This window comes from Nelumbo nucifera, chromosome 2, assembly GCF_055504915.1.
Source record: "Nelumbo nucifera cultivar China Antique chromosome 2, China Antique-T2T, whole genome shotgun sequence".
Taxonomy (NCBI): domain Eukaryota; kingdom Viridiplantae; phylum Streptophyta; class Magnoliopsida; order Proteales; family Nelumbonaceae; genus Nelumbo; species Nelumbo nucifera.
Window position 1 is genome coordinate 39,426,015 of NC_142650.1, and position 144,179 is coordinate 39,570,193.

A 144,179-nucleotide genomic window follows, 5' to 3' on the forward strand; every position below is an offset into this window, starting at 1 on the left:
GTTTGATGGGGCCAATTGTAGTGCCATTATCCATAGCTTTAGGAATTCCATTGCTACAACTGTCAACCCCTAGTAGAGGGAGTTGAATCACAAAAATAAAATTGTGTTTTATTTTTTGATATCAAGAAACCTTGATGCTATTAAAATGAACGTAGTGCCTGCCCTAAGGCTAGAGATAGGTGTCTCATTTAGGAGATGTTCTAAAGGCCACATGCCCTAAAAGCATGTAAGAAGCAGTCCTCTAAAATGACTAGAAAAGCTAGAAGTTAATTTCAAAAGACAAGAAAACTTATCCAGTGTTTAGAAGGACCATTTCCTTTATTATTTTGGAATTTGAACAAAGAAAATGATAATTTATCTCTGTAAACACATAATATGACTAGAAAAGAAAATTATCAGCCAATTTGTCACAAGTGAAAGAGCAGACATAATAATTAATAGGCATGCCTTAATCCAAGAAATAGTAGGCAAACAGAACAAGATAACTCAGATTATAATTACGTGTCAATCATAAAATCAAGGGCTTCCATTGATGTCCCATGTTCATCCTGCAGGTATACCCTCCAACCCCTGGTACACACAGACAGAAAACAAAAAAGAAAAAAGGAAGATCAACATTAATATGCCATACTAAAGCAAAAAGAGGTTTGTCCAAGAATTCTTACACATCTAAACATGCAGTAAGCAAGAATATAAATAATAAGTACAGACCTCTAACAAAGTTTCTACTTTAAGTCTTTAATATACATGTATAATTGTATACATAGTCAGTTTCACCACCATATAGCAGTGAAACAGCATGCTAGGTAATGTAGGGACCAGTAGATAGAAGGCAAAATCAATGGGTAGCCTTGCTTCAAAATCCAACAAAGTATACTCTGAATCTAAGACAAAATCCAGAGAATAGTTGCTGGTTTTCTAATAGGAGAAGGCAACTACTGTAAATAACAAAGAGAAAAGAAGAAATCACATGTTTCTCCGGCATTGATTTCAAGATGAGAAAAGAATAACTGTAGAGAAACAAATTAACCCATTCAATTCTTTTTTTTTTTTTTTGATCAATAACTTTGAAAAATTTTATTGATTAAAATGCTTTAGGATACAACAAGAAGTTTCCAAAGAAATCAGCATAGTAAGCTGACCCAGTACAGAATTACAAATGTGCCCAAAACATAAATATTCTTTGAACCCCTTGCTTTGCTAAGCTATCTGCCAAACTGTTGGCAGATCTCCTTACCCATCCCACCTGAATTGACATGCTCCTTGGCATCCATTTAAATCTTCTGAAATCATTCTTCAACAGCCATGTCACCCCTTCCCCTTTCTGCAACCATTTTATCACAGTTTTTGAGTCTCCCTCGATGATCAATCTATTAATCCCCAACTCTTTAACCTTCTCAACCCCATATACTGCAGCTAGAAACTCTACCCTTGCCACATCACCCACCTCCACAGAACCAGAGTACAAGGCAATAATGAAACCATTTTCGTCTCTAATGCCCCCCCCAATACCTGAAGGGCTTGGGTTACCCACACAATTCCCATCAAAGTTTAGTTTCTTCCAACCATCTGTTGGAGGGGACCAAGTCTCAACAAACTGTTGTCTCGTAGATGATGAAGCAACAATAAGTCCCCAAACCCTAAAAAAGTTTTCGACCTTAAAGGCTGAAAACAGCTTCAAACTTTTTACCCAATGTGCCACCCTCAATATTATTGTTTCAACTAAACCTTCCTTGCATTTTTCTTTACTTTCAAATATTCTATCATTTCTTTCCTCCCAGATGGTCCAAAGTATTGCTACTCTAGTACACCTCCAAAGAACCCTTCCCCTCCTTGTCTTACCACTGATACCATTAGGGTTGAATAAGCCTTCCACCCTGTCAGGAAATGACCACTTGCACCCAAAAAGGGAAGTAAACCAATTCCAAATAAAACTGACAAAAGGGCAAGATATAAGACGGTGGAAAACAGTCTCACCACTCAATTTACATAGGACACACCAGTTAGGGGACAAGCACCAATTTGGTCTTTTCCTTTGAAGTACATCAAAGGTATTAATACAACCATGAAAAACTTCCCAACAAAAAGCATTGATTTTAGGGGGAATAGGAGGGCACCAAATTTCTTTGACTGGAAAATGAAGAGAAGATTGTGTGGCAACCATCGAGTGTAGAAAGGATTTACAGGAAAAGGACCCTTCGGAATTAGGACCCCAAATTCTAGAATCTGACCACCTTCCCCCAAGAAAACTGAATTCAACAATCCTAACAGCTCGGGCACTGCAAGAAGTCCAGACTCTCTAAGGTTCCTGTTAAATCCAAAGGTCCAATTCAACCCTGGAAGGTGAGATGGTTGACTTAGGAAATATGAAATAGGCTTACCCTTGAACCTGGACAGATCACAAAGAGAAGGAAATACACATCCTCCCAAAATCTGATTTTGCTACCAAAAGACAAGTCATACCTGATAAAATTTAGGAATGTAGGGAGAACATCATGGATGGCCTTTCAGGGAGCAGCCAAGTTAGCCCTACGGAGACATCCAGCATCCCATTCGTTGCTTGACATGCCATGAATGTTTGCAACCACTCTGTGCCATAATTTCTCATTTTCATTTGGAAACCTCCATAGCTATTTGCTAAGCAAAGCCTGATTCTTCAGTCTAACATTCCCTATTCCCAAACCCCCTTCCTCTTTCAATTTCCTCACCTTTTCCCATCTAATCCATTCAATTCTTCTGTTCTAGACAGATTTACATGTATATAAAAAACACAAAGTTTATAAATTTTGCAATTACTAAAATGCAGTTAACTCCTAATTAGAATCCTAGAAACCCCTAAAAATAAAAGGACAGCAAAATGGTAGTTGACTTAACCTAATACTTTCTAAACAAAATAGGAAACTGGTAATTTCATACCTTCTAAAAAATAGGATACCCCTAAAGAAAACAATAGGTGGTTTGAAAATAAAAACATAAAAAGTAGAAATTACTATTACTATCAGCTTCTAAATCTGGGTACAGTCAATGGTTACTCTCTCTCTCTCTCTCTCTCTCTCTCTCTCACACACACACATTTTTCTAGTAACTTTGGGATGCTCAAATCCCTCTAGAAATTGATTTGCTATATATACTTGTAAGATAGTGAATATATATTTAAGGGTAAAGAAGTAAAACCTCGCTGATATGCATTGACTGTGTTGTGTCTACATAAAATCCAGAACTGGTAAAATATTGGAGAACCCATTTTATGCATTTGTTCGATGAAAGATAACCCAAACCCGAATCTTCAATTAAACCACTTCTTCATCAAATGAAATATAGTAATATAAGAAAACAGAGAACAAGTAATCCCATTATACTATCGAGTGACAAAAAAATAATATAGATTTGAACCCGCTGGTGGATTTGGCTTCAATCTGCAAAAAAGAAAATGGGATGAAAATGTTAAATCTAGGAACCCAATGTGTATCCTATTAGTTTTACATATGGAAATCCCGCACATTGAAGAAAACAATTGGGTGTCCAGCCATTAAGGGGGGAAACAAAGGGATGGGGAAGAAGGAATAATGGACCAAAAAAAACAAAACAGCAGGTAAACAAAGGATGTAGAAGATGGATCTAGTCTTACCTTTGAACAAAATGGCTGGAGAAATCATCGGAGATCCGACCATTGGGATGGGTGGAGGTTGAAGAAAAAGAGTCTCTCAAGGCTCTATTCTGACTAGATCACTAGACCCAATAAATTTTCTCAGTAGAGTTTTCTCGCTAGGGTCGCACTGTTTAGGTGCAATCCTGCCTACTCGATTTTGGGATCACGTGTCCCACATTTTTCCCATCCCACCCCCTTATTTCCCTCAAAACAAATAAAGGAAAAAGGAATATTTTTGGAATATTCCCTTTTTCCCATCCCCATCCCACAAACCAAACCAAACCTTAGGTTGTTTTTTGTAGACTTGTGAGTATTCATGGGAGTTCGGATCTAGTCCCAACAACCAACCCCAAGAGCCATTGTAGTTGTGTATTGGGAACATCTCCCATGTCCTTCATGGCAAGATGTTCCTGATGTACAGCTGCAAATGGTTATTCGGACCGGTTCTTGGGACCCTGTGTTGGGACCAGATCCAAACTCTGTTCATAGGCTGGGCTCGAGTTCAAGTTTTGCCAAAATTTGAATGGACCTGACCCAAAGCCCAAGCTCGAAGAAAAGTAAAGCCAAGCTTGACAGGCCACTCACGAACAAGTCTACTTGTGAGAGAAAATACATAAAAGTAAATTGTTTGAATACATGATTTTCTTCTATAAGAATTTTTTTTATCAATAATCAATAATCAATAATCAATTCATTAACTTACTGAAAAACATTACAACATGTTTCTGATACAAATGAAAAATCAAATACTTTTCAAGCTTATGCATCCCCTATTACAAATCTGCCCAAAGCAATTGATCCCTATACACCCCTTGCTTAGTCAAGCAGTCAACCATCCCATTTACCGTTCTCTTTACCCATCTGAAATTTGCCTCTAATTCCTCTGTTCTTCTACAAGACTATATGTCTTTTGTTTATTAACATGGTCGGTGTAATGGTTATTCCAGTGACACCACTCTGTATGTAAAGAAGTTGACAAAATTAACATTTAATCATCTTATACCTCCTACTCGGCTATTCCATAAATCAAGAAAAATTTACTTTCATAAATTGTAGAGGAAAAATTAACTAATCAAACGGTAGGCTCAAGTAAACCAGCATGATAAGAGTCATCCCATCTGACTGGTATTTCCATGGATAATAGATTTAATGTCAAAGGCTGATAGTCTTGCAGATAAAAAGGTAAAATCATGAATAGGAGCATATACAAGCTTAATGGTTCTGAAACCCATTCACAATTAGGAATCCAAATTTAAGAATTAAAAAAAAAAAAAAAATAGGAGTTATATCATATGAGTCTATTTGACCTTTCTGCTGCTCGGACTGCAAGTCTCCCGGCAACACTGCGAACTTTGTTCGATTGCGGTGTCTCCTTTCCATGACGAGATTTAGGGAGCCCGATTATAAATTCATCAGCTTCCTGAATTCCTCATAAGACACTCAAATTCTGTTAATTCTGATAGCCAAATCACCAAACAAAAGTATTTTACTATCTTGAGAAGAAGACACGCACACACACAAATGTACCTCTCGTTCTGCAATCTCGAGAAGACGCGACTCGAGCTTCTGTCCTCGCAACTCTAAAACCTAAACCAATTCAAATACAAAAATAAAGTAAAAACTAAAAATGTTGATGTTGCAGGCATATCCGAAGGAAACAAGAGGAAATAAAAACAGCCAGTAAAGGAGATTTGATAGTGATTACAGTTAGAGGACGGGCAGAGAAGCCTTTGCTGACAGCAACACCCGTCCGAGATAATCCCAAGTCTACTCCCACACTGAACCCACCTCTCCAGTGTGGATCAATCTTCCGACGGAAGGCATTTGGAGGAATTTCATCTATAGACACTGCTCTTATCTTACTTGGAATATGAACCTTGTTCATCAGAGGAGATTGCCATGAGATAGGAGTAGGAGTGACCTTGCGTAGAACAGGACCCAGATCCCATGGCAGTTCGGTCTTGCGTGAAACAAGTAAAGAAGCTTGTTGGATGATGCATAACGTTTGTAGTTGTGGCTGCATTTTGCGGGAACCCTGCTGATGGTTTCGTTTTTCTAATTACTTTTCGGCTTTTAAGTATTAACATCTTAGGCAGCAGGCTTTTGTGTCTTACATGTGGAGGTGTAAAGTGAGCACGGCACGTGCCGTGCTGGCCCGCGGGCCACCACGGGCTGTGCCGTCCTCGCCGGTTGAAATTTTGGGGGTCGGCCCGGCACGGCCCACGGCCCACGGCCCAGGCCCAATCGGGTCCATGCCGTGCCGTGCCAGCACACGGGCCTGGGCCGGGCCCAGCTGCAGGCCGTGCCGTGGGTTTGGACTGTGCCGGGCTGGGCCATAGGGCAGGCCTTGGGCCTAGGCCGAATTGGGTTGCACTGTTTTTTTTTTTTTTTTTGAAAATTTTGTTTTCTTTTCTAAGTAAAATTGTAAAACTAAAATATTTAACTTTCCTATGAACTTTGGGAATTATGAATTATTTAAAAAATTAAGAAATGAGAAATCTAAGTTATTTAATACATAAATGAAAAAAAAAATACTTAACCAATTTGAAATAAGAATGATGGAATAACAAATTGAAAGAAAAATAGGAATTTTACTTCATTTAAATTTGAATGGTACAAATTAGTGAGTTACAAATACAATGATTGGACCATTGCATATTTGGATGAATGAAATATAAAAATGGAATAAATTAATAAAATATAAAAAATACAATATGGTTACAATTTGAAAATACAAAATTACATTGTTAAAAAATTTAAAAAATATATATCAAATAAATTAAATAAAATTTAAAAATTTTACAATAATTTGAAAAAATGAAAATTTCTACAAGTATTCAAATTCATGAATCATTATTCATGACTTTTATCATCTGCTTCGGGTAAAATGTCCGGTGTTGTATCATGCCCTCCCTTGTCTTGTAATCTATCTTCTGCATCTAGCCAATCCTTGAAGCAGATGCACATCTCTATGCTCTCATCGTTCATGTAGCTTTTTTTGTCATCCAACACCCTGGTACTTGCACTAAAACAAGACTCCAATGGAATTGTGGACACCGGAGGGGTTAGTAGATCAAGTGCCATGGCGGCGAGAACCAGATAATTTTTTGACTGTTCACTCCACCAGGCTAAAATATCAAAATTATTTGATATTTCACCTAAATTAGAAAAATTTGCTTGCAAATACAAATTAAGTTCAGTAAATGAACTTGTACTTGTTGTAGAATTAGCATTTTTTCTTCTACTTATTAAATAAAAAAGTTTTTCTCTTCTAATATTGGGCTCAAAGTCAAAAAGAGAAGAAGAAGATGAACAAGTTGTAGGAATATTTCCTACAACTTCAGATTCATACAAACTGTACATTTCAAATAATAAATTATTAATTTCTTTTTTTTTATTTCCTATATCAATATTCATATTTTCATAATACGTTTCAAGTAAAATATCTAAACCATCTTTCCTAATCCTAGGGTTTAATATTGTAGATAAACAATAAAGGGGAGAAATGTTCTCCCAATATTTTTTAAATTTATTTTCCATAATTTCAACAATACATTGAAATTGTGGATTATTTCTATATTTGGCAAAATAATCACTAATTACTATTAGTTGATATGGTAAATTACAACTAGTTGGATAATAAATTCCAAATAATTTATCTGTTGCATCATAAAAATGTTTTAAAAAATCTCTTATACAGATTGTCATTTTCCAATGTTCCTCAAATATCATATCATTATGCATTTTTAAATTATAAAAATCATAAATAATTTGTTTATGAGATATAAAACTTCATAACATGGCATAGGTAGAATTCCACCTATGTTTTACATCTAATATAAAATGTTTATATTTTAAACCATAATTTTGGCATAAATATTTAAATTCTTATTTTCTTGCCCCTTAACTTTTTATATATATAATACAATTTCTAATTTTTGAAATAATATTCAATGCATCTTGAATACATAAATCTGTCACATCTAATATGAAATAATTTACCATTTAAGCATGGTTTTAATTGAGATTTAAAAATAATTATTGCATAATCATTATTGCTAGCATTATCAAAATTAATATAAAACAATTCCATAAGCATGCAAAGTATTTAAAATACTTGCAGCAATAGTTGGGCCACTATGTGGCCATTCAAGCCTAGTAAAACTTAAAATTCTTTTATTCAAAAGCCAATTTTCATCAATGAAATAACCGGTAACACAAATATAACTAATATTAAATTTGGATGTCCAAACATCAAAAGTAATTGCAACTTTATAATTAAGATTTGCTAACAAAGAAAATTTTGTTGATATGAATAAAAAATTTTTAAAGCATTAGTTCTTATAGTATTCCTATAAACCTTTTTATATTGTGGGTTTATAGAACTACGCAACAATTTTTCTAGCTTTGGATCTTCAGCTAACATAAGTGGTTGTTCCGCATGTAGAATATACTTAGCAAGTTCTTGTCTCATTTTTCTTGTGAATATCTAAAAGTACCAAAAATAGTTCCCATCCCAATCTGTGTTTGGGTTGTTTATCTCCCTTCATCTTCCTCTTGCTCATGTGTGAGCAAATGTCTACTCAAATGACTAGTACCACCCTTGCTACAATAACTAGAGTATTTCCTACATTTTTGGCAAACGGCCATTTCCCCTTCCCCTCAATATCCTCTACTTTGAAAACTTTCTAAACCGGGCTACTCAGCTTAGAAGCCCTCATTTCCCCCCTAGTATCACTACTACCAGGATGAAAGTTCCACTTCCATCGATATCAGACGCATCGGCGTCATTGTTAACACTAATACTATCGTGATGCGATTGAATGTCATCCATGGTGAACATGTCGGGAAATCGATTTTGAGAAGGGTCGGCCTTTTTTTAATTATAAAAAGATATAAATTAATCTAATTTGACTTACCCGGATTGCCGGTTCAAAATTCCAACTTGATTTCAACGGTTTAAGCCTTTCAACGTCCAAGCCTCCCGAATTAAGATACTTGAGCTTGTTGAACAAGCCTTTTTCTTGTTAAAAGTTAAAACTTCAATAAAGTTGAGACTTGATAATTGGAGAATGCAGAATAAGACAATCAACTAATCAAAATTTCTCAGATTGCAGATAATTGAGAATGTATGAGTATGAGAGAGAGAGAGAGAATTAAGATAATTGTTGAATTGGTGTGATGAGAATGGTGGAGGATATGACTATTTATAGGAATTGAACATAATTCAATTGCCCAAAATACACAAAAACTATTTGTTATTTAGTTGTTGACAGGGGTATTTTGGTCATTGTAAAGTTATAACTTTACCCAAAATGCCCCATAAATTAGTTGTTATATAGCTGTTGGGGGACATTTATGTCATTTTTCAACCCCCATAAACAAAATATAGAAATACTCCCTTTGGGAGGGGGGTCCAACGGCTACATTCCCGGGCGGGCCAAGGGCGGTCTGTGCTGTGCTGGCTCGTGGCAGGCCGTGCTTCGTGCCAAAGCCCCCTACAGTCAGACATGTGGCCCGTCTACATTCAGACACTTGTCATTCCAAAGATTTAAACAAAATGGACACGTGTCAAATTATGATTCAAGAACACAGACCACTAGACATGTGTCAAATTCTGAATAGTGGTAGTTCAAGAAAAGAACCCACTAACATATAGAGTGGGGCCCACCACCATGCAAAGTTGTGAGAAATGGGAAGCTCCAACTTTCAATCCTTTCCTAAGAAAAAGGAAATTGTGATATTAATTACTGTTAATTACTAAACTAATTAATTAATTACAGTTATTGATTGATAATAATAATTACTGTTAACTACATAATTAATTAATCACTAATTATTTACCGTTAACTACTTATAATTAATTAATTCAAACTATTATTCACTAATAATAATTAATCGTTGATAATAATTTCTTATAATAATAATAATTATTGCTATTACTTAATTGCTAATAATAATTAATTAGTGATAATATTACTCATTATTATTTCAAAAATAATTTCTTATAATAATTACTCCTAATATTTAATTACTAGTAATTTATTATTGACAATATTGCTCATTATTAATTTGAAATGATAATTAATAAATATTTTCATAATGGTAATTAATAATTCGAAAATAATCATTTTATATTTATATTAACTCATATTAATTATTTTGAAAATAAATATTTAATGTTAATATTTATATTATAATTATTATCAGCAATTATAATTCATACATTTATATAAAATAATTAATTATATTTATTATAATTAATTATAATTAATAATATTGTATTAATTAATGTAATTATACTATTGTTATTATTATCAATAATTATAATTAATTATTACTAATACTAATGATAGTAATTATTACTTTGGAATGTTAATTAATTAATGATAATTAATAAGCATTTTAGTAATGTTAATAATTTTATATTAATATTAATTCATATTAAATATTTTATAAATATATAATTAGTGTTATTTTTATCACCATTTATTAATATTATTTATAAACTGCCATTTTTAAGACATTCATGCATTCTATGAGTTCATATAAATTGACCCTTATATGTTAAGCCCGTAAAATTATATGGGTCATTAAATTCAACTTGAACCATTTATTATTTTAATTTAACCATTCTTATTATTATTAATTTATTTTAGTATTTAATTTAAAATTTTTCTATATAGTAATAATAATAACTAAATTTGTAATTATTTAAATATTTACTTAAAATTGTTTTTTTCCAACCGAGTATAATTATTATATAATAGATTTGTTAATTCATATTTTGCATTTAAGAATAAACATTAATGATTTGGCTTAACAATTTGAATGACTGTTAATAAATATTAATTCCTATTTAAGGTTTAATTACTGTATTCGGTAATTATTATGGAGCATGCTTTGAATAAACATTAATGATAAATGATGATTGCTGTTTCATTTTTTATTATTTACTTAATTAAGTACTTGACGAATGTTATTATTATTATTTATTTCTATAAATAATTGATTGTTATTATTATTTACTTAATCCAGTAATCTTCAGCAAGTAATTATTTGATTTAATTTGAATTATTTCATTTTTTTAATTATTTATAATAGACATTTAGGGTAGGCTCTTTATTTGATTTAAGAGACTTACCATGTTTTATCTAGACAATGACCCCATATTAAGTAAGGGGCAACTACAATATCATTTAATTTGAAATTTACTATTTAACAATAAAAAATCAATGTCCTGTTGAGCAATCCACCCCCAAAAAAAGTATCAATAACTTTGAAATCATTAATCTATTTATAAAATAGTAAAATTAGATAGATGTTTACAATAATATCACCAATACTACTTAATATTTAGGGACATATGAATGGATAAAAAGCATTTAAATGGTATACATTCAAAGAGGCAAAGAAGGAAGAAAATCATTCAAAGTCTAAGAAAAACAATCCATGCCAAACAACATTTGTAGATGCGTCTATCATTTGAAGTAAGAGATGGCAAATATATGACTACAATCAAATCATTATCATGTATGGCTACAATCAGCTAATAATATAACTAGAACTCCAAAGCCTATCCAACAGAAGAAACATGAAAGAAAAGGAGAATAATGAGACCATCCTTAGTATGGAAGTCACCTCCAAGTTATGTGGCAATACTTCTTTTGGTCAATCATGATTATGTATTTTAAGTCTAAGCTCCCCACCATAAATGTAGATTGGCTATAATTAATCTTTAGGAAAAAGGTAGGGAAACTTGTACATAACCTAATGGTATGTTTGAATTATGGGAATTGGGAGATAGAAATATGAAATGTAGGTTGGAATTATAATTTTGGGCATGTTGATGTGTCAAATTCAAGTCGATTAGAATACTCATAGATTTTTAGCTCATTCATTTAATGGTAATTTGAGTATTTTTTTTTATTTCATGTCTTTATTGAGTAATATAGATTAATAATTATGAAATCAATAATAATAATAAGTATATTATTATTGCTATTATTTACTAATATTATATTCATATTATGTGTGTATTGATTTTGAAATAAGTAATATTAAATTATTATTATTATTTTATTATGAAGTAATTAATTTGTTATAATTACGAATTTTAGTTAATTTCTGAAATAGTAATTGCTTTTATAATTCTTTTAGTTTAACAATAATGAATAATTGAAAGTTTATAATTTAACTTTCACTAAATGAAATATTTATTAGAGAATAATATATATATATATATATATATATATATATATATATATATATATATGAACAGAGTGTGACGAAAAATTAAAGATAAGAGAGGATTTTAACAATTATTATAAAACTTAAGAATTGCCTAAGGCAATATCTAAAGAATAAGATTGTGTTTGATTCAAAGGAAAAAGTAAAGAAAAGAAGGAAAGGTAAAAGAAATCTTTACAAATCTTGTATAAGTTTTCTCTCTTTTCCTTTGTTTTGTTACCTTCAAACAGGTACAGTATTTCGATTTCGTGAACGGTAGGGTTAGTTTAGATTTAAACTAATGAAATTATTTCTAACTGCCAAAGTTAGTAAGGACCGTGAAGCGGAATGAGATACTACCACCACCGCCATAACCATTTGCAACTACAATTGGTCTACAGCATTTCCAAGCGCCGTTTCGCCACCAAATACAGCGGCCGAGTTGTCGGCGAAGCCCAAAATGGCCGAGCGTTTGCCATTGAGGTGGAGACCCCAAACATCCTCAGAGACGTTAGGGGCTATGCCCTCCCCCGTCGAGACCTCATCTGCAGAATCTCCAAAATCCTCCAATCTCCTTCCTCCGACCCTTTTCTTGAACTCTCCGATTACCTGCAGACCTTGGGCCTAAGTCTAACCCCTTCGGAAGCCAGCGAAGTCCTCAAAGCTCTCCGGACCCCTCGAAAAGCCCTCGATTTCTTCCGCTTTTGTGCTTCTTCTGTTCCTGGTTTCCGCCATGATTGTTTTACCTTCAATAGAATTCTCACCATATTGTCTAAATCTTCGGCACCTGATGCACTGGATATGGTTCGTAGAATTGTCGATGAGATGGAACGGTCCGGTGTTAGAGGTAGCATCTCCACTGTTAATATCTTGATTGGGATCTTTGGGAGCGGCACTGAGGGGGTTGGGGAATTGGAAAGGTGCTTGGGCTTGGTCAAGAAATGGGATTTGAGGTTCAATTGTTATACGTACAAGTGTCTTCTTCAGGCTTACTTGAGGTCTAATCAATGTGCAAGAGCGTTTGAGGTTTATGTGGAAATGAGGAGGCGTGGATATATCCTGGACATTTTTGCCTATAATATGCTTCTGGACTTTCTTGCCAAAGATGAAAAGGTTTGATTGTTATTGTTTATTAGCTTCATTTACTATTATTAATTTCCATTTAGCTTTGACGATATAGGAAGCTTTCTTATGTGCAAGCGTGTTGTATTTATAGAATATAATTATAATTGAATGGTGGTGCTCTGGAACTATTTGCGAAAGGCTGTAGCTTATTTTACGTGCTACAATTTTTTCACATACTTGAATAGTTGAGGAAGCGTTGAAATTTGGAAGTGCTGTATTCCAAGCAGCGAGCACTTATCTGAACTTTTTTTATGTAATAAAGTCTATATTAATAGTTCAAAATTATGTGCAAATGTATGTATGAATTATGAAACATGGGTTATTGCTGAAAGTTGGAAACTATACTTAAAACTAAGTCCTTTGGGCTATTGATATGGAAGCATAAAAAATGGATGCATTTTGGCAGGTATCTTGTTGAGACATATTTGATAATGCAGAAACCAATACTCTGCTTTACTGATCACTCTTAATTGATAGCATGCTGACCACTGGCTATATGTTTAATTTATGTGATTTACTACCTTAGATTTGATAAACTTATGGGCAAATGCCTTAGAAACAAAAGGTTTTAAAATGAGTAGGACTAAAACAGAGTATATGACATGTAAATTTAGTAATAATAGGAGCGTAAACCAGGATACACTTAGGATTGGAGACCAAGAGATAACTCAATATGACTGTTTCTAGTACCTTGGTTCAATAATTCATAACAAGGGAGAGATTGAAGAGGATGTCACCTGGAGAATTAGAGCAGGTTGTGCAAAATGGAAGGGTTCATCTGGACTTTTCTGTGGTAGGAGAATACCACTTATATTAAAAGAAAATTTCTATAAAACAGTTGTAAGGCAAGCTATGTTGTATGGAGCAGAGTGTTGGGCAGTCAAGAAACAACGTGTTTAGAACATGAGTGTGGCAGAAACACGAATACTAAGATGGATGTGTGGAAAAACTAGAAAGGGTAGGATCAGGAATGAAGCCATTGGTAAAAACCTAGGAGTAGTTCTAATAAGTGTTAAAATGAGAGAGAGTAGACTAAAATGGTTTGTTCATGTGAATAGAAGACCACCAACAGCTCCAGTTAGAAGAAGTGATTTGTTACAAGTAGAAAGGGCTAGAAGAGCTAGGGGTAGACCAAAAAGGATATGGGTACAAGTAAGAAATGATTTAAACACTAATATTTTAATAGAGGATTTGACTTTAAATAAAAGGGATTGGTAAAACAGGATTCATGTAGCTGATCCCATATAGTTGGGATAAAGCATGGATGATGATGATGATGACTACCTTAGATTTGATCTCTGTCAGTGATGTCAGTTTGATATTAGCTGACTTGTAATGTTTTGACAGGTTGAGCAGGCTTCCAAGGTTTTTGCAGATATGAAGCGGAAGAATTGTGAACCTGATGAATATACATACACAATTATGATAAGAATGACGGGAAAGAGTGGGAAACCAGATGAGTCCCTTTCTCTTTTCCAGGAGATGATTAAAAAGGGATGCACCCCTAACTTGATTGCCTTTAATACTATCATCCAGTCACTAGCTAGGAACCTGATGGTGGAGAAAACAATCTTTATATTCAATAAAATGGTTGAGAGCAATTGTCGGCCCAATGAGTTTACATATAGTGTTATTTTGAATGTTCTGGCTGCGGAAGGGAAGCTTGGTAGACTAGATGAGATTGTTCAAGTATCAAAGAAATACATGAACAAGTCAATTTATGCATATCTTGTAAGGACACTAAACAAATTAGGCCATGCCAATGAGGCCCACAGGCTGTTTTGCAACATGTGGAACTTTGAGGACAGTGGGGATAGGGATGCTTATATGTCGATGTTAGACAGCTTATGCAATGCAGGCAAAACTGTAGAGGCCTTGGACTTGCTTGATAGGATTCATGAAAAAGGAATAATTATTGATACTGTCATGTATAACATTGTATTCTCAGCTCTCGGAAAGTTGAAACAAATATCCCATATTCATGATCTTTATGAAAAGATGAAGAAAGATGGCCCTTCGCCAGACATATTCACCTACAATATCATGATTTCCAGCTTTGGTAGAGCTGGAAGAGTTGATGAAGCAGTTAGACTTTTTGAGGAAATGGAGAATAGCACTTGTAAACCTGATGTTATCACTTACAATTCTTTGATTAATTATCTTGGGAAGAATGGTGACCTTGATGAAGCTCACATGCGATTCAAGGAAATGCAAGAGAAGGGGTTGAATCCTGATGTTATAACATATAGCACACTCATTGAGTGCTTTGGAAAGACGAGTAAGGTTGAAATGGCTTTGAGGCTGTTTGATGAGATGCTTGCTGAAGGTTGTTGTCCTAACATAGTGACATATAATATCTTACTTGACTGTCTTGAGAAGAGTGGAAAGACAGCTGAAGCATTGGAGTTGTATGCAAAAATAAAGCAACAAGGTCTAACTCCAGATTCTATCACATATGCTGTCCTTGAGCGCTTGCAAAGTGGTGGACATAAGACTGTCAGAATACGCAGGCAGAATCCTATTACTGGTTGGGTGGTGAGTCCTTTAAGGTGATTCGTTCAACAACTCTTATTGTATCCAATAATTCCAGCCTACACAGATTGTACTTGGATTTGTTGTGAGTTGCGCTACCATACTACTACGAAGATTTGGGATGCTTGTCATTTCCTACAGGGAGTGAGAACATGCTTTTAATAGTTCTCTTCACTCTGATTCTGACATATTTGTTCATGACTGCCCCACTAGTTTCTATGCTAATTTGTTTCTGAGTAATTGGTTAGTTCAATACAACAGTATGATATAGTTAAGGACATGCTTGCAATGTTTCAATTGAATACCATGCTCAGAGTGAGTTCCTCTGAAGGTTTCAATGGCTTACTTCTTATAATACATGTAAGTGTTTTAGTTGTTTTGCCCAAGTTAAGATTGTGAAGAATGCCTTTTCATGGTTATTGCATGCAGTGGTTCTAGCAATTAGGAAATGGGATTCTGTTTTGATTGATTGGTTTTTCTACTTTGTAGGCTTTTTCCTTCGGTTTAAATATGTTATTTAGCTTCTCTATTTTGTTGTTGAAGCAGGGGTATGAGAACTCGGAATGCCTAACCATGGATTTTCTTGTTATGCAATTTAGAGGATTTTCATTTTCAATAAGTGGTAGAACATTTATTCCATGTTAGTGTAAATTTTGACTTTTTTTTTTTATTTTTTTTAAGTTTGTTTCGTTCCATGAGTACGGGTTGTGCATTATGTGCTAGCCACATGCATAGTTAGACAACTTATATGGATGACTACAGAAGAAAGAAACACAGCACTAAATGTTGATGTTTAATCAAAAGAGATAAGAGAAAAAATAGTGGGAAGAAAGTTCAGATCAAGAGGAAGAAGAGAGAATGAGAAAAAAAAGGTTAAAGAGAAGAAGAACTCGATCAGTTCTCTAGTTCCCTCTCTAATCTTTTATTAGATTCACTAAAGGCCTATTAACATAAATAAAAAGGGACAAAAAAAGAGTAGCTCTTAGCATTTGGCCCACTATCTCTACACTCCCCTTCAAGCTGAGTATAGATGTCAATCATTATCAACTTGCTTAGACACTGCTGTAGTTTAATCTATGGAACACCCTTGGTAAGCAAATTTGCTAATTGTTCTAAAGAAGCAATAAATAGTAGACAAACTTCACTTGATGCAACCCTCTCTCTCTTATAAAATGCCTATCTACCTCAATTGCTTTGTTCGATCATGCTGAATGGGGTTGTGAGTAATATTGGTGGTAGCTCGATTATGAGAATATAACATCATTGGCTTCTCATAATCAATGCCGAACTCCTCCAAGAGATATTTAAGTCATAATAGCTCTAACATATCATGAGACATAGCTCTATATTCTATCTTAACTGAGGATCTGTAGATTCTGGGAGAGAACCACAAAGACCACAAGATAGATCCAATATTTGAATGCCACGCCTCTCATGATTAGATCTGGAAAGGCATTTGTCAAGGGCCATTGTCCACACCAAAAAGTTGGATCTAGATGGACTTGTAGGATTCCAGATCTGAGTAGCAGGGAAGTCTGTGGGACTCGAGCTGCATAGTTTGGAAACTAGAGATTTGACAGAAAAACAACCATCAGGGTTCCATTTCCAGCACCAATTATCTTCCAAGCCAAGGTCTAACTTCTGCTTTTGAAGGAGATCCATCAGCTCCAAGACCTCTTCCAACTCCCAGTCAAATAAATTCCTCCTAAAGAGGGGGGTCCAAATAAAAGAGTCTCCTGAAGAACAATAACTCTCCGCTACTGAGGAATCTTGATTAGAAGCACACTGAAATAGGAGAGGAAAGGAATCAGCCAATGGGCCATCCAAACACCAAGGGTCCTTCCAAAATTTAGTTCTATCCCCTTTCCCAATCTTGACTGAAATTCCTTCCAAGAAAGTAGAAAAAATCTTCATGATACCTTTCCAAAGGGAGTTACCCCAACTTGGAGGAGGATCCCTAGATCTCCAGTTGCCCCACTCCACCCCATATTTTCCAGCTATGAGAGATCTCCACCAAGCATTCCTTCTAGAAGAAAACCTCCAAATCCATTTACTTAGAAGGGCTGAATTAAAACTCTTTAATTTCCTTATTCCTAAGCCACCTTCTAACTTAGGACGACACACTTGGTTCCACTTGACTAAGTGGATTTTGTTTTCCTCTTCCCAACCCCTCCAAAGAAAGTTTCTCTGAAGCTGCTCCAATCTTTTTGCTACTTTGTTTTGGATAGGGAAAAGAGACAGGAAATAAGTGGGCAGATTGGAGAGGGTACTTTTTATCAGTGTAACCTTGCCCCCAAAAGAGAGGTATCTTGCCTTCCAGGAAGCTAAATTTCTCTCCATTCTTTCAATGATTGGGTCCAACATGGAGGAAGAAGACCAATTTGCCCCCAAGGGCAGTCCCAAATATTTCACAGGGAGGAAATCAATTTGACAAGCCAACACCTCAGCACAATCTTCTAAATTGGCAACTTGCCCCACTGGAATGATTTGACTTTTATTCAAATTAACTTTGAGCCCAGGAGCTACTTCAAACCAGGTTAAGATCCCAAGGACTAAGTCCAACTGAGTAGGGGAGGCATCCACAGAGCATAATGTATCATCTGCAAACTGAAGGATATTGACCTTTTCCCCCTTAGGGGATATTGCAAAACCTTCCCAACAACCAGAGTCAGCTGCCTTCTTGCAAAAGGGGACAAGTATTTCCATAACAAAAATAAATAGCAATGGGGAGAGGGGATCCCCCTGTCTCAAGCCCCTTGAGCTGTCAAAAAACCCCGCTGACTGACCATTAATCAAAACTGAGAATTTAGGGGAGGTTATACATACTTTTATCCAATTCCTGCATTTCAGTCCAAAATTCATATGCTGCAGTACAACATCAATACGTCTCCAATTGACATGGTCATAGGCCTTTTCAATATCTAATTTACAAATCAAATCAGGGACTCCTTCTCTTCTTCTTGAATGAATCAGTTCATTGGTAATACGTACAGAGTCAAGCATCTGCCTCCCCGGGACAAAAGCACTTTGATTGTTTGAAATTACACTTCCTAACACCCCTTTTCATTCTCTCGGCTAGAACTTTAGCTAAAATCTTATAAAAGCTGGGACTGATCTCAGTTTGTATGTGAAGTTTGTGATTCAATAAATATTACATTACCTTTTCCAAAAAAAAAAATCTTATAAAAGCTGTGCAAAAGACTGATTGGTCTGAAATCTTTGACATTTACAGCCCCTTCTATTTTTGGAATGAGAGTGATAAAGGTAGTGTTTAAGCTTCTTTGCAGAGAAGCATTTGCATGGAACGCCTGGAAGACATTCATCAGGTCTTGTTTCACTATATCCCAGCATTTTACATAAAAAGGTTGGTCAAACCATCTGACCCTGGGGATTTATCATCCGCCAACTTGGAAATGTCAGCCTTGATTTCCTCCTCCATGAAGTGTCTCTCAAGGAAAGATTTCTGATCTTCACTCAAACGCTTAAATGGAAGGTTTTTGGGAAAAGGTCTAAGGGTCCAAAGTTCTTTGTAAAGATTTTTATAGAAAGTAGTTGCCACCACCTTCATTTCTGCGTCTGATTCCCCCGTACTTCCTTCCCACTCCAACTTGCAGATAGAGGAAGATCTTGCTCTGGCATTTGCCATTTTATGAAAACAGTGAGTGTTTTTGTCCCCCTCCTTCAATCACACCACCTTATCTCTTTGCCTCCACTTGATTTCTTCCCTAACAGTCAGTTTATCAAAATTAATTTTTGCCTAGGTTCTCTTCAACCTCAATTCTTCTGATATGGGGCCTACCTCTTCTACTGAATCAATTTCCTCAATGATGCTGAATAATGCTCTCTTCTCTGTTTCTGAACTCTAGTTATTCTCCAACTTCCAGATTTTTAATCTCTCCTTAACTGCACCTAGCCTTTTTTGCCAAAATAAAGGAACTAGTGCCCTCCACTTGAAGGTCTGTCCAAATAGACTTCAACAAGGGAATAAGCTTATCATCTTCAAACCAGGCATTCTCAAACTTGAACGGAGATCTGATTTTTCCTCTGTAACCACAAACAAGCTGAATTGGAACATGATCTGAGACTGGCCTGGGGAGAGAAATCTTCCTAAAATCAGAAAACAATTCCTCCCAATTTGAAGAGACCAAGAACCCATCCAATCTTACCAGGGTGGGATTGTCTTGATTATTTGTCCAAGTAAATCTACTACCATGAAGAGGGAAGTCTATCAGCTCAAATCTGTCAATAAAATCAGCAAACTGAAGTATCGCTCTTGATCTCCTACCTCTGGTGTTCTTTTCTTCAACCAATAATGTAACATTAAAATCACCTCCAATGACCTAGGGATAAGTTGGTGTGCCCCTTGCCTCTACCAGTTCCATCCAAAAGTCATCCCGAAGATTCCCATCTGTAGGACCATACACATTTGTGACTTGGCAGATATTTCCATCAAAGAGTTTCAGCACTAAGGAAATTGAGAAATTCCCAATGTGGTAAGAAATTAAGCTGCAGAAAGAAGGGTTCCAGAGACTCAACAAACCCCTTGCACTACCCACTGCCGACTTTGATTTCCATCTAACCTGACCCTCCCCCCAAATACTCCTAACAGTAGCAGCATCCAACCACTCCAGTTTGGTTTCTTGAATCAGGACAATCTTCAAATTAGACCTCTTCAGAGACTCACACACCACTAACCTTCTTCTACCTGAGTCCAATCCTCTTACATTCTAAGATAAAATTTTTAAATCCATGAAAAACACTGCAAAAACAGATCAGAAACAACCCTCTAAACTTAGAGTTTCTTTGCTCCCCTCGACGTCCCCTCACTGCTATCTGCCTTATCATTTAGGCCCCAAGTGAGCCTCATCATCTCTTTGCTCCTCTTCGAATTCGTGCTTCCTTTCTTTGCCACGAGTTTCCGTCTTTCCATAAGGATTCTTGTTCAACCCCCTCCAAAAAATTAATTGTTTCTTCCTTCATCCCCTCCATTGAAACTCCTAAAAACTTTCCCAACCCCAAGAACTTCAAAGAGACCCAAGAAGAGCTCCTCTTTCCCCTATAAGAAAATCTGGTGTAGTCACATTCCTTCAAGAGCTTGTTTCTTTATTTGGGAGTGTGCCTACAGAGAATAAACACCTGTGATCTCCGTCAGAAGAAGAGCTTGAGAAGACTTTATATTTCTCCTCATGTTTGTTTATTATGTTTGCAAGATGGAGAATTAGTTGATCACCTACCCATCCATTGTAAGTTTACTTAAAAGATTGGATTCACTTCTTAAGCCTGACTGGTTACCATTGGGTTAACCTAGAGCACATTCTGGACTTCATACATCAGTGGCAAGGAACTGGCCTAAGTAAAAGAGGCAAAGTATAGTGGCAAATGGTGTTACATGGAGTAATGTGGGGAGTTTGGGAGGAAAGAAACAAGCGCTTATTTGAAAACAAGCTCAAATCCCTTGAAGAGTTAATCTCAGATATTGCCTATCTCTGTAATCTCTGGGCTGCTAAGTCGGTGTTGTTCCAAGGTCTCTCAGTCAATGACTTTAACAGAAATATTCATACAATTTTTTTTTCTTCCACATTTCCCTCAGACTATCTTGAGACAGCCAGTACTTTTTGTGAAGGAGGATTGATTTTATACTTCGATGGAAGTGTTGTAGGCAATCCGGGCTTAGCTAGAATTGGGGGTACCTTGAGGGATGAAAGAGGTAGTATCTGCTGGGTCTTTAGCGGTCCAATCGGATTACTAACTCAACTAAGGCTGAAGTGTTGGCTGCTCTCACTGGAATTAGAATAGTAAAAAGCTTGGGTATTCAGAACCTATCTATTGTAGGAGATTCAGCAAACACCATAAAATGGATAAGGGACAAGGAAGGAGGTCCTTGGAGGTTGAGTCATTATTTGTCAGAGGCAAGGGATTCCTTTGAATGTTTAAATGCAAACCTGTTTTGGATCCTGAGGGAGCTAAATCCCATTGCAGATGGCTTAGCTAAATTGGGTGCTTGCTTGGAAAATCTGTATAGTGACAGGCTTCCTCCTTTATAAGATTTTTGGGGTGTTTCCCCTGTTTTGTACATTTTCTCATGTACCCCTTCTTCTTTTAATGAAATTTGGTTAAACTTGCCTAAAAAAAGTGACCATGTTTAGCAAAAAGAATACCTTTCCCTGTTGTACCTTTCAAGTAGAACAAAACCCTTTTTGCTATAGCTATATGCATGTCTCTAGGAGCATGCATGAATTGGCTAATCACATTGACAACATAGGAGATATTAGGCTGAGTCATGTAAAGATACAACAGATTCCCAAGTAGTCTTTTGAACACTGCCTTGTCAGACAACAAATCACCATTAGTGGTTAGGAGCTTATGATTGTCATCAATGGGGTAGATACATGTTTATCTCTTAGATTTCCTGTTTTAGTGAGTTGATCAAGCACACACTTGTATTGGGAGATAAATATACCCTATTTGGAATGAGCCACTTTTTTTTTTTTTTTAAATATTCCTTATTTGGAACGGGCCACTTCCATTCCCAAAAAGTATCTTAGCTCACCCAAGTCCTTAATTTCAAATTCTATATTAAGGAACCTTTTAAGATATCTACTTCCTGCACATCACTATTAGTAACCACAATGTCATCCACATAAATGATGAGGAATGTCACCAAGGTATCTCTCCTCTTAACAAAGCGGGTGTGATTAGATCGAGTTTGGGGCTCTGGGCATAACCGAAACTAGCAAGAGCTGCCCTTAACCTCTCAAGCCATGCTTGGGGTGATTGTTTAAGGCCATAAAGAGACTTCTTCAATTTACAATCATTGCCTTGCATCTTTTTCCCATACATTCTAGGTGGAAGAGACATACACTTTTTCATGTAAATCCCTACAAGAAAGCATTTTTCACATTAAACTGATAGAGTGGCCAAGCAAAACTTGTTGCAAATGATATGAGGACATGAACTGATGTCATCTTAGCAACAAGTGCAAGAGTCTCCAAGTAGTCTACACCATACATTTGTGTATATCCCTAAGCCACTAAATGGGTTTTAAACCACTCAATAGAACCATTTGCATGGTATTTAATAGTGTAGAACAACTTACACACTAGAGGCTCCTTTCCCTCAGACAGGGCAATAATATTCTAGGTATCATTTTTATGCAAGGCTCTTCAAAAAAAAAAAAAGAAAATGCAATGCTTCTATTTCAGTCCTCATAGCATCTCTCCATTCTGGTTTCGAAAATGTTTCTGACATGGATTTAGGGATGGGCTGTGAAGAAAGAGGCTAGGAAAGAAAAATAGGTTGGGGAAAGCACGCCGTAAGAAAGGTATTTAAAGATGCAATGAATAGGGCGCCTCTTTAAATACAAAAGAAAGAAGAGTTCACAGGTCCATAAGAGAAGGCTCATTAAGATAAAATAAAAGGGGCAAAAAATAAAACGACTAGCTCTCAGCATTCGGCCCACTATCTCTACAACTATGAAAGCAAGTAACTATATATTTTTATTGACTTTCTATGCTAGTTGTTCAGTTTAAACACAATCACAGATGCATGCATTTTCCATCATAATATGGGGCATTGCTGTTCATGTTATTTGTTTATATTATCATTTCTGAATTAATATGGTGAAGTTGACTCAAGTATAACCCCTGGTCTTTTATTGTTGAATGAATTCCTATGCTTGCATGCCAAAACACAATTTATGGATTTTATGATTTGGCTCTTTGTCCTCATTCTGAAGTTCAATATGAGGCTACACAATATTCATACAATTCTCCAAGAATTTTTATAATACGAGTTAGCAAGTGAATCCCTGTGGGAGCATAGATATAGAGTAGATTGATGGGAATAAAACTATCAAAATACTTGTGCCACATGTTTTGAATGCCTAAAATCATGTAATCAAATAACCATTATTGTTATTGTACTTGTTGAGGTTTGGGCTTCATAGTCCTAAAACTCAAGGATGCAATTTGGATAAGACTGAGGAAGGGAAGACAGGATCTAGATAAGGATTTGAAAGTTTCGAATGTGGCCTTATTAAAATATGCTTGAAATTATGATTTTGTATCCTCATCTATGCTATCCTATAAAACGTGCTATATTGATAACCAAAATATCGAAAAGTCAAAAACCTTAAAATTTATTTTAAACTTTAACTTCAAAATTGTCTAAATAGCTGATAATTAAGAGGTCTCATCTTCAGCAAATGCATATTAGCTAAAATTTTAGGACTTAAAATAGTTCAAAATCGAGCATTAATGATTGATCCAAGTTAACATTAATATATATATATATATATATATATATATATATATATCAATTTTACTGGTAAAATAATTTTCCCATTTAATGAAATAATCATGTTTCTGTAGTTATACATGGAACAAAGTTAATTCCTGGAGAGGATCTGTACAGGGCATTTATGCAATGAACTTGACCAAAGCCGCAAAGCCGATAATAATTTTTGGTGTAAAAAATGAACAGGTGATTGGTTAGTATTGTATCATTATACTTTTACTCCTTAAGGGTCTTTTGGGAGGATTGGGGTGTCATGGTCATGATCATCAAGTATGCCTCATGCCAACTTTTCAGGTTGACTACTTGAATGTTGAGCCTAGTTTTCTGGAATTTCCCAAATTATTGCTTTGCCTTCCTACTCTGACTAGGCTACCATAGTTTTACTTGCCTTCATTAGTTATAGAGCACCGTCACCAATTTCAGTACTCATGCCAAAGGTGGTACTTCACAAACCTCTATTTGCCTAATTTTTTGAAGTATCTGAATGCAGGAGAATGCTGAAGGCGGTACTTCCTAAAGTTCTATGTATGTATGCATGTGTATGCTTATATGTTCTTTTTTAATGTTTGTATTGTTCAAAACATATGGTTCCGAATTCCGATACCTAGGAACAAGGAGGAATGGGGGTAAAGGATTTCATCAAAAAAACTCGTGGCCAAAGATGATTGCTTAGTAAATTTTGTTGGAGTGATTTGGGGATCATGGTTAGAGCAGTGTTGCATGGACACAGAAACAGGAATTACAATCTGACATGTGCCAGGGAGTGTCTCAGCAAGATGAAAAAACAAGGATTTATGGACATGTCTACAGAAAAAATTACTATAATAGTCCATATATTTTTTGAATCCTGACATTATATGCCCATAAAATCAATAAAAAACATTATATTACCCGTAAAAAAGGTCTAGAAGTTTATCTTTGTTGCTTATAATGTTTTATAGGAAAAATGACATTTATTATGTATATTTGCTGTTCATTTATGTCAAATAAGCAAGTAGATTAAGAAACTGTTACTTCAAAGCATCCCTCCAGAATCCATGGAGCGTTGAAATGCGATGTGTATCTAACACGAACACTTAGAAGAGTCCATGCAACATCTGTCAGTTCTAGATGAAAGGATTCACAAAAGGGAATGGCAACAAATTTGGACTTTGGATTGTAACCGGAATACCAGCAATCAGGAAAAAAATGTAACCAGAATACCATGTCAAACACTTATTGTCACATGATTACCATGTAATCTGTCATCATATGAATATTGATATGATAGTTTAAGTCGATGTGCCAATTAGGATCTTTGTGACTTACAAAAGTGCAGTCAGAGTTTAATGATCAAGTAAACCACAAACCTATTCTAGGGATGGGCCAAGTGGGAAAAATCCTGAGAGAGAGCTCTATCTCCGTCTGTAGTGAACTACGAAGAAAATAGGAGGCAGATTTGAGCAATAATGAAGCTCAGATAATGGTTGAGGTGTCTTTGGGTGTAGAAGATACCAAAAGCAATATTTCAAGCACCAAATTTGATCTTCTTATTTCTGTAGAAAAGGAAAGATGGAGGAGGGACTAAAGGGATCTTACCAATGCAGAGAACGAAATGACTAGATGGAGAAGCATGAGTTCTTGATGCAAGCAATGTTATAAAGAAAATGATTGATTCTTTCATCCCTTCTGAAAATATAAAATAAAGTTCAAGGATACACAACTATTTTTTTAAGAAAAGATATTCTTTTGGACAAGACAGGAACCTTTATGTTTTTGGGACTGTCTGAAACTTGCAAAGGTGTCCTGTGAAAGACTTGTCAATGGTTTTATGAGGATACTGTGGTGAAGTTGAGGACAGGATGTATATATCTTGTGATGCTGGAATGACCCTCCTCTCTTAGTTCGCTGCTGTGGAAAGTATTTTCTGGATTTTCCGATTCTGTGAAAAATATTTTCTCGGTTCTTTTTCTTGATCTCTTGCACCTTCGTACAAGTGCTGGACAGGGGTATGTGCCCTCTTTTTTCTCTGTGGTCTATGCTGTGAAGAGCTGTGAAGGCCGTGGTTTTGAGGTTTACATCTCCATGCTGGACAAGGGTATGTGTTTCTTTTTTTTTAATCATGTGCTGTTGTCGAACTGTTAGTAGGCCTTGTTAATGACTCCTTGTGGCCGAACTATTGCTGCTAATGGATTGTTTTCAGTAGCCTGTTAGTAGACTAGTTGTTGGACTAATTACTGGGCTATTCTAAGGGCCGACCTATTGCTGGACTGTTTCAGCAGTATTTTTCTCTCTTTTTGGAAGTGAAAATTCTTGGGAGTTTAGCATTCTGTTTGTGTGGGATCTGATCTGGTATATTTGTGACCCTTTTTTCTCAATGGCAAATTATGATTCAGCATCATCTAGAGTTACACCAACTTGTAGTACAGCTGGTATGGGGGGTGAAAACATGATGTTTCCCATGCCAATTACCCCTTTAAATGGCCTGAACTACCTGGAGTGGGTTAAAAGTGTGAAACTTTATGTAACAGCAAGGGGAAAAGCTGGTTATATAAATGGCAGAGTGAAAAAACCCAAATATGAGACAGCTAAACATGATAGGTGGGACCAAGAAAACAGTATGGTGATGTCTTGGCTCCTTGCAGCCATGGAACCCGAGGTGAAGAAGAATTTTATGTGGGCAGAGAACGCTAGTGAGATTTGGAAACAAGCCAAAACCACCTATTCTGAGCAAAGGCATTATGCCAAAATTTACCAGTTGCAAGCTGAACCCTCAACCTGTAAACAGGGAAATCGTAGTTTTTCTGCCTATTATTCAGCCCTTACTTCCATATGGAAAGAATTGGATCACTATTAGACTATAGAGTGGAAACATGATGATGATGCTAAGGCCTATAAGAAGTTGGTTTCTCAGCAGCGGGTGTTTGCTTTCTTGTTGGGACTGAACCCTGCTTATGAACCCTTGAGAGTTCAGATCTTAGGAAGCAAAGAGTTGCCTTCGGTTCAAGAGGTATATGCCCTTGTTCAATCTGAAGAAAGTAGGCGGAGTGTGATGGTTACAACTGAGGGGGAGCAATAGGTAGTTTTGGCTACAATGGGTAATAACAATATGGGGAAGAAAAGTGACTCCAAGAAGGCTGATGATAAAGACAAGTTGTTTTGTACCCATTGTCAGTGCTCGCGACATACACGTGACACATGTTGGGAAATTCACGGGAAGCCCAAGTGGGCAGTGAAGAACCAAGAACAAGGTAAAGTGCAAGGTCAGAAGAAGCTGAATACAACACATAATGCAACACATGTGGCAACCCAAGATACTCAGGTTGTTGGTACTACCTGGGACCAGTTTACTAGTTCTAACCCCAAGGAAGATATCATGAATTCCTTCAGAGGTCACTTGGAGTCATATGGTAGGGCTTTGCGACAGATGGATAGTTCAATTACTGGTACTCCTACTTCATTTGCATTTACATCAGGTAATGCGGCTTCTGCATTCCATGTCACCACTACTACTGATTCCCCTTAGATCATTGACTCAGGGGCCTTTAACCACATGACCGGTAAGCCAAATTTATTTCAGACTTATAACCTTTTGTTAGGAAGGGAAAAAGTGAGGCTTGCATATGGATCATTCTCCTCCATTGCAGGCTAAGGATCAATATCCCTTTCCCATGGCCTTAACCTGAATAGTGTGTTGCATGTTCCTCAACTTCCTATGAATTTGCTTTCAATCTGTAGCATCACAAACTCTTTAAACTGTAGTGTAACCTTTTTTCCTGGTTCATGTGTTTTTCAGGATCTAACTTCTGGGAGGACGATTGGTAGAGGAAGCCTAATGGATGGTCTCTATATTCTCGACAACAAAGCCGGTCTCTTGGTGTCGTCCTCGGAGTCATATAGTCAGTCAAAAACAGTCAATTTTTTTTTTTTTGTGGCATAGTCGGTTAGGTCATGTTTCTTTTGAAATAGTGAAGTCTTTGTTTCCATTTTTATTTAAGTCATGTTCAGTGTCCGATTTCCAGTGTCAAACATGTCAGTTGAGCAAACAATGTAGAACAACCTTTCATTCAATTAATAAAAGATCCAGTTTTCCTTTTCACATTGTGTATTCTGATGTATGGGGGCCTACTACTATAATCTCTGAGGGTGGGTATAAGTACCTCATCACTTTGATCGATGATTTCTCTCGCTATACATGGGTATTCCCGATGCGTAGCAAAGATGAAGTTCCAAAGATCGTGCAAGACTTCTAGCGGATGGTGTTTACGCAGTTCCATGTTGAAATACAAATCTTTCAATCAGATAATGACAAGGAATACTTCCACGGTGAGCTTAATGAGTTATTTGCCTTCCATGGATCTATTCATAGGAGCTCATGCGCAAGAACACCGCAACAAAATGGTGTTGCCGAAAGAAAAAACAAACACCTTCTTGAGGTAGCTTAAGGGATGATGTTACACATGAATATTCCAAAAAGGTTTTGGATGGATGCTATACTTGCAGCTTCTTATGTCATCAACCGCATGCCCTCCAGAGTGTTGAACTACATGGCCCCTCATCAGTTGTTGTTCCCTCAGTCCCCTCTATTTTCCATTCTCATGAGAGTCTTTGGTTGTCGTACTTTTGTCCATGATTTGTCTCCGTCTCAGGGAAAATTAGATCCTTGGTCCATTCCTTGTATCTTTCTGGGGTATCCGTTAGTCATAAATTTTTTGTCTCTATGGATGTGTCCTTTGAGTCTGAACCATTCTTCCCTGCTTCTCCTCAGGGGGAGAGTCGTGTGGAAGAGGAGAAGCAGGTTCAAGTCCGCCAAGTCTCTTTTCCTTCTATTCCGGACCTGGCCCCCTTTGTGTCTTTCAATGTACACGTCGTAGAGATCAGCAATGTGGAACTACCAAACACTGAGCATCCGACACCATTAAACTCTCAGGAAGTAAGTCCAAACCCTGCTATACCTATTGACACCCATGTTCCTACTGTGGATGACCTTGACATTCCTATTGCTCAAAGAAAGGGAGTCGGGTCATGCACTACCAAACACCCCATCACCCAGTATGTCTCCTATGATCACATTTCCCCCTCATACCGAGCCTTCCTATCTGCAGTTGATTGCATCCCTGTACCCAAAAATGTTGCAGAAGCCTTAAAATACCTTGAATGGACAGATGCTATGAAGGAGGAGATTAATGCCCTCCATAAAAATCAAACTTGGGAATTGGTGGATCTTCCAAGGGGGAAAGACCCAGTGGGGTGTAAGTGGGTGTTTACAGTTAAACACAAGGTGGAAAGACAGTTGAAAGGTATAAAGCAAGATTAGTAGCCGAAGGGTACACTCAAGTGTAGGGAGTTGACTATGATGAGACATTTGCTCCAGTAGCTAAGATGAACTCAATTTGAGTTCTTCTATCATTAGCTGCTAATCTTGATTGGGAATTGCATCAACTAGACATTAATAATGCTTTTTTAAACCTAGAGGAGGAGGTTTACATGGTTGAACCCCCGAGATTCTGTGCCAAGGGAGGTGAGAATAAGATGTGTAAGCTAAGAAAGTCTCTCTATGGTTTGAAACAATCTCCCAGGGCTTGGTTCAGTAAGTTTCATATGGCAGTTCAGCAAGTAGGGTTCAAGCAATGTTAGTCCGATCACACACTCTATGAAGAGATGTCAGGAACAGGTTGCTGTTTTGAGAGTGTATGTGGATGATATCATCATCACAAGAAATTGGAGTTCAGAAATACAACAGTTGAAACAATTCCTTTCATCTAAATTTGAAGTAAAAGATCTAGGTCCTCTGAAGTATTTTATTGGAATTAAAGTTGCCCGTTTTAAAAGGGGTATCTTCATTTCTCAAAGGAAGTACACTCTTGATCTATTACAAGACACATGCAAGTTAGGTGCAAGACCAACAGATACATTGGGTAACTGTGATGGTGAACCTCTGAAAGATGTAAAACAGTTCCAAAGGTTACTGGGAAAGTTAATTTATTTGTCCATGACTCGTCTAGACATTGCTTATTCAGTTGGTGTCCTAAGCCAATTCATGCACTCTCTTAAGAAACCTCATTTGGAGGCAACAAAGAGAGTTCTTAGATACTTAAAAAAGTATCCAGGAACAGGTCTACTATTCAGTAAGCATAATCATCTAAAGGTGGAAGTCTTTACAGATGCTGATTGGGCAGGTGCTGTGGATGACAGAAAGTCCACAAGTGGGTATTGCACATTTGTGGGAGGAAACCTAGTGACCTAGAAAAGCAAGAAACAAAGCGTGGTAGCAAGGTCAAGTGCTGAAGCGGAGTATAGAGCTATGGCACATGGGGTGGTTGAAGTTCTTTGGCTAAAAAATCTTCTAGGGGAGTTTGGGGTTGTTGTTCATAATCCTATGTCTCTTTACTGTGACAACAAGGCAGCCATTAACATCGCCAACAATCCTATCCTACATGAGAGGACCAAGCACATTGAAGTGGACAAATACTTCATAAGGGAAAAATTAGAAAAAAGGGAAATTTGCATCCCTTATGTCAACTCCAAGGAACAACTTGCTGATGTCCTCACAAAAGGACTTCCATACTCGTGGCACAATGAGTTGTGTGACAAATTGGGCAATGTAGACATATACATCCCAACTTGAGGGGGAGTATTGTGAAACTTATTTATTGGTTTGTTAGTATGCTGTTAGCTAGTTCCTTTTTTGTTATTTGTTCATTATTATGAATTGCCACCAGGGGCATTCTTGTAATTACTGATCTTATTATGTTAAGAGAATATAAATAACAAGCTGGTAGCCGACCAACCCTTTGTCTTTGGTTCTCAATCGAACCTCTCTTCTCTTCTCTTCTCTCTCTCTCTCTCTCTCTTCTTCTCTTCTCAATCGAACGCAATAACAAAGGAGAAATTGAGGAGGATGTTGCCCTTATAATTAGAGCAGAATGGGCAAAATAGAGGAGTGCATCTAGAGTATTATGTGATAGGCAAATACCATGGTTTTCAAAACCATACCGAACCTGACGGTTGGACCGAAAAAACTGGGAACCGGTTAGGTGACCGGTTCTGTTTTACCCCAGAACCGTTATTTCGCCAAAAATCGTTGAACTGTTCGAACCGTCCAATGATTTGGCTTTTTTATTTTTTTTGTTAGAATGGGCTGTCCCTTCAGTTCAAATGATTGGACCATTCAACCCAGGAACCGGACCCCTGACCGGTTTGGTTTTAAAAACCTCGGCGAATACCACTTTGGATAAAAGGAAAATTCTATAGAATAATTGTATGATCATCTATGTTGTATGTAGCAGTGTGTTGGGAAGTTAAGAAATAGCATGTCTAAAAGATGAGTGTGGTAGAAATGCAAATGCTTAGATGGATGCGTGGTAAATCTAGAAAGGATAGGATTAGAGATGAAGTTATATGAAGGAATGTAGGAGTAGCCCCAATGGGCGATAAAATGAGAGAGTAAATTAGGATGTTTGTCCACATGCATAGAAGATCATCTACAGTGCCTTAAGAAAAAGTGATTCGTTACAAGTTGAAGGGGCTAGAAGTGCGTATAATTTAACAAAGGATATGGCACTGAACAAAATGGAATGGTGAAACAGGAATCATGTAGCTAATCCCGTGTAGTTGGGATGAGGCTTAGATGATGGCGATTTTGCTTGGGAGTAGTAAAAAAATGTTAATATCTTATCAAATTGTCTTTTGATAGAATTATCCAGTGAGGCGATGGTGTAATAGTGGGCAAGAATGTCTTTGTCTTCCCATTCACGATATTCTTTCTTTCTTGCCTCAGAAACTCTTTCATCAAGATGTTCAGGTGCCTTCTAATTGGCAATTTTGTCCAATTTCTCGGATGTGAGCATCAAATTAAGGTTGTTGTTGTATCCAATTCGCATAGTTGGGTCATTTCAACTTATTGTCATTGTTTTCAGCAAGAAGAAGAAGAAGAGAAGAAGACGTGAGAGCCAAAAAATTCTTGTTTGGCGGCGTCAGCTTTTAATTTAAATAGTAGGGTGACTAAAGGCATAACACTCCCCCTCAAGTTGGGGCGTAGATGTCAATCATTTCCAACTTGTCACAAAGATCATAATGCCGTAGTGAGCATAATCCTTTAGTAAGAACATCTGCAAGCTGTTCATCAGAGCTAATATGCAGGGAGTGCACACTTGCCCCTTCTCAATTTTCTCTCTGATGAAATGTTTGTCAACCTCAATATGCTTGGTTCTATCATGGAGAATTGGGTTGGCTGCGATGTTGATGGCAGCTTTGTTATTACAGTAGAGTGACATAGGATCATCAAAAGGAAATCCTAATTGACTCAATAGGTTCTTGATCCATAGTACTCCATGTGACATAGCCATGTATTTTGCCTCTGCACTTGACCTGGCCACCACACTGTTTTTTGCTTCTCCAAGTTACAAGGTTTCCACCAATAAAGGCACAATATCCGCTGGTGGATTTTCTGTCATCCACTGAGTCGGCCCAATCTGCATCTGTGTACACCTTTACTCTCATGTGTGGGAAATTGTCCAAAACCCACCATCACTTTTTTATGAATTCTCTTAAACTCACCATAACTTTTCAAAACGTCCAAAACTCACCATGTCAGTGAGATAATGGTAACTTGACTAACAGGCATCGTCAATTTACTATTTTACCCTTCATTATATTCGATCCATTTTGCAATATACCAAAATTACGCCCGTCATTCTTCAACCCAAAACCCTAACAGTGAGAAAGCATTGGCTGCTACTTTCTTCCTCCATCGACCACTACTTCTCCCTTCGTCTAAGAACTTGAAGATTTGAGGATTTGAGACTGATTAATGCTGGTAGCACCAGAGAAGAATGCGTCTCCCATCAATGACTAATGGACAGGATATACTCTTATGAAGTTTTAGACAATCCATTTGCCTCTACTTTTTCCTCCATAAGCATTTGATACTCATCAATGACTGTTCCCATCGTCTGAGAGGAAGAACCATTGGAATATTGCCGCAACTTCTCACTGGCTGCTGCTTCTCTCATTGTTTGAGAAGAACAGTCAGATTATTGCCTCTTTTATAGCTTGTGAGGTCTTGCAATTCATTTTATCACTCCTCCTTTACATTTTCAGTCCTATGCCCCTGTTTAGATCCAACAGCTTGTGAACTCTTCTTGAAATCCTTCTCCATGATCCTCATTTGATCAAATGTCTCTTTTACTTCCTCCAAAATAGAAGAAAAAAACTCCAATGCAACTGTATGCAAGTTGTTCCATTGTATTACTCATCTGGACTCCACCACCTTCAGAGTTCATCCCCTGACCAATCAATGGTGGTATGGGTCCCATCCATTAAACAAGATTGATCAATGTTCAAATCATTTGTTGGACCAACACCTGGTTTCCAACAAACTTTTTGATTCCATGAGAGCTGATGATAGATAGATAGCTAGAGCGCCACATAAACACAAAGGTGGAGACATGGAATTCGAATTGCTCAACTGAACATCAATTGTAATTAAAATGATTAATGGGAATGGTGCCAAACAAGGAAAAGAAATGGAAAGCACACAAATGTCAAATGGGTTTTGAGCTTATACAGGCAAATGGATGCAAATGCTCTTTTTGGGTGTTTTATCTAGCTCAATAGTTCTTTCTCTTCCTAGCTGTCTGATGTCATTTTGGTGCAGCTGGGGGCCTGTTAGAAACTAAAGCAAGGATTGAACTGGAGAGCTTGTTAATGGCATCAACAAGATCATTAATGGCTTCCCTATTGATCTCTACCCTTAACTCCTCGATCTTCAGTCTTCTCTCCTGCACTGTAAGAAGGTCTCTGTGCCTTCTCTCCTCCTCACAAGCTTGAAGAGCTTCTGCTATAATGGATGCACTCTTTGAGATTGCAGAACCCACCTCATGTGAGTTGTTAATAGCACTGCTGGTTCCCTCTCCTCTTCTCCTCCTCTTTGCTTGAGATTGTGAATGCTCACTTGTATCAGAATCTGAGCTATCAACATCTCCAAACATAAAATATGGAATCAGACCATAATTAAATACCAAGAACATGCTGTCAATGTGAATAAAAGATCAATTGATTATCATCTTACCTACAATGTGAATAAAATATGTATTGAATGCAAGGGTTGAACTGTATGTATAACATATAAACTCAAGAAAGATAACCAATAATAATTAATTTTTGTTGAATAAAATCAGAGAGAAAAAGAACTATTCATTCAATACATTACAGAGACCATTGCTGCTCATGTTTATGCACAGACACTACCAGCCCTTTAATATTGAACCCAGTGCTATTACTCCTCATTCCCAGTGTTATTACTCATTCAACATTGGAGTTGGAGTTGGATCTGAGCTGTTTGACAACTGGGTTGTTCCTAGCCCAAATTTATATTTATGTTTGATGTATGGATTTTAACTTTCTGGTTGAGGAAGGAATGTACAGGCTCGAATGCTTGTGGTTGCCTTGGTAAACTAATTCTTAGACAAAACAAAGCAACCAGAAGTAAAAATAAAAAAAAAAAAAATCTTAGAGACTATTTGCTGAAGTTTGAATGGGTCCAGGCCCCAGGCCAGATGCAATTTAAATTCTTAAAAGTCTCCCCAACTTGCACAGTTTCACCCCTACAAATTCTTAGTCATTTGTACCAAGAAAAAGAAATAGGTAATGCTTTATCTAATTCTGACGTTACTAAGTGCATTTGCTGATTGATTTCTTTCATTATTATTCTTTTTGCTGAACTCCATTTAATTAATGTCCATTTTTGATAGATCCTTTAACTAATGTCCTTAAGAATTCTGACTGCCATATTCTTTTTCATATTTTTCAGTCAATGTATTTGATTGGGGTCATTGAAAAGTACAAGGAGTTATCTGAATTTTGATTTATAGCGCTGTAATTGACATGCTAGAACTTTCCACTTATTGATAATTAGAGTTGCCTTTTGATCTTATCCTTTGAGAAACTATTGCAATGTTATCATTTATGATGATGTTTAGGGAAAGTTCTAGTCGCCATTAACATGTTTCTGGATTCAAAATCTGCCATTTTAACCTTCTCAAAAACTTTGATATCAACCCCAATTTCCTTTATTTGACTATGTGATGTGAATATGATAATGAATGAGCATGCTTGATAGATCAAAACTTGGACCCAGAGTTTTCTTGCTTTTGCTCTTTCTTTGAGTATGTTTTCTTTGGAAGGAATCATTAATCCGCTTAGGATATTCAAGAGGCAGGATATGAAAATAATCCGCTTAAGACTTACCGTTTGGATATGCAATTTCCAAAACCATTACTGGAAATTTGCCTTACCAGATGAGCTCTTATTGGAAAAAGATGGCACCTTGGTGCTTAATTGAAGTGACGGACTGCCAATCCAATAGTTGTTGGTCATGGTTGTAACTCTGTCTGGCCTCAATTCAAATCCAATAGTTGAAGTTGAAATACCTAGTAAGAGGTTTCTTGGACGTTGAGAGCAAGAAGACCCTTCCTTTGATGTTGAGAGCAAGACACTCTGGGTTGAGAGAGAAAAAAAGACTCTCAATGAGGAATCTTGTATATGACATAGGATTGGGTGCTTAAGGGCATTTCGGTCAAAAAAATGTTTAATAGGCTGACTCACCATTTAGGGGCAGGTTAGTCATGAAACATGCATTTAGGTTGACGTGGACAACTTGGATCAATGAACTTTAACGGTATTCTAACGGATGGTGAGTTTTAGAAAATAAAATCTCATTGACATGGTGAGTTTTGGACATTTTGAAAAGTTATGGTGAGTTTAAGAGAATACGCAAAAAGTAATGGTGGGTTTTGGATAATTTCCCCTCATGTGCCCATGTTTCTTAAAGAGTAAACTTGTTCCTGGAAATTTCTTCAAGTACCTAAGAACTTTGTATGCTACCTCTAGGTGTGTCTCTTTGGGTGCATGCATGAACTGACTGAGGACACTCACAACATATGCAATGTCAAGCCTAGTCATGGATAGGTAGAGAAGCTTGTTCATAAGTCTTTGGTACTACCTTGGATCTTTCAAGGTCTCACCACTGCAATCTCCAAGTTTGTGATTTACATCTGTAGGTGTGTCAGCAGGTTTAGCTCCTAGCTTCCTTGTATCCTTTAGGAGATCTAGGGTGTACTTCCTTTGGAAAATGAATATGCCTTGTTGAGAGCGAGCAACTTCAATACCAAGGAAGTAGTGCAAGTGCCCTAGATCCTTTACTTCAAACCGTGTACCAAGGGATTTTTTTAATCTCTGAATCTCTGAGACTCCGTCTCCAATGATGACAATATCATCAATATAGACAATTAGGGTTGTTTTTTCTTGTTCCCTCTTTACAAAAAAAGTGTGTTATCAGATTAGCACTGCTTAAAACCCATTTGTTGATCTGTCTGGTGAAATTTGCTAGACCAAGCTCTTAGAGATTGCTTTAGACCATACAAAGATTTCTTCAATTTACGGACTTTTTGTTCACTTCCTTTAGCACAGAAACCAAGGGGTTAAGTCATATACAGTTTCTCTTCCAAATCACTATTCAAGAATGCATTCTTTATGTCAAGTTGGTGAAGCTCTCAATCAAGATTTGCAGCTAAAGACAGAAGAACCCGAATAGAGTTCATTTTTGCAATCGGAGCAAAAGTCTCGGCATTATCAACTCCATGTACCTGTGTGAAGACTTTTGCAACTAGACGAGCCTTGTACTTTTCCACAGACCCATCTGCCTTATGTTTTATGGAGAAAACGCATTTGCACCATACAGGTTCCTTTCCCTTAGGAAGATCTACGAGCTCCCACATGCCATTCTTGTGAAGAGCATTGATCTCTTCTTTCATTGCATTTGTCCACTCAGGAACAAGTAAGGCCTCCGCAACACTCTTGGGAAGGGGAACACTATCAATGGCAGATAGAAAAGCATGAAAAAAGATGAGACATTCTCATAGGACAAAAAATGAGATATAGGGTTGTGTGTGGTGTATGATCTGACACCCTTCCTTTTTGCAATAGGGAGGTTCAGATCACAACTTGAAGTGTCAATATCAATAGGTTCAGGAACATCAACTGAAACAATATTACCTAGGTGAGGCGAAGGATCCAACCCCTAAGATTTTGATGGCATAGGTGGCATGGTTTCCGGTGGCTCTATGGCATTTGATCTCTGTTGGCCTTAATATTTGTAGCACAATCTCCGAAAGACACGAAATGAAGGAAGATCGAGAATAAAAGGTAACAAAACTTGAGTCTGATTTTATTTCTCCTCAACTCTACTCTCCCCCTGAAGAGAAACAAGAAAGTACGAGACACCTTCAAAGAAAGAGACATCCATAGAGAGTATTTTTTTAGACACAGGGTCAAAACAATGATAGCCTTTCTGAGCAAGGAGACCAAGAAAAATGCACACAATAGCTTTGGGATCAAGCTTACCACGAGTCGGATAGAGATCATGAACAAAACACTTGCATCCAAAGACCCACACAGAGATCATGAACAACGATAGCCTTTCTTAGCATATTTCTGTAGGTCTCTTCCATTATTAGCCTATTGTATCCAAAGAGAGAATTTTACTCTCATCGAAATTCCATTTATTTGTTTCATATTCAAATTCTATTTAATTAGTTAATTATAAAAAAATATAATTTGAAACCTAAAAACTAAAATTAATAAAAAAATACTAAAGTTAATAAGCAATATTAAATTTTAGCAAGTTTTTATCTAGGAAGTATTAAAATTAAGAAATTAATAAAAATTAGTAGTCCATAAATTAAAAATTAAATACATTTGAATTCTATTTATAAATAACTAAACCATTTGCATTCCATATAAAATTATAAAAGTTAATTAAAATAATAAAAATAATAACCCAATTAGAAGTGTCATAAGACTCCTATTTAGAGATGATCATTTATAACTTAGCCCAAACTGACTAGACCTATAAAATTATAGGCTCAAGCAACTATTTTCTTTTGAGTTAAGTCTAGCTCAAATTTGCACCGTGCTCACACATAATGTGGGTGGGTGGATTGTAAACATATTGGATTCAGTTGCATTCACATCTAATTATTATGTTAGATTTTGAATTGGATTTGGATTTAATCTACAACCATCTTATTATGTTTGAAATGTCCAAAAAAATAAAAAAAAGTTTTTAAAAAATAATTATTTTAAAAGTATATATGTGTAATAAATATATATAAATATAAAATATTAAATTTATCAATAATAAATTTTATGTAATTATATATAATATATGTGTACATAGTTATACTACATATATACATAAAGTAATAATTTTTATTAGACTTGGATTTTAATCGGATCAGATGGGGTTAAATCTGCATCTAACCCAATTATTAGTCAAATGCAAGTTCTAACATCCAAATCCTAGATAAATGGATTTAGTCGAATCAAGTATTAGACTTTTAGAGTCTATTTACAACCCTAGTGGGTAGGGCCTAAGCTAAATAACCCCCAAGCTTGACTTAGAAGTTATATACATATATGGTAAATATATATAAATAACAAATTTTATATTAATATATAGATAGAAATTTGCATGTATTTTTTTTGTAATAGACTAAAATTAAATTTTAATTTTAATTTGTAAAAAATCATAGTTTTATAATGACACGGGCAAGCCTGTTCCGATCCCTAGCCCAAACAAATATTATTATGCTTGGGGTGTGGACTGAGTTGGGCCAAGCAACCTTAAAAACTACTAATAAAGTACCAAATTGTGGCTCAAGATCTTTTATTTTTTGGTTCATTAGGCTACAGAATGGGGGTAGCCCATCCCCCATAGCTCATTCGACTTCAATATTAATAATTTTTATCTAAAAATAGTTAAAAACCCAAAAATGATGCATGTACGAGTTGTATTCAGTTTGGTTAGATCTAATTACAAATTACACATTGCTTTTAGGGTGCAACTTGGGTGGGTTAGGTAAAGTTAAGGATCAACACAAGCCTAGCCTGAAGTCTTAAACCTCCATTTCATGCTTAGATTAATTTAATTATGGCTACAACCTAATTTTATATCATCATCATCATCCATACCTTACCCCAACTATATGGGGTCAGCTACATTAATCCTGTTTCACCAATCCGTCCTATTTAAATCCATATCTACTATTAAATTGTTAGTGCTTAAATCATTTCTTACTACCCAAGTTCTTATGGATAACATCATTCTTAATCTTATCTAGTTTTCCACTCATCCATCTAAGCATTCACTTTTCTACCATATTTATTTATTTATTGATCAATAGCTCTCAGAATTTATTTAAATTATAGATAAAAAAACATAGGTACAAGAATAGAGAGATAGACACTCTTATCTCACCTAATCAGAATAACAAATCAAGAGAACAATTACAAGATAGTCCAAACCAAAGAATCCCTATATACCCCTTGTTTAGCTAATCCATCAACAAAAGAGTTAGCACTTCTTTTACGTCCTCGATTGAGCCGCATAATACATTAATGATAGAGTAATGCTCGGCCATGTGGTTGTTGCCTTAATGGCATTTGACATGCAAAGCCGTTACGGAAAGCCCATTACTAGGGCTGCAAGTTAGGCTGGGTTAGGTCGGGTTGAGGCCAACTCTAGTCCAACCCTATGTTCTAAACCCCTAACCCAACCTGACCTACCCAACCCTAACCCTAACCCTAACTAATTCCTTCAACCCTAACCCAACCCGATGTCAACTTTGGGTTGGGTTGGGCTCGGGTTGGGCCAAATCCAACCTTCCCATCCCTTAAAATCTAGTAGAAAAATAAGTATTTGTTTATCGTGAGTTATGACTTAAATAGATTTTTTCTCAAAAATATAAATTCATGAAATCAACAATAATGAAATACAAAATTATGAAAATAAAATTACAACTATCATGCATCTAAACAAATCAATATATGTCATATATATATATATATATATATATGACATATAGTAGAGTTGTAGACTAGTACTATAGGGGGTTGGGTTGCCCGAGGGGTCAACCCTAACCCAACCCAAACTAAGGTCGGGTTCAAGAATTTCAACCCTAACCCTAACCCAATCATCAACCTGTTTGGGTTGGGTTCGGGCTAACCTGGCCCAAGTTGCAGCCCTACCCATTAAACTAACTCCACGAGGGAAGGGACCTCGCCTATAAATATGGATCTCACCAATCACGAGTAATCTCGCTTATGCATACTGATTTTCTTACTTGCTCATGCTTTCATCTCACATATGCATCATGGTTTTTTGAGACCTAACTTGATTGTTGGAATCCTCACCCCTGATATCATTCCTTAAAGCCACGTTGATATCATTCCTTAGAGCCTTTAACGTTTTTGTGGGATCCTCCATTAGGACTTCCAAAATTGAGGCCTTGTTTGGATAGACTTTTATAAAGTATGTTCATACTTTTGAAAGTACAAAAATATGATATAACGTCAACTTTTTATACTTTGTGTTTTTGTTTTCGTGCGAATGGTGACCACCCAGTGATAAAAACCTTGGCCCTACCTCCGCTTGCCACTACTAAAGTCGGGTTACTGTCATCGGTCTCAAACCTCGAAACCACCAAAAACCATCACATAGGGTACAAGGAAGTGCTTTTGCCAAACAGAAAATGGTACTTTTGTTTTGGAAATCATGTTTTTCAAATTATTTTACCCAAACGATTTTTGAAATAAAGTATCAAAGTAAAAGTATTTTATGTATTTTATACTTTGACATTTTTAAAAATACCAAAGTCAAAATCTATCCAAACAGCGCCTTAGATTTCCCATGCTGTTAATTTCAGCGACATAATAAAGCTTTATTAGAGGCGCAATTTTCTCTTTCTAGCGTTTCTTACCCTGAGTTTCTTCTGATATAGTTTTTTTGGTGATGGATGTCCAAAGCCTGAATACAGGGAAGTTTCTTAACTTTTTCTTATCGTTTTCTCTTTCTAACGTTTCTTACCCTGACTTTTCTGTCTTTTATTTTTTTTTGGCTAATCTTGTTCTGGATCCTCCGTGCACAGCATAGTTCGTTCCAGATTCTCAGTTTAGCTCGTACCAGTGTCCGAGCTGTCCGTGATTTGCGTGGTTGAGTTTTAATCGTATCTTGGCTGGATGGGGGTGAAAGGCCTCAAGAAAAAACGCAAAATGCGTATTCAAAATATTATTGCAAAACAAATTATCTCTTCCCCAACAGGGAAATACGGTTGGAATTTGTAATTCTACAAGGGAGGAAGTTAATCTCCACAAATCCCTGATACAATCCAGGATGGATGACAGGAGGGATAAAATTCCCCAGATTGTGAAAAATTATTTAAGGAGAAATCCCTAGGGGAAAATGAAAAAGAAAAAGATATTTAGTGCAACCAACGACAGACGAATTGATAACAAGTCTGTTCTCCCGGAAACCAGTCCTTTCCTGGTTGATAGAATGGTTTTGGAGAATGCATGAAGCAGAGTGGAAGAACTCTCAAAACCGGCAACAGAAGAATTTTCAACTGCTAACTGCGCTCATAGCGAAAGTTCAAAGATGTTGCCAACCAGTAGAATGATGTTGTCAAGCGAAGGGAAGGATTCGCCTTCTAATGAAAAAGGATACAGAGGAGATAAGAACCAATCCAGAAAGAAACGATGCACAATATAAGGATTGCTTGGAAGTCAACCAAGATCTTCTCACTATGCTTTCTATGGTTGCTGAGACGAGTAAGGCTAGAAGGTCTCTGAACGTGGAATCTCATAAAGAAATGGAGATTTTAATGAATTTATATATGATTGCGGACTGATGGAAATGGAAATGAAAGGATTGCAATTTACTTGGAGAAACAAGACGACTTGGGACTTTGGGAGAGAATTGATTGGGTCTTGGCCAAAAAGGCTTGGAGAGAGACTTTTCCAAATGCTCTTCTCTAGAATTTGGCCTTCATAGTTATAAATCAAGCTTGGGGCCTGGAGTCAACAGCGAGAGCTGTTCAATTTGTGAAAAAGAGAAACAACCTTGTTTGCAACTTGAGAAAATGGAATGAAAAGAAGTTTGGAAATATTTTCCAAAAGGAAAAAGAAATCTTCCTACGTCTTTTTTTTTTTTTTGAATCAAAGGTAACTTTTTATTAAAGAAGAAATAAACAGAAGTACATGAGAGGATGTACTGAAGCCAAGAGAGAGGCTTGGCCAGCTTACAAAGACAAACAACTGTCACTAAACAAGAAATCTCTAGAAACCCCTGATTTTGCTAAGAAATCAGCAACAGAATTTTGCTCCCAAGAAATCCAGATCAACTTCACATTCATAGAGTCTAGGATGTCCCTGGCTTTAGCTAAAAAGTGGGCTAATCTCCAAGGCCCTCCCTTATCCTGTAACCAAGCTATAACATTTGCAAAATCCCCTTTAATTGTTAAGGAGGATAATCCTAGCTGCTTGGCGAGGCGAATACCTGTGAGTGCTGCCAAAACCTCAACCTTTGTGGCATCAGCCCTCCCAATCGGACCACTGTAAGCCCAACAAATATTCCCCCTTTCCCCTTGGATTACACCCCTAATTCCTGCTTGACCTGTGGGACCTTGGGCGCTACTGTCAAAGTTTAGAATCATTTCTCTTTCTTCTCTAGGAGCTTGTCTTATAGTTCACTCAGAAGTTGGAGAAGAGTGTAGGATTTCTGGTAGGTTTCTCTAGAGATCATTTAGGGAGAGCCCCTTGAACACTTCAGAGTTAATTACCCAAAGATTGCAGAGATGTGTGAAGTTAGATCTTTAATATTTCTAGCTTTATTTTCAAAGGTTCTAATGTTCCTTTCTTCCCAAATACCCCACAAGACTGTATGTGTCACTATAATCCAGTAAAATCTTCCTCTTTTTCCAAGCCCTCTTCCTACATCTCTAGGAAGTACAGAAGAACATGACCAAGAACAAGAGCAATAAAACTATCATAAACTTGGAATTAGCTCTCCAGAAACAATTAAACAACATCCTTACTCGCGAAGAAGCATACCGGGAGTAGAAATCAAGGATCGACCGGATTAACTTGGGAGACAAAAATAATAGGTTTTTTCACACTATAGCTTCCATTAAATAAAAAAAAAAGATAAAAACAGAATTGTTTATGTAAAGTTGAACAATGAGCAAAGGTTAGAGGAACCTGGTGACAACTTTGAGCTAAGATTCCAGACCGATGGAACTAGTGAAATCGATGAATTTATCAGTGAAATTGGTTGTTGCATCACAGATGAACAAAACCATAATATTTGTAAGGAAGTCTCGGATGAGGAAATTTTCGAAACCCTCCAATCTGTTAAGGGCCTCAAATCCCCATGCCCTAATGGGCTAAATGCCCTATTTTACAAAAAATTCTGGAATACTACCAAAGGTTCAATTCAATTTGTAAGGTGGTCAAAGTCTTCTTTCATTGGGGAAGCTATGCCCAATTTTAAACATAACATTTATTGTGCTAATCCCAAAAAATAAAAACCCTGAAAATGTTAACCGGCCAATTAACCTTTGTAATATCATTCACAAAATTATATCAAAAATTTTGGTTAGCAAAGTTAAACCTTTTTTGGATAAGATTATTTCTCCATACCAGAGCGCTTTTGTCCCAAAATAGACAAATTAATGATAATATGTGAAAATTTGGATTCCATGAAGGGACCCAAGATTATAATTAATGAGAGCTCATCTAAGGAATTCTCTCCATCTAGGGGAATTAGACAAGTGACCCTCTCTCCCCTTACATTTTTGTGTTATGTGCTAAAGCTCTTGCAAAAAAAAAGAAAGTGAAAAGGAATCAACTGAGAAAGGTAATCCCATTGGGTGCAAAGCCTCAAAGAAGGGACCCAAGATTCCTATTCGCCTAAAAATTAAAGAAAAACTTTCAAATTTTGCTAAATCTACAGTGCATTTCTCAAAGAACATTCCCAAAAGGCTCCAAAAGATTTTGGCTTGTGTGTTAAGTATTCCCATCCAAGACAATTGGGGCTGCTATCTAGGAGATCCTATCGTAAATGGGAGAGTATAAAAAAAAAAAAAACTTTCGAGGACTTAAAGGAGAAAATTGACAAAAAAATAAACAAGTGGAAAAAGAATACCCTCTCTACGGTGGGTAGACTCACCCTCATAAATTCCATGACTAATACAATGCCCCAATTTTAAATGCGCTCTTTCAAGCTTTCAGAAAAACATAATAATGGATATTGAAAGATCTCAAAGAAATTTCCTTTGGACCAATTCAAATGACAAAAAGCAAAATCACCTCATCAAGTGGAATCGTGTTTGAACCCCTAAAAAGAGGGGTGGGATGAGCTTAAAGAACTTAAGTTGGGTCAATGAAGCTATCTTGGCCAAACTTGGGTGGAAAAATTCTAAATGATGAAAACAATCTATGGGTTAAAGTGATTAAGGGTAGATATCATACCAAAGAATATTTATGGAGCACCAAGGAGAAAAGGAATATCATGGGCTTGGAGAGGAATCTTAAAAGCAAGGGAATTACTTAAAAAGGGCATTAGATGGGAGATTGGAAATGGAAAATTAGTAAGGTTTTGGAAGGATAGATGGATGGATGATAGACCTATAGAGGAAATGGTGAACAAAGAAATGATTGATAATGAAAATCTGCTAGTTGTGGATGTGGTGGACCAATATATGGAATGAAATTAGAATTAAAAACATAGCCCCAAGGAACATTTGGAATAGGATTAAAACAATATTTATCTCAATGGGGCCGAAAGAGGATAATCTTATTTGGGAGTCCTAATTCCAAGGGTACCTTTTCATTAAAAACTGCCCACAATTTAAAGTGTGGTTCGATGGGCTCAAGAGATAACTTTAATTGGAATGTAGGCGTTTGGAGAATTAAGGGCATGTTCGTTTCCTCTTAACTCTTATCTCTTAAGAAGAATCGTTTAACTTTAAGAGAAAAATGGTTGTTCATTTCCTCTTATCTCTTATCTCTTAAAGTGCAATTATACAACTTTTTATTTTCCAATGATACCCCTCAAAAGATAAACAAAAACTCTCATATATGGGGACAAAATGGATATTTGATAATTTTTCAGAATTCAGAACAACATTCTCTGAATTTAGAGTTAAGAGGAAAGAAAAATTCACCAAAACCAATATACCTCTTAATGTAACTATTGCACTTTTATATGTCAGACTTTAGAGCAAACGAATAAGCTTTAAGTTCCCCCAAAGTTAAAAGTATTTTTATTTCTTCTTCTAAATAACAGACTCCCATCAAAATCGATGCTAAGAAGAAGAGGTATGAATGTGGATGGTTGTTGTAGCATATGTGGGGAAGAGGAGGATTTGAAGCATATTTTCAAAAATTGCAATTTTACAAAGCAAACATGGCAATTCCTTTCTCCTCTTGAGAAACCAAATGGTACACACACCTCTCTAAAAGATTGGCGCTCCAAGATTTGTTATAATGATAAAGCAAGTGAAGACAATTGCCAAGAAAAATGTGTTTTTATCCTTTGGCACCTATGGAAGAATAGAAACAATCGACCCCCTTTAAGTTGTCATTAAAAGAATGATTGAGGCCCAAATAGAATTTGTAATTAATACCATGGGGAAAGAAAATGAAAGCTACTCCAAGTCGTGGGATCTGATCCCTTGGCACCCCTTGAGTTTGGTGCTATTAAGATTAATTTTGATGCCTCTTTTATTGGTGGAGAGGTGTGCTCGACAACCTACATAGCTAGGAATCACTTAGGGGCGGTAGTGGATCTTAAAGCTTATTTCCTTGGTCTTACTACCATCAATTTGGTTGAGGCTTAGGCAACATGGGAAGCTCACAACATGGCAATGAATTTCATGGATCAAACTATTATTATCGAAGGTGACTCAAAGCTGGTGATTCAAAGTCTGCAACATCAACTTGATCCGTGGAGACTTAAAAGGATTATTCAAGGATGCTGGGAGTTGGGAGATTATTTGACTCACGAAGTTCTTTCTGTAATAAACAGGTTTGTCTTCTATAACCTTAATGACCTTCCTTGGTCGCTCTTTTTTATTTGTTTTAGTGATTATTGGGGACATACGACCCCCAATCTTGTGTAGCCCCTTCTAGATTTATCAAAAAAAGGATAAACTACAAAGACCCCCCTTTACTATGGGGTTTGTGACAAAGACCCCCCTGTACTTTATTTTGTGACAAAGACCCCCTGTACTATGATCGTGAAACAAAGACCCCCCTTGACCGTTAAATCAGATGACAACATGCGTTAAATTACCAAAATACCCCCCTAAACTTTTTTATTTTTTTCCCCTTTCTCTTAAAACCTATTTAACCTATTGTTTTCCCTTTCTTCTCTTCTTGTCCCCTCCCTCACCGTCCTCTCTCATTCTTTCTCTCTCCTAACTCTCCGAAATGAACTGTCATGGCCTCCCTCACCATCCTCTCTCATTATTTCTCTCTCCCAACCCTATTTAACCTATTGTTTACATGATCGAAGAACCCATTGTGCTCTTCATAGGTAATCACCAAAAGGGTCTGGTTCCATTGAGGACTCGATCTTAAGGTCTCGTAAACCTCCTTCGCTAACTTCTACCCATTTGCGACATCGTGAGAAGGGTGGTCGCCATTGGCTGGTAACCCTTTGAGATCGAAATACCTCGGCTCGATCACGGTTAAGCTGGGCAACTTCCCTTCTCTGGCATGCTTCTTGAACTTTAAATCGAATTGATGGAAGTTGAATATGTATTTCAATTTTCCCAAATTCCTATAGAAGAGAGTGGTGGGGGTGTTTTGGAAGTAAATAACAAAGTCCAATCCATTCTCATGGAGAGAGTCAAAGATGGTCTTCTATGGGTAGCATGTAGCTATTTGCTTCTTGACATGGCTGGTTGAACCGTGAGATGTTGCAGAGTAGACGAAGAGCATGCTTGGTTGGGTTGGCCTAGGAATCAAAGAGAACCATCAATCAAAGACGGAGAATTCACGCACCAAGGAGGCGTATATGGGTATAGATTCAAGTTTGAATCCTTTCATCACGGTGTCTGAGAGATTGGAAGACATTGTCAGAGCTTGTTCGACAAATCTTTGACATAGAAGGAATGAGGCTAGATCCAAGGACCTGTTCTTGGATAGCCTCGAATGAGTGTCTAGGATCCGGATCAACAAACTTGGCATCATCGATAAAGCAGATTGATTGGGACTATGGGGTTTTAGTTGACACAGGGTTGCATTCCTTGCCTGTTACTCCATTGTTTGATGGATTGACAGATTTATTCATCCATCCGAGCATGTGATCATAGGACCGGTTCTCGAGGACAAGGATTATGATGGTTTTGATGGGTGAGTAGTTAGAAGCAGCAACAAAGGAGAAGGTGAGGAGCAGGAGGAGGAGAAGAGTGGAGATAGGAGGATACTCTGGTTCTGAATCTTTCCATGTGTGGTAATGACTAATGAAGAGGTGGAACTACAACAAAAGAAGATACTCCTCCAATTTCTCTATGAAATTTGAATGAACTGGGGGTATGGAGTGGATGTTTTTCCAATGAAGTATTGTGGAATTGGATTTTCTGCATTTGCTCAAGATAGAGCTTAAATTGTCTTTCCACAAAAGATATTCGGAATTATAAAGCTTAAAGACAATAAAATCACGAGGTTCAGTTCAAGAACAGAGAAACTGGGGAGGCTCTGATTCATAGATGTAGGTTGGAGTCTGAGAGCATACTAGGTGTTTTTTGGACAAATTGTCCAACTTGCAATGTTGTAATTGTGAAAACTAGTGGGATGGATTTGTTCACATATGAACCTGAGGTCGATTTGACTCTAATGCTTATGTGGAGTCACAAATTCCTTCTGCGGCAATTTCACCTTATGAAATGTACAATTCTGTATTTGCTCTCGTTGAGGAAGAGATTGCTGGAGACCCTGCTTATTTGGTTGCTATCATTGTTGAGTACGTATGGAGTGCAATTGTGGAAAAACTAAAAGTACATCCAAATCTGTATGTTTTGACCGTACAACTGCTAGCTCGTAGTGATCTTATGCAGAGTTTATTCTCCTTGATATCGGGTAGAAGAAAAGGGATGAGAGAAAGGGGAAGGGGAAGGGGAAGAAGAGAGATCGGGGGAGAGAGAGTCGTGAGATCGAGGAAGATGAACAGTATTTTTCTCTGAATAGTTATTATGCAGAGTTTATTCTCCTTGATATCGGGTAGAAGAAAAGGGATGAGAGAAAGGGGAAGGGGAAGGGGAAGAAGAGAGATCGGGGGAGAGAGAGTCGTGAGATCGAGGAAGATGAACAGTATTTTTCTCTGAATAGTTATTACAAGGATAATATGGGGAAAAATATTGCAATGGTAGATTTCAATGAAAGGGGATCTTTGTCTCACATCATAGTACGGGTGATTTTGTCGCAAAAGAAAGTACAGGGGGTCTTTATGACAGACCCTATAGTACAGGGGTATCTTTATAATTTACCCAAAAAAATTCGCATCCACCCCTTTGGTTAAAGCGAAGATTTCCGTTGTAATATTTTAAAAGCAAGGGGGACAAATTGGTCCGCGTGTTTTATAACCGGTAGGGTTAGGGTTTTGCACTAGATTATAAAAAAGACGACGGAATCAATTTTCAATTCCCTACTCATTTGTGTTATTAGGGTTTGTGAAAGCGTTTCAGAAGTTTCGGCAAGGGAGAAATGGGAGTCTTCACTTTCGTTTGCAAAAGCTCCGGCGCCGAATGGAACGCAAAGCAGCTTTCCGGTGACCTTGAAGCCTCGGCTGGATCAACCTATGAGTTGCAGAGAAAACTTGTTCAAGCTGCTCTCTCGAGCGACTCTTCTGGCGGAGTTCAGTCTTCCTTCTCCTTGATCACTCCATCCTCCGCTGTCTTTCAGGTAAAAGATTAGGCTTTCGTAATTACGCTTTCTAATTTCAATCTTCTTCTCTTACGGCTAATTGTTCCAAGATCTAAGTATACTTGATGCTTTGATCGATCATTTAGGCTGTTTTTGGTTTGAAACCAAACATAGCCTTAGTTCTCATTGGAGTTTTCTGTAAAGCTTAAATTCCTTTCTCTACTTGCATGCCTACATTTTTGCTTTATCTATATTAATGTAGTTGGAAACTATTTCTTTATTTCCTTCTTTTTTGCTAAGTTTCAGTTCACGTAGATCCGTTTTCTACATTTCCTTCGTCTGGAAGCCCTTTTAAGCGGGCATGATTCGATGAATCGGACGATTAAGAATGCAGATTTCATTTTGAAAATGATAAAAAAAAACAGAACACCGTTTATCTATCTGTAAAGAATAAGGATTTTCTTCAATACTCTTCAAATTACATCAAGTATCGAGTAGTTCCACTATGTTATATTAATTTGCTAGTCAAACTTTTGTTGAAGCTAAAAACAGTAAAGAGTTCTTGTAGAAAATGGTTGGATTACAGTAAAGAGTAATTCTATTTGTTTGGCCAAGGATAAGAGCAATACCTTAGAGGCTAAGACATTCATCCATCCATCCGTATTTCTTTACCATCTTCACCAGTATTTACTGGTCATCATTTATTTGAGTTTTTCCCAAGTGACGTTTGGCACAAACTTCTATCACTTTCTAAATCTGAAAAGTTTCTACACAAAGTCGTAGCCATAATCATGGTGGAGACATTTGGACTGATGTTTGGCCCATTAATCATGGACAAAGGATGGAGAAGGGAACTTTGGAGCTTTTCTCAGCTCCACCCAAGTTGGCACGAGTCAGATGCGTCAATCATCATCTAGCTCTATTCTTTACATGATGACTTATCAAAGAATGCCCTAAGACATACGATCTACTCAACTTGTTGGAGTGTTAGTTTTTCTTTTTCTGGTTATTTGCAGCTGATAACAGGGGTTTATTTTTATGTGAATTAGTATAAATGTTAATAGTTTTTGCCTTGTTATTTACCGAAGCAATATACCATTAAATTACCTTATAAATTAGGTTTTCGTTTCGCCTCCTGATTTTGCCTTCATCTTAAAAATTAGGTCGACAAGTTGTTTTTATTTCTATCTTTTTGTTTTTATGAATGAAAAAGTAGTTTTATTATAGAGAAAAAGGAGAGTAGAGTTCGCCTTGGAGGGGACACCATATGCAACCTCCCCATTGGGATGAGTACAGACCCATCTCTTGTCAATAGACAGAACTATAGATTAGCCCAATACAGAGAAACCCGAGAAACCCTTTCTTTAGCCAGAGAGTCTGTCAAAGCATTTGCTGATATGCGAAACCCCGTGTTTTTATTTTGTTCAGTTGAAATCAATAATCACAGTAGGTTACATCTTGATCAAACATGTAGTGATTTGTGCATGTACAACATTGGTGCATTAGTTGGGTACCACTTCCAAAATATTTTAGTTGTAGAAAACTGACATAAAAGAATGATGTCAAGAATCTCTTTGCACTATTTTGGAGACTTTACCCAAAATGTCTTTGTTTGTATGGTTAGAAATACATCTCTCAGAAATAGTAAGTAGTACGCATCTCTGCTAATGGTGGAAGTCCATTGAATCTGAACCGTGTTTGGCTATCACTTTTCGCATTTGCTGCTGGCTCAGGTTAACGATAGCTTGGAAATAGCACTACTTCACATAAATGGCTAACTGAATGTTATGTAATTGGTTTCTACAAGCAAGCTCTGTTTAGTTCTTATTGATGTTGTTTTCTTTTTGTTTCCAATCCAACTTCCTTCTTCTCAAGGAGGTAATTTGCGTTTTTATTTGGCATAGGTGATTATTGGTGGTGGAGGTGGTGGTGCTTTCTTTGGAGGTGGAGCTGCTCCAGCAGCAAGTTCTGGAGGCGGTGCTGCAGCTGCTGAAGCACCTCCAGCCGAGGAGAAGGAAGAGAAGGAAGAGAGTGATGACGACATGGGATTCTCGCTCTTCGATTAGTCTGTCTTTCAATACAATGCCCTAAATTGTTAGCAAGTTGTTTTACCTGATTTTAGTGTCTAGATATCCGCATGAATTTACTCGAGAATTTGGATAATATATTGGTATTGCAGTTTTGAGGTATGAATTTATCCTGATGAATATTATACCTTTTGGATATTTTTTAGGGGGACGTTTTTTAGTCCAGCGGCATGTTTTACAGGAGAAGCAAAAGTATCGACACAGAGGGATTGGTATCGGTACTTATTTAGCCGGGCGTATCGTCCTGTATCAGTATTATTTTTTAAGTTATATATATATATATATATATATTTTTTTTTTTTCGAAAACTGGTTCAGAGGGGTTTGTTTAACAGGCCGATACGTATTGATACCTTGAACTTTTGATGCAAAACGGTATCTTCAATTTGAATTTGTATTAAAAAAAGGGACTATTAGTAGTTAGTAATTAGTATAACCTGCTTGTTATCATGGCCGCTTCAAAACAAAAACATTTAGTATAGTAAATGTCATACAGGGCTGATTCAACTGGGGGTGTCAATGGACCGGTTTTGGGTTGGGTTCCGTCCAAATCAAAATCCATTTGGACGGATTGGATGGGTCAATAAGACATTGAATTTGGACAGACTAGATGGATTAATATGACATTGGATTGGACCTGGTCTGTCTATAATGAATTTATGTTGGATTGAGCCAATAATTGGTCCATTGATAGAAGATAAAAAGAACATAGGTGTCAATGGACCAGGTTTGAGTTGAAACCAATCTAAATTAGCAGGAATTTGAACAGATTAGGCAGTCTCTACACCAGTCCAAAATGGTCCAAAATATTCATTGGACTGGATTGGGCCAGGTTCATTTGTAATAGACTCACTTAGACTTCCCCTCAAATCAGCATCACAAATGAAACTAATTATTGCCGCTTGATTTGCTTCCTTTATACATTCTTAATCGTCGTTGATCCAATCCTAAGGGCCTTGGTTTCAAGAACTTTGCCCTGACGATTCCTAGCAATGCATCCAATGGCACAACTTCCATTATTAGAACATGTAGCATCAAAGTTTATTTTAATGTAGTCGGGTTTAGGTTTGAGTCACTCAACTCTCTTCCAAGACACTTACCCAAGCTGCCCATGCTTCATCAAGGTTAATCGTCGTTGATCCAATCCTAAGGGCCTTGGTTTCAAGAACTTTGCCCCGACGATTCCTAGCAATGCATCCAATGGCACAACTTCCATTATTAGAACATGTAGCATCAAAGTTTATTTTAATGTAGTAGCTTTAGGTTTGAGCCACTAAACTTGCTTCCAAGACTGGCTCGATGTGCGAAATAGTTTCTTTAATTTTGTTCTAGTAACTTAATGCTCTATTAATGATTATTTGGGAATTAGTGGACTTACCACCAAAACATTTTTCATTTTTGTTCTTCCAAATGAACCAATAAAAACAAGTTATTTTCTCTTTTATGAATTTATCCTTGAAAAAACAATTCTGGTTACCTAAACTAGACCACCACTGCTTTAAAGTAACATCATGGGATCTCGGCACTAGTAACACTTTAACCAACCTATTCGAAATTTGTTTCGCTGATTCACACTTAACAAATAGGTGATCAATATTCTCCTCTTCCCCACAATGAACACATGTTAGGTCTATTCTACAACCCCTCACAATAAGTTTATTTTTAGTGGGAAGTTTGTCATTTAAGAGAAGGAAAAGGAAAATTTTAATTTTCGAAGGAATCGAGAGATTCCAAATTGACGCTTTAACAAAGATAATACAATCATCCACCAATTACAGGATGGGAATGGATGAACCCCCCTAGAAGCTCTACACCCTATTGACTTTTCACCACAATGAGCCCCCATGCTAAGTTTGCTAGTTAAGGCTTCAGCACATAACACAAATATGTACGGAGAAAGGGGATCCCCCTGCCTAATGCCCTTACTGGCACTAAAGGACCTAGAGGGAGAACCATTTATAAGGATTTGGAATGAAACCATACTAATACATTCCAACACCCAATTTATCCACTTAGTATGGAACCCATATTTGTTAAGAACCTTTCTAATAAAACCCCATTTCAACCTATCATATGCCTTTTCCATGTCAATTTTGCAAGGTAGCATCCCATGTTTGCCTTTCAAATTCCTCATAATGTATAACATTTCATGCGCAATAAGAATATTATCTATAATTTGCCTATTGGGGATGAAAGCATTATAGAATGGGGAAATAATATCATCAAAGAACGGTTTAATTCGATTAACAAGATATTGGAAATGATTTTGTAAATCACATTACAAAGACTAATGAGCCTGAAATCATTAGTTCTATCCGGATTATCACATTTAGGGATGAGAGTAATGAAAGTTTTATTCAAGCTACTATTCATTTTCCCCAAATGGAAAAAAAAAAGCTTTGACAGTACTATAGATAGAATCCCCAACAATATTCCAAGACTTCTTAAAGAATAATACATTAAGACCATCAAGGCCAGGCGCTTTCATATCCTTCATAGATAAAAGGGTATTGTGAATCTCCTTATTAGTAACTTCCCTACAACGGTTACTGTTCATATCTTCGGATGCACAATACTCAATATTTGCAATGAAATTGTTTACATCCATGGAACCCTCAGACTTGAACCTCTTATCGAAATTTCTGCAGAATAATTCTTTAATAGCATCAATTTCCTTAACCAAATTACCATTCTCCTCCTTAATCCTTATGATTTTGCTTTTATTTCTGCGAATTATTGCAGTAGTATGAAATAATTTGTTATTCTTGTCCCCATGATTTAGCCACTCGACCATCGAATTTTGAGCCCAATAAATCTCCTCACATGCAAGAACACTATTGAGGAGCTTATGGAGGGCTTTCTCATGATTAACGAGACTTCTATTATTTGGATCCTCCTCTAAATTCTCTTGAACTATTTTAAGATTTGAAAGGATTTCTTCTTTCTTTTCCTAATATTCCCCAAATGGTGCTTGTTCCAATATTTAAGCTCTCTAACTAAATTATTTATTTATTTATTTTTATAAAATTGAAAGGCCCTAGAGCCATTAACATTAATATCCCAAGCTCTCTTAATCACATCATTCACAGTAGGATCTAGGCACCACATGGCTTCAAATCTAAAAGGTTTAGGGCCATTGGAGGAAAGAGAATTAGTATCCAAAATCAAGGGGGTGTGGTTTGATGACAAAAAAGGCATATTTAAAACTTTACAATTATCAAACTCACACCTCCAATCAGAATTTGAAAGAACCCAATTAATCCTTTCTTTAGTATTGTTATTTTTCCATGTATATTGAGAACCCTCCATTTCCATTTCAATTAGGTTACAGTAATAAGAGGAAGAGTCCGATAATAACCAAAGACCTCCAGCAAAACCAATAGATTAAATCAATAGTATGGCATTTATCAAACTTAAAGGAAGCAACACTTTTTTTTGCTCTATTTGGATTAACTCTAGTTTCCATTAAGCAACACACACTGGCCTTCTAAGATGGATTCTGCCACCACCTCTAACATTCCATAGTAGAATCTTCATTTGAGATCATTAAGTTCCTTAGGACCCTGCTCGTCCTCTTTTATAGGTGGTTCAATGTGAATCTGAAGCACTTTGCGAGCCAAGTTCTAGCTTTACTTGTCTTCACAATAATCCCGGCCGTGCACTGTGAATATCTCCTATGTTTTTTTAATAATGGAAGATGTTCTCGATGCACGGGTTCAAGTGTGTGGGACCGAAATCCGTCTTCGCATCACAACCTCCTAAGAGCCCTTTCAACCGTGCATTGAGACGGAGATGTTCTCAATGCACGGCTGGAAGTACTGTGAGGACGGTGTGAAGACGAAATCCGAATTCCTTGTTTGCGGTGACTCTGAAATGACTCATGCGCGACTGCTGAAGATGACAAAACCCACATAGAACCCTTCTGCTGTTCCTGGTTTCTTCCGAACAGCAAAAACCATTTCTCATTTATTCTCCATTTCATTTTCCTCTGTAAATCCCCCAAATAGATTTTCTTCGTCTTACTTCATTTCCCACTCTTTCCCATATAGACTTCTGCCTCTCTTCAAGCTCTAGGTATTTTATCACTTCGCCGTCGTCTTTTTCGATAAAGAAATCCAGACGTTGAGAGAAGCGAAGAAGGGGAGAGCGCTACATGGATGTAGAGAAGGATAAAGAGCTTGTTCTTGTTGCAAGGAAAGCCTGTTTTGGTCTCCCAACGGCTTGCCCCTCATGCTTGCCTGTTTACATATACCTCAAATTAGCTAACGTGCCGTTTGATTTGCGCTTCAATTTGATTCATCCTGATTCAGGTAATTGTTTTGTTTTTCTATCTTTTCGGTTTGTCCTGCTTCAGGTACAGTTTCTGTCATACTTTCTTTCTAATTGATGGAGGATAACACCTTTAAGCGGTTTTCTTCTGTTGCGATCTCAGCTATGAAATTTCACTTGTTTATGCTTGTATTGTTTTGAATGCTCTATAGCTGGTGATTGGCATTGGTATTTCTGTTATATCAGAGACTGTAATATCGGTTACAATTGTTAGTGGACGTGTTTATTGTAATATTGGTTCGTTTGATTGTTGGATTGTGGCATTTGCTCCATTTTTGGGTGCTTTCCATTTCGGATGGTATTCTTATTTATTTCATTGAGGGTTTTAAATGATGTTTCTTCTGGTAACTGTAATTAGTTTTTGGTGTTTACTGTTAAGTTGAGTAAGTAAGCTAGTGCTTGTTTGATTTAGATCCCTTCTCTGGACCACTTGCATGTTTCGCCCTCTGGCTTCAAGGGTTTGTGGATTTCCTTTTCATAGTTAATTGTTCTGAGGATGTGGGTCATTTATTGGTACTCTATTCCTTGATACTAAGTTTAATGGCGTTTATTTTCTGCATACTTCGCTGTTGTGGGTAATTTACTGACAATATCAGTGCCATAATTCTTTTAGTTTGTTCAAAAGGTAGTGATACTGTGAAAGTGTGTATCTTCATTGTTGAAAAGATATATTTCTATAATCAAACCAGAAGATCTAGAAACACCCAAAGAAGTGACAACTATTCTAGCTTTTGGGCCTAGAGGCATCTTAAGTGACAGCGACACTAGTGTTTTACCATGGTTGGTCTTATGCTCTCTTGTTGTTTAGGTAAAGATTTATGGAATGAGAAGAAAGGTAAGGGAATGTATTGAGAGAACAACCTTAGGGGTAAAAACTGAGGAAGAGCTGTCAAAATTCAAGAATTAGTCAAGCGGAGAAACAAAAGAGAACTTAAATAGTTAAAATCATGTACTATCTACACCATTTCTGATAACATGAGCACTTGAGCAGTGCCACATGGGTCCAATATCGAAGTTGCAATTCAATGAGATTAGGGTGGGGGTGATAGATTTTTTGGGAGGGGATGTTGCACTTAATAACAACTTTACACTATGTTATTGTTTTAATTAACATTCCAAGGACAGGAAAAGATGCAATATTTTTTTTTTTTGGGTTGAGATGGATATTGCAGACTTAGGCATTGGCATATGATTAGAACAAAGATAAATTTTCATATATATTCTTGAAAGCCAAGGCCAGGGTGCTATCATGGTCAAATAGTTGTGCTATGTCAAAAAGAAAAATGGTCTATTAATTTCTACCAATTAAAATAACACTACCTTTGTTTGGGGAAAAAGTATGTAAGAGGGAGTTTTTGCAAGTGGTGATTGGTTTAAGTGGTAATGGAATATTTATAAGAAAATATATGATATAATACACAGAGAACTTATCTGGTTGGTTTTGAAGAAACACGGGCTTCAAGTAGATATATTGATTATCATTAGGGATGCTTATCAAATAAAATGTCATTAGGGATATGTATTTAGGGACAATAACCAGTCTGAGAACTTAGGAAGAGGATATGAAACAAAATTTTAATCATCAAGGGCTGACAGTAGTGCATATCTTTTTGCATTAGTTATGGATGAACTAACTAGACATTTATAGGAGGGGGTCCTATGGTGCATGTTGTTTTCTGAATATGTATTATTGATCCATAGAACTAAAGATGGGCTGAATACAAAGCTAGAATGATGGAGAAATGCTTTAGAGCCAAAACATTTTGAGATGAGTTGGATGTGACAATACATATTTTGCAATTTCAGGTGGCATTTGGCTTGTTACTTGTTAGTAGGTTAATGGTAAATTACTTATCAAAAAGGTAACTTATCAGTTATCACATGAGTTACCTTTTTGATGGATTGGTAAATTACTTATCAAAATGTAACTTATCACATGAGTTACCTTTTTAATGGATCATTTCAAATCAATCTTTAGGAAGCCCTTGAATGACCGAATTTGGATTGATGGATTGAAGTGGTCTAAGCTTTCCAAGGAGTCCTAGAGATGGATGAAGAGAAGGTTTGAAATGAAGAGATAATGGATGCAATATTTCCTATTGATAGGGCTAAAGCACTTGCCCCTAATGGTTTTACTATGGCATTCTACCAAGATTGTTGGGAGATATTAAAAGGTAACATGTTAAAGGTATTTGAGGATTTTTTTTGAAAGAGATGTTCTTAATCTGGATTTGAACTCAACTTTCATACCTTTGATCCCTAAAAAAGATGACACTTTGCATCCAAAAGATTTCAGACCAATCAGTTTTGTTAATAGCCTTTATATATTAATTGCTAAGGTACTTTCTCTAAGAATCAGGGCTGTTCTCCCATCCATAATTTCACAGTATCTAGGGGATTTTGTTAAGGATAGGTAAATAATTGATCAAATTCTAATTGCGAATGAAAGTTTGGAGGATATGAAGAGAAATGGGAAGAAAGGGTTATTTGTAAGCTAGATTTGGAAAAAGGCCTATGATTTAGTGGACTGGGGATTTCTAAAGGATGTCATGAATGCTTTTGGATTTGGCGACAAATGGTGTAGATGGATTTTGGGATGTATTAAGACATGCCATTATTTAGTTGTGGTCAATGGGACAGTGGTAAATCATTTCCCAGCCTTAAGAGGGATTAGGCAAGGGGACCCACTTTCTCCCTTTCTATTCACATTAATTGCTGATGCTTTCAGGAGACTCATTGAAAGGGTGGGTTGTAGAAGTCTAATAAGGGGATGGAGGGTTGGAAGAGAATAGGTGCCGGTTACTCACCTACAATTTGTTGATGACACGATTCTATTTTGTGAAAAAGGTGTGATTAGCCAAGTGATGAACCTATGGATGGTGGTGCAAGTTTTTGAAAGAATGTCCAATCTGAAAATCAAGATGGATAAGAGTTTCCTGGTGGGGGTGAATTTGGAGGAAAGGGAAATCATGGAGAATGTAGGTATTTTGGGCTGTTTTGTGTCCTGATGGCCTTTGTCTTATTTGGGTTTACCTTTAAGTGATAACTTGAGGAGTAGTTTCTGGGACCCTGTGGTAGAATGGTTCACAAAGAGGTTGGCCTCATGGAAGAACAATTATTTGTCTTTAGGAGGAAGAATCACTTAGATTAAATCTACTCTGGCCAACCTACCTGTCTACTACTTGTCAGTATTTAAGATTCGGTCGAGGTAAGCATAAGCTTAGAGAAGTTGATGAGGGATTTCTTGTGGGAGCCAAGGGAGAATGATTAAAGGGTAAGCTAGGAGGTGGTGAGTAGAAGCAAGAAACATGGATAAGCCTTGGGAATATCCAAGAGAGGAACATGGCTTTGTTGGGAAATGGTTGTGGAGATTACCATTGGAAAGAGGTAAGTTGTCGGCAAAGGTGAGTTAATATCTATGGATTTGCGACAGATTGTTGGGACTCTAGAATTTTGGCTAGGGATAAAAGCGCTTCTCCTTAGAAATCTATTTGTGATATTCTACCTCTGTTTTTTACCACTTATCAGGTATAATCTTGGTTCTGGGAATTTTGTTAAATTTTGGGGTCATGTTTGGGTAGGCAACCTTCCACTAAAGATACGATTCCCCTCTCTTTATGCCCTTTCTACCCATAGGGAGGAACCTATCTCTTGTTTCCTAGATGGCTGGATCTATCTAGTGCAACTTCTGAGCATAATTGGGATTTGGGTCTCAAAAGAGGGCTTCATGATCATGAAGAATAGTGTCATAAGTCTATTACAAAGCTTGGAGAGGGTATGTTTAGATGTGGGTCAAAGGGATAGGAGAATTTGAAACCCGTCACCATCCGGTTCTTTCACCTATAGGTCATTTTTCTCATCGCTTATCTGATTAAGTGAAAAAGGATCTATAGGTGAAAGAACCGGATGGTGATAGACCAACTATTCAATATGGCCTTCAAGTGACTAGTTGGTTGACTAGTCACACTTATGAAAACACTGTTCATAACTCATATCATTGGTTGATGTAACGTATCTATATTAGTAATTCTCAATGTTTGAACAATATTTTCAGTTATTCACCTATCTTTGATCTTTGATTAGTTGAGTGACATGGTCATACATTGAGGGGCCATTGCTTGGTGCTGGGCTCACAAGCATGAGAGTGTGTGTTTGAGTTTGAAAGTGGCCACTTAGTGCAAAAATACCAAAGGTTAGGTCCATATCCAGTCCACCCCTCCCAAGACCCCATATATCTGGGACCAATTTTGGGTAATGGCCATTTTTTTCTTTCATAAAAGATATATTCGTGCATTTTCATTTGAATTATAAAGACATATTTCAGAAATAAAGAAAGGATATTGGCTTCACTTGCTCAATGTTCTCTTTTGGGGTCCCCAAGAAAGCAGAAACACTTAGGTTTTTGAATACTTTATGGTGTCATCATTTATGTTTTATCTTTCTAAATGTCAGATGGTTGTTTTCTCAAGTTCAAATGCACCTCTGGCACCAATGACAGATTTTGCTTCTTATCTCTGTCATTATCATGTGATGTTGGCTTTGACTCTTTTTAGATCAAATACCTTATGTGGAGAGTGGTGAGTATGTGGCCTACAACAATGAGAAAAGTGGAGTTATTGAAAGTCTAAAGGAAGATGGAATAGTTGATCTGGATTACTGTATCCCAAGTCATACTATTGCAGAATGGATGGCCATAATAAGCTCGTGGCTTGCAGATGCTGCAATGTACGAACTCTGGTTGGGATCTGATGGAAGTGTGGCACATAAGATATATTATTCTGACCTCCCGTGGCCAATTGGAAAACTTCTCTACTTTAAGCAAACTTATGCTGTGAAGCAGCTACTTGGGATAACAAAAGTCAATGCTGAGCGAAGGGAAGCAGAGGTAATGAATGTCCTTTCAACTGCTTATTTCTTCATTTTTCTTTGTCACCCATGCGTCCAGCTTTTCTTTCATTTTCTTTTGGCTTATTTTGTAGATAATTTAGGTCTGTTGATATTCTACTGCTAAAAAGCTCATACAAGAGGTTCTAGGCTCAAGGATCTCTTTAGTAATGACTAATGAACATAGTGAAATATCATCCATGGACAGATCTATAGGAAGGCGACCATTGCTTATGAAGCACTGTCAACGAAATTGGGGGAGCAGACCTTTTTCTTTGAAAACAGGTAGACCTGTGTCTCTTTCTATGACATTTAGGTGCAATTACTAGGAACGAACCAGCATATTATTATTAACTTATCTGCCTCTTTCTTTTAATTTAGGCCAACAAGTTTGGATGCAATTTTCCTTGGACATTTGCTTTTTGTCCTTCAAGCTTTACCAGTGAGCATTTATTCTCTTGCCCTTTATGGTTTGCAATGTTGTAGTTAGCTAATGTTTGATTGAAAAATATGTGTTTACCATGGTTGAGTATATGTAAATCTTTTGCAAATAGTGTTTAAGCTACCATTACAGTTTCTAGGTAACTCCCCCTAGTGCTGTTTGGCTTGCTGTTTTAGGGGCCTTTCGTTACAAGCATGGATATGAAACATTTTTGGGGTGTATTATATCCTTTTTCCTCCCTTTTGATTTTGTATCTTTTCTCTCTCTCTCTCTCTCTCTGTTGATTGTTTAATAAAGTTTTTGATCAGAAAATGTAACAAATAGAAAAACAATTCTCCTTACTGAATTTGAACTTGTTAGTCTTAAAATCTGATGTTCCATAAACTTTGTAGTTGGGAGATGTAACAATCTTGACTGACAAGGTACTGAGTGAGGTTTTGAAGACAGAATTTTTAGTCCTGATATAACCTGAGCATCGCATAAAGGAGCCATTAGAGCCAGAAAGAATCATATCTTACCTTGTCCGTATTGGTTTTACAACTTACCGATGATGTCCAATGGAGAGGGCAATAAAAAGTTCATGTAGTTGTGATGATTGGCTAGAAGACTTATATGAAAAAGTTACCGTTTCCAATAAAAAAAGACATGTGAAAAACACTGCTCACCACAACAGCATGAGTCAAACTTCAAGTCAATAATAAAATTTTTAATTTGTTCGACTTCTGTTAACTAGGCAATAATCACAAGATGCTGTTTTCTTCCTAGTGAAACCATTTTTATGTCTATGTTAGAGTCAATTTACTTGGATATACATAAATCAATCCCTTAACTCTGCAATGTTTATCACAGCTATTCACTTCTATATTGCCTTTCTATATTTTTAGGTGATTTAATTGGATGGTTTCAATGTTTTGTGAACCAAACTAATTTCCCACACTTTTAAGTTCAAATGAGTATAAATTTATATGAAAACATAAAATGTCATTATATTTATAATTTAGATATTATTAATTTGAACATTTAAACTAAGATTTCAATAGAAGAACCAAGTAATTAAGAAATCAGTCACTAATACTAGCAAAGGCCAACTACATGGCAACTACACTAAAAAAACTAATGAATACTAAAAGTTAAGTAATTTAATTTCATAAATTCATACCTTTTGGATGATTGTTGAGCACTGACCTTGAGTATCCTGTTCCTTATAATTTTGTCTTTAACAAAAATTAAAATAAAAGAATCGATAATAAATTAAACAAATAGAATAAGCACTAGATCCATAATTATTATTGCTTAATTCTTCAAGGATTCAACCACATGCCTTGGTTGATAGTTTGATACCTAGGCATTTAATATAGAAACCAATAAGATGAAACCATAACAAAAAATACAAAGTTATAAAAATGGCAATACCAACTCATCTATTTAGTAATCTAATTATTAAAAATCTAAATTAAAACATATAATAAATATAAATTATCTCCACAAAAAGATAAAATATGAAATTTAAATATATCATTATCATATAAAATCCATAAAGAAAAATCTCTATTCTCTAATTGATTTGAGTGTCTAAGAAATAAGAACTTGCAATCCCTCCACTGAATGCACTATCATCATTAATACCACAATCAACATCATCATCCTCACAATCATCACTACCATCGTCATCATCATCACTGACATCAACTTCCACTTCTTCATCTTCATTATCTTCCATATTGTTGTCCCACATTAAATCTTCTTCTTGAACAACAATTTTGCCTTTATCATGTCTACTAGCATCAACTCTCCCACGATCATCTCTACCTCTACTCGCACCTTTCCCTACATTTCCACATCCATATCCACTTTTTTCTTGGTTTATTTGACACCTAGGATACCCTTGATGCCATAGTTTTACACCCAATACACACGAACATGTATCGGGTGTTTCGATACCATAAAACTAATTGTTTTAGTTTATTTTTTCATTTTACCTAAAATTGGTTAGAGGGTCGGTTTTAGGCCTGCCTACCCCTTGAAAATGCCCCAAATCCCAAACCCTATATATTTTGAGTATTGGTGGCTTGCTGATATTGTGTGTATTGTATCGATACTTTAAACCTTGCTTGATGCTTCATCAACTTGACTCCATGTAAGATCACACTTTTCATAAATTAAGTTGTTTGATTTGCCTTTTCTAATCAACCATTCACTAGTTTCATCCACATCATTAAAGCAAATGGGGTCAAATTGCCTTTGTCATGAACCTTTCTTGAAGATGTTGATTGTATTGAACAAATACATGATCTTTGAACCTCTTTTAGACACACCTATTCTTCCTCTTTTGTATAAATCTACATTCACAACAAATAAAATAGGAAAATTATAAAAATAAAGTATTTTAACTTTCATAATTTTATTATAAAACTATCAATTAACAAATAATAGTATTAGTATAATTACTTGTTAAAAAATGCTCCAATTAGGCTCACAAGCGGAAGATGTGCATGTAAGACCTAATATGCATAATGCAATACATCTAAGCTTTGGGGTGCAATGACCATAACTATGCCACAATAGAGAAAAAAATGAAATAAGACAATATAAATTTACAATAAAAAGAATAAAAACTATTTATAAATAAATATAAGATTCAAGAGAAGAGAGCTTATATTACTTGGTTGTTTCATTTCTTGTTGTAAACCCATTGAATATGGTAAGGCAATGGTGGTGGTTTAACTCTGAAGCATTGTTTTAAAAGGCATGGGAGGCGTACGCCTGGAGGCACACCTCCAGGCAAGGCACCCCCAAAACGCCTGGAGGCGCATGACAGAAGCGTCCAGACCATTGAGGCATATGCCTCATGTACAAAGGTGTGGACAGAGGCACACGCTTCCAGGGAGGCGTACGCCTCTGGCACGCCTTTGGAAAGAGGCTTACGCCTCCCACGTGTGTCATTTTTATACATTCAACATATTACTTGTTTTAAGTTTTTTATGTTCTAATTGGTGGGGCCACGATTATATCATGGCCCCCATTGTATACAATTATTTTTTAAGTGTAAAAGAGGGGGAAATATCCTTCTTTCGAACCCAAACTTTAGTTCTCGAAAGAGAGAACTGAGTCTGAAGTTTGAACTCTGTCTCTGTGAAACCTGTGCGAAGAACAAGTCTCTACTCAGCTTCAACTTTCAACCTGCAACTTCGAGTTCGAGCAATCTGGTCTGGTATGTGTTTTTTTTTTTCTTTTCCTTTCTTCTTCTTCTTCTTCTTCTTCTTCTTCTTTCGCACTTTGCAATCTGCAACTTCTTCTTCTTTCTTCTTCTTCGAGCAACCTGCAATTTCTCAGATGTTTTGATCTTATTTTTTTTATTCTATTTTCAATTGCAATCGAAGAGAGGTTGCTATTGGACCAACCGACCAACCTGGGCAGCTGTGAACCTGTGACAAAGCTGCAAGCCTGCAATGTTTTTTTTTTTGGATCAATAAGCTTCAACTGTTAGTACTTAGTAGTTATGTTATTCATTTCTTTTGTTTCTTTTTTTTCTTGATTTTAGTAGTTTTGTTTCAGCCTTCTTTAACAGAGCTGCATGAATAAATTATGCCACACAGCCATGTTATGTAATCTGTTGATTCTGTTCTTCCTATTTTAGTGTTATATATGTTTTTATGCTTAAAATATCTATTTTTTATTAATATACCCACTATAATTATAAAAAAAATACATACTTGAGGCTTACGCCTCCCTGTGCTCGCGTCACGCCTCTGTGTTTTAAAACACTGCTCTGAAGATTCAGAGGAGAATGACAATGATTGCAGAGAGAGAAGAAAGAGAGGAGTAGGAGGAAATTTGGGTTGCTTCCCTCCCATAATGGGTTTAATGGGTGAATTATTAGAGTAAAACTGGGCCCCCCTACGGGTATGGGGTCCTATTTATAGTGTTTGGACCTCCATATTCTGGAATCTTATATCTTGTCTTTGCCAATTTTGCCCTTATACTTAATGCAAATGTCTTTAGTTGCTATTTTGGAATGTTCTTAAATGCTATCATTCTAGAAAGTTCTAGCTCTTGAGTTGTTTGTAAATAATTTTTCTTAAGCTGATAATTGACCTGAACTGATCATGTCTAACCTGTATTCTTGCCGGGTTAGTCGGGTTAATGTACTTATATAAATCCATTGTCTTACACTCATTGCTTAATTGCCAATTCGTTAGAGAAAGCACCACAAGCATGTGTATACTCTTCCATTTGATGAGAGGTTTTGTGTTGAATTTCAATGTCACTCACTATTCTCTCAATACAATCTAGAAAGCCTATTTCAAACTTCCCAACGATGCTTTATATTCAACTTTAACTTTAAACTTCATTTCTTTACCACCAAAAGTTTCTTTTATTTTCTCCCTTTCTCGTTGCATTGCATAATAAAAAACTCATTGCATAAAACCTTCACAATTGGTTGGGAAGCCAGAATAATAATTCTTACATTTTTCCAAAATCCAACAGAAAGAACATGTTTGATGCTCTTAGTCCATCTAATTTGTTAGCCCATTTACTCTTATTCCACACATCACCAACAAATAAAACATGTAAGGGTTCCTTAAAAGTAAAAAAGAACTTTGTAAAGTAAGAACAGAGGTGGCAAACCTTGTGACCTCACATCATACAAAATCTCTCCCATTTGTTATTTTCCCTCATGCACACAAGGGAGAAGATGATGCCTACAAATAAAAGCAGTTGTCTTGCCTTGGTGATACAACCTTTTGTGGATCTCAATTCTCTAATCTCTTCCAACAATAGGTCTAAATAATGAGCAGCACAACAAGTCCAAAATAAATTCTTCCTCTTCATCCTTAAAAATCGCTTGCAACAATATAAGCAAAATGATTATTAGTAACCACTTGCACCACATGTTCTCTTATTTCCTCACCAATTTTATCAATCATCTCAAAGAGAAAAGTTGCGTCATGGACTTCATTTGATGCATCAACTGATTTCAGAAAAAAATCCCTTTAAGAGCATTCACTAAAAGTTGATCAAACTTCTTTGCCTCTTGTTTGTCCATCCATCAGGCATAATAGTGCAACCATAAGCTTTCCAAGAGGCTTAATACTCCTTGTAGAGCTGCTTCATTTTCTCAACCTCCCATTTCTTGTAACTCATGGTAACTTGGAGTCTTGTATTCGGACTCAATTTGTATAATAGCTTGTAATCTCAAAACTTTTCTATTTCACCATATTGAAAAGGAACCTCAACTTGATAAAACCACTTTGTTACATATTCATTTATGTTTTTCTTTTCTTTTCAAGTGACTTTCTATGCTTGTGTGCACTAGTTATCCTTTATGCCTTTCTTCTACAACTTCTTCTAAACTTGGTCTCACAAAAACATCCGTAGGTCCTTTTATATTTTTCCTTTTTTTTGGTGGAAAAGGGGATTTGAAGTTAAAGGTGCTCCTAACACTTGAATTGGAGATACCTACTGCTATAGGCAAATTACTCTGATTGTATGATTCCCTTTCAGATACAATTTGCTCCTATGACCCACAATTATCTTAACTATGGAATCATCTAATGGTTTTTTTCTTCTACTTTTCTACATATACACCTACATCTCTTTGGCAATACTTGTAGTAGTTTTGGGCATTTAGTAACATTCCCATATCTCTTAATCAAATGTCGTTTCATCCTTTTTATTCCTCATTTGACAACTTTAACACATAATGAGCATGAAATGGCATTTTTATCTTCTAAATCATGCAAATATGCATATTGCCATGTAAGGTCATTTTGGTTGAGCCTTATGTTTAACATTCCCCTCTTCATTTGCCATTCTCTATTGAAAATAAAACCAATCAGCAATGACAAGAAATTAACAAAAACAAATAAATAAAATGTTAATTTAGAAAATAGTTAATCTAATTAATATAGCTATTAAATAAATCCCGTCCCTAATGTATTGGAGATTAAATATTCCTAAATAGGGATTAGGTAATATGCATATGCAAATTTCTGATTTCTAATAAAATATTCCTAGTAATTGCGTTTAATTTCTATTAAATTAGGCAATATGCATTACACAAACATTAGAACACAAAAAGGTAGTAACATAATCAAAATTTCTATTAAAATTATGCATAAAGCAATAAGTAACTAGACTCATTACTTAGTAAATATTAACATATAAATAATTGTTATATTAGATATTAATGCAAAATATCAATATGCAATTTAACAATGTGAAGTTTCCAATATGATCATAATAAGAAAATTAAAGTGAATATTATACTTAAAATTTATATGCAATCACTAGTAATTAAAGAAACAAACTATTAAATTAAACCTAAAACAATAGTAGTAGATAAATGTGAAGGATTTCTCAGTGGAGGATGGGGTAACCGTTAAGGTTGTTGGCCTACCCTTCCATTCGTGAAGGTTAGAATTATTTCAATTGATTACCTTCTTGTGCAAAGCAAAACTTGATGATGTTTTTTTGGAAGACCTTTGATCACCAGCCATGAGAGCAAGTGGAGTAAAGCTTGAAGAAATCCTAGGAAGATTTGAGGTTTTTGCTGACCATGCTTTCTACTCAGTGTGGCTCATGACCTCCATTGAAGCAACTTTGTGGGGGGAATTCCAGGAGAAGAAGATGAGGAGCTAGAAGAAGATTATCTACGTTGATCGCAGAGATTGGTGCATTTCAAATTGGTTGAAACTTTCTTAGAAATGGAAAGCTTGAGGAAAAAGAACTAGAAAGACATGCCCAAAGAGAAGCTTGGAAGAGTGTAAGCAAACACAAAGCAACAAAGGTCAAAAGGACTTTTGCAGAGGTCGTGATAGGTGGTTTAAATGCAAAACTAGATTGTCAAGGCTTTGGATTGCATGGACTGACAAGTTTGGTGAACCAACCCCAGTAGTACGGGCCAAACTGATGGTCCAAGGTGAGATTGTGAGAGTGGATTTAAACCGAATTCAAGTCATTAGTGGGCCTACTAAGTTGGACAAGGAATTAGTAACGATAGGTTGGCCTTTGACTGGGTCTTCTAAGTTAGACAAACAATTAGAAAAAACAAATGGGCTAGGTAGTATAGAGAAGAGGTCACGTGCCTTTTTAAGTGCACATGCGTTTTCAACAAAAGACAAAAGGAAAGGGGACGCTAAGGCTTCGTTTGGTTTGTGGGATGGGGATGAGAGAGGGAATATTCCAAAAATATTCCTTTTTCTCTCATTTGTTTTGAGGGAAAGAGAGGGATGAGATGAGAAAAATGTGGGACGTCAGATCCCAAAATCGTGGATTTGGAGTCACACCAAAACCGTGCGACCCCGGTGGAAAAATTTGAGAAGGCACATGGTAAGGAGGCAGCTAGTGATGATGAACAGAGGGAGAGAACCAATGCGTTCCCCGTTATCATTGGCGATCTGCTACCCAGTGATTTAAAAGGCGCGCCTGAGGCGCACAGGTGAGGCGCATTTCAGGGTATGCGCCTCGCCTAGGTCCTAGGCATAGCCCTTTCAAAAGGCGCACGCCTGAACTTGTTTGGGCTTGTTTCGAGGGGCATGGCACAAAGGCGACTCGTAGAATCAGGAATGTAATTGAGTGAAAAGAGATTAGAGGTTTTACATGCTTGAAAATGTTTTATATGTTTGATTTTGTTTTTAAATTCTCATTTGAATATGCTTTACATCTTCTGTTTATGTATTTTAATTTTAGATAATAGGTTTTTTAAAACATTATTTTAAAATTTTAGTTTATATTTTTTATTAATATTATGCTTAATTTTTTTATATTTTTTTGAAATTTCTGGCATTTTTTATATTTTTTTAGCATTTTTTTTTGTATTTTTGTGCCTTGCTTCAAAAAGGCGCATGCCTCGCCTTGCACCTCAGGCGCATATTGACCCCTGTGCCTTTTTTGCACCTTGCGCTTTTAAAACACTACTGCTACCTCCCCTTCCCCGTTCGAACCCAGAAGCAGGAGCTGGTTCAGTGACAGAGACGTTCCCTCGTCGCCGACAGAGACGCTCATCAGAGGACTAATGAACGAAGAAGAGGATGGAGGGAGAAGGAGAGGAATATGTGAGTAAGATTTAGAAATGGAGAGAGATGGGGGTTCGGTCTGCTGCTACCTGTTAGTCCGAAGGTAGGAGGTGATGAACAATCACTCCCATTGCTCCTTTTTCTTCTTCCGAATAGGAAAATTAGGTCTCTTTAGTCCGAACGGTCTGCTGCTACCTGTTAGTCCAAACAATGCTTTTCCCATATATAAAACCAAATAATGGAAGTGTAAATTTTTACACTTTCACATCCCATCCCTTCCCATCCCATCCCATCCCATCCCATCCCATCCCATCCCATCCCAAATCTTCTCACAAACCAAACGAAGCCCAAGTGTACCATCATCCCCCTTCCAATCTGCATCGAAAAATCTTTAGTCAACTAGAACCGCTACGGAGAAGTTCGCCTGAAGACAGAATGATGTAGGACTAGCTCAGTTCTAGTCCTTAGAGAATGTCGAATGGTCTTCCTGATAAGAGTTTTATGGCTGTTGATGGCTGTAATGGCTTCTTGAAGGAATAAGAGAGAAAATAGGGAGAGAAAGAAGAGAGAAAATACTTTTTTTGCAAGAAGAGAGAAAATACTTGGAATCATTTGTAGGGTGCCTAGAATCACTCTAGGGCATGGGAATCACTCACCATAGCTAGCATAAGCTGAAGAAAACTCAATAAACTTCATTGCCTTTGTGTAAAACGTCCATAATAGTCTTAGGAGTCAAACTGTTAGACTCATAATAGTCTTAGGTGGTGGCAAACTGTTAGACTCAATAATCCTAGTAGGACTCAAACTAAGCTGTCGTATCCTATTTCAATTCAAAGAAGACTCAATAACTCTAATCCTCCTTATGCAATGACACTGAAATTTTAATATAAACAAACTATAACTAGACAATCAAACCCTATTATTGGACCCTACAGAAAAATTATAAAATGGCAAAAATACCCTTGGTGTTGAATTCAGTCCAAATCCCAAGTACCATCACTATGCCATATCAGCAGGACCTGTTGTAAGGCCATCTTCTTTCTAGAATAAGTTTTCAAGGGTGCTGATTGATTCCTATCACAGAGACTGGTCTCCTACTCAACCACCCCTGAACGCCTAAACCCGAGGTATGGCAGAAGCAAAGAGGAAGATGCTGATTTCGATTCAGATTGGGTAAGCTGTGAAGAGGAAAAATTAGATGACGATTCCTATGGCTAATCTAATATTGGCAGTGTAAAGAGTAGCTTTGGAAAAGCTTTTTTGGAGGTTGTGGACCTAGGAACAAGATTACTTTTTGAAAGCTCTACACCAACCCCAACCAAATCTTTGTTGGAACCTTGGAAGAGCTAGAATTTAGAAGGTTCTCCCTTGGAAGAGAACACCTCGACCAAAGGCAGAGAAGTTCCTCTCCTAATCCAGAGTCAGAGCCAGGGTGCTCATAGAGAGTTTACAAGGTCTCCACACTCAGCAAGCAAACCTACAGACGTTTCCTCTTCCCCTATTAGCGTAACAAAGGTTAGTTTGGAGGAGAACACCCTCAATAAAGGTCATTGTCAATGAGTGTCTCCTTTGCTTGACTGCCCTGCACCGATTCTTGGGTCTGGTATGTTTTGTCAATATTTATTAAATCCTATTTGTGTTTCTGCTAATCCCTCCCATTCTCCTTTAGTGGTTGTTGTCCAGCCTGGATCAGAGTGGAACAAAGATGACCTCCTCTTTGTTGGAAGTCCAATTCATATTTAGAAGCTGGAGGAGACTCATCTTGGGCTGTCAATGTGAATCCTTCTAAATCTGGGTTGATGTGCTAGTAATATTTGAAAATGGCCTGATCCACTTCAAATTTAGTAGTGGATGGGGTGGCCCCGTTTAAGCAATAACATCAACTAGTAAGAGAAATGCATTGTGAACTTGGCCCTATCACATTACAACCAGGCCAGTTGACAGTTGACACAACCACCAGATCCCTAAGACAATATCAACTCCTTCGAATTCCAATGGGTGGAGGTCCACATGAAATCAATTACCTCGGACATTCAATTCAATGCCCATACAGAATCCATCACATGTAATTTGGTTCCGGTTAGCAACATGAACTTGAAAAGGCTTCACCAGCACCTTAAGCCCAAGTTGGTGAGCTAGCAATTTGGTAGTAAAATTCGAAATGTTACTGCTGCCCACTAAAATGGATATCAGCCAACTTTTGATTAGAGATTAGACCTTTGATTCTCATAGTTTGTGGAGATGTTAAATCAGTGAGCATTTATAGGGATATTGCTGGTAGATTTTTCCCTTTTTCATCATTGTAATCTTTCCCCTGTGGACCTCTTGGAGATCTCCTTCTTTAGGAATCATTGCATTGTAACAAGAACAATGATTGGTACTTACAACGATGCTTTGGAGAAAATTTCTTGTCGTAATTGTAACAGAGCCTACACTCACAACAAGATTGCTTCTCTGACCAACTAAGCTTCCTGAGGGAGGTAGGGCAGGGTTTTGGTCACATGACCTGTTGGTATTCTGGTTAGGTCATGGTGTAGATGTCTTAAAGAACAACCCCTGAGGTTTACCAATCCGTCTTAGTCAGTTTATTCTATCTTCCTGAAGTCAAGTCAGCCCTGCAATTGCCATGACTGTAGTTGGTTCTTGGCCTTGACTTCTTTTCTTGTATCTTTCCTCAGACCTCCCACAAAACACCCTGCCAATGTCTTTTTTATAAGTAATTTTAAGATTTTATTAATGAATCATCACCAAGGTTTAAAATGCCGATGTCGATGGAAATGTCGCTTACCGAAATATAGGACATATGTCGGAAATGTCAAGGGGAAATATTGTAAAAATTAGAGACATTGTGGAAATATTATGAAATATGTGGAAATATGCAATGATATTTTGTAAAATGATAAAAGAAGCATTAATACATATTTCTAGACTATTATCTTATTCCCAACCATTATATGAAGCTAAGCAACTAAGATCAATAACAAATTAGTAAATGACGATTTACTGATTTATAATGCATTTTGATGTTTTTGCAAGGTTATCCGATATTCTCTTTTCTTATTTTTAATTTTGATTTATTATAAATTCTAATATATTTATTTCACACTAGTAAACAGAAATACATTTATTCTGATTTTGTAAATATTAAAGTTATAATACATTATGTTTTATTATAAATTTAATAAACTGATTCTCCTTTTGTAGTATTAAGATTATGATAAATTCTGATTTCTTATAAAACTTAATGAATTTATTATGATTTTTAATACTAAATTTATAATAATATATGATTTAGTATAAAATTTAATAAATTTATTCTGATTTTTTATATTAAATTTAGAATATGATTTATTATAAAATTTAATAAACATTTTCTGATTTTAATAAATATTTTAAAAATACTAACTAGTTAATATTTTATGTTTTGTATTATAAAGTAATTAATTTATTCTTTTGTTTTCATTTTTTGTTAATTCTTTTTTATAAATATTTTATTTGAAATATTAAATAGAAATTATTAATGGAATAATTTATATTAATATATTATATTATTAATGTACATTAGTCGACATCCTGTTGACATAATAGGAAAAACTGTCTTTTTTTTTGGTTATTTGGACTGATTTGTCGACATTTCCAGGAAATGTCGACTGAACTAATTTAATTCTAATATTACCATCCATTTTCATGTCAGTGAGCCTCGACATCGACATATGTTGGGCAACATTAGCAACATGTCGTGACATTTGAAACCATGATCATCACAATATACAAGCAATACAAGCAACCCTAGGGCATATGTTGGGTGACATTAGCAAAATGTCATGACATTTGAAACCATGATCATCACAATATACAAGCAATACAAGCAACCCTAGGAGAGGTGCGAGGTGCACCTCCCACAAAACTGAAGAAACTGATTACAATTGATCCCAATACATAGATTCCCTATTAACCCCTTGCTTTGCTAAGAAATCAGCAATCCCATTTGCTGATCTTCAAACTCTTATCTTTAGTGTCATATTACTGGTTATCCATCTGAATCTATTGTTTATATCTCTATAAGCACACACTACCGATTGCAGATTCTTTAATCATCCCACAACCACCTTACTGGTTATCCATCTGAGTCACCTTCAGTAATGAAATTCTCTAGGTTCACCTCTTTTCCTAACTGCACCCCTTGAAAAACAGCAATGAATTCAGCCCTAATAGAACCCCCAACACTTGCTGGTCCTGAGAACAAAGCAACAACATTACCATTGATACAATGATACCACATGGTAATCTCTTACTGAACCTTTCTGTCAGAGTTTAGTTAATATTTCATCAAAGTCTTTGGAACCTGATGGGCCAAATCTGGCACAGAAGGCCTCTGTGAAGTCTGGCGCTGTAAAATGAGTGTGAGACCTTCTATGATACCACATGATTGCCTCCCCTCCATATGAACTGAGGCCACAGATATTCCTTGGTGCCCAAGGACTTATCATATTCAAAGAATTTTTCAACTCTAAAGATCCAAGAGATAGGATCATCAACTGAGAATGGCGGGAAATCTAGCTTTGCAGATGGATTGAAGAAGCTTCTAGGGTGGCGAATGCTTCTTTTTCTTGATTGTTCTCCTCCACTAGCCCTGTTATTTGTGGAGATTAAGTGTTTTCACTGTGTTGCTACTGCCAAAAAAGTCTCTTTGATCTAACATAAATATTTGACAACCTTGTGTAATTTCACTTTAGTCTTGTCAACTCTTTCTTCTATTGATGGTGATCTAATCACAATTATCTTTGATCTGGTGCTCTAATACCAATTTGATGCCCACCTCAGGTTTATTTGAGGGAACCATTCCTCCTCCTCCTGCAGGTGTAGCCACTGTGGAAGCTGGGTTCTATCAAATAGATTGTTTTCCCACTATTCAGAGTAAATGCATCAAACTTCTAGCTGTAGTAATCAAGTGATCAAATTGATTTTTCTCCTAGATGATCTCCCAAGTAGTATGTGTTCATTCTCTGTTAAGTTTATTGATTGATGGTTTAGCACTCAAGCTAAAATATTTTTTATTTTAGCCTGCACCATTGCAACATTGCCCTTCTTCTTGGTTCCTTAGAGAGAGATTTTCTTTTTAAGTGATTAGCATATTTTGGTATATACCAATAGACCAGTAATGCCATTCACTAATTTGGAGCAAAAGAAAAAGGAGTTATGAGTTAAGAGTCTCTCTCTCTCTTCCGGTCTTCCCCTTTTCAAATATTAACTTATCAGAAAAGGATTGATGTTTTGAAAGGTAAGTAAAAAAATTTTATAAGTATAAAAGTAAAAAAAAAAAACTAGTAAATAGGAATAAACTTTTAATACTACACTAATTTAGAGGAGATAAACAATGATCCCTAAAAGCTAGGTGGTAATAATTGCTGGTAATTAAAGAAAATACATCTTGTAAACAAGTCACCCTTTTATTTATCAAAAAAACAAGTGACCCCTCTTAACAGTTGTGTGTATATATATGTATATGAAAACCTATTTTGTGTGTGTGTGACTGTGTATATATACCTTGTTTCACCTTATTTCGTTTTCCCTTTTTTGGGGGGCTGGAGATCCCTTGGCTCTCTGCCCCTGGCATGATATGGAGTTTGCAATGAAAATTGAAGTATCTAGTATGGATGTAGAACCAATTTAGAAACTAGCTATCATTTAGTCCTAGGAGAATTTGTAGTCCCTTGATGACTATCATTTTTTCTATCAATACCTTGACAACTATCATTGACAATACTGGTTACAGAATACTAAACCCACTGAACAGCTCATTTAGTTTCTTAAGTGAGTAACATGTTTTAGCCTAAGTTATCAATTCCATGCTCAAATTTTCTTTCTTGATTGTTGCATTTCTACATCTGATATCATAGCTTGTATATGTGAATATTCTTATGAAAATTCTTTTTTATCTGTAACAGAAAAAGTTTTATTAAGATATAAACAGAAATATACAACCGGTTTACTATCCTATCCCATAAGATACAATTGATACCCTTAAGAGCTCAGCATCCTGCTGCCTCTCCCCGATTACACCCGCTTACGAATGAGCCCAATAAATTTGACTTCTAGTGTGACCTCTAGTTTAGCTAGAACATCAACTAAATAATTAGAAGACCTTGGGCCCACTAAATTTGTAGCTAGTATCCCTTGACAACCGTTCAAACTGTTTTATCTGATTTCTATATCTGTACAAGATCTTTTCCTCTTCAGTAATCTGTTAATAACCACCTTTAAATCACCCTCAGTTATTAGCTTTTCCATCTTCATTTCCATTGCTTTCTGCACCCCATAGATTACTGCATTCCCCCATTCCATTTGATCCATAAAACATAGCAATTACATTCATTGCCTCATATCTAAATGCTTTCCATATCCCTGATTGCCCTGGATTCTCCATACTGCTGCCATCAAAATTCAGTTTTTTTTTTTGATCAATAACACTTTCATTAATTCATCAGTAGAAAATTTACAAGTGGAAGACAAACACACTTATCTTCCAAGAGTCACAAAGAACTTCAAGAAAGGAAAGAAGAAAATACAAAGATACAAGGACACTAACATTACAACTTAGCCCAAAACAAGGAATCCCTTTCTGCCCCTTGTTTTGCTAAACCGTCAGCTAGGGAATTAGCTGATCTCTTAATCCAACATGTCTTAACTTCCATCTCCCACACCAGCCATTTGAATTTCCTCTTCTCATTGTTATACTTCCAAAGATCATTTTGTTCTTTGGTCAGCCACCTCTAAATCCCCTTCAATTATAAGTTTCTTGATGTTCAATTCCTTAGCTTTCCGTGCTCCTTCCATAACTGCACATATCTCAGCTCTAAGGGAGTCACCCACTCCAATTGGGCCTGAGAACATAGCAGAGATGACCCCGTTTTCATCTCTAAAAACACCCCCGATCCCTGATTGTCCTGGGTTTCCCCTACTGCATCCATCAAAGTTTAATTTCAAGAATCCACTAGGTGGGGGGGTCCAAGCCACACTCATTACTGACTTGGTCTGCGTGCAACTTGCAATTTCACCCCACTTCCTCAACATGTCATCCACAGCGTAATCCGTGAATATTTCCAGAGATTTCAGCCACTGTACCGCCCTAAACTGTATGATAGTCCTCAAATCTGCTGCCCTCTCTAAGTTTCTGAGAATATCCTGAAGTTCCTTTCTTCTCACAGTGTCCAACATACTGCAGCCCTTAGTCCTCTCCACATTGTCTTTCCCCTTTTTAACCGCCACCTGAAGAAGGAGGGGGTGAAAAGGCCCTGCATGTTTGATGGGGGATTCCAGTTGCATCCAAACAAGGAGAAAGCCCAATCCCACAACGATCTCGCGAAGTGGCACGACACCATTAGGTGAAAACCAGTCTCCCCATCTGCTTTGCACAAAACACACCACTGAGGTGACAAACAAATATTGGGTCTCTTCTTTTGGAGTAGATCACCAGTGTTGATTCTTTCCAGATAGGCTTCCCAACAAAAACTACCAACCCTAGGAGGTATAGCTCTGCACCAAACCTCACCAACAGAAAAAGGGGACAGGGTAGGACTGGTGGACTGATTTAAGACTTTGAAGAAAGAAGCACAAGAGAAAATGCCATTGGGGTTAGGTGTCCAAATTCTAGAATCCTCCCTAATGGGGTCTAAGACAACGTTATCAAGAATTGCAAGAAGGCTCGAGATACAGTCGAAGTCTGAATCCCTCAAATCCCTTCTTAGACCCAAGTTCCACCCAATCCCAGAAGTGGAAGAGGACGGGGTGGTGAAAGACGAGATCGGCTCATTTTTCAAATCAGAAAGAGCGTACAAAGACGGAAACTGATCCTTTAGAGGGGCGCTCCCCACCCAGGTTTGTTCCCAAAATTTTATGGAATTATCGGAATTCAAGTCATACCTGATATTAGGAATGAAAACTGGTAGCAGGTCATGAATGGCTTTCCAAGGAGAATTGCTTGTGATCCTAGCTCTGATTCCAGTGTCCCATCCGTTGTGCTCCAGCCCATGAATACTTGCCACTATTCTAGCCCATAGCTTCTCCTTCTCCATAGGAAACCTCCACAACCACTTCCCCAGCAGAGTCATATTCCTTCTCCTAATACTCCCAAGCCCCAAACCACCACACGACTTACTCCTGCACATTATTTCCCAGCTAACTTTATGATCCCTCTTCTCTTCTCCCGGCTCCCACAGGAAATCTCTCATTAACTTCTCTAATCTGTTAGCAATCTTCACTGGGATTTTAAACACCGACATGAAGAAGATGGGTAAGTTAGCAAGCGTGACCTTAATTAATGTAATTCTCCCGTCAAGAGAGAGGTAATTCTTTTTCCAAGATACCAATCTTTTTTCAAACCTTTCCATCACTGGGTTCCAGAAGCTCTCTCTCTTGGGATTATCACCTAATGGTAATCCTAAATAGTTCAGAGGCCACCCCGTGACTTCACACCCCAGCACTTCAGCACTCTCCCTGATCTCTCCCTCCTCCAAATTCACCCCCACTACACAGCTTTTCCCAAGGTTAACCTTCAAGTTGGACAGTTGCTCAAACAGTTGTATCACCGACTTTAAATTCCTGATAAACCTCACATTACCACCTTCACAAAACAGAATCGTGTCATTAGCAAACTTTAAATGTGTGAGGGGGGTTTCCATCCTTCCAACCCTCCAGCCTCTAATGAGCCCCCTAGAATCTGCTCTGTGAATCAATTTCTCCAAAACCTCCGTAATTAAAATGAACAAGAAAGGAGAAAGGGGGTCTCCTTGTCTTATACCCCTACTGGCTGGAAAGAAATCTACCACTGTCCCATTCAGTATGACAATTCCGGACACAACCCATGATCCACTTACACTATCTAGCCCCAAACCCGAATTTGGTTAAAACTTTCCTCAAGAACTCCCAGTCCACCAAGTCATAAGCCTTTTCCAAGTCCATCTTACAGACCACTCCCTTCTTCTTATCCCTCTTAAAGTTCTCTACACTCTCATTAGTAGTTAAAATCTGGTCTGTAATTTGTCTTCCACTCACAAAAGCTCCTTGATAGTGTTCAATGATATCCGGAATTACCTTCTTCAGCCTCAAAGACAACACTTTTGCAATGATCTTGTACAAGCTATTCACCAAACTTATTGGCCTAAAATCCTTCAGGTGGGATGCATCTTTCTTTTTGGGAATTAAGGCTATAATGTAGAGTTCACACCCGGATTGACAATTCCTCTCCTGAAAAACTCCTCAAACACCCGCAAGAGATCATCTTTCAAAATATCCCAACAATCCTGATAAAAAGCCATTGTAAACCCATCCGGCCCTGGAGCTTTTGTTCTATCCATAGAAAACACAGCCTCCTTGATCTCTTCTATATTAAAGCTTCTTTCCATCATTCTCCTGTTCTCCACCCCTACATCTGGCCAATCCAAACCTTCTACCCACACCCTTCTACTCACAGGCCTTCTTAGAATAGATTTGAAATGCTCCACACAGGCCCTGGCAATCTCCTCTTGCTGTACTAACTCAACTCCATCTACTACCAATTTGGAGATAAAGTTCTTCCTTCTCCTGCCATCTGCTAGAGAGTGGAAATACCTAGTGTTTCTATCTCCCTCTTGCAACCATTTACACCGAGATTTTTGCCTCCAGCTAACTTCCTCCTTGTGCAGGCAATCCTTTAACTGTCTTCTCAAATTTCTCCTGAGATCATTGTCTTCCTCTCCAAATTCTCCCTTTTCCTCTTTAAAGTCAAGGCTTTCAATCTTCTTCATCAAGTCTCCCTTTCTTTCTTCTGTCCTCCCGAACTCCATCAAGTTCCACTCCTTAATTCTTGCTTTCAAGAATTGTAGTTTCTTATGGAATTTTATCCCCTCCCACTCCACCGACGGGTTACACTCATGCCACCACTCCCTCACTTTGTTAGTAAACCCTGGATGCAGTAACCACATATTTTCAAATCTAAAGGGGGTAGGACCTCCACACCTTCTTTCCTCCTTGCATAACACTATGGGCCAGTGATCCGAGGTCACCCTTGGGAGAGCTCTAGCATCCAAGGTTCCCCAATGTTCTTCCCAATCCAAAGAGAACAGGAATCTATCCAGCTTAGAGCAAATGGGTCTAGATTGGAGATTTGACCATGTAAATGCCTTATGCGCTAGGGGAATCTCTTTAAGCTCAAAGGCATCCACAAAAATGTTAAACTTCCTCATGCTTTTTGTCACCCTCTGGTTAATCTTATTGGACTCTTCCAAGAACCTTATCACATTGAAGTCCCCACCCATGCACCAAGGCCCATCCCACAACCCTCTAACATCAGCCAGTTCCTCCCACAGCTCTTTTCTCTCTCTGTAATCATTCGGTCCGTAAACATTTGTGAGCACCCACATATAATCATCCTCTTGCTGCTTAAACTTCATGGAAACCGAGTACTTTCCGATCAACTCCTCCATCCCTTCAACCACATCCCTCTTCCACATTGTTACAATCCCCCCGGAAGCACCCCACGATGGAGCCACCACCTAGCTAATCCCCCTGGCTTTCCATACACTCCTTGCCCATTTGTCACTAAACTACATTCTCTTAGACTCTTGCAACAACACAATGTCTGGGTCATACCGTCTTATTACCTCTTTTATTGTTGCTCTCTTCTTCGCACTCCCAATTCCCCTCACATTCCAACTAAGGATCTTCATTCCGCTTCTTTTTACAAACCCCTTGCCACCTACTTGCTACTTTCCCCCTTTCCTTCTATCTCCTTTTACCTCGAGCTTCTTGTCTCCTTCTACATCTCTCTTTAGTCTCTCTACTTCACTCAACCTCCTCTTCTTTGTTATGATCTGTATCTTCCTCTTCTGTAAACTTTCTTTCAACTCGTTCAAATCCTCCAGCCTACAGCCCAACTTCCCTACAAATTCTACTAACGTGTCTTCTCTCACCGATTCCACCACCCCTACCCTTCCTACAGAATCCCCTTCAACTCTGTCCACCTGCCTTTCCTTCCTCTCCTCTATTCCCACCTCAGTTCTTTCCTCTCCAACCTTCCTCCCCTTACTGTTACCTCCCTCCTTCCTTGCTTTCTTCCCGTAAACCTCTCCATCTCTACCCTCATTCCTGTCCCTCCTCTCCATTAACCCCTCCTCCCTTCCTCCCCTTCCCTCCTCCATATTAGCTGCCCTTCCACATCCTTAAACACTCTTTCAATGATTTCCCACACTTGTCCACTTCTATACCTTTCTTCCCGCACCTTCCCACAATCCTTCCTTCGCCTCTCCCCCTTCTCAGAGAGCCTGCCTACTAGCTCGACTGCATATTCATGGGCTACAGGACATGGTACAGGAACGGAATCTGGAACCAAAGACATAGGAGACACATTAGTAGCACAAACCGAAATCACATGGTTACCTGGGACTGAAGGACAAGCTAGAATAGGACTGCTCCCGGCCTCCTTCTCTTGTTCCGAAGGTTGGTAAATAATTATCTTCCTGAGTTGGTTGGGAAGTACTTCTGTCCTTTGGTCAACCTGGTGATCTTTCCACTCTACCCCTGGGTCACCCCTAAATAGCATATTCCTGCTCTGCTTCCGGTTCTCCCGGTTTTCCCCTTCTGATAAACCTTGCGCACTCTGTGGTCTTGGGAATGAGATAATCCGATTGCAGTCTTCACCCTGGAATAATCTTGCAATATTCTACCCTTCCATATCACCTCCAGCACAACTGCCTTCATCGTTTACACTGCCCACGCTAGAGCCATCGACAGAAAGGTCCTCCGGTTCACCTTTGTCTTCACCGCACTGCACCCACCCTTCAAACTTCTCTTTCTTCTCTTCAGTTCTTCCCCTAGTGAAACTTAGCTCCGGCCTCTCTGAGAAGCCTCGCACGGGGCTAAGCTCCTTCAAGCTGCGTCGGGAGACCCACTGTAACGCCCTCTTCTTTCCTGGTTTCCGACGCTGCGCGCATTCCCCCTTTTGGCTCGCGGTTGGGGACGATGATAGACCGAAACCGAAGTCTATCATAGTTGAAACCCCAGTCACGTGTTTCTTTAGTGGCTCACGCACCTTAAAAACAATCTGGGTCGGGCCCACTGGCCTGTTTAGGCCTTTAAGAAAATTCAGTTTTGAAAAACCTCTTTCTGGTATTTCCTATATCCTTGTCATTTTTGCTTTCGTTGACCTACAAGAAAATTCTTTTAAAGCATATGTTTCTGTTGGGAAGAAAAGCTGGTGACTGAAATTCTAATCTGTGATTGGAAGAAGAAATTAACAGATCTAGTGGTTTTTCCCCTATGTTCTTTTCTTTTTCCCACTAAATATTTTCTCTTGTATATTATTTTGTTTGAAACTTACACAGTTCTCCCTGATACTTATTCTTCTACAAGGAACTATCTTCTATTAAAGACAGTTTTTGCAGATGATAAATGGTTATTTACTTGTTTATTTATTCTTTCTTGTCAAATCGTTTAGCTGAACTGAACCATCCTATTGTAGTCATTCGTCTGAAGATTGTCCAAGCTGTTTCTCTAATTTTTCTTTGTGGTTATTTACTTGTTTATTTATTCTTTCTCATCATGTCTTTTAGCTGAATCCAACCATTCTAATTGTAGCCATGCATCTGAAGGTTGTCCAAACTGTTTCTCTAATTTTTCTTTGTGCTAAAGGGTACATCGGTGTTGCGAAGCAAGCTCTTAGAGCAAAGCAATCTTGTAAGATACGCTGAAAATTTTAAGACGGAGTTCTTGGAAGCTGGTTCATTGCCTTCATCTGTTCCACGGTCTCCATTTGACCCTTCATCAACAACACCAAGAAGAACTCCTCCAAGTTGGAGTAAGATACTTCAAACTACCTTTCTCTTCAAACTAGTAAATAGTAATGAATGCATGCATTGGTAAACTGGGATTAGACCTTTCTCCTAGTGGCTTAGCTCCTGTTGCAGCTTTAGGCCACTGGACATGCAAACATTTTGATTAGGTTGAATCAACCTTAAACCAAATTTAAAATGAGGGAGTGGATGAAGTCTTCAGGATCTTTTAGAGAGTGACTTGGGTTAGCTTAGTCAGCAATTTTTGGGTGAAAAAGGAAAAAATTTAATGACCCAGTTATGTGATATAAGTTGCAAGATGATGGCTAATTATTTCAAAAGACCAGGACAAAATTGATTTTAGGCATTCTAGACCAAGTCTCGGTTGTACTGAGACTGGGGTATCATGTCATGAGTTGCAGGATTATGTGCCCAAGTTGATATTACAGTAAATGTGTACTGCTGAAAATTCCCTTGGATTATGACCAAACTCCACTCTCAACTTTGCTCTTCTGGATCAGAGTAAAGAGCATAAGATTGTTTCCCAACTATTACCTTTTTCCTTTCTCTTTAGACTTTAGATTGATTGATTGCACATCTTTGCATCTATTCGTTCAAGTGTCCTATAACCAGTGATTAAAGAGGCGTGCTTCAGGTGTGCCGAGGTGCACAGGCAAGGTGCATTCTACTTGTCTAAGCCCAAATGTGGCCCCTTTGAAAAGGCACATTCTTGGTGTACTTTGTGCCTCAACTCAGGCATGCACTTTAGCTCAATTGTGCACCTTTTCAAGCTAAGTGGCTGGGCTGGGGGTTTCGTCCTTGGACCTCGACCAAGCCCCTTGAGGCCAAGCCCAAACAAGTCAACAATGTTGGGGTTAAATTCTTGGCTTGTATATAAAGAAATTGGTTTTGTAATTTTAGTTGTAGGAATAAGAATCTCTTTTAGGAGACAACTCCCTTTTTTGTTAAATGTTGTTCTCTCATCATTCTTAATACAAGACATTCAAACAACATTTGATTCATATTCTAAGGAACTACAAAACCAATTTCTTTATATAGTGGCCATGAATTTAGGACCCGGCATTGACTTGTTTGGCCTTGCCTCAAAGGGCTTGGTATAAAGATTGGCTCATGGAATTTGGAATGCAAGATGTTTAACTTCACATTCGCTACTTAAAATAATACAATTGGGAGAGAAATAAACAGATTGAAAGTTTCACATGCTTAAATATGATTTGTATGTTTGATTTTATTTCTACATTTTTGCTTTGAATATATCTTTATATACAACTTAAGTTGATCCAGTAGGCTTTTTAAAACATTTAGTTTCTTTTAAAATTGTTTGCATTTTTTTGAATATTGATTTTTTTTTCTTTCAAAAAGGTGTGCACCTCACCTCGCGTCTTGCACAAAAAGCCCCTTGCGTTTTTCTTGTGCCCTGTGCTTTTAAAATATTGCATTACTTTAACTTGGCAACTTTTATTTCCTTATTTAGGTTCAAAGCCTAAAAGCAAACCCAAGAAGGAGAAGACGGAAGAAGAGAAAACCTTCAGAAGAAGGGCCAAATACTTCTTGGCAACGCAGTTGGTTGCGGTTCTTGTTTTCCTATCTATTATGGGTGGATCTGATGATGCTGAATTGGAAGCTGACGATGGTGATGATGGCATGGATTATGATGACTAAAATCATCTAATCTTCTACAAAGCAACTTGTTAAATATTGATTGTTCATTTTTACGTTCATTACTAGCACAAAGTCTATATGCCTAGTTAGGAACTTAGGATATTGTTCCCATTTTGAGTTTCATCTTTCACTTCTGCGCATTTCTGTTGACATGGGTCCATTTGAGTTGGGGAAGGTTAAAAGCTTTCCATTCCCCCTCCCCTTACGCATGAAAATTTTAGAACCATTATTCACATTTTGATACAAATTGAGAATTTAATTCTGAAATTAGAAAGAAGAATAGAACGATTTACTGGTGTAGTGTTTATTCTGCAAGACTGCAACTATTCTCTCGAGGATTTTATAATTACACTAGCGGTGACCCTAGCAATGCAGCAGATTATATTGTTTAGAAGAATACTTTTTAAGAAAAAATGAAGTAACAGTGAATTCACTAATTTTTTTATATATTTTAATTCTTTATGTATAAAAATGAAAAACATTTTTTTTAGTCAAAGTTCAAAATATCGGTACACTTGGTACGTCAGTAGGGGAGTATCAAGTGAATGGATATTGCTTTTTTTTTTGCCAACAGTTCAGGGGGCTGGTTTAGGGCTCCACCCGCTGAACTGGTCAGACCTGTAGTGGGTGTATCGGAGGGGTTCTGGAATGATACGTATTGGCCGATATCAGCCATATGTGTTGATACTTTGAACTTTGTTTTTAGTAATTGAATTTTGAATTTATTCCTTTTATATAGCTTATATATTATGAAAAATACATAAATCAATTGTTTGGTATGAGAACCATTTGATGGTGGCTTAGTTGATAGGTTTTCTAGCTAATTGTAGGTATGCCCTAGGATCAAATCCCACCACCACTAGTTTGTGGGATGTTCTCCTATTGTATAGTACTTATAAAGCTAAAAAAATTATGCTTAGCATGAGATCGATAACCAAGTTAAAAATAAATTTAAAGTTGGTTTAGAATAATAATCTATGGAAGTAATGAAATAAATTCACATTAAATTAATGGAAAAAGGGAAAAAAACCTGATAACCCATGGAAAGGAATAAATGGTTTATATATATCAATAAAGAGTAAATTTTACTAGAAGAAAGAGCCAAATACAAGGCAGAGGAGGGATAGACTTTCTTATCCCATAGGAACTAAACAGAGCCAGAACCAACAAAAAAATGAAAATATTATAATTGAGCCCAGAAAAAAGATTCTCTATTCACCCCTTGTTTTGCTAGCCCATCAGCAAAGAAGCAAAGTTCAAAAAATTGATACATATCGGCCCGTATTGGGAGCACCCCGATACACCCTTACAGAGGGTGTATCAAGGTTTTGACTGGTTCAGGGGGTGGAGGAACCTTAAACCGCCCCCCCCTGAACCAGATTTGAAAAAAAAGTTAAAAAAAAAGTACTGATACTACCCGATATGCCCCTACTGGCGTATTGGGCGCAACGATATTTAGAACCTTGCAAGGAAGTTGGCACTTCGTCTGTTCCAAGATGCCTTAGCTTCAATGTCTTTTGTTGGCACTTCTCCTTTAACCAGTCCACCAACTTTGAGTCTCCCTCTTTGCCCCATCCACAACTGCTAAAATCTCAGCTCTTAAGGAATCGTCCACCCCAATTTGGGAACAGAGCAATTATGTTTCTTTCATCCCTAAAAACTCCACCAATTCCTGATTGCCCTAGGTTTTTATCTCTCACCATCAACCTTACAGAGAATGCACCAGTGAGGGGATAAACAACTGTTAGGTCTTTCTTTGAAGCAAGTCACATGAATTGATTCTTTCTAAGATGACTTCCTAGCATGAACTCCCAACTCTAGGAGGAGTAAGCCTATTCCAGAAACAGGGAAAGAAAGTTGACCACTATCAGTAGGGTGAGTTAAGGATTTGAAAAAAGAGGAACAAGAGGACATACCAGAGGCCTAGAGGGTGAAGGGGTCCAAATTTGGCTATCAATAGGGTCCAGGAAAGTTTTGTCAAGAATATCAAGTAACATTGGTACGCTGTTTAGCTCTGTATGCCTAATAGCTCTTCTGGAATTGGAAGGAACCAAAAAAGAACAAATAGGCTCATTTTTGTAGTTGGAGAGGGCAAACAAAGAAAGAAATTGATTTTAGAGGGGAGTCCCCAATCCAGTGATGTTACCAGAAGTTATTATGATCACTAGAACACAAATCACAGGCAAGAACAAAGATAGGATAGCTTGAATTACTTTCCAAGGGGATGCTCTCGTAGCCCTAGCCAATATTTCAATGTTTCAGCTATTAGCAGCAAGCCCATGAATGCTGACAATTACCTTGTCCCATAGGTTGTCTTCTCCAAAGGTAGCCTCCACAACCATTTTCCCAAAATAGCCACATTCTTTTTTGAATGTTTTCAATTCTCAACCCTCCAAAACTTTTACTTTTGTTCACCAAATCCCATCTCACCCTATGGTCTTTTTTCTCCTCCCCTAGCCCTCCAAGAAAGTCACTCATCACTTTTTCCAATTTCCTAACTACACCTATTGGGATATTAAAAACCGACAAGTAATATATCGGCAAATAGAGTGGTAGAATCTTGAGACTTATAAATGAAGACGATAGATTCACCCTATGCACTAGTGGACAAATTTGGGTTTTGACACTAGTTTGGATCCAAGCTAGGTTCAATCTACTTAATTTAGGGTCATTTACTAAAGCATCCCTTGAAGAGAGTTGTTGCCCGCATTTTACTAGGGACAATAATGTCATTTCCACTTTTGTTTTTTGTAGATTAAATTTGCTTGAAGGGATTAAGGTTAAATCTGTCATTTTCCACTTCCATCTAATAGAATGTTGATTAAGTAAATTAATTGCAAACTATAAGGTATGTATTAGTAAAGCACAAACTATAGGATAAATTTTGATAGATCTGAAAATTCTTTGTAAAAGCTTGATATGGTCATGTTACCATTTTTAGACAGAAATACAAAGGACTCTTAATAGAGGATTAATTAAGTAAATTGGTTACAAATGATAGGGTAGGTTTTAGTTGATCCATGAAACTTCAGTGGGTGTTTTAGTAAATGACTTTTTTAAGAGGAAAAGTGAGATGTTATAAGAAGAGTAAGGAAAATTGTTCCTTGAAAGTTGTTTGACAAAATAAATTAGTGGAGGATAAAGTTGAGGCTTTAAATTGTGCATATTAACAATGACAAGGGTATTTTGGTAACTTTAATGTCTTTATTACTAAAAAGCTAAGGGAAATGGGGTTTTCAAAACTATAGGGGAGGTCATTGTTAGGGTTAAAACCTAGAGGTGGTTTATAGAAATTGTTATTTAGATGCTTTTTTATAATTTGCCTGAAAATAATAATAAATGAATAAAATTAATAAACAAATTCTTTAAAAATAAAGAAAAATTAACATTAAGATACAGAATACAAAAAATATAAATTTATCTAAAAAATAGGAAATTGACCACTCTCACTTTAACATAACTTAGATTGTGATCGAATAAAGTAGACATAACCCAAAAAATAATTCTTGAATTGAACTTAGATGGACACTACTAGAAATGTCATAGAATTCCATCTTTGTACGGGTCTGACGACTAATTTATTATTAAGGAGAAATAGATTGGGATTTAAGAATGAATATGGATTTTAAGGTCTAACCTGGTTCAGAGGGTATATAGGCTATAAATCGATCACTCTGAATCAGTTTGGAAAAAAAAAAAGGTAAGAAATAATAAAAACACAGGTACACCTTAGAACCTTGTTTGTCATAAATAAGAAATTTCACTATTTTTAATACACCTTAGAACCTTGTTTGTCATAAATAAGAAATTTCACTATTTTTAATGATTTAATTTAAAATAAATGTGCACATATGTAATATCTAAAAAATCAGAGAGGAGGAGGTGAGTTAGCGCTCAAGCTCTCAGTGGTGAAAGGATGGATCCCTTCCTCCTCTCTATCCCCCCCATTACCTACATTCTCCCATAGCTTAACCAGCTCTGTGTACCCTTCTGCCGACCTAACCGCAAATTCTGTTATAGAGCTCATGGCGACCGACATCCCAGCACAGAGAACTCTCATGCCAACAACCCCTGAAGCCATCTCTTCTGCTACCACCGAGTCCCCCAGACTGCGACTCACCTCCACCACCTCCAGCTTCTCTCCAGCAAATCGCTTCGACTCTGTCAGAGTTTGGCGGCAATCCCATTCCCACCCCAACTTCTCGTCACATGGTTTCTCTGCGTGTACTACTGATCTCAATCTCACCCCATTGGCAAAAAAATCGAGGCCATCCATTACAGGTTTCCCACTGATGGTGTCGAGGAATCTGAACCATTGAATGCAAATTCCAAATATGGGAGGGGTCCCACCAGAACGGTGAGGAGAGAGGGGTAACAACTTTGATGTTTCAGGATCGGAGCAGATGCATCGGAGGAGCCACCCGGTTAGTGCTTGAACGTAGGATCGCTGTGAAGAGATCCATGACTCGAAGCAAGCTCGCCAATTTCGGAGCTCTGTCTCAAGCTGTGAAGCCGATCTAACTAGTCGGTCTAGTAGTTCACTTGGTGCTGCTATTCTGGTGTGTTTCGGCTCCTTCAGTTTCGGAGCTAGTAAGAGCATGGCTTCGTCTATTGTACGCTTCTGGGTACAGTGACACTCTGCCATCACTTTCCACATCTTTGCTAACCTGACATTCATGGTCAGAAGACAGAATTAGTTTGATGGCTAAAATTGGTTTGAACTCTTCTTTGTTTGGATAGTATTTTTTAGCTTTATCTGTATTCTTTTACTTCATTTATTTTGAAATATTTTCACGGTAACCAACGAAAAATTTTCACAGTTCTCATTGATCAGTTTCACAAGTTTTTTTTCGTCCTTAACTTTGGGCCTCAATGTAAAGTTAGTTTCCTGGGTATCACTATTAACTTCGGAGGAAAGTTTACAAAACAGAATGGACAAGTTTACCCATTTTATTGGATTTTTATGATTTAAAAAATCATTATTGAAATTATCTAGGAATCAAAAAATCATTATTGTAATTTCTCTCAATTAGAATAAACATTGCTTAAATAAGAGGGATTCTGCATGTTTTATATCAAATTTGACCTGTAACTTGTTAAAACATTATAGTTTTGCATTTATAGTATAAAGAATTTCTTCCATTCCTTCTCATGCTTCAAAACATCTATGAAATCTGAAAGATGAAGAAAACTCAAGCACATGGACACCATAAGCTGAATTGGATGTCAGACCACTGGGACTGGTATTTAAGGATTTTCCATATTTATTTTTCTATAAAAAATGGAATTAAGGTTTGAATTAGAAATGATTCAAAACATTAAATTGTTTTCCAAACTAGTTGTTGGTCTGAATGGTTCAAATGCATTATAGTTTTTAAAATCACTGATTAAGAAGTCAGAAAGAGAATCAACATACCCTTGTATCAATTCCAAAAGCTGTGGCTGTAATTCTTCATCCCTTAAAGTTTCAATTCTTTTCGATACTGTTTCAATGGAGTGTATTGAGACCTTGATCTGTGTATGGAGATCTCTTATTGCTGCTTTTGTTTTATGTACCACAGAGGGATCCTCTGCTTTCCCTTTTTGGTTCATGAGTTGCATGTATTTCTTCTCATAGGCAATACGAATCTGTGCTCCAGACTGTTGATGCATTGATTACACAAATCTCATTCATCTACTCATTTGATCTGGGAAAAAACTAGTGTCTTGCTATGGGATTATGCTATATGAAAGAAGTGAGATTACCTTGACTTCCTTGTATAGCTTCTTCTCCCAAGCATATAGCTTGTCTAGAGTTGATTGGTCACTCCCTGAGAACATACACGAGTCTTCAGAAAAGTCACTGCTACTATCATAACCCACATTCTCAAAACTTGAAGAATTGTTGAAAACTCTTGATGAGTGTGATGAAACTGAATAGAATAATGCAATTGGATTTAGCATTTTCAGACCTGCACAAACAAAGTTATATCAGATGAATATTGTGAAAGTTTAGGCTGTGTTTGGTTTGAAAGAAAAGGTAGGGAACCTTTACAAACCTTGTATATGTTTCTCTGCCTTTCCCTTCTTTTCCCTACTTTTCCTTTCAAACCAAACATGGTGTTAGGGTAGAAAACACCAGGCATGACCAAACAGGGAAATGGTAAACCAAAATTCTTGTAGGGTAACTCTGTTCCTGTCTATATTGCAGCCAAAAAAATCGTTCCTTCTTCCTGTCTATTGACTGAATACCAGGGCAAGATGGATGATCCTGCCTAGGTTCTTCTTAGGTGAGGTTATAAACCTCATTGATTGATTTGAACCATCTGATCTATGAAAGAATCTCATTGAATACCATCTATTTCTAAATAGTATATAAAGATAATAGTAATATTGAAGGTTATATTTTAGATTCACATATCTATCGAAATTGTGGAAGCATTTGAACTGGACTGCAATTTACACGTCAGAACTTATTTCAGAAACTACACAAAAAAATACAAAGCCTTTGAATTAAGCATGCCTGTGAGTTCATTTGAGAATGTGGTAATACTGGAGGCTGTTTAATAGGACTCAATGAATAGTAAATATACATACCCGTGAGTTCATTTGAGAATGTGGTGTTCTGAGCGTTGCTAGCCTCTGACATCTTCAATATCTCATTAGCTGAATTACAAATTATAATGAACTGAGTCTCTAGGTCCTTGATGACCTCTGTCATACTTGTTGGTCTTTGGTTTACATAAACAGTAAAACCAGGTGTTTCTTTCTTTGCTTCTTGATCAGCAACAGTAGTCTCTTGATTACTCACTTTAAGTTCTTCATTTTGTGCTTTTGATACTTCAGTATTCTTAGCACCATGGGACTGTAGTCCTTTAACTTTATGCTCAGCATCAGTGTCACTTCCAGTTTCAGAAGCATCTTTGACTATAACCGCTTCTCTACAACAGTCTGAGTCGATTTTAGTTCCTTCTGTCATTTCTACCTTCTCATCTTCCTTGTCTTCTTTCTTTCCTTCCACTTCATCCAAACCAGGAATTCCTTCTTCTTGAACCTGCCTCAATCCTGTGATCTCATTATCCATTTCAGTGTGATCCAGACTACCCCAAGCGGTATAGCTATACACATCCAATGAGGAAAATGGATTCCAAAATAAGTCCCATTGAGAAGCCTGGGGTGATGGGGGAGGAAAACTAGATCCATTGTTTGGAGATGAAGAGATGAATGATGGTGATGAATTCATGGGTGAAGACTTCATTGTAAAGAATCCATCAATCCCAAAACGGTGCATTGGGGAATATGATTCAATTCTCACCATCTCTGGAGACGGGGGTCTCTCCTCAACATAAACCGATGGATTTCCACCCGACTTCAGGCAATTCACTTTGAAAAATGAGTTTGTCTCAGATTGAATTGGCGATGTTGACAAGGATTTAGATGAAACTGAGATGATATCCGGGCCAATATTTTTGGTGGGCGTCAAAGGTGGGGTAGTGTATGAATCCAACAGAAAGTCAAGGGATTCATATCCCTCAACATAATTATGAAGAGCATCAGAGACTCGTTTTAAGGACTGTAGATAAGCAACATGTACAGAGGCAAATCTGATCCTCTGCTCCACAGCCTGTTTAATAAATCTTTTCCTATCCTTACAAAGCTGCACTGCCTTTTCATTATCCAGCTTTGAATTAGAACATCCCATCTCGCTCTTTCTCTATCACCTTCTATGAATTTTTCAAGCTCAGATGGAAAACCCAGATTATAAGAAGGCCATATATTTTCCACCAAATTCATAAGGATTTTTTGAGGCTGAACAGAAAAAAAAAAAAAAAAAAGATGAAGAGTTGAGAGACTTAAAATTCATGAATGAGAGTAGTTGAATACATGTGAGCAGAAAGTAACAGAGAGAAGTCATTCCTTAAAAATGAGGTTGAACATAATCGTTGGTAGATTATGTGGAAGAAACAATACATCATTCAATTTCCTCAAGTGAGAACAAAAATAACTTCAAAATTCCATATCCAACCCGAGAAGCAATAGGGATTCACAAAAACTGAAAAGAAAATGAAATAATATATAAAAAAAAATTCCTGCATTCAAAGAATGGGCGTTTATGCCTGGTTTATTTGTAAAATGGAAGCTATACTGAAATAAAGAGAAAAATCGATTTGTATCTACTACAGTAGATAGAGAGAAGCTATTACTTAAAGATGAATCCTCAGTTACAGATAACATTGAGAACCTAATTCTTATAGACAAATTTACTGAAAAGTCCAGAACCCGAATTCAGTAAATTTAAAAGAATATGAAAATAAATATAAAAAAACAGTATCGATTCGCAGAAGCCAACCATTCAAGTTTAGGAGAACAAATATGTTTCTTTTTCATAGCTAATTTCCATTTTCAGAAAATATTTTTCATGGTGAAATATACTGCTAGAAAAGGTAACAGATTCTCGTTAAAAAAAGAATCAAATTTTGACAAGGAAATATACATCATGAAATCTAACAAATGAAGAAGCACTGAAGGCCAACTCAGATGAAATCCATGTTTAACTCCCATTATCGAAACAAGACTTTGATGATCAAACCTACCCACTGAACCTCCAAACCAAGGAAATATTAGAATTGAAACTGGGATAAGCTGAAAAATCAGAGACCCATGTCAAAGATGAAATCTTTTCATCGTAAATATACTAAAAGATGAAGAACATACATACCCAGATGAAAATGAATTCTATTTCAAAGCAATCGTTTCTTCTAGATGAAATCTCTGCTAAAACCGAATCTCATAAGCAGAGGAAGCTTAAACAGTAAGGAACTCCGTTTCCTGGTTTCATCGATCAATCCGTAGAACGAAAAATGAAAAGAGAACTTTTTAGAAGACAAATCTGGTTGTAGGGGGGGAAAAGAAGAGGGAGCTGATGAGAGAGAGAGTTCAGAAAGAGACGTTGAGGAAAGCAACGGTCAAAAAGAGTGAAAGACTCAAAACTCGGAACGAAGCAAAACTTAAAATGATGTTACAAATTAGGACGAAGGAAATATAATTGGTCAAAAAAAGACCCTATCATTCATTTAAATTTCGTAATTGCCCCTGGGAAGTGGGAAGTAGGAGCCACGTTGTCCTTCATTAGTCGAACGAAACATAAAATACGGGGATATTCCCAATTTGTCCTCACTCGTCATAACAGTTGTAACCGTGCATTGAAAACATTTCCGTACATTTTCTCCGTGGGAATATGTTTCCAATGAGACGGGTCTGCTCCTCACTTCTTGCGCGCATTGGAAATATTTCCTGTAATTATTGGTTATTATTCATGGAGACGTTCCCAATGCATGGTGAATGTGCTTGTGAGGTGCCCATTTATCCCGTCACGTTTCGAATGCACCCTGGATCTTGGTTAATCTCTCCTCTCAACTTCTTTCTAGGAGAGTTGAGTCAAATATATTCAAACTCAACTTGTTAAAATAAAATATGAGATTCAGAGCTTGTTTGAGTTAGAGATTTGAAATTGAATTTAGCTTGACTAAAAAATTTATACGTTCGAATTCTATTATGAGCAAAGTTTCTTATAAAAATAAAAAAATACATTTTTATTATATATATAAAAATTATAAATTATAAAAGATTCTAAATTTATTCCTCTCAAAGTGCTCCTCACATGTCTTGGTCGTGCATTAGAAACATCTCATGTACTATATTTATTATTCATGTGGAGATGTTTCAAATACATGGTGGGATGTGGCTCTAAGGTCGGTGTGAGGAGAAAATTATATACATATATATGGTTTTCGAACCGCCATTGACCTGGATTGTCGGACCGTTCGGCTCAGGAACCATCCAGGCAACCGGTTCCGTTTTAACCCAAACCCGGTCCTTGGCCAAAAACCGTTGAACCAGCCAACGATCTGTTGACCCGTCGACTTGTTCAACAGTTTTGACCATTTTTTATTTTTAATTATTTTTTTTTATTTTTTATTTTTTAATTTTTTGTTAGAACAGGCAATCCATTCGAACCGGATGATCAAATCATCGATGAGGAAACCGGTGGCCATAACGCTATATATATATACACACACACACATGATTGTCAAATTTCAACATGTTGAGCCCAACCCAAATGCATAATTTTAGTATGAACCAGGCTTAGATTGAACATAATGCACTACCTCGGGCTTAGGCCCTAGGCCCACTCTTAGGGTTGGGCCTAGGTTGACCTCAAACATGACCCATCCCAACTTTCACCCCTAGTTACAAATAAAGGAGTTTGGCTTTCCTACTCACACAATTGGTCCTCACACCCACTTCACAACCTTTGCAGCCCCACATTAGGAATATCTTCATAATTGTATGTTTTTTGTTCGTGGAGATGTTTCAATGCATGACTTCAAGTGCTGTGAGGTGGGGTGTGAGAATCAGTCTTGATTGTTTCCATAACCCATTTGATCAATTAAAATCGAGTCCGATAAAAATTTTTAGTATATATAAAATATATTACGAAGTTTATAATTGAAAATTTTAGTATATTATATTTATATACATTTACTGTATATAAATTAAAAATAATTATTTTTTAACTTTTTAAAATCTTTATATCATTTTAAACCATGATTTTCAAAATCGGACTGGAAAAACTGGAAACTGATCAGGTGACTAATTCCGTTTTACCTCAAAACCGTTATTTCGCCAAAAATCATTCCAAATCTAAAGGTATGATCAGATGCGGATGCAATTCGTTCCAAATCGGATCCCTTTCAGCCCTAATCCTGGTCCACCTTGTCAAGGTTTTCCTTGCATAATAAGTTAGTTAAAAAGGCTCTCTTTCCATGGGCTGTACCTGTACATAGGAGATAGGACAAGTTGGTCCCCGTTTGACAGACTGTGCCGTTAACAGGCTTTGTTTCCCCTGCTCGTGCACAGGAAATGAAATGGGGTTTGATGCGGAGAAGTTTTGTTTTATTTGAAAAATAGAAACTACAAAAGGGAGACAAGACAATGTGAAGGTCAAGCTGAGGCCCAACATTCAGCCCAGAAATCATTCCTCTGGCTCGGGCCCAGAGTATTACAACATTGATGATGTGAGTCTAGATCTGCTTAAGATGTGGCTGTAAAATCCGTGTGAGGAGCAAATTCTAATTCCGATGATATACCTTGTATGTGTCCAAAGTTCAGGGCCATATCCTCTTCACACAGAGTTTGGATCTAATCCTCATAAAATTCATCCTCGATCACAGCCCTTGAGCCCTTACAGAGTTGGGAGATGTTCTCAATGCACGGCCACACAGGTTGTCAAGACGACACGAGAATATGTTTGGTGAGAATGAAATCTGAATTCCTCTGCAGAACCGACAAGCTGATATGGCAGATTGCAATTGGTGTATGGTGCAGAAAACAGTATCACCTGCCATCAAAATATGTTTCAACTCCCTACCAACATCATTTCATACATATATATGACAAGTCTCACTCAACGTTTTCGAATTGCCGTTGATCCAGACGGTCGTTCAGGCAACCAGTTCCGTTTTACCCCAAATTTGAAATCTGGTCAAAAACCGTTGATCTGGGCGGTCAACCTGTCGACCTGTTCAACAGTTTTTGTCCGTTTTATTATTTTACTATTTTTTTAATTCTTCTATCAGAACGGGTCGTCCATTCGAATCGGACAATCGGACTGTTGACCCAGAAATCAGTGCCCATAACGGTTTCATTTCCAGGTCATTTTTTAAAACGTTGGTCCCACTTTCATGGTGGGTCCAATTTTACAGTGAGATGTGTGGTGTTAAATCAAGTTGGTAGAGTATTGGAACATATTTTATTGGCAGTAGTCGACCACAATTCAAAATCTGCCTGTAAAGGATCTAACCACAGATGCAATGCCCCCTCGACCTGAGTCCGACTTCAGTCAAGGCAAAGCTCGTTTCAACAACCTTTACAGCCTTACATTACGAATATCTCCGTATTTATGTGATTTATTCCATAGGAGAAGTTAGAAGGGGCTGCTCGAACGATGTAAACACCAACTTGCCCTGACAAGAGCCGAACTCCCTCGACCTGCGTGAGATATCCATCCTTCAAGAATTCACGTTTTTGGAGACCCTAGTGGTGACCAATCATCCACAACTTTTAATGAGAAAGACAGTTCATATTTGATATTTAAAAGGGTTAATTAATTAACTCCAACCCAAGCGATAAAATTTAAGGACCAAATTATTCTTAACTGTTGATTAAATTTTCAAAACATGCCATTCTCTCCTCTCTTTTTTTTCTTATTTTCTTTTTTCCTCTCTATCTTTTTCTTCTTCAACCCTATAAAAAATGGAACCAACGAGTAGCATAACTCCCGTTCTCTCTCTTGACATGAAACCCAGCTCAAAGATTTAGCGGGTCACTTGTTTATAATGAATTTTTTATGTATTGGCCAAGATTTTGGAGCTGAGATCCACCACCGACAGATATATTTTAGTCTGGCACCACCAATCAGATTATATAATCAATTCTATTGGCACAAGTACCCACATACAATTAATCATCTTTGGAGTTCGTATCACAAACTGTTACTAATGGTGCGCAATCCAGCCGGTCTTAGCTGTCAACGACTTTGCCTCTGAATTGAGCAACAGGGAACCTGAAACGGAGAAGATGAGGAAGCTCCGGGGGGAACTCGGTGTAAAGGCTCCGAAGTTCAAGTTAGAATCTTTCAAAGGCGAGATAAAACCAGATAGCGCAAAGTTTGCATACCCTGTTCTTGGGGGGTAGAGAGCCTTTTATAACCACCTCGCACACTCACTCCTAGGCTTCTGTCAGGTCGGGTATGATTACTTCCGTGCTTCTGCCGGTTCGGGTGTCATCACCTCTGCTGGGGCAGAACCGCCACTGCTCCTTTTGTCGGAGCCGTCTCTATAACTGGAGATGGCGGTGGTAGGTGACGGTGGCAGGTGGCCGTTGAAATGCGGCTGTCAAGCGTCAGATCCCAAGTCAGTCAGGTGCGCCGCCCCCGGATACGGACTCCTTTAGTGTCAGGTACAGTGTTCTGGAGGCGAAGTGCTGGAGCGGTGTGCGAGGCGAAGTCTTGAGCTCGGATAGGGGAGTGTCCCGAACTGCCATGAGGCGGGCAAGTTCGGGTCACTGCTTTGTGTGGCTCAGGGTTAAAGGGAGAGTTCGGGCTCCTCATAGGGAGTTCGAGCTCTTAGTAGGGAGGTCGGGCTCCTTGTAGGGAGTTCGGGCTCCTCGAAGGGAGTTCGGTCTCCTCGAGGGGAGTTCGGACTGTTGGTTTTTTCCCTTTGGTGTTTGCACCCTGGGTACGTTGCTTTAAGTGCCGAGCTACTTTTTTTTTTTTTGCCACGTGGCGTGATTGCGAGGTCGGGCCAAATCTTCCTTCATCAGTTACTAATATCAAATCCAATGGATGATCAGTTTGGAAGGAGTACAAATATAAATATGTACAGTGTAAATAGATATAAAATAATACAAAATACAAGATTTTGTATTCTACAAATTTGCGTTTATACTCTTTCCAAAATGAGCTAATAGAACACTAAGGTGAGATGAGAAGGAAATGTGAGCAGAAAATAAGTAAATGAGCCAGTTGCCCCTTATAAACTGCCCCAAAACCACCATGTCCTAACTCATTTTCTAGAGAAAAATTCCACTATGTAAACTCTGAGAACTACTCTCTGTTATATTAGATAATCTTCCATTGGTGTTATTAGAGACTGCATGACGATGAATTATTACCTCTCTCTCTCTCTCTACACACAGATAGGGTCACCTTTACGTTACAGAACCAGTTTGTGGCTGTCCAGCTTCATCTCTTTCTCTTCCCTTATAATCCCTCCCCACAAAATGCCTTCGCTCTGTACCATCACGACAGATGTATCAATTGAGTATAGAGCCAAAGCCAAAGAAACTTATCAGCATGCAAACTTAACAGGTATGACCCAAAGATATAGGAGCAAATTACAGTTTTTGAAAATTTTCATCGAAGAATAATGGAGGATAAATTCAATATTTTCTTTTTCCCTTTTCTTTATCATTTTCCCCTCCGAGTTCATTCTATATTCTTTACAGTTTTGAGTTTTGATATTTTGTCTTTTGTGTGAACCAAAGTGTTGAGTGGTATATTTTTTCCCTTTTTTCATAATATATTTTTTGAAGTTTTTAAATTCTGGGTTTTTATGTGGAGCCGGGCCAATAAGGCATGTATAAGTTGTTTTTGAAATTCCAGGGTATATATAAATAATTAATACTATTTCTAGCTAGCTTAGACCCATCAGGTAGAGGTTACCAAAAGCCCTTGTTTCTGAAGGCTCGTCTAAGAGAATAAATTTTTGTGCAAGTCTTGTTAAAAGAAAGAATAACTAGTCTTGACAGTGTTGATGAATGTTGTATACCATCATAGGATCTCTAACATTGGAATCATGTAGATTTTTATACCTATTATTTCAAATTGTGTTAGATTGATTTGAATAATTGTTTGTGTTGGAAAATAATAAAGGTAGGTGGAACTTATCGGTAATCGCTTTCTAAATCGAGAATTTGTTAGAGTGAAGTGATGTAGAACTGTAAAACTTGTAGAGAAAATGATGGCTGAGTTGTGCCACTTGGTCACTCTCCTTAAAACCACATTTGCCTATACGATGCAGCCGAGTAATGGAAAATTGGTTTCCAAGATAAAACAGCCCATAGGCCACTGGTAGGCATGCACTCGCTTATTAGACATTCGCGAACCACAGAGAGATGTTGCTCAAATTTGCAGAGAAGACAGAGAAGAAGAATGTCGAAAATGTTTTTGTGTATAAAAACTGGGTCAACCAATACTCCTTTTATAGTGTTCTTAGACCCGAATGGACACAAAGGTGTCCTTTTAGACATGGACCTCTTCAGAACAGTACACCTGTTTGAAGAGACACAGAAAGGAGGAAACACGAACAGGAAAAGAAAACTGTTCAAAAAATAGATACGAAATTAAAATTCAAATGATTAATTCGGTTAAAAGCAAAATTGATTCAGTGATGCAGAACTTATTAGTAATCGCTTTCCAAACCAAGAATTTGTTGGAGTGAAGCGATGTAGAACTGCGAAACTGAGAACTTGTAGAGAAAATGAGGGCTGAATCGTGCTACTTGGTCACTCTCCTTAAAACCGCATTTGTCTCATATGGTGCAGCCGAGTGATGGCAATTTAGTCACCAAGATAAAACAGCTCACAGGCCACTGGTAGGCATGCACTTACTTATCAGACTTTCACGAATCACAGAGAGATGATGCTCAGATTTGTAGAGAAGACAGAGAAGAAGAATGTCAAAAATGTTTTTGTGTGTAAAAACTAGGTCAACCAACACTCACTTATCAGATACAAAGGTGTCATTTCAAACAGGGACCTCTTCAGAACAGTACACCTGTTTGAAGAGACAAACAGAAAAAGAAAACTATTCAAAAAATAGATATGAAATTAAAATTCAAATGGTTAATTCGATTAAAAGCAAAACTGATTCGGTGTAATGCGCGTATACCCACCCGTGCCACACAGAACGTGTTATCCCACAAAACTCGAATTCTTAAAAAGGGTGACGAGTGAAATCATCAAAAAAGGTGTATAGTTCTCTCCTCACAAATGAACTCACACGGGGAATAGAGAACTAGGTAGAAAAATTTGCAAGTACTCAATGACATGTTTTGAGAAATTAGAGATATTATGTCCTTGTAGGGGTGGTGAGAAAATTTGGGTAGCCTTTGAACTTAATTGTTTATCACTAAGATTTCTTAAATATCTTCACGGTGCGAGGCTGAGCTTGTAATTATTGTGCATACTCTTGCATCTCATAAAGTTTGGATGTATGTATTATTATCAACGTGATAAGAGGCATTTGTTGCATTTATGCTTACATTAATATATTGATTGTAATCTATGTATTATTTTGAACATCATTAAAAGTATAGTTGGCACCTGTAAGTTAACTGTTCAGGTTTGGTTTACACCCGAAAATTCAACCAGTTCAAGTCTTATAGGCACCCAAAAGTCTGAAATGTTTGGTTGATACCCAAAAATCCAACTGTTTTAGTGAAATTCTAAAGAGATTGATTGAGGAAAAAAAAAACATAAGCCTAGATTCGGTCGAACCTTTACAAAAGTCCTTGTGTGCTTTATTTTTCTTCAATCGTTTATTTGTTCATCTTACTTACTTATTAGATTGTTCAGCTATTTGCATTGTATTGATTAGCACACATGTAAGGGTGTTAATGGACCGGTTTTGGATTGGACCCCATCCAGTCCAAAATCAATTTGGACGGATTGGATTGGATGAATAAAAAAGACAATGGATTGGACTAGTCCGGTCCAAAGTATTTATTAGATTGGACTGGACCTGGTCCGCCCGTATTGAATTTGATTGGACTAAGCCAATATCCGGTCCATTGATATATAAGATAAGAATATAGGTGTCAATGGACCAGGTTTGGGTTGAAACCAATCTAAATTAAAATGAATTTGAACAAATTGAATGGTCAAAACATTGAATTGGATGAGTCCAAAATGGACATTGGATTGGATTGGATCCATTTGTAATGGACTCACATTGGACTGGATCGGATTGGACCAAATCCAGTCCAATCGGTACCCCTACACACATAGACAGTGTCCCACTCCATCAAGTTCCCTTTTAGTTAGGATATCTAGGAAATAATAGTATAAGTAGAAGGACAATCGTCTATCAAAACATGCTCTACATCAAACAATATTACAGTTGAATTTGTAGCAGATTTAACATTTAACTCTCTAAAAGGGATTAGGCATCTTTCCTTATTCTCATTAGGCTTAGATTTTGGCTTCATTGCAGCAATCTTCTTCCCTTTTGAGTTGTTCTTGGAGGCAATGTTAGCACAAGGAACAACATTGCCAAACAACTTAGAATGCTCAAATCTAATTTCATATTCAACAATAAGGCCAGAATATCATCAAAGCTATAATCATCAGCCCAAATAACAATGGAGGTCACCGGAGATGCAAACTTTGGAGCCAAACCACTAGTAACATATTGTATCGTCTCTGAACCTAAGATGAGCCAATTGAGACAAGACTATCACATATAAGTCGAGCCCGTTGAATATAGTCTGCCATACCTTGATTCCCTTTCTTTGTGTTGTGAAAGTTCAATCCGAAACTGCATTGTCCTAGTTAGCCCTCAATTTGGATGAAAAGGGACTGGGGCAGAGTTAGGAACAAAGTTTTTAAAACTGGACTGGACAAGGAACCGTTCTGGGTCTGGTTCCCAGGTCGAACGGTCTGACTGCCCGGTTTGAATAAATGGTCCATTCTGACCAAAAAAATAAAAATAAAAATAAAAACACCAAAAAAATGGCCAAAAAACGTTCCTGGGTCGAATGATTCGACAGTTTGACCACCCAAGTCAATGGTTCGCTGACCAAATCAATAACTTTTGGCCAAAAAAAAAAACGATTTTGGGGTAAAACAGAACAACTGGTTAAGTGACCATTCCCAGTTTTTCCAGTCTGGTCCAGTTTTGAAAACATTGGTTAAGAATTTTTTATGAGGGGGGCTAAAACCTAAAATAGATGGGGGCGGGGGTACATGGCTCCCCTGGGTTCCCCCTAGCCCCACCCCTGCAAAAGAGACAAGCTAAGGCTGTCCCACAATGACTTGGAAGAAAGTGTATGCCTGCGATGAGAGAAGGCATAGGCCAACTGACCAGAAATAGAAATTGGTCTTATTGTTCCTAGAGAATTAATGGATCCATCAAAATCCTGAAATTCCCTTCTCACAAACTAGGTTGGACAATTAATGGATCCATCAGCGTATCGTAAAGGCTCTCAAATTTTCAGAACCGGAATGAATTGGGAATTGGGATCTCCAAAGAAAAAAACTATTTCAGTCGACTTTGACCACAATGAGATGAGATACTGTGGCAGGATGTTGAGGTTAACAATGGTATCAGGAATACTTCACGCCTGAAGCTCGTTACTCAAATATCATAAAGAATTCGCAGTTTGTACTCTCGCTCAAGAACAAGAGCGAGAAAAGAAAGATATTTATGTAACTTTGTATGCACATTTGTCATGCTTGTATAAAAGATGTATACAATAAAGGGAATGTCTATGAATATGATTGAAGAGCTTTGATGACAAATCAAAGCAATCAAAGCACCCTTCCTTCGTTAATCTCTTTTACAATGCTAGTTGATTTGGCTGTATAAGTTTTCTTCTGATATCATGTTGAAATCATACAACAGATGTAGTGATAGGGTTAATCACATCAATGGAAAGGATGGAGATGAGAGAGGATAAGGGTGTCCTTTCGGTTCTCTATAATAGGTGCCTATCGGAATGGGCCATTCCAACCAAATGGGATTCCCCCATATGGGGGAATGGGATTCTCGTTCTAGAGTCTGTGACTGTGAGTTAGAGGAAGTAACGAACTCGAACTCCTGACAAAAATAATCCAAACCTTAATATTAGTAAAATAGTAATAAATCAATAATAAAAACAAAGATATTAATTATTAAATATAATAATAATACAATATTAATAAACTATTCATAAAATAACAATAACACATTAATAATTAAATAATAAAATATTATTAAAGTAATAATGAGATGATGATAATAATAATAATAATAATAATAATAATAATAATAATAAAAAGTATTTGTAATTAAGTAATAAAATAATATTACAATAATAAAATATTAATAGAATATAATTAAAGTAATAATAGAATAATAATATATTAAGTATTAAATAATAATAAATAAATTATTCATAAAATACTAAGATATTGATTATTAAATACTAATAAAACACTAATAAAATAATGAAATATTAATAAACTAATACAAAATTGAAAACGTTTTGATTGATTCCAACTCCAAATGAAACAAACAGCAATGATTGAAATCCAATTCCAATTCTCATCTAAAACAAGCAGATGTTGGGAATAGACAATTCCAAGGGATTGGGATTCCGATTCCAATTCCTGACCGTGGAACAAATGGACCCTAAGGCTATGCTTGGTTTAAAGTAAAATGTAGGGAAAGGAAGGGAAAGACAAAAACGTATACAAGATTTGTGAAGATTTCTCTACCTTTCCCTACCTTTTCCTTCAAACCAAACAGGCCTAAGGTGATTTATCCTTTTTTATCCTTGCACTGCTGCATGGATGATGTGGAATCATCTATATCTCCAATCTTCTAAGTTCAAACTTCTTTGCGTGCAACAGTGCAGGGTAAGTTGGAATGCATTGGCAGGTGTCAACAGAGCAGGGTCCTGGTGATTTTGTTCGGTGACCAGTTTTTGCCATCAATTTAGTCCTGTTTTGAGTGTTTTCAGTGGCATCTTTAATATACTATCCAATACTTCACACGTCTAAACGACCGTCTCAAAATTCTAGTCAACTTGTTTTCATCTATCTTATAGCACGTGCGACTCAACTAATCTGTATAAAGCCACAGAAAATTCAATCTACAAACTAAATACAGTACAGAGGTCAGAGCCCAGAGGCAAGCATCATTTCAGGCGGACAAAAGAGAACGATAACTGGAAAGTGGGTTTGGCTGAGGGGTGTCAATAAAGAGAACTTCACAAAACTCCCCAGTTGCCATGATACATTGGTTCCACGGTATCTACAGACTCGCTAGTAATTGCCTCAACTCAAGTAAGATTAACACAATTACCTATATGTTATGTGTAGATGTATAGATAAAACATATTTAAATATATCCCTCTGAGAGGAGGAACTCTCACTGTATGTCCACAGCGTAAGTGGATCACTGTCAACATGGGAACAGTAGTGGCGATCCATCTCTCCGCAATTTACCCCCTGATAGTTCAAGTTTGTTCATCTTTTCTTCGCACCAGAATAACTGCTCTTTGCTGATCCTCACCATTCTCAGAACCCTCATTATGACTTTGACATCAATGAGGCTGAAAAATAGTTCAGTTTCCTCTATCGTTGCAGGCCAGGATTTCTTCTTCAACCCCTTCTTTTTACAGAGTTCTTTCAGTTTCATTTCTTTCTGCAGTTCAAAATTTGTATAAAAGTTGAAAAACATGATCAGTTCCTAGAAGCAAGACTATAAAATCTCCAGGCAATTTAAATGCATAGGTTAAATTCTACAAGCATAAGATCCATCACATCGAACCTAGATTATAGAAACCAACTTGCTACCACAGGAGTCACTTGGGTACAACAATTAAATAAATTTTAGTTTTAACAATTACATGCACAATTATTAAAATAACTACAACTATAAAACAAATAATCATTTCTTTGATCTATGAAATTAAGAAAGCTTCTTTACATAATGAAACCCAGAGCATAGCTGTAACAACTACTCTTTATCCTAGAAGATAATACCTAAAGAATATTATCATGCAAAGTAGAAAGATAAATGTTAGGTATCAATAAAAAAAGATAAATGCAATATAAACAGGTTCTCCAATGTTCGAAACAAATTATGACAATAAAAACAGAAGAATTTTATATATACTGAACCAAATAGCCATATTTATGTAGGAAAAACCAGAGGATCTATGCATCTTACATACAGACAAACAGGTAAAACTTGTGACCAACCAATCAGGTGGTATTTATCAAAATTTATGGGTGGGTTTTGATTGGTCAAAAACTCATCCAGTACCATATTCCGGCATTGTAGATTTTCTCATATACATTACATAAACAAATAACACCACTTGCTGAATATTTCGGGCAACACTTTGAAGATTGAAGAAAGTCACAGGGAGCATAAGAACGGGCTTAAAGCATTGTGTAATTCATTAATTCCAAGAGAAATGGTGTAAGATGATTTTTTTAATGAATATGGTGTAAAATGATTTTCAAGAGAATAATTTTTGCTAGGGCCGGGTGAATACATGAGAACTAAGAATTAACGATATAAAACAAAAGTAGTTTCATTGAATTGAATATGATGAAATCGTGATTAACAGATCAAAGAACTGGGAGAATAAATGAGCCAAATCTTCTTTTTTGGCTGGAGTGCAAGGAAAGAACAACTAGCAAGGACAATAAAAAGCTTTTCCACTTTTAGAAACAAAATTAAACCTCCGAATCATAGGAAAATTCTGCTACTGGTTGGCAAGCAAGGGGTTGTACAGAAAGAATTTGTGATTTCTAAGATACAGAATGACAATAAGAATTCCTCTGTTAGGGCATATTCATTTGCTCTGAAGTCTGACACCTGAAAGTGCAATAATTACATTAAGAGGTAGATTGGTATTGGTGAACTTCTCTTTCCTCTGAACTCTGAATGCAAAGAATGTTGTTCTGAATTCTGAAAATTATCAAATATCCATTTTCACCCTATATATGAGAGTTTTTGTTTGTCTTTTTGGGGTATCATTGGAAAACAAAAAGTTGTATGATTGCACTTTAAGAAATAAGAGGAAACGAACAACCATTTTTCTCTTAAAGTTACAAGATTCCTCTTAAGAGATAAGAGTTAAGAGGAAACGAACAGACCCTTAGTTAGATATAGTGTAAGAATAATGTCTCGGGATGTGTGACTTTCAGAAGCTAGGAAGGCCCTTAGTTAGTCTTTTTGGGTTTGTTTTTTTTTTCTTTTTTGGGGTGGTGAGGAGTTTGCTAGGAAGGCCTTTGAAAAGAGTTTGAGAGAAAGGGAAGAGAAGCTGAATAAAAAAGTGCTGGAAAGAGGAGGCAAAGCTTGGAACGAGGATTCTTCAGACCAGGAGGGTGAGTTCGTTGATGAAGACTAAGCTCTTTGCCAGGAGTCCGAATCTGCTCCTCACACCGACCTCACAGTATGTCCTAGCCATGCATTGGGAACATCTCCAGTATTTGTATTTATTATTCACGAGGAGATGTTCCCAATATATGGTAGGGTGTAGCTGTAAGGTCAGTGTGAGGAGTGCTCTGTGAGAAGCAGATCCCAGTTCCTTTACCAGGCATTTCAAGGCTCTTTTGTCCTTTGTTCGAGTCTGTTTGTCAAGTCTTTAGTTTATAAGTTGTGTGGTTGTTTATTCGGTTTTGTTAAAGGTCTTGATGTCGATTTGTTGGGTCCTTTGGTTGTGTTCCTTCTTTGGGTGATGTCTTATCACCTTCCTGTTATCATTCTTTTTCCTTTTTAATGAAATTTTCTTTTTATCCTTCAAAAAAGAAAGATATGGTGTAATGCTGCAAGAGTAGCAAGATATAGAGACTGAGTCCAGTATTCCATGCATCCTCCTACGGGGTTGTCTAATAATTCAACACACTAGGAATTAAGAAGGTTCCAAATTCCATAATGCTTGAGATAGTCGAAACTGGAGCTGTCACCTAGATATAGAAAGGATATTCCACAATGTTTGGAAGTTCTCAACACGATACGGCACCATAGCACAGGTATCCAAGTATCATACAACTGGAGATGATAAACAAGCTACAAAATGTTCATGATCTGCCCTCTTGTCAGTCCCAATGTAACTGTAAATGAAATGACTGTTGTAGAGGGAGGTCTATCACTCAATTTTGCAAAACCATTTTTTCTGTGTCATTGTTGTAAAATGTAATATATAATGCCACAAGGTACCATTGGCTTTTTACTCTTCATCAGGTTCTCTTGTATTAATACAGTGGTCGGCCGGCACTTTTACTTGTTGACCTCCTCCAAGTTTTTTTCTTCTTTCCTCCCTCTCTTCTCTTCTCCTCCAACTGATCTATTGCAGGAAACATTGTATCAGAGAACATGAACTGCTTTAGATCAGTCCTTCCTCAAACTTTATTTCCCTTTTGAAGAAGACCTAAAATACTCCTCATCAGATCGATCTAAGGAGAACTGCTGATCTCTTTTTTCTAGTCTTACTCCACTAGTTGAGATCACATAACACCATCCTATGGAAACCGTCCATGTGCCAACTTTTCAAGCTGCCCAAACTTATCATTGCTTAGAATATTTCAAGTATAAGGAGTAAGGTCATCCAGATCAATGATTTAAAAACCATGCCTAGGATCAAAGGTGAGACACATTTTAGGGTATGTGCCTCGCCTATGTCCTAGGCGCAGCACTTTCAAAAGGCACACCACTGGTGTGCCTTGTGCTTCAGCCCAAGCACGTGTCTTTTGAAAATTTGTGCATTCTTTCCCAAATTGTCCAAGCAATTGCTGCTCTAGTGCATCTTCCCATAATTCTGTCTCTCCTATTAGAACACCTGAAGGAGTGAGAGCTAAAGAGGCTTTACAAATTAGCAGGAGGAATCCATCTACAACCAAACAGAGAGGAAAACCACTCCCAAATGAAATTAGCAATAGGACAGGAAATTAAAAGATGAAAGGCAGTCTCACCATTCAGCTTACATAAGAAGCACCAATTTGGTCTTTTTCTATAAAGCAAATCACAAGTATTGACGAAGCCATTGAACACTTCCCAACAGAAAGCACCAACTTTAGGAGGAATGGGGCGAAGCCAAATCTCCTTGAAGGGAAAGAATGAGAGGATGTGGCAACAAGAGAGAGCAAGAAGGATTTGCAAGAGAGAGACCCGGATTGATTAAGTGTCCAAACTCTAGAGTCTGAGTCACTACCCCCCAAAATCATCGCGTTCAACAAGTTAACCAAAGCGGAGACACTGGACAATTCAGATTCTCTCAGATTTCTAACAAAACCCAGATTCCAACTAAAGTTTGTAAGTGAAGAGGAAGAGCTAATAAAATCACAAATGGGTTTTCCTTTAAGACCGGAAAGAGCAAAAATGGAAGGGAACACTTCGGACAGGGGGGAATCCCCAATCCAAATGTCCTCCCAAAACCTAATTTTCTGACCCAAAACCAAATCATACTTGATGTGGGGAAGGAACAAAGGAAGAATGCCATGGATGGCCTTCCAGGGAGCAACCAAAGTAGCTCTATGCAAACAACCCGCATCCCAACCATTGCTTGACAGCCCATGGATACTTGAGATAACTGTAGTCCATAATTTCTCATTTTCTTTAGGGAATGAATCTTCAAAGCCATTTACTTAACAAAGCCATATTTTTCAATTTCACATATCATATTTCCAAACCCCCTTCACCACCTTTTCCCACCTAACCAAATGGTCTTTTTTCCCCTCCCCAAGCTCTCCCCAACACAGAAGACCAGAATATCATCTACAAACTGCAAGTGTGAGACCGAACCTTTGTCTCTCCCAACTGTCCAACCTTTGATCAAGTGCATCAAGTTAGCCTTTGAAATTAATTTACTCAAAACCTCAACTGCCAAAGTAAAGAGAAAGGGAGAGAATGGATCTCCTTGTCTAAGACCTTTGATCCCTTCAATGAAATCAACTACAGTACCATTCACTAGGACAGAAAAATGACTTGTTTGCAAACAACCTTTAATCCACCTACATCACAATTCCCCAAACCCACACCTTCCCATGATGTCAATCAAGAAACCCCAGTGCACTAGATCATAGGCCTTCTCCAAATCGAATTTAATTGCTACCCCCCTCCCCTTTCGCCTTTTTTGAGCCTCCACACACTCACTTGCGACTAGAATTTGATCAATAATTTGTCTATCTAGAACAAATGCTCCTTGGTATTGGGAAATAATAGAGGGAAACACCTTTTTAAGCCTTAGAGACAGAACCTTGGCAATTACCTTATAGATGCTAGTCACTAAACTTATAGGTCTAAAATCTCCAGACTGGGTGGCATCTTGCTTCTTCGGGATCAAAGCTAAGAAGGTTGAATTCATCCCTAGGCTAATTACTCCCCGTCTATGGAATTCCTTGAACACTTTCATCAAATCATTTATTATTATCTCCCAATCTTGATAGAAATCCATTGTGAATCCATCAGGCCCAGGAGCCTTAGATCTATCCATAGAGAATATGGCTTCTTTGACTTCAAGTTCCTCAAAGTTCTTCTCCAAAGATTGTACCTGATTCTCTTCCAAACACTCCCATTCTAGTCCATCAAAGTCCACCTCTCAGTAAATGGCCTACAAAAATTTGATTTGAAGTGATCAACAAAGGCTTTAGCAATTTCTTCTTGATTTGTGATCTCAACCCCTCCCACTACTAAAGATGAAATTGAGCTCTTCCTTCTCCTACCATTTGCTAAAGCATGAAAGAACCTTGCGTTGCCATCACCCTCCTTAATCCATCTCTCTTGACTTTTGTTTCCAACCGATCTCCTCTCTCGGCATGGTATCCTCTAACTCCTTTAAAGACCATTTTCTTTCTCTTTCATACCCTTCTAACACACCTTGCACTTTGTTCCTATCCAACTCCTCAATTTGAGCAAACAAGCTACCTTTTTTCTCTTCCAATCTTCCAAACTCCACTCTATTCCACTCTTTTATCTCCCCTTTCAGCCTTTGTAATTTTCTCAAAAACTTTTGTCCTTCCCAGACAAGTTATGGACTTTGGGAATCCCACCATTCCTTAACCTTTTTCTCGAATTTCGGGTGGGTAAGCCACATGTTCTCAAACCTGAAAGGAATAGGTCCTCCCTCACTAGACCTCTGAAACAAGCAGATTGGCCAATGATCTGATGTGATTTTGGGTAGAGACTTCAACTCATTGCAGGAAGTTGCAGAAAGGGTTCCAGTTCTCCACCACTGCTAACCCCTCCCTTGTATTGAAACGAGATAAGTTCTCAATATTACTTCGCAAATCCAAGAGCGCTGCCATGTCACCAAAGGGACAAAGGGTTGTCTTTTCCGTAAGCGGCAGAGCTTCAACCAAATCCTGTAGCACTCCGTCCCAATCCACTACTGTTTTGCTCAATCTGAGCACCTTCTTTCTTCTCCATTCAACCAATCTACCATCAGCCACCATTTTTAAGCATATAGTATTTCTACTCATGCCTCAATCAATTGGATAAATTCTCCTTTATCATTTTTCTTCTTTTCTACCAGAAACTTCTTTTGCTGCAAATTTAATTTAGCTTTCCACCATGTCTCTGTAATGGCAAAAAGGTTAACAACTATGAAACCTTTGAGTCATCTTGCTGCCTCCCTATTTAGAACCACAACAGCTCTTTTGTCTTCTCTGATCTTGAAAGTAGAACCTCATATTTCTTCGAATAGAAAATTTTTCTTCTCCACACCCAAAGCCTTCTTCCCCCTATTTGTCAGGAAAAACTTCTCCTCCATGATTCAGTTTCTCTTGCTCCTTCTTCCTAGAACTTCACTTGGCATAGGCCCCTTCCCATCCATGAAAATATTATTTCATTATTTCTTGTTTGTCCAGCATTTTAATTTCTACAAGGTATGACTGGTATTTTTTTTGTGATATCCCTATTCCCCCACTACCTACTCATCCTCCTACATTTGTCTCTCATCCCATTGTTTAGAGGTGGTATCAACGATAGAGACTCAAGCATGAGCAAGTTGTTCCCACACTTCCAGTTGAGCCTCTTGCACCTCCCATTACTAAAGAGATAACAGGTCAGACCTCTTCTACCCTCACTACATTTCCAGACTTGGACCTACCTATTGCTATTAGAAAAGGTAAACAGAAATATACAGCTCATTGTATGTCCAAACACCTTTCTCATCTCATAGTCTGCTTTCCCCTACCTACTACTCTTCTTAGTCTTTGTTTCTTCACAAACCATCCATAAATCTATATCAAAATCCTTGACTACACTAGAATGGAGAGATGCTATGAGGCCTAAGATACGTTCTTTGCATAAGAACAATACCTAGGGCATTATGGATTTGCCCAAGGGGAAGGAGTCGAACGATGGTAAGTGGGTATTACACTATCAAATATCAATTACCACGCTAATGGTACTATCGAGAGGTATAATGCCCATTTGGTAGCCAAAGGGTACATCAAATGTATGGAATTGACTACTTAGAGACATTTGCTCTTGGTAGGCAAAGGCTCTTTTGATGTCAAGAATGCTTTCTTGAATGTTGATCTGCATGAGGAAGTTTATATGTCTTTGCCTCCAGGCTTGTATGGGAAAAAGAGCAAGCGAAGGTGTACAAATTAAAGAAATCCCTTTATGGACTCAAACAGTCGCCAAGGGCTTGGTTTGAAAGGTTCTGGGTTGCACACTTGCACTTGTCACTTTTGGATACACAGACTCAATCCGTCTCTCTTTGTCAAGAGACGAAACTCCTTGGTGACATTTCTTTTTTTATCAACAACAAAGAAAATACTTCATTAATTAGAAAAAATCAGGTTACAACAAGAAGTTGTGAAAATAAAAACCTGCTTTAGAAGCTGACCCAAACCAAGATTACATTCAAGCCCAAAACATTATATGTTCTATGAACCCCTTGTTTGGCTAAGCTATCTGCCAAACTGTTGGCAGTTCTCACCCATCTCACTCAGATTAACATGTCCTTTGATAGACATTTAAATCTCCTAAATTCATTCCTCAAATGCCATGTCACCCCCTCCCTCTTGTGCATCCATTTTACCACAATTTTCGAGTCACCCTCAATAATCAGTCTACTAGTATCATGTTCTTTTGCCTTCTCAACCCCATTCACTACAGCCAAGAACTCTGACCTTGCCACATCACCTTGCTCTACAAGACCAGAGTATAAAGCAAGTATGGTTGATGATATTGTGGTTACTAGTGATGTCCAAGAAGTTCACAGCCTCAAGAAGTTTCTCAACATTGAGTTTGAAATTAAAAACTTGGGGGAGATAACGTATTTTCTGGGGATAGAAGTTGCTTGGTCTAAGGAAGCTATATTCATTTCCCAACAGAAGTATGTCCTTGACCTTCTTACCAAGACTAGAAAACCTAGAAACAAGCCTGCCTCTACACCTATATATTTGATTCATAAACTCTCGGCTACTGATGGTGAATTATTGGTTGATAGGGGGGACTGTTCTAGAGACTACTTGAAAAATTATTATACCTTTGCATATGACTACTTGGGAAGTTATTGTACCTTTGGATGACTCAGTTGGATATTTCCTTGCAATAAGTGTCATTAGTCAATTCATGCATTCTCCCAGAGATGTCCATATGGCGACGAATGAAAGGGTATTGTGTTACCTAAAGGGAACCCAGGGAAAGGAATTCATTTTGCCAAACATGGGTATATGAAGCTATATGTGTATACAAATGCAGACTGTGCCAGTTGCATTGATGACAAAAAATCCATCTCAAGTTATTGTGTTATGGTAGCAGGGAACATTGTTTCATGGAGGAGTAAGAAGCAATCAATGGTGGCTAGATCTTTTGCTAAGGATTAGTTGTTTTGGACCCAGTTGTAATTTTTGTGTTGTTTTCTTTTAGAGAGTGAGGTTACACCTCGCACCTCCCCTTAGGATGCTTGTAACAGTCATATCTTTTTCTTGATAATGAATTTTTAATGAACTTTTACCTATCAAAAAAAAAGATAATCAAGCAACTATCAACATTGCCCATAATCTCGTTCATCATGACATAAGAAAGCATATTGAAGTAGATAGACATTTCATACGGGAGAGAGTCACTTCAAGGGAAGTCTGCTTGCCATTTATTGCTTCTAAAGAACAATTAGCCAGTGTCTTGACTAAGGTTCCAAAAGGGAAGTTACTAGTTACTACATTATATAAACAACTTGAGGGGGAGTGTAGAGAGACTGGGCCGAATGGGCCCTAGTGCTCTTATATTCTTGCCTTCCTTTTATTAGTTATGTTTATGTTAATGGGCCTTGTCCATATGGACTTGTTAACTTCTTTTTATTCATCTTATGTTATGTTTATGAGTTGGCTGCCCCAATAAGGGCATCATTGTAATTATGTTCATTATGATTAAGTAGACAAGTGATTAGGAGAAAGGAGAGAAAACTTATCAAAGTCTCTTCTCCTTCTCCCTTCTTCTTTTCTCATCTTCTTCCTATTCTTCTCTTGCTATCTTCCCTTTTCTTTATTTTTCAAATTAAAATATTCTCTTTATGTTGGGTTGATTCACATCCGAAATTTGCATAAATAGTCTCACCACTAGTTTCAAATTTTCCAGCCAATCTCCCTCCCCTTTACTAAAGATAATAATGTCATCAATAAATTGGAGATAAGTCAACACCACTTCCTCACTCCCTGCTTTCAAACCTCTAATCAGTTGCAACCCATCTGCTCTTATAATCAACCTACTAACCACATCAGCCACCAAATTAAAAAAGAAAAGGGGAAAGTGGATCCTGTTCTCCTAGACCCCTTTCTTTTAAGTCTTGTCTTAGACCCCTTTAACAGGAAAGAAATCTCTTACAACTCCATTAACCAAAACTGAATAGGTGCATGTTTGCAAACAGACCTTTAATTGCACCAACCCTCTCCAAATCCACGCCTCAAAGCATCAATTAGAAAGTCCCAATCCATCATAATGCCAAATTCAATTTGCACATCAAGCCCTTCCTACTAAATTTTCTTTCCTCAATACTTTCATTATCTATCAAAATTTGATATGTGATCTGCCTATCCTAAATAAAGCCTCCATGAAACTGAGTTATCAAATTTGGTAGCACCACCACCTTAAGCCTCAAAGAGAGGACCTTAGCAATAATCTTATATACACTATTCACCAAGCTAATGGATCTGAAGTCCTTAGGGTGAAAGGCTTTCTTTGGTAGTACCACCTTTTATTTCTTCTTTTTCTTCTCATAAATATGTTGATTTTCTATGTTATTTCACATGGAACAGGAAAATAATTAGTTAAAGACTACTGTTGATTACTATGAGACCTAGGGAACTACCCTAGATTTTATATATATTTATTATAAAAAACTCATCGCCTTAGCAACTAGGCAAGCTTTGAAAACTATGGATGTTTCTACAAGACCTACATGATATATTTGTAGGGCCCACATATTTTTGTTTTGTGGGCCCATGTGTGGTTTTAAAAATGTGCACGTATTTGTGGGACCCATGTACATGTCCCATGGACTTACATCATGCATCAATTGTTAAACTCCACCACCTTTACCAAATGGCCTTTTGATCTTGTTTTTTTATAAAGATATCTTGAAATAGAAGCATTGCCTAAGGTCATTTGATCTTCAAAGACTCTTGAAAGCTCAACATGACATTGATTCATTAAGCTTTTGAAAAATCTTTTAATAAGGACTTTCCAAACGGCACCCCTTATTTTCTTTGCGTGAAGGTTACTCAAACATTACAAGGGTATTTTTTAAATCAACAGAAGCATGCACTAGATTCAATAAAGTTGGCTAACCTCACTAATGATAAGCAAGTAGACACACCTATGAAGATTAATGTTAAATACACTAAAAAATATGGTGACCTCATTCTGATGTCACTCTCCATAGACAACCAGCGATATATCTTTCTATGACGTGCATGGACAGTGTAGATCACAAAATCATTCATTATCGTCGAACACCCTCTTATGGGTTTTCCCTCCTAATCACTCCAATTCCAAGCCTATAGCTTGAAATCCAATTTTTTCACAAGCACACCAACATAATGAGGTAGACTGTCATTTTATTTGTAACCTTATTCTAACAAAGACCAACCCTCCCTCGTGTAGCTTCTGGTCATCAACTAGCAAACATCTTTATAAAAGCATTGACACAAACATGCCATGAGCTTAACAAACTATTTTTGTCCCCACATCAGTTTGAGGAGGGAGTACAAAGTAGGAGAGTCATTGAGTTATGTTTTACCAATATTACTGTACATCAAATGTATTTAATCATTATATGAGCTGTACCTAGAAAGGTACTGATGTAATTTCCCATACTTTAATTTAAGTATTATCTTCTCTCTTGGTAAGCCAATCAAGAGAGACTGCCCTCTTAATCATGAGTTTGGTTTTTCTTCTCTCTTACAAACTGCATCACCTACGATTAGGTAAGTAAAATGTTCAATAACAAAAAAAAAGTAAAACAATGTAAGAGATAGAAATGGCTCGGTTATGGCTATATTTTCAGGACTGATAGGGATTAAAGACTCATTAAATGCGGAAATCTTGGCACTGTACATGAGCTGAGATTAGTCAAGCATCTTGAACTCCAACAGGTGAATGTAAAAGGGGACTCAAAGCTGGTAATCTCATGGCTGAACAGCAAGAGTGAAGGAGTGTTAACTCATAAACAAGCTTTAAGGAAGATTAAATGTACTGCTAAGGAAATTGAAGCAACTTTTTCTTGGGTCAGAAGATCTGCTGATGGTTCGGCTGATTCATTAACCAAGCAAGGGGTATCTAGGAATCAATTGTTTTGGTTTTGGGCTGTGGTGTAATGTCTATTGATTGGACTGGGTTGTTCCAGCCTGGATTGTAAATTTGTATTTCATCCAAATTATAATTATAATTATAATGAAATCATTCTGTTATTGATCAAAAAGCATATATATAAGAGATCACAAGAATATACCTTTTCAAGAGAAGATTTAATTTCTTGAAGCGGGCTTGCAACCTGGTTTTGGCCACCAAATAGATTAAGAACACCACCTGACTTTTTCTTGTCCATCTTCAAGAAAACACGGAATGTCAGGATTGATTCCTCAATTATCCTAATTAGGTCAGAGGCATGGACCGCCAAATCTGACCCTTCTTCAAATTCTTTCGGGTCCAGAACTGAAAAGAAAAACAAAGTGAAGTATATCAATTTGCTATACAAGGATGGAAATCCACTTTGTTTTTTCAAGAAGTGTTTTCATTTTTCTTTAAGAAAAGATCAAAGAGGTGCTCCACTCAAATGCTTGCACCCACTCACTCCCTCCACAATAACATTTACCTTGAATGCTTGGAACCTGAAGCAGCTTGGGCAAAGAATTTCTTGTTCTAGTATAAATTTCCACCCTGTTTCCCCTGTCAAAGGGCTCATTCTCAATGTATCTTTGTAACAAAACCTGAAATTGCTGGAACTGCTGAGCAGCATGAGTGTAACTGGTGGGACATTCAGGTTGTGATGAGATTTTCTGGTTCAATTGTGCATACTGGCAGTGAAGTGCCTCCCATGACAAACAAATCTGTGCAACATAAGCTGTCTCAAGATCTTGGTAAGGGTCTTCCAGCTTCTGCTGCAGATGCTCACTGTCATCTTGAGGCTCTCGCTTCTTGAAAGAGAGGTTGCGGAGGGTAGAAGCTAGCTTCCTAGGTGTAGACCTTGGTGACAGATTTGAAGGAATTTGGGATCCTGTAATAACACAAGGCAGAGTTGCAATAGGGTTCAAAGACAATATTTTTCATCTTTTAAAAGACAACCACTTAATGGAGAATAAGATAGTTTTGAAATCAAGACGTGTTCTGAGCCTAAGAACATGTAGAGAAGCTGGCAAATGTAGTGGACTTAAACACAGGAAAGTAATCATTAAGGGAGTAAACAAATGTTTCTCACCAATCATGATATTTGATATTCATTTACATACTTGCGATCTGAGACTGGAGTACCTTCATAACAGGCTACAACTTGGATGTACAGTGTAAAAATCTTACAAATTGGATAATCTGAAGATTATAATTTTGTAATACTTTTCTAGACTATTAAAGCAAATATTGTCCATCCTATATTTTCCTTTGAATGAATGGATCAGTATTGTCAGACAGATCAGAACAGGTGGTCAGACTGCCAGAACCTGGAACCAGCGGCCAAAATGGTTCTCAGGCTGCCTAGTTCCTAAAAATTTGATTTGGACAAAGCTACCTTAAATATCTATTATAATCAGTTGCAACCTATAATATTTATGTTTTAAGCTTATGTTGATATAAAATAGCTTCAAAAGATGATCTATAACTATTTACTATTTTTATTTTTCTTGTTTTTTTTGCATTTTTTTAATGAGTTGAACTGTCAAAATGGATGATCAGATCATTCGACCTGTGACTTGGTCACAAAAATGGTTTTGTGTCCTGTCCAGGTCTGACAATGGATAATATGGCAGACAATGATTGTTTAACCGTTAGCATAAAGTATGCTTTTTGGGCTATGGGTCATTAAAGATGCAGCACACCACTGCAGCTTTCATCTGACTTTAACCGCTTAACAAGGTCTGATCTATTCCTAACAATTTCATCCAGAAAATAAAGGCAGAGTGGCAGACAAGCCAAAATGCTAATGCATAAAAAAAATGCTGCAATGTCTTCTGTACAGAATACAGAGTGGGCAAAGAAAAAACAAAAGTAGCCCCTGATAGACCCCGAGAAATGACTGCATTACCAGCACAAATGACCAACATGTAACAGGGCAGGCATTGCTTCATATATTCATTAATTGAACTTTCAAAATGGGATTCTAGGGTCCAACATTACTTTTAAGCATATGAATGATTGTTATTTAACATTTCATGATGGGACTCAAACCCACTAGCTCCACTTTGTAACTCCCCAATGCCCTATAATAAAGAACCTCTGAAGCAAAGTATTGACCAAAAATAATACCCATGAAAATTTTTTCAGCTTGGAATACCTGATCAAGTCCTAAACACTAATAGATGCAGAAACTACATCAACAACTTTTGAATGTTCAGAATGGTGACTGCCAAATTTAAAAAATGAAATAAATAAAGAAGGTGCCAAATGCATTTATAAAAAGAGATGACGCCTAAAAACTGAACAAACATATAACACGTGAAACAGAAAGCGAGAAATGTGACTAAACCAATCAAAGCTTACCTGCTTCATGCAGCTGCTGAACACTCAATCTATCAAAGAACAGCATCCGTTCACAGTACTTGTCATACACTGTATCAAACCGAATCTGTGGGCAACCATTTTCCACTTCGGGTTCCCTCCACTCGCTCGAGCTTGTCTCCTCTTCTTCCTCTTCTTCCTCTTCCGGGCACGATTCTTCAGGTATCAAAACCATGAAACTGTTCCTTCTCAGCTCTTTTAGCCGCCTCTTCACTTCATTAGTTATAAAATCATCGTCATCGTCATCCTCAACATCAGCTGGAGCATCAGCCTTGGCTGATTTAGTCAAGTCATCTCCACTCTCATTCTTCAGTTGCTCAGGTGGTGGAACCGGCCTATCCTCCTGATCTTTCTCCGGGTCAGGCTTATGAGCTTTTCTGAACTTCTTTACTTTGAAGAAATCCATCTGATCTTCTGATTTTTATGAAATAAATAGCCTTTTCTTCAACAACTACAAAAAACCCAGATTCTTACTTTTTCCCCCTTTTTGTTAAAAGCTTTTCAAAAGATCGGTTCCTTCGGTCCTTCCTCCTCAAACACAACTTGGATCTAGAACAGTACTCCAACTCTAGATTCACAACGGTAAAAAGTTCTCTTTGCAGAAACGGAACAACTTCCTTGTTCGAAGAATAATAAGAATACCTTTCCCTGAAAAAGAAATGGAGGTCACGTAAGAATAATAATATAAACATCAAATACTAACAATATATTAAATTAGATAAGGCTAATACAGCAAATCCACCATGGTCGTAAAAACAAAAGCATGTTTGTCAACAGAGATTTGAGATTTCTGAACCAACAGTAAGCTAACAACAGCTAAAAACACCTACACATCCAACATCCTCCTTCAGAAAATTCACTGCAACTTCCCCAAACACAATGTAGAAAATTTAAGCAAGCTCAAAGTACCTAGAACGAGATTCTAGTTGCAAACGACAGCTAGAAGCCCATTTGCTTTTCAACCCTTCGAACGTTCCAAGTACATTTCCACCAACTTCAAGATTTCCGAAACACCGCAAAACTTTGAAAGAACGCACCCAAAATCCCGCGATTGGGGCACCTTAAAACAGCATCCAACAGCAACTTCAAATCTCAGAAGATCTGCACCCCTTCATCACTCATCACAGCACCATTTCAATTCGAACTACAATAACCCATGAAGAAGCTCGAAAACACATTTCAAAAGTACCATGAAGCTTAAACAAAACCCTAAAACCTCAGAAGGTCGGCTCTTAAAGTAAGCTCATTCACAGTACCGCCATTGCCTCCAACAAGAACCTCGAAATACCGAAAAACTTGAAGCAAATCGAGAAAACCTTTACCACGTAAAGTGATCGGGTTTCTGAAACCCAAGAAATCTCAGGAACCCTAAGATCAAAGGATTTTCTCCAAATACGAGACAAACCCTTACAGGAGAAGGAGACGGAGGTGGTGAGCGCTAATAAATTCCAATTAGCAAAAATAATAAAAGAAAATTTATTGATTTCCATGTTTTTGGAAAAATAAAACTCCTTTTTCAATTTTTTAGTTCTAATCTTGTTTTAATCTCGTCTAACTCGCTCGCGTTGGACTCGAAGAGGAGCACGAAAGCCTAGAAAAAATAGGCGGGGCGTACAGTGTGCGCAGAGGGAATATTGTCAGAGACTCTCTCCTGAAGCAGAAACACAGAATGGCATAAATTGCCAAATATGTCCTTGCATGAACTTAAATGACTCGTATGTCCCTTTTTCTGGCGGAAAAAGTTTTCAAAAGGTACCACCACCCCGAGTTGTCTTTATCTGCATTATAGTGGAAATGGATTTTTCTTGTCGGAACACGGTCGAAGCCGGGGTGAACGAGTCATGGCAACGGGTCAGTGGTTCAACCATCTCATCCACGGGTAAACAACACAGTTCAAGCTGTAAATCGGCCGTGCCACCCGACCCGGCATGATTTTGCATCGGCACGGCCCGGTACAACAGCACACAGGTCGTGCCAGGCACAGCACAATTGTATGGGTCGTGTTGGGTCAGGGATTTCAGGTCCATGTGTCGGCACTATGCATGTCGTGCCACCCATGGCCCAGCCCATAGCATGGCCCACGGGCCCAATACAGGCCGAGTGCAGCCCATCCAAGAAAACTAGCCATTGGAGCCTTAGGGGAACCCCAAAAAGACTAGTTTCAGCTTTTTTAGGGGGTTTTTACAAAAATACCCCATTTAATCAACAACTATAAACCTATAAATAGCTATATAGGGGGGTATTTATGTATTTTGGCTTTGGAGGGAAGGAAAAAGACAATATAGTGCCCCTCTAACAGCTATGTCTTATAATGCAATAGCTAGTTTGGAAGTTGGGGTAAAGCGATAAATAACTTTATAATAACCAAAATACCCATTCCAATAATTAAAAATAGCTAGTTTTTAAGGTATTTTGGGCAATTGAATTATTTTCAATTCTTATAATCCAATTAAGTAATTATGAATTATCTTTTCAAGTCTTTAATCTCATTATCTAATACTTTCTCAGTCTCTCCTATCAATGATCTCATATCGTCGTAGTAATACACTTAACAATAGGAGGCTTTGGCCTTTGAGGCTTTAACTTTTAAAATCAAGTTGAGGTTCTGAACCAGTAATCTAGCCATCCAGGTAAGTGTAATTAAATTGATTTTTTTTGTTTAGAATTAAAAAAAAAAAAGTTGGTTCTTCCTCCCCAACAGTAAGTTCACTGGCTCGATTTAGAAAGTATTTAAAATAAATGAGGTTGAGGGGAAGGAAAAAAGTGTTGTTTGCCAAAAATGTAGGGTTGACTTTAACTTTAGTGGCAAGGGTGGTACTGGCCACTCAGGCAAACATTTGCTCTTCAATGAGAAACAATAAAAAGAAATCTACTTTAAAGATTTATTGGATGTTAAGAATAAATTACAATACAAAAAATGGCATGACACTACTATACCTGATGAAGCAAATGATTGAAGTCAAAGAGATGGAGTAGTTTTTTCAATTTCATTAATCTTACTTTCTCGTATAGTTTAACTTATTTACTAAAACTTACCCTCTAATTTGTATATTATTAAAACACCCTAGTAGTTTGTAACCAAATTCAAAATATTATTGTACATGTCAACACTAAATGTAAGCCCCAAATAATTATGAATGAGGTATAAATATATAATAAATGCACAATTAATAGTTTATACAAAGAGATATTTTATAATCATCTAGGAGTCCAACACATGCATATCTCGTTCAATATTGTTAACATATCAAATAGTGTTTTAAGCTTTCAATCTATTAAAATAGATTAGTTTTATATTTTTTATTTTTATATTCTAAAAATGCATAAATGAAATAAAGACCACAAAGCTAACCACGAATTTATAAGTTTTTGCAATTCGAATCCCCAAAAGCATACATAAATTGAACATGAATGATTTTCTATAAAAAACGCAAACATGAATGATTAAATAAAAAATAAAATTACTTATTCTTCATGTTACATTTTTTCCTTTAGTCTTTTAGGTTGGGAATGAAAAAAGGCAATCCCAACTGTGATTAGTACAAACAATATAATGATAAAGTTAGGGATGCAAATTGATGACATCGAATTCGTCCGATATGTCCAAAGATTTGACCGGATCTGATAGGATTCGATTTAAATTTGAATCTTATCAATAAGTCGAATCTTCGGTTTTGATCTGATCCAACTTGTTTTATTTAAAAATTAACGAATTATTAAAATATATTAATTTAAATAAAGTAAAGACAAAAAATACAAGTGCTTTTTTAATCATTTTCATCATATATATACATGCTTTTTGTAAAAATAAATAAATAATATAATAAATTTATAAATAAATAAATAACATATATATATATATATATATATATATCGAATAGGGGTGATCCGAATCTGATCCGAAGATCCAAACAAAAATGATCCGAATTCAACCAAATAGGATCAGATCTCGAATCCGATCCATTTGCACTCCTAGATAAGGTTCTAAAAATTTGGAAATATTGGTTAAAATTCCCCCCCCCCCCCAAAAAAAAAAAAAAGGTTTTACCAATGAATACATCATATCCATGGGTATCCAATTGTATCAATCAATACATTTTGATACATTACTATACAATTGATGCATTATTGAGTATTGGCACAAGTGGAATTTCCACAACCATTCCTAAGACACATAAAATTTTTGTTCGCAAGTCACCATGATAACTCGGGGGTGCAACTTAGGCGGGCCCAGCCCAAGCCCCGAACGGCCCAGCCCTTAATTTTGTACGAGATGGGCCTAGTTTTTTTATTCTTGGATTGGGCCTAGGCTTTTAGAAGTCAGGCTTTCCCATTTTCGAGCCGGTCTCAGGCTTAACCCTTTGAACAATCCAAGACCGGACCGATGTATACCCGAGCCTGAACCGAATATTATATTATATAATATATTTATATATTAATGTATATTATTTAAAATCCAATATGACGGTGCTAGGTGTAAGTTTATAACAATCAACCGTCAATTACAAAGTAAAAAACCCTTTGTAGACACCTTATTTTTGCGCTCTTCAGTCTTTCTGCAGCACTTTGAGTTTCAAGCATACTTCAGCTAATCCTGTGGTCGACTTGGGGTATTTTTTGGAATTTTATAAAAGTTTGGGCCTCAAAGATCTAAAACCATAGGTACGTAGAGCCCAAAAAAACAAACCCAATGACACCAATATCACCCAAATCTGGCACTGCTTACCCCTTCATCTTTAGACCCAAAGCCGAAACTGATTATAATCGTTCGATCGGAGTCATTTTGACAAAAAACCACATTCACACCAAATCAGAAATCCAAAACCATAGGTACGTAGAGCCCAAAAAACCAAACCCAATGACACCAATATCACCAAAATCCGACACTATTTACCCCTTCATCTTTAGACCCAAAGTTGGAACTAATTCCGATCGTTCGATCAGAGTCATTTTGACCCAAACCACATTTCACACCAAATCAGAAATCCAAAACTATAGGTACGTAGATCCTGAAAATCCAAATCCAACGACATCAAGATCACCCAAATCCAACACTGTTTATCCTTTCATCTTTAGGTCCAAAGTCGGAACTAATTCCGATTGTCCGGTCGAAATCATTTTGACCCTAAACCACATTTCACACCAAATCAGAAATCCAAAACTATAGGTACGTAGATCATGAAAATCCAAATCTAACGACAACAAGATCACCCAAATCCAACACCGTTTACCCCTTCATCCTGATACCCAAAGTTGAAACCGATTCCGATCATCTAATCGGAGTCATTTTAAACATAATCATCATTTCGCATCAAATCCAAAATCCGAGACCATAGGTACGTAGAACCCAAAAATCCAAATCCAACGACACCAAGATCACCCGAATCCGACACCGCTTACCCCTTCATCTCAAGACCTAAAACCAAAACCGATTTCGATCGTCTGATCGAGATCATCTCTGATCCTAAATCCTAACCCCCATAAAATCTGAAATCCAACCTTATAGATGGATAGAGCTTGAAATTCCGAGTCCAATGGTAACAAGATCATCCAATTCCGACACCATTAGCCCTTCCATCTTGAGACTCGAAGATAGACTCGATCCAGACCCTCTGTCTAGAATCCTATTCACAATAACTTCGAACCTAGGGCATTTCACGACCCAAACTTCCTCTAGAAACCCAAAATCTAAGATTTGACCCGCTATAGCCTCCAATCAATCAAGTCAATCACCTAAACTTGGAATGTCCAAGTTAGGTAAATTGGTGAAATCTTTCACTCTTTGTCTTGATTGATTGAGAAAATCTGTCTTGACAGCCCATTATCTCAATCAATCTCCTTCAAAAAAACTATTTAAGCATCAACCATTGATTTCCCTTATCTTCCATCTCAGCCCTCCATTCTCCTCTCAAAAAATCTATAAATACTACCCCTTTCTCACATCCTAGACACATAATAAAGCCTAGAGATCCTACACTCACCAGTGTAGAGAATACCCCTTCACGTCCCAAGTAGCCCCAAGCTTCCCTAAGTCATGTCCTACACTCTTTCTCCACCATCTCTCATGTCCCTAGAGTCCCCGTATCAGTGTTTCAGTCTAAGAGCTCCCCAAGTCGTGTATACACCAAAGAGATGAAGTTGAAAGCATTCTTCAAACAACAACATTGCAACAGATAGACAGTAGTGTTTTCTCCCATATTGAACCACATTCTAACACTCCAAAAGCACTCTAAATCCTTTTGATAACAAGTCAAAAGTTGAGGATTGGTCATGAATTCATTTAAAGAGGAGAGAAGCTTAGGATTTGCTTGAGAGAATGCTGAAAAAACAGTTTACATAAATCTTTTTAAGTCATTTGGGCCATATACTCCTCATCTTTGTCCTTTTAAAATGATATTGAAGTCAGCGTGTTCTTCATGGTGCAAGAGGTGCATTCGAAGAAAATTTCCCTTGTTGAAATCGTTGGTTCCAAATTCATGAATTGCTGAACATATGGCTAAAGGAACAACGTCTATCTTTAGTGGGTGAAAAACATTCTTGAGGTATGGTTGTTGTGTTTTTTTTTACCAATTAATATATTTTTATTTAGTTCATATTTTTAAAATTAGAAATGTTTTTAGGATTGGCCCAGTAGCCATCCGACGATGAATATCATTTTTAGATCTTAAGTGCTTACTTTTACCTAGCATGAGCATTCTTTTATATGTAGTTGTAGAAGATATTTTCTTTACTTGTTTGTTGTTGTTAGTTATCCATGTCTGTCTTAATGGAGTATCTCAGTTTAATCATCATTTTTTAGTTTGTTGGTTGTTTAGTGGTCAATTGGATTCTTGACTCTTTTTAATGTAGTTCAGCTCATGACTTGTTTACTAGTTTACATAATTATTTTTTTTTGCAATTCAGCTTATCCCTTAGTTAGTCCATTACTTCTCTAGCTTTCTTTTCATGTTACTTTGTCTTAATGTTTCATTTAATTTTGTGTTTCTCTTATTATGTTTAGTGAATGCATGTTCATTTTAACAAATAATTCAGGCCCAAATTTGTTAAATTTTCCTTGAAACTTTGGTGAAGTAGAGGCCGGTTTAACCGGGCATGTGTGGGGTGCCTAACACCTTCCTGCACCGTACCTTAGTCCCCAGACCCAAAGAATCTCATCCCCATTGGGCAACGAGTCATCAAGAAAACCAAAATGTTTTTCTTGAAAAATCTCGAGTTTTCCTAAATTCCCAATTCAAAAAATTTAGGTGGCGACTTCAAACTCCATACCCAAATCCGTCCCCCCCTCCGGGTCGGGAAGCCACACCCTTACGACACAAAAGCAAAGCACTAAAATTCTTTTGACTCTTCAACTTTCATATTCACAGTTTTACCACCGCCCCTACTCCCTTCCACCCTTTTTATTTCTTGCAATCTCTAATGCCAATGCTTCAAACTTCCTCAAACCAAGTTACTATTATAGTCTTGCTGCCTTGTCACCTTCAAATGGAATGATTCAATGAATACTTGATAGGCTAATATGCTACTTACCTTTCCCTACTTTTTCCTTCAAACCAAACGCAGCCTAAGGAAGGGAAAGGTAAGGAAACCTTTACAAATTTTGTATAGGTTTTTCAACCTTTTCCTTCCTTTCCCTACCTTTTCCTTCAAACCAAACATAGCCTTAAGGAATAAACTATAGGAATAACAAACAAATTTACTAGAGTCTGATGTTTTTCGCCCTTCTTTTCCTAGAAAATGGAGTATCTGCAAATATGGCAAGGAAATTTTTTGTTTATGTCAAATATCATTAGAAAAATTAAACATTTCTTTTTTTTGTAAATTTTCTATCATATGCAAAATCTTTCTTTGGTAGACAAATGTAAAATCTAGTATTCATTTACTTAGATTTTTAATCTAATTTCACATATGTTTTAATTATTTCTTACATGATTAAGTGAAACATTTTGGTTTCCAAGTATGGCACAATCAAATGCAAATAATCAACCTCAACAAATCGAAGGATCTAGTACAACTGTTGGTGGAACATCTTTGTTGTGGTCTACAAGAACTTGCTAAAATGACCATTGTTAATGAGATGCCATTTAGTGTTGTGGAACATAAAGGCTTTTAGAATTTTGTTAGGGCTATTCAACATAGATTTCAATTTGCTTCATGTACCACAATTCCTAAAGATTGCAAGGAGTTGTATATGAATGAAAGAAAGAAGTTGAAAGAAACATAGGTAAAATCATCGAGAATGTCCATCACAACTGATATTTAGACATCTATCCAAAATCTTGGACACATGTGTTTTACTACACACTACATTGATAATGAATGGATTTTACAAAAGAAAATCATTAATTTCCGTGTGCTTCCATCTCCACATATTGGTGAGTCAATTGGGCATGCCATTGAATCATGTTTGTTGCCATGGGGTTTAGAAAATTTATGCACAATAACTCTTCACAATGCAAGTTCAAAAGATGTTGAAAAAGAAGTTAAGTAAAAAAAGGGTTTATTGTTGGATGGTGAGTTTTTTCATATGCATTGTTGTGAGCACATCCTAAACCTCATTGTAAAGGATGGAATGGAAGAAATTGGAGATTCAATTAGTGATGTCCCTAATTGTATCAAATATGTCAGGAGTCCTCCATCTGGCATGTAGATATTTAGGTTATGTTTGGTTTGAAGGAAAATGGATGGAAAGGAAGGGAAAGACAGGGAAACTTATACAAGGTACATTTTCCTTCAAACCAAACATAGACTTAAGGTATGCATCGATGAAGAAAGAATAACAAGTAAAGAGTCGGTGTGTTTGGATATTAGTACTCGTTGGAATTCTATGTATTTCATGTTAAATACTGCTTTAGATTTCCAAAGAGCTTTTGAGCGTTTGGAAGAGATGGACGTGAATTTCATAGCTGAGCTTAAGGATGGTATCCCATGAGAGTATGACTGGGAAAGGGCAAAAAGTTTGTATTTGTATTAAATAGTATGAAGTTGTTATACTTTTGGTTATAGCCATAATAGATGAAGCATCTGGTTATTCTTGGAGGTAGTCTACTGGTAGGAAATTGTTCAGGTTCAGTTATGGCATTGCAAATTTTGGATATTTATTGGTGGATGGTGATAGTACATTTTGTGAACTTTTGTATATGACTAAAGATGAATAGATCATGATAGTACATTTTGTGGATTTTTGTATACGATGAAGATTTATGTTTTTTCTTTTTTATTAACATTTATACGAGGAAAGATGGATGATGGGTTTTCTTAAGTTCTGTGATGGGTATAGATATGATCATATTGTTTTGTTAAGAGATGTGACATATGGAAACCTTATATTAGAAATTATCATGGTATTATTTTGACTAATTTGTGAAGGTATAGGACAATGCTGGTTTAAAATGGTAACATCATTTCATTAGCTTCAAATACAAAAGCCTTTCTCTTTGAGTTTTTCCATAGAACACTGTAATTGTGTCGCTGGATGCATTCCCCTTTTGTATTGATTAAACATAATATGTATAAAATATGGATGATATGCCCATTTTTTAGCAGATTTCATTAAATCACTTGGATTGTCGGTTGAATACTTCAATGATCCCATCATAAGAGCTGTTGAGTTGGTACATTATAATAGGAGATAGAGGACAAATTCTATGCAATATGTTCTCTTTTGCTATTCTTCAGTCTCATTAATGTTGTTTATGACATGTGTATTTTTTTTGTTTTTGTTTTTCATACTATTTGTGTTGCATTATGTTGGTTTTTATACTGTTTCCAGTCCCATTATTGGACTGCATAATGTTGGTTATATTATTTTATATGTTGGAAGGGTTGAGAATTCATCATATGGATGACCGAACCATGCTAGATGGTTAGCCGGAATCTAAAAATTTTTTCCAACCCTTGTAGGAACCGATTTCCCAATGAATTTGAAAACTGAATTTTCTGAATCGATCTTGCACTAAAACGGACCAAATTTGAAACCAAATCAAAAGAGAAAATTATACCTGATATGGATACCACAAGCACAGACCCAAGGTGGAAGTTCACACCCCAATCAGTCATAAAACCAACATCCACTAAAGATGATACAGTGTATAGGTGAAGCTGGTTCAGCAACACTGTTTTTAGCAAAATTATGATCCAGATTCGACCCAGAGCAAGTTGTCATGTGACAACTTACTTAATTTTATTAATTATGGGCCTTAGACCTATCTACTTCAAAGGCTCATGACCCAAGGAGTTGCATGACCACCTTAGGCTTGAAATTGTATAGCATGGGACCCCACAATGATTTCACATAAGCTCACATGGGTTCAGCCCAAGCTCTGAAAGAGGCTAGGCCAAATTCACTGCTCAAGGTAAGGAACCCTCGACCCAATCAACATTGGTCCAATTTAGGCCCAACATTTACACCTAAATGATCATTTGTATTCAACCACCCTATGAAGACCCAAGGATAATGAACTTATGTAAGACAAATCCTATCAGGTAATCAACCCTATAATGGTTTCTTACACTTAATCTCTTGGCCCATAATGATAACACTGCCCGATAGGGAATGACCTCTCCCTTTACTGCAATGTACAGTGTCACACTCTCTGCTCGAATGGATCCCGGGATTAAAACCTTTTGCAAACATTTTCTTTAAAATAGTAATATATATAACATATAAATATATTTTTCAAAACCAGATTTCAAACACATGTGAAATCTATTACTGACAGTTTAGGTTTCTATCAGAGAAGTTGTAAACCATGATATTCACTTTGTTCAACAAAGGGCCAATCCTATCACTATAATCACCCACCCAGGTGAATTCTTACACTACCCCTACATACCCATGTATTTGACCCTTAATGGATTACACTAGTTGGCATATCAAAAATAGTCCAGTCAAATACCTAGTGCAGCACCATAATCAAGTATGGGGTTATGTGTAACTTTCTAGTTTTGCCCATTTATCAAGGCATAATTGGAAATTGGTCCAGGTCCAGTGCTTCTAATAAATACCCATTGAATGTGCTTGGGGACTAACCCTAGCAGCTGAGACAAGCTGCTCCAACTCTTTGGCAGCACACCAGTGTCAGCCTTGTTAGGATAAACTCCCCAAATATATCCAATGGCTGAGAACATTCTAAACTAACACGAGTCTCTTAAGTGTCCAATTTAAGGGGTAATACATAGAAACATACAAATATTAATAAGAAACAACAATGTACTTTATCCATTTACAAATATATGTTTATGTACATCATTTTGATTGGAGTTAAGGGCATACACTGTCTAATATTATACTGTTTCAGTCTCATTAGTTACAATGATGGTTTTTATACTATCTTCAATCCCATTACTGGTTTGCATAATGTTGGTTTGCATTATTTTGATTTCTGAACAAAGGAGTTATGGTATGTTCTCTTTCATTTTCATTTCATGAATGGTGATGTTTTATTCCAGAATGCAAGACAAGACTATAGCTCTTGTTGGGAATTCATTAGGCAGGCCTGATGCCATGGAAACAATAATGTGTATGTTGACAGGTGGCAAAGAGAGGCCGGATGTTTGATATGTTGATCCTTAATATATGACACCACTGGAACACAAAACCGGTGGGTCATGCAAGTTGATGGTGTGCCTAATATGAAATTCACAAATATTGCATAATGTAGATGCCAAAAATTTTACAATCTATAGTATTTTCAAGTGGCTAGACTTGCAGCTTCCAAGCCCAGTGGTCTATTATAGGGAAATATGGGCCATGCTTATGCATGTTATTGGATATATTTAAGCATAATACACTGGGCTCAATGTAGGCCCGCCCAAGCCCAACAGTCCAGCTTGAGCCAACCCTAGACCGAGCTAAGCCTGAGTGTGCTAAATTTAAGCTTAGGTTGGGCTTGAGTTTAGTATTTTGGGCTTTACCTCGGGCTCGATCCTTACTTGCAAATGATAGGGTTGGGCTTGGGTTTACCTTAAACCCAACCTAGCTCGCCTGACTTGCACCCCTAATCATAACTAGGTTGAATTTCAAAATCTAAGATGGATGCCCAAACTTACAAGAAATACAAGTCCAAATTAAAAGGGTATTGGCCAAGCACAATTCTACAAAACAAAGTTTAAATTCATAGGACTCAAGTGGGACTCACTAAAAATGTACCTAAGCCCCCTAAGTTATCTTGAAAGAAATCCGGATAAAAAGATAAGGTTGAGTAACCCTATTCAAGATGATTACTATAACCTTTAACTCTACATAATGGGAAAATCTTATCTCCTAATCACATGGGCCCCACAAGTTGAAAACGATTGGTTAAAACTTCAATAGATAATCTTTCACCAAAAGGTTGAGACCAACTAAGGCCTTAGACTGGATCTTAAAAAAAGTCAAAGGCTTTCTCATTGTAAAGAGACTAAATCTTAGAGATCTTATCCCATTTGTCTAAATATTAAAGATTTGATATTTGTCATCATTTTCTATCTTTGGATTTCTGGATAAGAAATTTGTGTTGATAAATTTCTAGAACACTTGGTGGGACTAGAGGTGGATTCGAGCCGAGCCGAGCCGAATATTTGGCTATTTGAGCTTGGCTCGCTGAAACTGTGTTAGGTTCGAGCTCATTTCGAGCTATAGACTTGAGCTCAAGCTTGGCTCAGTTCAAAGCTTGAAAGTTTGAGCTTGACTACAAGCCATATTTTTTCTAAAAAATAAAAATTATACATATAAAGAATATTTTTTATTTTACATACAAAAAATTAAGAATTACAAAAATGATTTATTATTATACATGTGAAAAATAAAAATATACATATAAAAACGTTTTTATTTTACATACAAAAAAATAAGAATTAAAAAAATTATTTACTATTATACATATAAAATAAAAATATTATTATATATAATAAAAATTATTTATTATATATATGTATATGTATATGTATATGTATATGTATATGTATATGTATATGTATATGTATATGTATATGTATATGTATATGTATATGTATGTATGTGTATAATAAAAAAATATTTATTTATTATACTAGGCTTGTGAGCCTCACTGGGCTCGAGATCGTCTTGATTAGCAAACGAGCCTATATATTAGGCTCGAAGCTCAGTTTAAACGGAGTTGAGCCGAGCTCGAATAGCTCATGAGAAGCTCGGCTCATGACCACCCCTAAGTAGGACCATCACTGCCTCTCATCTTTTCCTTTCATTCATCATCCTATTAAGCATTAACCAGTCATCTCAATTGCCCCAAAGAAAGACATCTACAAAACTATTAATAGCAAACCAACAACTATTAACCATCAAATGACTTATGGGGTTAACCTAAATCTTAAGACCCAACACTCTAGTTATACAACTAGAGCAAAGGCTAGAATGGTCCAGATTTTTTGCAAGGGAGAGCCATTCAGTAGAATTTGGTACAAAAATGAGGAAACACATTTCATGGTCCACTTCACCTAAATTTGGACAAAACCCAGTTTTTCCATGACCCTTTGAAGGAAACACCATTCCACCTTGACATAGGCCTTGCTCATGTCTACCTTTATAGTCATCCTCCCTTTCTTTGCTTTAGAGTGCCTCATATAATGTAATACTTCATGAGCAAGAAGAATGTTATCAGAGATTGCTATACCTGTGATGAATGCACTTTGATTCTCATAAATGAGTTTCTCTAGTTTGCTCTTTAGACTATTTGCTAAAAGTTTTGCTATTACCTTGTAAACAAAGTTGCATAGGCTAATGAGGTGGAACTGTGAGGCTAACTCTAGGTTCTTCACTTTGGGAATTAGGGTGATAAAGGTAGAATTCATATTGGTATCTAGTTCTCCTTCTCTAAAAAAATTCCCAATCTCTTTTACAATGTCATCCTTTATAAAGCTCTAGAACTTTTGAAAGAAAAGTTCGGGAGCCATTCGGACCCAAAGCTTTTCTAGGAACAATTTGAAGGAGGGCTTGGTGAATTTCTTCCTTAGATACCTCCCTCTTTAGATCTTCATTGTCCTCATCTGTTATTGCTGGATGCAAGTTTCTTAGGGCTACCTCCACATCCTCATCCATTGGATTTGAGGAAGTGAAAGTTTCCTCAAAGTGATTCATAAAGATCTTCTTGAAGTGATCCTCACCTTCCATCCATTCCCCATCTTTATTTTTTAGTTTCAACACCATGTTTTTAGCTCTCCTTATAATCACATTGTGAAGAAAATCTAGTATTTCGGTCCCCATAGGTCAGCCAATTGACTCTAGATTTTTGAACCCACATTATTTCCTCTCTCCTTATAAGCATATCTAACTTTCTCCCTACTTCTTGCGTAGATGTGATGCTGAAATAAAATCCTCGGTTCTTTTTTATCTCTAGCAAGGGCCTGCTTTGTTTCTTCAATTTGAATATGCACCTTGCAAAAATCATCTTTATTCCATTTACACATAACTCCTCATAGCTTTTTACATTTCCAGCTAGTAGGATTATTCCCATCTAGCCATTAATCCTTAAGGCTCAGTTTGGAAGGAGTACAAATGCAAATATGTACAATGTAAATACATACAAAATAATACAAAATATAAGGTTTTGCACTCTACATATTTGCATTTATACTCCTTCCAAACTTAGCCTAATGATCTCCTCACATTTACTATGAGTCAGCCACATTTCCTCGAATATGAAATGTCTATTTCACTTGTTTTTTATAGGACAAGTGTCCATGTAGATTGGAAAGTGGTCCGACCCATAAGAAACCTGAGAAAAGACTACAACCTCAGGGAAGAGCGCTCTCTAAATTCCATTACAGAGGCCTCTATCCAGTTTTACCTTAATGTTTTTTTATCCTTCTTTGTTATTTGACCAGGTGCATTTGGGACCATTTGAAGGAACCTCCTCCAGCTCCCACTATCTTAGTAAATCCTTGTTTCTTTTGATAACCTTCATTTTTGCTTTGGCACCCCACATTTATCATCTTGATGAAATATCATATTTAGATCCCCAATACAACACCAAGGCCCACTAACCCTCTCTTCTAAGGTACTCACTTTTTTTTATAGAAGAATTTCCTTTTTTTCCTTCCTTGCTTCACCATATTAAAACCCACATCTAATTTCCTATTATTTCTTGTCATATATAAGCAATAAATAAGTAAATAACACAAATAAATATCAAGATTTATAATTATTTGATAAGACATGTAAAAAACATATAAACTATTAATTATCCTTCACATAAAATTCAAAATATTATTAAATTCCAACAATAAAGTTTATGTGCTTTCCAACAATATGTGAGTCGGGGAGGGTCAGGTTTAGTCTAATACTGTATCCTACCCATACCCGTACGGGTTGTAGAATCCCAAAACCCATACCCACCCCAAAATCCATCATTTAAGCAAAAAGAACCTGCCCCATCAGGAGGATAGGGGTGGGTATAGGTAGGGTAGAAATTGCCATCCCTACCAAACATCATCTAAAGTAGACCTGACAATTGGGTTGGGTGGGTCGGGTTCGGGTTGGCTCAAGGTAATTCATGTTGATTTCGGGTCGGGTTGAATTTCAGGTTGGGTTGTCAAATGCTAGACCCTAACCCTAAATGTTCGGGTTAGGGTTGACCCATGGGTCAATTTGGGTCATCCCATAAAATAATTGAAATTTAAAAAAATAAAGAAAAAATACATGCAAAATGTCCAAATTAAAAGAATTAGCCTTAAATTTCCAAATATAAAATAAAAAACTTGAACATTTAACAATTTAAAGAGTAAACAATAAAAAGTAAAGACTAAATAGAGAAAATTAAAGAGTGGAAACTTCTAACAATATATAAATAATCCCAATTAGACTTGACAATCGAGTCAACGGATTGACCCTTAACCCAACCCAACCTAGTCCAGTTTTTTTCGAGTTAGGTCGGATCGGGTCATTTTCATATTTAGGTAGCTAAATATGAGACCCTAACCTTGTTTTTTCGAGTTGAATTGGGTCGTGTCCAAAACATTCAGCTTACTAATTTTCATAATCTAATTCGTTTTAGCTTGACCCATGTTCGGCCAGGTCCACCTAATGACATAACACTATTTACTTGGCAATGACATAACACTATTTCAAGGGAGGTTTTTATGATTGTCATAAACGTTAGGCGAGGTTTTTATATTTTACCCTAAAATTTAACACAGTGAGACTAGAAGTGCCACTTCAACTCACTGAAGCTGAATCCATCAGTGAAGCCAGTAACGAACAGTAGATTTATCTCAGCTCAAGCAAGCATTACGATTTGTTTTTTCTTCTCAAACAAGCATAATCAAAGGCACGTCTCTATAGTCAATAACAGACAAAAGAAAATTATAAAGATATAGTCTGGAAGGTTTTGTTCTATTTGATTTTTTTTTCTCAAGTTGCGATCTTCTATTGATGAAACTTGTTTCTTGTGAAAATGCAGATCGTTTCTGAAATTCTTAAATCTGAAAAAAGTATTCTGCTGCAGAACTAAATTATTTATTGGAGTTTTGTTTACAAAAGTGGAGGCCCATTCCTTCGAAGTTGAGTTGCTCTTCCGTTATTGCAGCTTGAATTCTCAATTTCTGAATTTCGAAGTTGCAGATCACAGAGTATTTGCATCCCGAAGACTAATGAATTTTATTTTGGTATGTTAACTTCTCTTCTAGTACTTCCAGCTCTGTACTTTCTGTTAACAAAATTTTATCTTCTATTATTCATTTCTTTCTAATTTTCGTAAAATTATTTTTTTCAATGTCCCATTACAGGTGTGATTATGTTTCCCTTTTCGTTTTTCATTGGTGGGTTGTGGGAGGGGGCTTGTTCTTTAGCTTTTAGTCTGAAATCTGTCTACTAACTTTCTGCTAAAAATGCTTCACTTTCAGGTATTATTTAGTTGGTGGTTACTGATTTAATTGTTAACCTGATCACTAGGTTTTATTTTTAGTTGCTGTTACTGTTGTTCTTGGTTTTCTACTGAAGTTGCTTAACTTGGTGACATGTTAATAGATGGTGTTACTAACTCGCTCTCGTTTTCTGCATTCATCAAATCAGTACTTGAGATCTGTAGTTTGAATTTGTTTGGTTAATCGTGAGTTTGAATCAAGTAAAATATCACGTATTTTTTTTAATCTTTAACACAAATACTTTCATGCATTTTCCTTGTGGCTGATCTAGGGCTTCTGTTGAATTTCAGGGACCAACGAGATAGTAAATTCCTCAGCTCACAACTGATTGAGTGGTTCCCTTGCTTACTTCGGTGGTTAATGCTTTAGGATATGGCTTATGCACTTCAATATAAAAAATTATGTCAGGTTGAAACCAGGAGACGGATTTTGGTGATTGGTATAATAGGTGCAGCAACTTTAGTATTTCAGTTTCTATCTCTTTCCCATGGGAATTTTTTATTGTCTATGCTACCAGCTATTAGAGGTCCACTACTTGGAAAAAGAAGCTTTCCAATTGAAGATTCATCCCCTACGCACATGATGATTGGTAATTTAACCCTTTCAAATGATGTGAACTTCATGGAATCATCTTTGGTTCTTGGGATGGTGAAAGCTTCAGTTATGGAGAAGCAAAAGGAGGACAGCAATGAAACAAAAGATATGGATAGAGACCAAAAAAACGATTATTCATCAGAGGAGGCCATTGACATGGAATACAATCTGGAATTTGATGAGGATCAAGATTCATATAATGAAACTTCATTTGGAAAAGCTGTTGATCCGGTTACAAATTTCAAATTGGGTAGTGTAAATAATCCAGGAAGTGATTCTATACTAGAAAAGGCCAGAGAAACTGAACATGTTCTTGCAATAGAGGAAAGTAAGCAAAAGGTTAATGATTTATCATCCAACAGCACATTGAGACCAGGCATCAGTTTGGTAGTGGAAAAGCATCAAACTCTGGACACTGGTATGAAACCTCCACCGCCTAAGCTAGCACCAGAAACTTCTCTGAATGAGACAGACTTGCTCAGAAAATTGGATAAAAATTCAAGAGTTTCTATCATGTCATCCCCCTCAAATTTAGTTTTGGTGAGTAATCAAGTGACAGAAACACTACCCAAGGACAATAAACCTGAGATACTGCAAAGTGGTTCCATTGCTTTAAGCAAAAACTCCACAACCATTAACATCATAATCAAGAAGAATGGGGGGACACCAACAATATCAATATCCCAAATGAATAGTTTATTATTTCAGAATCGAGTTTCTTTCAACTCAAAGGTATATATTTGGATCTTCAGATGCTAAAGGGATTTAGTTTAATTATTTTGAACTGAAAGTTGCTTTAACCTTCTAGCTTGATTTTCTTTCTGTTCTTTACTAGAGGGCAGAACGGCTCCCAGTCCGTGATAGGGAACTTATATATGCAAAATTACAGATTGAGAATGCTCCTATTGTAAGGAATGATCCAGAACTTCATGTTTCTGTTTTTCGCAATCTCTCTACATTTAAAAGGTAATCTCCACATCTGAATGATGGTGCAGGTGTACAAGAATTTTCAAACACAATTGATCATTGTAGATATTAAGACTTTAAGATTAGTAATTCTTCTTTAATATTCTTGTATGTAGGAGTTATCAGTTGATGGAACGCATGCTCAAAGTCTATATCTACAGAGAAGGAGAAAAACCAATTTTCCATCAGCCAAATCTGAAGGGAATATATGCCTCTGAAGGATGGTTTATGAAATTAATGGAAGGAAACAAACAGTTTGTTGTGAAGGACCCAAGAAAAGCTCACTTGTTTTACTTACCTTTTAGTTCGCAAATAGTAAGGACAATTTTGTATACACGTGAGAATTTCCATGGTGGGAGGAACCTAGCTCTGTATTTGAAGAAATATGTGGACACGGTGGCAGCTAAATACCATTTTTGGAATAGAACTGATGGAGCAGATCATTTTCTTGTTGCTTGCCATGATTGGGTATGCTTCCATGCCTCTTTCAGATTTAAATTCTATCAGTTTTAATCACTGGATGACTAATATATGTGATTTCTTTTATATTAGTATAATCAAGAGGAAATAGAAAATCAATTAAAGCATGACATTAATTTTCCTTTGTGATGTAACTGGAGTTTCTCAGGCCCCTAGAATAACAAGGCATCATATGAGTAAATGCATCAGAGCTCTTTGCAATACTAATATTGCTAGAGGCTTTCAAATAGGCAAGGATGTGAGCCTTCCAGTAACATCTGTGCGTAGCATGAAGAATCCTCTAAGATACCTTGGAGGCAAACCCCCTTCAGAGAGGCCTACTTTGGCATTCTTTGCTGGAAGCATGCATGGATATCTCCGTCCAATCTTGCTACAGTACTGGGAAAACAAAGACCCAGAGATGAAAATATTTGGTCCAATGCCTCGGGATATTGAAGGCAAAATGAATTACATTGAGCACATGAGGAGTAGCAAGTATTGCATCTGTGCTAGGGGCTATGAAGTCCACACTCCTCGGGTCGTGGAGGCAATCTTCTATGAGTGTGTGCCAGTGATAATATCTGATAACTATGTGCCACCATTCTTTGAGGTCTTAGACTGGGAAGCATTTGCTGTCTTCATTGCAGAGAAAGATATTCCAAATTTGAAGAATATTCTCCTTTCAATTCCAGAGGAAGTCTACCTTGCAATGCAGCTGAGAGTGAAGAAGGTGCAACAGCATTTTCTGTGGCACAGTAAGCCTGTGAAGTATGACATATTTCATATGACCCTTCATTCAATTTGGAGCAATAGGATTTACCAGATATAGCACAGATAAGGATGTGGCAAAGATTTTAGATTCTTGAATCTGAGAACATAGGAGAATGAGCACATCTGAAAGACTGATTTGCCACCCAGAGCAGAAGGTGACACAACAAAGGGAGAATGGAAACACAAATAACTACAGTATGTGAGCATAGAGGTGGACAAGTGAAAGAGTTAAATGTTTTGCTGAATCTGTCTCTTTCTGTCTAGATCTTCTCCCATGTCAGTACAATAAAGAGAAGGTTATGGTTGAAAGTAAACATGTTATAAAACGAAGAGAAGTATCATGGTAGTTGCTGAGCCTTTCAGTAAATGCCTTGCCAATAGACCATTGTATAACTGAGTTCATTGTTCATAAAAGGGACTCAAGCCTTTACATAGCACTTTTTTTTTTTCTATCACTTTGTTTCATCAGTGGAGATACAGCGGCGAAGTATAATTTAATGGAGTAGATCATATGGACTAATAGTGGTCACTGCAGCAGTTTGGATGGTCAAAAAACTTTCTATTGATATGGATTTCCATTTGTTCAGAATGCTCTATATTCATGAATGCTGTCATCTGATAATAACTACGGACTTTTTTTTTCCATCTACACCTGAAACTGAAGATGTTATCGATACTTACAATGCTGCTATCATTTAAATTTATAACCACACATTATGAGAAAGTCTTCTCATCTATCTTGTAGTTCTAGAAACCCTATGTTGAAAAGGTTGGGTCACAAAAATTTGGAGGAGAAGCGCTTTGAGGCATGTCTGAAGACACTGTCTTTAGAACGTTTTTTGCCCCCACTCAGTTTTACTAAGTTTACTGTTGGGTTACAGGCAAATCCGTTCTCAAGATACAACAGAGCCTTCTGCGAGAATCTACAACCAACAAAGTTGAAGTGTTTTCAAAGAAACCTTCTTTGAGACAATAGCAAACTGATCTGAGAGAGACGAGAGTGTTTTTCAAAAAACTTGTGTTCAAATGCTTGATTCATACTCCTTAAATAAATCCTCAAGAGTCATGGAACAAAGAAAGGTGTTGGTTCAGAAAATGCTCATTGAACAGACAATTTCAAATGTAATTGTTAAAAGGTAGTTAACAGTTAATGACCATTACGCCGTTCTTGATCACACCCTGTCGAATTGTGACCGTTGATATTGCACCGAAGGTCAAAGCCGTTCTTTGCGGGACACACGGGTGCATGCAAAGTGCACCTCATTACGCCGCACACGCACACGTTGTGCAGTAGCAAACCTCCATACTCTCTTTATTTTTGAGTGTAGATAAGCTAAACACTCAAAACAAGTTTTATAACTTTCCAATGTGGGACAAGTTGAAAACTAGTTTTAATAAAATAAAAACTATTTTTCAAGACATGTATGCAATTTTTTTTCCTCATGTAATTGATCAGTCAAACCCCATTGGATTTAATCTCTAATGAGATTAAAATCCAACACCCTAAACTTGGTAATTTAACATTACTTACAACGCAACCTGATTAGTTTGGCACAAAGTTCCCCATTCAGCTGGGTGGTTTTTGGCATCCACCCCGACGCATCATGTCTCAAGTTGATAGAAGGGTATGACTTTGTTTGCTGAGTCCACTACTGTTGTGTTGGCTTCGTGGAAAAATAGATATGAAATAAAAAGTTGTGTAAGAGTCATCAAGGAACTTCACGAAATGCCTTAGGCTCAGTTTGGAAAGAGTACAAATGCAAATATGTAGAGTGCAAAACCTTATATTTTATATTGTTTTGTATGTATTTGCACAGTACATATTTGCATTTATACTCTTTCCAAACTCAACCTTAAGGATTATTTTGTCAGCTTTCCTTTAATAATTTTTTGTTAAATCAGACACAGCTAAGTGTTTCATGGGATGTGAATATGTGATCTCACCCTGAGTCATAGTGCCTTGGTGCTCTAGTTGGTAGTGTATTCTGGTTCATCTAGTCTGATATTGGGTGATCACTTATCAAAAGGACAAAAAAAAAAAGGAATATATTGCTTCAGGCGAACTATCCTCATAAATTTGCTATAGTACAAATACAAATATAAATACAAATAAAACAGTGAAAATTATATATGCTACCCTACCTCACAAATTTTTATTTATTTGATTTTGCAAAAATCTCACTTATCACCCACCTATCCCTTTGAATTATGTTAAATTCCCCTACCTGTCACTACTACAAACAGTGATAAATTTGGGGAGTGGGGGAATCAATAATTTGTCCAATAAAATAAATGGATGTAGAACCTCTAATACAATCACCACTAAACATGGTTATAAAAAATTAGCATATCAAGGTTTAGTTATTAACATATAAAACAATTAAAATAATCAAAATCTTGTTATTTAGCGTGACCTTGAAAACTGATGCATACACTAAACCTTGCCACTAGGGCTTAGTTTGGAAGAAGTATAAATACAGATATATATAATACAAATATATACAAAATAATATATAAAATACAAGGTTTTGCACTCTATATATTTGTATTTGTACATCTTCCAAAGCCTAAAAAGTAAATAACTACCAAACAAACTATTTGAAGGGTTGAGATCGCTCACCTGCCAAAAGAAAAAGTTAGATAAGGTTATTATTTGAGGGTGCAATTTGGGCCTGATGGTTTGACAAGCACTAACAACAAAGGTAAATTATAATAGCCTCCCCTGGAATCAAGCTCGAATCGATCAGTGTGTCAATTAGGGGGCATTCTTTTTTTGGATTTTGATAGGGGGAAAGTTGGTCGATGGGATTTTGGTTTCCATTGATTAAGTATTTCGTATTTTTTTTTTCAGTTTTATGTGAGGACCAGGGAAAGTTTATTTTCACGTGATACCCATCCCTAGGTGGATAAATAACTTTTCCACCTAGGGGAAAGTTTCCAACACTTGAATGAGACAAAAATGCCCCTTTTAAAAATAGATTTTTATGGTTAAAATGGTCATTGCCTTATTTACATGAGAAATAAAAGAACATGAATAAATGCACTTACGAGGGTAAGTGTTTACTTGGAAAAACTTACCCAGGTAACTGCATTTACTTAGGTAAATAACTTACCAAAAAGCAAACGGGGCCTTAATTACTTTTTTGTGTATTTATCTGAGTTGTAATGTTTGCTAGTTCCTGTCCCTCGGGTTTCTACTTTTCGATTCAATCTTTTCAAAGAATTCCATATTTTCTTTTTGTTGGCTGCAATTACTGGATTCATTTCATTGTCTCAGACTTCAAATCTTTTCTCATGGATGATCGAGCTTTTCATGAGGTAATTGAGCTCAGCTGATGAAAAAGCTTGATTCAGATAAGTTTTATTTTTTATATGCATAATATTTTATTTTTTATATGTATAATTTTTTATTTTCTATAGGAAGTTTGGCTCACAATTAAACTCAATCTGACCCGAGCTTAAACGTAAATCTTGTTCAAGTCTCTAACTCAAATCGAGCTTAAACGTAATGTCTTCAAAAAAAGTTTAATTATTTGTGATGGACTGATGGAGGTTTGGATAGGGACTCGGTTGCGACCTTTTGTGCTTATTCTCATAATTTGCAATTTTTGATGGCTGCAGCGGGAATTTAGGTCGAAGGTCTCTAGCTTTTGATGCTGAGGAATTCAGTGACTATCGTTTCTGAGCAAGACTTCGATTGAAGCGTGCAATGGAAATCTTGCTGCAGTTTCTTGGTTCTTTTGGTAGATAAAATTCTAAGGTTTTAAAAATCAGATACGATACGGAACCATTCTGGGGACTGGTTCTCGGGTCAAATGGTCTAAATCGTTTGATTCAAATGGACGGTTCATTCTGATGTAAAAAAAAAAATAAAAAGTTTAAAAAATATTGATGGTTCAACTATCTGGGTCAGCGGGTCATTAACTAATTAAATCAATGGGTTTAGCCAAAAAGCGGTTTTAAGGTGAAACGGAACCGGTACCTGATCGGTTATTCTCAGGTCAAGGTCAACTAGTCTGACTATTCGATCCGGTCCGGTTTTCAAAACCATGTAGAATTCTGAGTCTATCTTCTCGTTTTCTTTCTATAAATTTTGTGTATAGAAGTAGCGACTTAATCGGAAATGCTCATAGGGTGGTCAAGGAGGACAAAAAGTTTAAAGTTGTTTAATGTATGCCCGGTGGTTGTTTCTAGACCGAATCAGCCCCCCACAACATCCCACAGCACATCCCCATCGTGTATTGGGATCATCTCCCGATGATGACATCATCATTCTTGGTATTATCATCAGGAGATGTTCCCAATACACACGACGGGATGTGCTGTGGGAAGTTGTGAGGGGCTGATTTGAATTCGGTTGCTTCTACCCTCTTGGCTTGCTCCTTTTGAGACCAAATCAGCCCCCCACAAGATTGCCCTCCACAACATCCCACAACACATCCCCGCCATGTATTGGGAACACCTCTCGATGATGACATCATCATTTATGGTATTATCATTGGGAGATGTTCCTAATACATGGCGGGGATGTACTCTGGGATGTTGTGGGGGGCTGATTTGAACCCGCTCCTTTTGTAGTTTTGGACTCTTGCTTCTAATATATTTTTTTTTGGTAAAATACTTAAACCTCTCCTGAATTTTTTCATAAATACTGAAACATCCTCTCTTTTTTCAAATTGGACTAAGACCTCCCATATTAAGTGATATTATGGGACAAAAACATTCAAAATCTGTTAAAATGTGATGGCATATGTCGTTTCATTTTTTGGAAAAACCCAATTTTGCCCTTTACGATCCCTTTTAGCTAGGGGTGGCCACAAGCCGAGTTCTTCACAAGTTACTCGAGCTCGGCTCAGCTCGGTTTCAACTGAGCTTTGAGCCGAGCTCGAGTCTAATAGAGCTCGGCTCATGAGGCTCGTGAGCCAAGCTTATATATATATACACACACACACAATAAAATTATAAAAAGTAATATAATAAAAATATTATAATTCTTAATTTTTAAATATCAAATAAAAAATATTTTTTATATATAATTTTTTATTTTTATAAAATATTTATTCTCAAATCGAACTTGAACTTACGAGTTTTTGACTCGAACCGAACTCGAGCTCAAACTTTGTACTACCTTGGCGAGCTGAGCTTGAACCTCGTACTATTCAACTCGGCTTGGCTCGAATCCATCCCTACTTTTAGCAATTCAATTCAGACCATGCTCCCTGTTCTCATTTTCTATGATGCTTTTAACTCCACAACAAACACAAGTTTTAGGTGCTTGTTAGGATAATAATGGAGGAACCAATTTCGGTCGGGTGCTTAAAGTTGTTAGGAATTTAGGATTTGGGTTCGATTTGACAAATGGTTTTAAGTTAAAAGTGTGCAAAGGGGCATCCAATGGAAAGTTGGTTGTATTAGGTGAGAAGAATAGGCAGGAATTGATGTTTTTTTGGAGGTCTCAATGATATTGGGTGTGATAAGAGGGACTACGATGTGCTTAAGTTCATTGAGATGGTGGGTTTTAATCAGTTCAGATTTTTCGTTTTGATTTGAATAATTATTTATGTTAGTTGAGCAAGGATTAAACAATAGAAAAAAAAGGTCCCCTAACATTGCAGAGATGTGTATATTAATTCCTATATAAATAAACCAAATCCCTTCTACCTTTCTAATTTAAATATCTGTTTAATTCATCTATTTGATCAACACTAAGCAACGCCCCCAGAAATCTTGTTCCATTTTCAAACCTCCCCAAGAAAAACTCCATACTTCATTTTATTCAAGCTCTTTGAAATATTAGTTGGAAAAGTTCTTGGGTGGGTCAAGACAAGACAACCAATATATATTCCCCTGTTTTGAAAATATGAAATAGTAAGGATATAAAAAGCTTTTTAATGATACCGTTAGATAGAACTCTCACCGGGGAAGTCTTAGTCCAATTTTTTTTTTTTTTTCAAAAAAAAGAGGGATGTTTCAGTATTTACAAGAAAATCCAGTGGAGGTTTAAGTCTTTTACCCTTTCTTTTTCTTTTTCAATTATAAGAAGGACAAATTGTTAAAACCTCCTCTGAAATTTCTGAGCATTGATGAAACCTTTCATGAAGTTTGGTAATTGGAATCACCTCTTATGAACTTTCTAACTCAATTGCAAGTAGACTCCCCTCTATTAGAATCCTCTACAAAGGACCTGAAAATGTCTAAAATACCTATACAATTATATTTGATCAAAATGTTTATTTTCCAAATTTTTTCTTTACATCAAACGCTATTCCAAACCCTTTTAATTTCTTTTCCAAAATTGATTTATTTTTAAAATTTGCCCTTCATATCAATTGCTTAAAGGATAAAGGTACAACTTTAAACTCTTATTTTTTGTTGTTCATAAAGTTTGTATTGTTTTATCTTTAAAAATCAAATTCAATAATAATTATATGGGTATTTTGGACATTTTTGTGCCTTTTGTTAGAGGATTCCAATACACACACACACAGAGTCTACTTGCAAGTTGCAATTATGTCAGAAAGTTAGGAAATGTTTCAGCAATTTACCCTAAAAAAGCCTCCCTTATAATTTGGAAAGAAAGCTCCACTACCAACCAGGCAACCAGAGCACCAAGGCACTATTAACTTTGTGTTCCTGTTATGGAAACTTTTAGACCCTGCTCACTTTTCGGTAAGTTACTTACCTGGGTAAATGCAGTTACCTGGGTAAGTTTTTCTTGGGAAACACATACCCGGATAAGTGCATTTACCCATGTTCTTTTATTTCTCATGTAAATAAGGCAATGAGCATTTTAGTCATAAAAATCCATAATTAAAAAGGGAACTTTTGTCCCATTCAAGTATTGGCAACTTTTCTCCTAGGTGGAAAAGTTATTTACCGGATAAGTGATACCCAGGAAAATAAACTTTCCCTGGTTCCCACATAAATCTGAAAAAAAAAACATGAGATTCTTGGTCAATGGGAACCAAAATTCCATTGACCAAGTTCCCCCTCTCAAAATCCGAAAAAAGAACGCCCCCTTTGTACACATGGAGAGGGGAGAAGGCGATGCAAGAAATCCTGATAACGGGAGTGAGTAGCCGAGTGATGAGAATCCAACCTTCTTGGCTGTTCCTTTTGCATTCGGATTTTGAAGAGAAGATTTTGGTGATCATGGCTAGTGATGAGAATCCAACCTTCTTGGCAACACCCATTTCAAGTAGGGCCACTGACAAGCCAGAGATTGATATTCCAAACCATACAAACTGTAACCTCATATCATTGAATTCCAAGTTTTCAAGAATGCCTTTTCAATGATTTTAAAAACCCTCAAGGCACTTACTGTACTCTCTAGTCTCTGTGCTTCCGCACTTGGCATACTTGTTTAAAAACCCCTATTGCACTCTCCTCCCAAGCTTAACTTCAAGGACCCAAGCTAGGAAAATCCTGATTACAGTGGCCATTGGTGATTAAATCTGGACTGTATATACAAACCTATTCATCTGGAAGAACAGTTCCATGGTATCATTTAACGAGTCTAGCTTCGGTCAGTGCAACACCCGTTCGAATAGTCTTTACAGCCTTGCCTTAAGAATATCTCCGTGCTTATGTATTTTATTTCATGGGAAAATATTCCCAATGCAAGATTGCAAGAGACTGTTCAAACGGTGTGAGCATAGATTTGCACTGAACGAAACCGATCTCTCATTTGACCTTCCAGCCTGTATACAACAAGAAATGTTTGAATTTCAATTGATCGAGGGGAGATATTCCCAATACTGGCTGCAAGGGATTGTGAGGACCAAATCTAATTTCATTTGTCACCATAGGATCATAGCCGTTGAAATGCAACACCATCTCGAACAGCCATGAAGGATGCTGACTATGGCAATCGAATCTGCTTTCATGTCTAACTTCTGATGAGACAAGAAATGCCTCTTAAAAATAACCAGTTAGGCCACACGCAAAACTCATTGTATTCCATGAAATGGAAGATAACTAGTTAGGCTGAGAAGTAACTGGGAAGAGAACAAGACAATTAACAAAGAGGAGAACCAGCATCAAGAGATCGGAAATGGAGAGACCCAAGAGTGAGCTGTTCTAATTCTTTTTTCTTTATCACAAAAATGATAATACCTGCTGTGGAAAGCTCATATTTCAGGTTTTGGTTTGGTT

At 37.0% G+C, this 144,179-nt stretch overlaps 7 protein-coding genes and 1 pseudogene across 18 annotated transcripts in view; 4 read left to right on the plus strand and 4 right to left on the minus strand.

Moving 5' to 3' along the window:
• The window catches only part of LOC104599161 (Polynucleotidyl transferase, ribonuclease H-like superfamily protein), a 14,762-nt gene extending 9,050 nt beyond the window's left edge, over positions 1-5,712 (minus strand). For 2 of the 5 annotated variants that reach the window (XR_016082349.1, XM_010261572.2), the window contains exons 1-4: positions 5,355-5,709; positions 5,177-5,236; positions 4,957-5,069; positions 502-570 (exon numbers count right to left, since the gene is read on the minus strand). Coding sequence is in view for 2 of the 5 variants with exons in the window: in XM_010261572.2 (XP_010259874.1) it covers positions 502-570; positions 4,957-5,069; positions 5,177-5,236; positions 5,355-5,672 (560 nt within the window). In the remaining 3 variants the exon portion in view is untranslated. Of the gene's footprint in view, positions 1-501; positions 571-4,956; positions 5,070-5,176; positions 5,237-5,354 lie in introns of all 5 variants that reach the window. The other 3 variants (XR_735483.2, XR_002022759.2, XM_088897560.1) reach the window with 2 other exon arrangements.
• A 6,430-nt stretch (positions 5,713-12,142) lies between these two features.
• On the plus strand, positions 12,143-41,793 carry ABO5 (ABA Overly-Sensitive 5). 4 transcript variants are annotated; one of them, XR_016082569.1, is made up of 4 exons: positions 12,143-12,991; positions 14,351-15,552; positions 24,321-27,285; positions 27,606-27,712. XR_016082569.1 is itself a non-coding variant. In XM_088898299.1 (3 exons), the coding sequence occupies exons 1-3, from the start codon at positions 12,227-12,229 to the stop codon at positions 24,391-24,393; spliced, it is 2,040 nt and encodes a 679-aa protein (XP_088754425.1). In that variant the 5' UTR covers positions 12,143-12,226; the 3' UTR covers positions 24,394-27,582. The 4 variants fall into 4 exon arrangements, 3 of the variants coding, with proteins under 3 accessions (XP_088754425.1, XP_088754426.1, XP_010259875.1); XM_088898299.1 differs by lacking the exon at positions 27,606-27,712 and having other exon boundaries at positions 24,321-27,582; XM_088898300.1 differs by lacking the exon at positions 24,321-27,285 and having other exon boundaries at positions 12,144-12,991; positions 27,606-41,793.
• Positions 41,794-46,042: 4,249 nt separating this feature from the next.
• Positions 46,043-47,419, minus strand: LOC104599367 (non-specific phospholipase C6 pseudogene; annotated as a pseudogene).
• Positions 47,420-48,328: 909 nt separating this feature from the next.
• Positions 48,329-50,763, plus strand: LOC104599163 (large ribosomal subunit protein P3y-like). Its single transcript, XM_010261574.3, has 2 exons — positions 48,329-48,613; positions 50,479-50,763. The coding sequence occupies exons 1-2, from the start codon at positions 48,416-48,418 to the stop codon at positions 50,638-50,640; spliced, it is 360 nt and encodes a 119-aa protein (XP_010259876.1). The 5' UTR covers positions 48,329-48,415; the 3' UTR covers positions 50,641-50,763.
• A 3,705-nt stretch (positions 50,764-54,468) lies between these two features.
• LOC104599164 (metaxin-like protein) lies at positions 54,469-83,137 on the plus strand. Of its 2 annotated transcripts, none has more exons than XM_010261576.3 (6): positions 54,469-54,970; positions 59,543-59,874; positions 60,082-60,158; positions 60,255-60,315; positions 81,000-81,165; positions 82,635-83,137. In XM_010261576.3, the coding sequence occupies exons 1-6, from the start codon at positions 54,814-54,816 to the stop codon at positions 82,820-82,822; spliced, it is 981 nt and encodes a 326-aa protein (XP_010259878.1). In that variant the 5' UTR covers positions 54,469-54,813; the 3' UTR covers positions 82,823-83,137. The 2 variants fall into 2 exon arrangements, with proteins under 2 accessions (XP_010259878.1, XP_019053628.1); XM_019198083.2 differs by having other exon boundaries at positions 54,513-54,970; positions 59,705-59,874.
• Positions 83,138-86,545: 3,408 nt separating this feature from the next.
• Positions 86,546-91,783, minus strand: LOC104599165 (uncharacterized). Its single transcript, XM_010261577.3, has 5 exons — positions 91,521-91,783; positions 89,399-90,610; positions 88,568-88,773; positions 88,239-88,462; positions 86,546-87,489 (listed from the first exon to the last, which is right to left on the minus strand). Exons 2-5 carry the CDS (start codon positions 90,501-90,503, stop codon positions 86,691-86,693), a joined length of 2,334 nt encoding a protein of 777 aa, XP_010259879.1. The 5' UTR covers positions 90,504-90,610; positions 91,521-91,783; the 3' UTR covers positions 86,546-86,690.
• A 10,416-nt stretch (positions 91,784-102,199) lies between these two features.
• LOC104599166 (uncharacterized) lies at positions 102,200-117,810 on the minus strand. Of its 2 annotated transcripts, none has more exons than XM_010261578.3 (5): positions 117,270-117,810; positions 116,343-117,008; positions 114,466-114,867; positions 114,103-114,305; positions 102,200-102,830 (listed from the first exon to the last, which is right to left on the minus strand). In XM_010261578.3, the coding sequence occupies exons 2-5, from the start codon at positions 116,764-116,766 to the stop codon at positions 102,588-102,590; spliced, it is 1,272 nt and encodes a 423-aa protein (XP_010259880.1). In that variant the 5' UTR covers positions 116,767-117,008; positions 117,270-117,810; the 3' UTR covers positions 102,200-102,587. The 2 variants fall into 2 exon arrangements, with proteins under 2 accessions (XP_010259880.1, XP_010259881.1); XM_010261579.2 differs by having other exon boundaries at positions 117,191-117,655.
• Positions 117,811-132,484: 14,674 nt separating this feature from the next.
• LOC104599167 (putative glycosyltransferase At3g07620) lies at positions 132,485-136,644 on the plus strand. Of its 3 annotated transcripts, XM_019198051.2 has the most exons (7): positions 132,485-132,640; positions 132,773-132,977; positions 133,098-133,214; positions 133,526-134,561; positions 134,665-134,795; positions 134,912-135,263; positions 135,424-136,644. In XM_019198051.2, exons 4-7 carry the CDS (start codon positions 133,608-133,610, stop codon positions 136,081-136,083), a joined length of 2,097 nt encoding a protein of 698 aa, XP_019053596.1. In that variant the 5' UTR covers positions 132,485-132,640; positions 132,773-132,977; positions 133,098-133,214; positions 133,526-133,607; the 3' UTR covers positions 136,084-136,644. The 3 variants fall into 3 exon arrangements, with proteins under 3 accessions (XP_019053596.1, XP_019053595.1, XP_019053597.1); XM_019198050.2 differs by lacking the exon at positions 133,098-133,214; XM_019198052.2 differs by lacking the exon at positions 133,098-133,214 and having other exon boundaries at positions 134,719-134,795.
• Positions 136,645-144,179: the final 7,535 nt, after the last annotated feature.

Coding starts and splice junctions, on each gene's coding strand:
- LOC104599165 (XM_010261577.3), bottom strand. CDS start 90,503: ATGGGATGTTCTAATTCAAAGCTGGATAATGAAAAGGCAGTGCAGCTT. Junction 88,774..89,398: donor ATTCTCAAATGAACTCACGG/GTATGTATATTT, acceptor TTGTTTGTGCAG/GTCTGAAAATGCTAAATCCA. Junction 87,490..88,238: donor CTTTTGGAATTGATACAAGG/GTATGTTGATTC, acceptor CATGAATGTCAG/GTTAGCAAAGATGTGGAAAG.
- ABO5 (XM_088898299.1), top strand. CDS start 12,227: ATGAGATACTACCACCACCGCCATAACCATTTGCAACTACAATTGGTC. Junction 12,992..14,350: donor TTCTTGCCAAAGATGAAAAG/GTTTGATTGTTA, acceptor ATGTTTTGACAG/GTTGAGCAGGCTTCCAAGGT. Junction 15,553..24,320: donor TGGGTGGTGAGTCCTTTAAG/GTGATTCGTTCA, acceptor ATCTGAATGCAG/GAGAATGCTGAAGGCGGTAC.
- LOC104599167 (XM_019198051.2), top strand. CDS start 133,608: ATGGCTTATGCACTTCAATATAAAAAATTATGTCAGGTTGAAACCAGG. Junction 134,562..134,664: donor GAGTTTCTTTCAACTCAAAG/GTATATATTTGG, acceptor GTTCTTTACTAG/AGGGCAGAACGGCTCCCAGT. Junction 134,796..134,911: donor AATCTCTCTACATTTAAAAG/GTAATCTCCACA, acceptor TCTTGTATGTAG/GAGTTATCAGTTGATGGAAC.
- LOC104599166 (XM_010261578.3), bottom strand. CDS start 116,766: ATGGATTTCTTCAAAGTAAAGAAGTTCAGAAAAGCTCATAAGCCTGAC. Junction 114,868..116,342: donor TCAGCAGCTGCATGAAGCAG/GTAAGCTTTGAT, acceptor GTGTTATTACAG/GATCCCAAATTCCTTCAAAT. Junction 114,306..114,465: donor TCAGGTTCCAAGCATTCAAG/GTAAATGTTATT, acceptor TTTTCTTTTCAG/TTCTGGACCCGAAAGAATTT.
- LOC104599163 (XM_010261574.3), top strand. CDS start 48,416: ATGGGAGTCTTCACTTTCGTTTGCAAAAGCTCCGGCGCCGAATGGAAC. Junction 48,614..50,478: donor CATCCTCCGCTGTCTTTCAG/GTAAAAGATTAG, acceptor TATTTGGCATAG/GTGATTATTGGTGGTGGAGG.
- LOC104599164 (XM_010261576.3), top strand. CDS start 54,814: ATGGATGTAGAGAAGGATAAAGAGCTTGTTCTTGTTGCAAGGAAAGCC. Junction 54,971..59,542: donor TTTGATTCATCCTGATTCAG/GTAATTGTTTTG, acceptor GACTCTTTTTAG/ATCAAATACCTTATGTGGAG. Junction 59,875..60,081: donor CTGAGCGAAGGGAAGCAGAG/GTAATGAATGTC, acceptor ATCCATGGACAG/ATCTATAGGAAGGCGACCAT.